Here is a 121,896-nt window from a genome sequence, read left to right as displayed (position 1 = left end):
TTCAAAGATGGTAACCACTGTGCCTAAGGTTGTATTCTATAGTTAGTTATTGGCAGGGCCAAGATTAGAACCATCCTGCTTCTTAATCTAGTTCTCTTTCTGTCTGCTATATCACACTGTCTCTCCATCTTTTTCTGAAGGAGAAATCAAGTTGGATTTTTTTTAAAGCAGTCTTTACATTGAGTTATAACTATATGAATGAATAAATCTAAGAAGCATTTATTAATGTGCTAAGCACTGTGCCTGGGATACAAACAGAGAATCAAGACAGTCTCTGTTCTCCAGTTGCTTAAATTCTTATTGGGAGAGAGAACCCATAAATAGGAGTTCAGCTGCAAGGGCAGATGTGTATAGCAGCAGAGCTGATGTCAGGAACCAAGAGTCCTTAGGTTTTTTCAGTAGGTCAAATGACAATCCCCAGGAATGTGGAGGGTAAAAATGCAGGTCGGGTGGTAAGGCTTGGTGGTCCTCCATCTCACTAGAAGGAATAGAGTTACTCAGTCAGTGTGCATCTATTAAGTACCGACTATGTGTTAGGCACTGTCCTAAGCTCTAGGAATACAAAGAGATGTAAAAAGACAGTACCTGTTCTTAAGAAGCTTACAGTTTAATGGGAGAGAGAACATGCAAACAATCATATGGAGGATAATTTGAAAATACTCAACAGAGGGAGGGCATTAGAATTAAGAGGAATCAGGAATTAATGATTCCTACCTCATCAAAGTAGGTGGAACGGTGTGGGTACAGCACAGGGTTTAGAATCAGGAAGACTCACCTTCCCAAGTTCAAATCTGGCTTCTGACACTTACTAGCTGTGTGACCCCTGGCAAGTCACTTAAGCCTGTTTCCCTCAATTCCTCACTAGTAAAATGAGCTGGAGAAGGTAATAACAAGCCACTCCAATATCTTTGCTAAGAAAACCCCAAAATGGAGTCACAAAGAGTCTGAAATGACTGAACAATAACAAAATCTCATCCAAGCAGTATGAGCCATCATATAGTCCAGATGGGATCTGGTCAGCTGAGGCTGGAAGAGGGAGCAAAGGGAAACCAAGGGAGTAAGGCATCCTACATGTACATGGGAATGGGAAGACAGACCACAAATTCTGAAACTGCCAACAGCCAGGGAAGTAGAATTAATGTGAATAGAATGGTTAGGAAATTCTGTGGGAGGAGTGAGAATAGTTCTAGAGAGAATTTTGTTGCCTTGGTGACCAAAGGAGGCTAAAGAGTTGTTAAATGAAACAGACAACTCTTAACGTGGGCAGGCAGGCAGCAGTTTTTTGAGGGACCGGCAACACCCCTGGGTATGTAAGTGTAAATGCTATATTCCCTTGATTAAAGATAGAAAGATGGCATCTATGGCAGTGGAACAGAGTAAAGTCAGTTTTTGGCCATTGGCAGTTTCTTAGCACTATCTCAGATACCCACCTCTGTCCCTATATCTAAGTATCCCCTTGATAGAATGCCTTTCCTTTCCCTTCTTGCCCATCCTCAGAAATATCCGAAGTTTATGAACCTCTTTTTAAAATCACATACTTCTCATAAAACACCCTACACATATAATTTTCTTGGTTCATACTTTATTCAAATAAAATTAATAATTTACTACGATTTAAATGCAACTAAATCTTAAAATTCAATAAAAGAATGTGATACACATGGATATATTTATTGATTAAATATTTTACAATGTTCAGATTTATACATTATTAAACTGATAACCATGATAATGCTATTGTTAACTGATTGATAGACTTGTTTGGGAAATAAAGTTTCTTAATATGTAGTATCATTGAAGATATTAAGGCTTATAATTCTTTTTCAACCACTACTTGAGATATTTTGTCTTTATAACAGCCTCAGGACAAAACACACGCAAATAAGCTGTTACAAGTAGTAATAAAATTTGTATTCCTTTGTTTGATAAACCAGAGATCTCTTAATTAACGCTTAGCCAAAACATACGATTTTTCCATTCATAAGCTTGTTTCTACAATCTCTTACAAGATGAAGCTATGAACTCTTCTCATTCCAAGATCAAATGTGTCATTTGCCCATGGAAAATAGATTTCATATCTAATCATGATTAAAATAGCTAGGTCTCTAAAATAAGATGAGAATTGCTTCCTTAAGAAACTAAGTACTTTGGGCCAACTGGGTGTATTGTAGCCATCTCAAATTCAACACATTCAAAATAACTAATTCTCTTTCACTAGTACCTTTCCTTCTCTTATATTAACTTACATATACTTGAAAATGTACATATTGTTTCCCTCTACAGAATGTAAGCTCCTTGAGGACAGGGACATCAATTTTTGTCTTTTCATTCCCAGTGCCTACCGCATAGTAGGCACTTAACAAATGCTTATTGATTGATTTCGATAACACCATTTGCTCCATTCACTTGTCATAAAAAATAGGATGACTTTAGTTTCTAATAGTGCCAATCCTTGAGACACAGTGAGTGCTTAATAAATTAATTGCTGACTAATCCTCATTAGTCTCACTAAGAAAAAAGTTCTCCTTTTAGCTCAAATATCCTAAGTAAATTGACATGGGAAAACCGCTATGTTTCACAATAATATGGAAGTACCTTATGAGTTGCCCTCAAACTGACACACAATTTTACAAGCTATTTCTTCTAATGGACTGTTTCTTTAAAGATAAAGTTGATTACTTTTTTTTTTTTTTACTGATTATTACTTTTGTAACAACTCAAAAAACTGTTATATACTCACATATTTCTCCATACCCATAACTGTGAAGCTTACAATGTGTCCAAATTGGGAAAGGTCATATTTTTAACAGAACGCATCATGAAGGAACATTGTTTCACTAGAAACAGAGAGAGAGAGAGAGAGAGAGAGAGAGAGAGAGAGAGAGAGAGAGAGAGAGAACTTTAAGAAAATTAAACTTCAGTTGTTAAAGAGTTATTTCAACTTTAAAAAGTTGCAGTTTTTTGTGCTTAAGTAACAATGAGAAAGAGTAGTTATTATGTTACTTTTAACTTCCACACCAAGGTTATTTAACACCGTTTGTCTTTACATAAATGCTTCATGTTCAAATGAAGCAAGCAGTGTGAAATCCATCTGTGTCATGAGCCCACCCTGGCTCAAATTTGGCCTCATTTGTAATTTTTTGTTCAGTTATTTCAGTTGGGTCTGACTTATGACCCCATTTGGAATTTTCTTGGCAAAGATACTGGAATGGTTTGCCACTTCCTTCTCCAGCTCATTTTACAAATGAGGAACTGAGGCAGAGAGGGCTAAGTGACTTGTCCAGGGTCACTCAGTTAATAAATGTCTGAGGCCAGATTTTGAACTCATGAAGATGAGTCTTCCTGACTCTAGCCCTGCCACTCCATCCACTGTGTCACCTAGCTAGCTGCCTCCATTTGTAATATAGTATTAAATAATTGTGTCATATGCAATGTCTGGAGTTAGTCAGTCAACAAGCATTTATTAAGCATCTTCTATGTTCCAGGCACTGAACTAAGAGCTGGTGATTTTACAAAGAAAGGCAAAAACAGTTTCGGCTCTTGAGGCACTCAACAATTTAATAAGGGAGACAACATGCAAACAACTGTGTACAAACAAGACATAGACAGGATAAATGAAAAGATAATGAAGAGAGGGAAGGCACTAGCATTAAAGGGCATTAGAAAAGGCTTCTTGTAAAAGGCAAAACTTGGAGGTATCCAGAGAAGCCAAGAGACAGAGGCAAAGAGGGAGAACAATTCAGGCATGGAGGATAGCCAGTGAAAATGCCTCTAGTTGGGAAATGGAGTGTCTTGTGCAAGGAAGGACACCAGCATCACTGGGTTAAAGACTTCATGGTAGGGAGTAAGGTATAAGGAGACTGAAAAGGTAGTTGGGGGCCAGGTGATGAAAGGGTGCAAAACAAAGGATTAATTTATATTTGATCCTGGAGGTAAAAGGGAGCCACTGGAATTCACTGAGGCCCGGTATGTGTGTGTGAGTATAATCAGATTTGTGTTTTAGGAAGATTAATTTGCCAGCTGAGTAGTGGATGGATTGGTGTGGGGAAAGAGTTGAGGAAAGGCGACCAACCAGCAGGCTGTTGCAATAGTTCACATGTGAAGTGATGAGGGTCAGTACCAGGTTGATGGCAATGTCTGGGGAGAGAAGGGGGCATATGCAAGAGATTTTGCAAATGTAGAATACACAGTCCTTGGCCACAGACTGTATATAGGGGAGGGTGTGTGCATGTTTGTGTGCATGCATGTGTATGTGTGTGTGTGTGTGTGTGTGTGTGTGTGTGTGAGAGAGAGAGAGAGAGAGAGAGAGAGAGAGACAGACAGACTAGGAAATGAGGATAACAACTGTGAGCCCGGATGACTAGGATAATGGTACCACCTTGGACAGTAAAAGAGGAATTTGGAAGTGGGGTGAGTTTTGGGGAAAAGATATTGGTTTTACTTTTATACATGTTGGATTTAAGATATCTCTAGTAGATTCAGTTTAAGATGTCCAACAAACAGAGATGGAAGTCTAGAGGTTAGGAAAGAGGATAGGGGTGGATAAGTAGATATGAGAATTATCAGCATAGAGATGATTATCGAATCCATAGGATTCTGGAAGAGTTGATGGGACTACTAAGAGAAATTATAACATATAAAGAGAAGAAAGTCCAGTACCAGCTTTGGGGGATGTCTTACTGGGCATAACCTGGATAAATTAGGTCCAGCGAAGAAGACAGAAGGTGGAGTCAGACAGATAAGAAGAAAACCAGGCAAGAGTAGTTTCATGAAAACCTAGAGAGAAGAGGGTGATCCAGGAGAAGAGAGTGATAGAGAATATCAAAGGACAGAAGTCAAGGATGAGGATTGAGAGAAGATTATTAGATTTGTCAATTAAGAGATCATTAGGAACTCTGGAGAGAACAGTTTCAGATTGGAAATCAGACTGTAGAGAATTAAAAAGAGCGAGAGGAAAAGAAGTACTCACTCGTTGTAGAGAGCTTTCTCAAGGCAGTTAACCACAGAAAGGAAGAGAAATAAATGAAGATAGCTATCAAGAACAGATGGGTCATATGAGGGTTTTCCAGAGGATGTGAAAGACATAGGTGTGTTTGTAGGCAGTAGGGAAGTAGCCTGTAGACAGTGAGTGATTAAACTGAATCTCACTTTTGTTGATCTTTTTTGAACTTTGCTTTCATTTTTAAAAATGGATATTATTTATTGGGGAATTCTAAAAAAACCCCAATAATTTTCACCACTGCTTCATGTCCCACCAAGAGAGGACAGGCAGCAGTTCCCTCTTTCCCGAAAGCTCCTTCCAGGAAACCGGTCAATGACCAGTTGAAACATGCAAACTTCACCCTTTCCCTTAACTCCCATTGCCTAGGCTCAGGTCTTGGATCATGATATTTAGTTAATTTATTATTTTACCCTTATTGGAGGTGGGGGAAGAGGGAATGCAGTTCAGATTCCACCTCCTGCTCTGGACACATAGCCCATGTTTATTCTGCCTTCACTTTTTATTTTTTATTCAGCTTGTTTCTGAAAACGCTAAGTACCTTGCCAAAGAGAACATCTGAAACACAGAGACCCTATCCTGAAGTTCACGAAAATGAAGGTAATTCTTTCCTTTGATGAGAACAGAACTTCACTGTTTGGGGCCAAAAGCAAATTATAAAACTTACAGAACAGTGAACAGGTACAATACAGTCTTGAAAACAAGCTATAAAAATAAGAACAGAACAAGGAATACATTTTCATTCATGACAAGATGTATTATTTTAGTCATGAGATGAATAGATCATCATCTTATTGATTTGAGCTCTTTGTTTTTGTCTTTTAATTTTATTTGTGAAGTATCATAAGTATTTTAACTAGATTTTAACATCTTTTTAAAAGATGGTTGATATTTCTCAGTACTCATAGAACTCTCTCCTTTAACAAAGTAGTTAACTAATAAACTGACACATTGATCATGCCTGATAGACATAATCTTTATGCTACACTTGTGAAATTTTAACCTTTTTACCTCAGGGATAGGGATAACCTGTGATTTCATTGGCAGAGGGAACTCCTGAGTGAGGAAGATCCTTTTGCCTATAATATAGGTTAGCACCTTTTCTAAAGTGTTAGAGCATTTCCTAGAATACCGAGAAGTAAGGGACCTGTCCAGGTTCACAGTTCAATATACCCAAGGCTAGATTTGAAGCTAAGTCTTTAGGGCTTAGAGGCCAGTTCTCTATTCACTAGGTCACGCTATCTACATTTTCACAATACTGATTATAATTTTGAAATCTGGGAGGCATATAATATACTCATATCATGCTGCAAACTTTAAGATTTCAGGAAAATTTTTTGTGTAAAAAATCTTAAAACATTTGACAGCTCAGAAACTTATTATGAAAAGCACCAAGATATGAAAATATAATAACTAACTGTGGGACAGATCCCTAAAATGATCTGATCTTTTCCTCCACTGAGCCTTCTTTCTGCTCTGCAGAGGTTTGTAATTATGGGAAGCAGAGAGTAGCTTGGTTTGAACTTTAGCAAGACTTGTTACTTAACTATGACTGAAGAAGCAACATAGATACTCCTTAGAGACACCCACAGGGAGAGAGATTGTGTTGCAATGCAGCAAGAGAGCTTCAGAGGTCATCTTATCCAACTCCTTCACTTTATATATGGGGGGAGGAAGGGAGGGAGAAAGAGAAGAGAGGGGGGAGAGGGGAAAAGGAGAAGGGGGGGGAGGAAGAGGGAGGAAAGGGAAAAGGGGGGAAGGGAAGAGAGAGGTAGAGAAGAGAGCGATTTGCTCAGGTCCTCAGATTCCAAATTCACTTTGCAAGAGTACTTTGACACAGACCAACTAGCCAATCTTCCAGGTTATGCTTAATTAATTGTACAAGGCACCAGGGAATAGGGGTTAGGGAAAGAGAAATGCATAGAATTTGACCTTGAAGCTGCTTCGTAAGAACTTAGAGCAAGACAGGATAGAAACAGGCATAAGATATGCATCCACAGGAAAAATATTAAACTAAATACATGACATAGTGATCTGCAAATTATACTCATCCAATTAATCAATTTATGAAGCAGCAGGTGCTGTGGTAAGCACTGGGGATGTACAGACAAAAATGCAATTGTACCTGCCCTCTTTGGGACAATTTAGACAAACACACACGCACTCCGCACAAACGCAAACAAAGAATGCTGTATCTATCCCCACTTCTTTTGGTCTGTTAATCCCTAAAGTGCATTCCATCTACTGTGTGATCATTCATTCAACAATTATTTATTGATCTCCTAACTGTGATGGACACAAAGATGACTTAAGACAGGCCCTTTTTTGGAGGTGCTTACAGTCTAATGGGAGATAAGGAATGTAGATAAGTAAGGAATGCAGATAAATAAGACAGGCATATTGTACTATGTCCTGTGAAAGTATGAACTAAGGACTGGTTTGTTAGTTCGTGTGGGGGCTGGGGAGGAGGCGGAGAACTCATCTTGGCCTACCGGGATCAGGTGACCCGGTTGCTTAACACCTGTTGGGTCTTTTACTCGTTTTAGTTTCCAGCTGCGCCCACCCCTCTGAAACTCGGGCCACACTCCTCCCCACGCCCACTCCTCAGAAAAGGAATTGCCACAAAAATTGTTTTTCTGGCTCTGTCACGCATGGTCTGTCAATTCAAAGACTGCTCGGGTCAGAGAAGTCACTTTGCATAGCACCATTGCAGGGAACAGCAAACTTTTCTCTTCCCTCCAACCCTTACCCGGCTACCCCCTTCCCCCTCTCAGTTTCAGGCCCTCCGGACCAGCGTGTTAACGTTAATGCATTATTTTAGTCCCAATGGTGGTGGGGAAAGGGGAGAGAAAATGTTCGTAGTCTAAGAGGGTCTAAGGGTCCCAAAATGTTGTGAAATAGTTCCACATTAGAAACCTGCCTTCCCTTTCGGAATAGAACCCGCAGCTCTAGAAATAAAGATCTGCCACTCGTGCTCCTCCTCCGGCTCTGCCAGATTGGTGTTCCTGGGCCGTGACGTCGTGGCAGGCTGGAAGCTGTGGAGAGGGGAGGGTTGGTTTGCGACAGTGGTTGTGGGTGTTAGCCAGGAAAGCGCGGGTGACGGGGGCAGGGAGGTTGGCTCACTGTACCTGCTGGGTTCTGAACGCGGGTTGAGCAGCCAAGAATCCCACGGCGGCGATGGAATGCTAGCACCGCCGGAGTTTATTTTCGAACGTTTTGTTGCTCTTTCCTTACGGACTCAACGCACAGACGAGACCGGGATACAGCAAAACGGGGACTTTGCCTTGGGCGTTGGGGCTGGCGCTGGGGGTGGGTGGGGGGGGTACCTTCCTTCCCATCGTCCCTACTCTACTCCTCACGTCAAGATGCTCACAGAGAGGATTACCCTGGCGACCGAGTGGAAGAAAATGATCAGGTTTGGGCTCTGGACTCATGGGGTCTAGTTATGTTGAAGACCAATTGTGTGTGTTTCTCCTTAAAAGACAAATCAATCTCTGCAGGACTGAAGAAGGGACTCTATTCCTCTTACTTCCCCAGGCCGCTGGTCCCGCTGCAGATCTGTGTCTAAGGTCTCATATCGTCTCGGAAACACACCCATTGCTAAAGAAGCTAGGGGAGGGGAAGGGCCTTGGATGCAACAATTGAGAGAAGAATGAAAGTTTATTGGGTGCGGCTGCCGCTTTGATTTAAATTTGCTCAGGTTTAAAGCCCCGCAGAGCTTTGGCTTCTGTGCTCTGTGGACGTCTCGTTTACTCCCGCACTCGTTAGGAAATAGAGTGGGAGGGGGAAGGGCACCCTTGCAGCTTTCGTAGTAATGCGGGAGCCTTTGGATGGTTTTTAGAAAGTGCACCGGTATTTACTGCTTTCGAAAGGCTGTAAACGACGGGGTCCAGGTAGGGGACATATTCCTGCACTCTTTTCTTCCATATATCTCGAGTCCAGAGCCTCAGAGATTTCCCGTGGGACTCTGGGACAGAAGGAGAAAGACGACTTGATAACTTATTCTTGGGATTTCAGAAAGAAGCCCTTTGGAAGGAAGGGGCGCTATTTACTCCTACCCCACCTTATTGGGGGTAGGGTTTGTGGCGGGAGGGCGGGGCAGGGTTATTGAAAGGGTAGTGCCTTTCAGTACAACTTTCTTCCGAGGACCTGTTGGCCGCATGGTGTTGTTACTTCCCACCCCCTACAGCAGCATCTCGCCTTGAAGAAGGAATCTAAAGTTGGAGGAAATGATCTCCGAACCTGGCATTGAGCGCCCACCTTAATAGCCATTCTCCTTTCCAATCAATAGTTCTCCGCAATGAGTACCTTAAATAGCCAGCACCCTGTATCGTGGGAGTAAAGGCCACTGGAGACGGAGATGACTCTGTTTTGAGAGCCGATTGGAGTGAACAAACAGCTGCTTTTAAAAGGGACAAAAAAGGGGAATATGGAGGACTTTACCACTAGGACCTATGGCACCAGTGGCCTGGACAACAGACCTCTGTTCGGAGAAACTTCGGCAAGGGTGAGCCCGGGTTTTGGTTTTTCTTGTGTTTGTATGCCTTAGCTGTCTGTCTGACATCCGTCTCTGCGGCCTGACTCAGTGGCAGTCGATATGTGGAGATGGAAGGAGTTTTCTAATCTGGGAGTTCCCCAAAGCCCAGGGTTAGCCCTTTTTGCCTTGTATGTGGCCGGAGGGCTGCGGGCTTCCAAAAAGGCTGTCCTATCATTACTCTGGAGAGTTTCATTTCCGCTTCAGGTCTCTGAAAAGAGAACCACTTTGAGGAAAAGGTTGGCCCAAATCTTTATAGATGGAGGTGTAGTGGGGGAGGGGAGGAGTAGAGAAAGTTCTCTGTTCTCACCTGCACTTGAGTGGAGAGCTAGTTCATTTAGGGAAGCTGGGTAGATATTTTTCACTTCCTCCTCTACAGCGGAGGGGTGGGGGTGTCCTTCCTTTCCGGAAAGTACATCAAGGGTTTCTAAGCCCAGCTTTTCACCAGGTGTAGTTTACACCCTGTGTGGGGGAGGGGGAAAGAAAGCCCACAAAGAGATTCGTTGTTTGCTTTTGGTTCCTCTTTCCGTAGAATTAGATTGGAGGGTACTTTTGGTGGCCTCAGATCTTCTAAAGTACCCTCACTTGCCTAAGCCCCCCAGTGTATTTGGTAATCCACTACTTTGGGATGAAGTAATGGGGTGAAGTAGTTAGTAAAGGAATATTTCCTTAATTTGAGGGTCAACATTGTGGGAATAAGATGAAAGGAGAATTTTGGGATGACTCAGTTCAGGGAGGGATTAGAGAAGAAGGTCCCAGAAATAACATTGTAGTGGAAAGAGCACCTGCCTTGGAGTCAAACCTCACTAGACATATTTGTAATCTTGGGTGTCTTGGAGAGGCAATTCCTTCACCTGTGAAATGGCTATAATACTTGTATCACTTACTTGAGGATGTTAATTTTAAAACAATTGCTTTATCAAATCTAAATTATTAAATCGACACAAAGGCAGATTGTGTGTGTGTGTGTGTGCATGCATTAATTTGATGGAATGGTCCAACAACTTGGGGGAGAGAGCTTCGAGTGGCTACTCTCACTACTGAATTGCTGAGTAATGATGGGCAAGTTTAACTGGCCTGTTTCCTTTATATTCCTGTTTATCCATAAAGGGGCATTGATAATCCTTGCCACTAGCAATTGGTTCTAAGGTGCTTTGGGATCTTGCAGAAGGTAGGTGCTATATTCAGTTTATCACTAGTAAGTTATCTTTTTTATCTAAGTCCTCCACTGTCTTTAGGTTTTCAAGATACAACTGCATCATGATAGATAAGCTCTAGCTTTCTGACCTATTTTAGTCTTTTGTTTTATGCTTAAGTCACAAAATACACGTGGGACTGTAGCTATCAGAAGCAGAACACTTTTAAAAATACTCAGTTGTCCCTCCTCTTTCTCCTTCCTACCCTCCCTTCCCCCATGTTAGATGGTTTGGAAATGGTCTTGGTGATTTTGAGTTAAACTTCTGGGGAAATAGATTACATTCCTAAATGCAGATCAGCCAGTGAGCATATATTAAGTACCTACTGTGTGCCAGGCAAGAACTGAGAGTACAAAGAAAGGTAAAAAGCAATCACTGCTCTTAAGGCAGCTCCCAGTCTAATGGGGGAGCCAACATTCAAACAACTGTGTACAAACAAGATATATACAAGATAAACTAGATAATCAATAGGGGGACAGCATTAGCACTAAGGGAGATCAGGAAAGGCTTCTTGTGGAAAGTGGGATTGTAACTAGGACTTGAAGGAAGACAGGGAGGCCAAGAGATGGAGATCAGGAGGGACAGCATTCCAAGCTTTCAGGTTCAGTTAGTAAAAATGCCTGGAGTTGGGAAGGGGAATTTTTTTTGACATCAGGTTTTTTTAAAAAAGAATTATGTTGTCATTAATATGGCCTATTATTTTCATAGTTTTCCTAATATTGAACAAATCTGAAATTCCTAGTGTAGTTACAATGTATTTGTTTTAAGATGTTATATCCTCTTTGCTTATTTTTTTTTTCAGGTAAGGGACAGCTATTTATTTCCTTCACACACAAGCAATTCTAAATAAAAAGGAATTTCACAAGTACACTTTAAAAAAAGTTTACTATTTAACTATTTAATCTTCCTGGAATTTGTGACTTTTACATCTAAACATGGAACAATTTGCAAGTCTACTGAACGGTCATTTCATGAACCCTTGGTTGTTTTGCTTATATTTTATTTAATAGGAGATGGAATTTCTTCTTCATGGTACAGCAAGGAGGCCAGGTCAATGGATTATAGAGTGTGGGAGGGGAGGGTAAGAAGGACTGGAAAGGTAGGAATTGGAGGGGGGGAGGCATCAGGTTAGGAAGGGTTTTGAACAAGGAACTTTGATTCTGGAGCTGGTTGGGATCCACTGGAGTTTATTGAGTGGGGGTGCTGGTGGTGACATGGTCAGACATTCAATTTAAGATCACTTTGATAGCTAAGTGGAGAATGGACTGGAGTAGGGAAAAAGTTGTTGACAGATTGGATGGAGCATCTGTAAGAGAGTGAGTGTCAAGCATGACACAGGTTGCGAGCCTAGGTGCCTGGGAGGTTGGTGGTGTCTAGACAGTGACAGAAAAGTTCAGAAGGGAAGAGTTTGGAGGAAAGGTGTTGAGATCACTTTTGGACATGTATTTAAGATGTCCAGAGGTTCATGGTATCCAGTAGGCAACTGGAAATGTAAATCTGGAGTTTAGGAAAGAAGTTAGGGCTGGATAAGTAGAACTGAGAATTATCAGCATTGAGATAATTGAGTCCATGGCAGCTGATGGGATCATTAAGTAAAATAGTATAGACGGAGAAGAGAAGACAGTCCAGGACAGAATCTTGGGGGACACCCATGGTGGGTGTGACTTGGGTATGACTTGGATGAAGATCTCAGCAAAGGAGCCTTAGAAGTTGCTCTGGCACATAGGACAACCAGGAGAGAGTAATGTCATAGAAACCTAGAGAAAGGAGAAGTGGATGATCGAAGAGGCAACAGAGAGGTAAAGGAGAATGAGCCGTGAGAAAAGGCCATTAGATTTTGTATTTAGGACATCTTTTGTAACTTTGAAGAGAATGGTTTCAGTTGAATGATGTCAGGGGACAGGAAGTTGAGGCTTAAGAAGAGAAAGAGAGGAAAGGAAGTGGAGGCAGCCAATGTAGACAGCCTTCTCAAGGCATTTAGTCACAAAAGGAAGGAGAGTTATGGGATGATAGCTAATGAGAATGGGAGATCAAATTAGGGTTTTTTGAGAATGGGAGAGGTAAGAGCATGTTGTAAGTAGTAGGGAAGCAGTCAATAGATAGGGAGAGATAGAAGTTAAGTGAGAGTGGGAATGAGAGGGGGCCATCTGCCAGATGGGATTGCTGGAATGGCAAGAGGTTTGTTGGCCTTGTTGAGGAGAAGGGCCACTTTTCCACATAAGACAGGAGTGAAGGAGGAGATATTGGAAAAAGTGATGTGAGATGAGGAGGGGTGTGGGAGGTGCTCTGGCAAATGGCCTGAAATTTTCAGTGAAGTAGGGAGACAAAGTTCTTATCTGAGGGTTTGGGGAAGGGGAGCAATCAAAGTTTAAGGAATGATGAACAGGTTTGGAAGAGTAGCTGTGATAAATGGAATAGTGACTCAGGGAAGTGTAAAATTGCCTTGCCAAGGTGAGGGCCCATTTGAGATTACATAACATAAATTTGTAGTGGTTTTGTGATTTTCCCCAGCTTCATTCAGCAGGAGGTGGGAGTTAAACATTGAAGAATGAGTTCAAGTAGGTTATCAACATCCCTAGGGATTTCACCATAGGTGGAGTCCTCAAGGCCGTAAGCAGCTCAGGTGGGAGGTCAAAGTGAGGAACTGAAGAAATGGTGTTTCTCCCCTTCCGGGAACGAAGGAAACCTGATGAAATACCACCTCTTTTCTTATACCAAAAGCTAGAGATCAGTGTGAAATAGGATGAGGTTTCTCTACTTCCCAAAGAAGGCAGGAAACATGTCTTTAGATGATGAAATTATACAGAAAACTCTGCCTTTTATGTCTGTGCTTTCATTTCTCTGTCTAGAATGCTAAAACAGATAAAGTGATCACTCTCCATTGGTACTTGGCCTACATTTCTGGGGAGGAAGGATGGGTATGGAGTTATAAACCTGTGAAATTATTCATGCAGGGATCTTCTGGTGTGGAACTTTTCTACCACTGGGATTTACAACTCTTCTGTAACTTATAGGCATGAAAGAATTGCCTGGGGCATGAGAGGTTCAGCTTGCCCAAGGACTCACCACCAAGTGTTGTCAGAGGCAGAGCCAGCCCTTTCTCCATTATGCCAGGATATGCCTTTTAAAATCCAGCCCAGTACTTTATCCTCCTGCCCCTCACTCCTTTCTCTGCTTCTACCTCAGTGCTAGGGATGGGGGTGGCAGTGAGGTGGGCCACCAAGTTTCTTGCCCTTGGAATTCCATCCTAAGAAAGAGACATTAGAAGCCGTTTAGTCCAACTCCTTCACTTTACAAATAAATGGAGATCCAGGGAAGTAACATTATTTGTCCAAGGTCATACAGGTAAGTAAGTATCAGAGGCAGGATCTGAACTTGGCTGTCCTAACTCCAAGCCAGTGCTCTTTCCATTCCATTAGGACTTACGGTGCTGTTTCTGATGCCTTCCATAAACTTGGGGTTCAATTGCTTTGGAAACGGTGAAGGCAAATCCTTTAAAGCATTAGTATCAAACTCAGAAACCAAAGCTTATAAAAGGATCTCTGCTGATTGCATGTTGACACAGGAAACCACATATTAACAGTACTTATGTTCTATTGTATTTTTATTTATTTTGTTAAATATTTCCCGTTGACATTTAAATTGGTAGGGGGCCACACTTGGGAGTATTACAGTCTGAATGTGGCCCCCTCCTTGTGTGTTTAAGGCTACTGCCTTAAGGTAAAAGCCTTATCAACTGTGTGATTGAATTAAGAAAATGGCAATTAGCAAACCCTTAGAAGTTTGCCACAATTTCTAAACTTTTCATCCCTTGGCCTAAGAAAACAGTTTGCTGGTGCTCAGAGATAATTCCTGGGGTGGGGGAATGAGGTGGGAAAATAGGCTTGTTAAGTTTTGCTTATCCTGGTTATTTGGAGAGCAATAAAAAGAGATAAATAACAATATAAGATCACATATGCATTGGAGTTTACTGGAGGGAGTGATCACTGAAGTTGGGATGAAGATGGGATGGATCCTCCAGAGGATCTGACCTTTCTGTGGTCCTATTCTGCCTACCTCAATTTTTCCAATGCCAAGAAATCATACACAATAGTCGCTTTTCAGGTTTCTGATTTTTGGATAGCCACCTCTAAGGAGGAAGTGTAGGTGGTAAAGGCACACAGACGTAAACCATTTTCTGGGTAACCTTTGCTGTATTTACACGTAAGGCTCACTAAAAGAAGACTAGTGGTAGAGAAGCTTTGGAACTCTCTTGGTCATCATCCTAAGTAGCTTCCCCAGCAGCCCTTTCATGAAGTGCGGAGGTAGTCAGTCAATAAACATTTATTAAGCATTTATTATGCATCAGGCACTATGCTCAGTGCTGGGGATAAAAAGAAAGGCAGAAAGGACCCTTTGCTATTAAAGAGCTCTTATTCTAAGGGAAGGGACCACATGTAAACAATTAGGTGCAAGGAAGATAGATACAGGGTGAATTGGTGGTAGTGTCTAGGTAGGCTACAAAGGACCCCCTTCTCCCCTGGGAAGCTCTTTTAAAAAAATTAAGTTTCATTGATGTCTTTTGATTTTAAGCATAGCATTTTCCATATACTGCCCTTATACTCCATAAGCCTACCTTTGTAACAAAAACAAGAAAAACCAAACAACACAAGGACTCCATCTGACATGTAGGGTCCATTCTCCAGCCCTCATCTACCACCTCCAGAAAGGAAGGATTGCTTTTCCTCATCTGTTCTACAGGGCTATGACTTCACACAACATTTTGCTTCATCTTAGTATTCTTTTTCATTTCATGATTATAGCCATTTTATATATTGTTTTCTGGTTCTTCTTTTGATCCACGTAAATATGTAACATCTTATGTTTCTCTGACTTTCTCATACTTATTGCTTCTCGATATATTTGTAGTGCAATGATATTTCTTTATATTCATAAACCGTAATTTAGCTATTTCCAAAATGGACACCCATGTAATTTCTTTCTTCCTTTTTTGTAACAAAAAGAAAACTCTTGGAATTATTTGTTTAGCTGTTGACAATCCAGCTCATCAATCAACCAAATCCTGTTGAAGGATTGTTTTTATTTTTTGCCTTGGGGGTACCCAAAATTTATTTAATTGATTTCAAAACACCCAAACCCTCATCATCCATAACATTTCGCATGGACTCTCTGCTATTGTTTTTAATGAGAATGTAGGGTGTGGTGCCACTTGCTTTTTATTTGCAAAAATATTTTATCGATGGCCCTTTTTGAAAGTATTGGTGTCATTTCTCTTAGATTTCTCCCTCTTTCCTGTTATTCCCTCCCCTCCCCCTGCCCTGCCCAATATAGAGTCAAGGACAAATCAACACATACTCTATAACTGAAAATGTATGTCTGTGTCTCATTGTGAACCTTTTATCCACCACTTCTGGGAGGTGGGAGGCATTCTTCATCAGCCTTCTGAAGTTATGATTGGTTCCTGAATTGATTACAATTCGGAAGTCTTTAAATATTTTCCTTTACATTTTTGTGGTCATCATGTAAATTCTTCTCCTGAGATCCTGCTTATCAGTTTTTACTATTTTTCCCAAGTTGGTCCAAATTACTATTTTTTTTTCTTACATTGTAACAGCCCATTGCATTCATACACCAGTTTGGTACACTACCAACTACATCCATTTTGATTCGTCTTTTGCTACTAAGAAAAGTTTTTCCCCCAATATTTTTTCACATGAGCCCTTCTATTTTTGACCTCCTCACTAGTCTATTAGTGAAAGTAGTAGTAGTTGTTGTTTAGTTGTTTTAAGTTATGTTTGACACTTCATGACCCCATTTGGGATTTCCTTAGCAAAGATACTAGAGTGATTTGCCAGTTTCCTTTTCGAGCTCATTTTGCAGATGAGCAAACTGAGGCAAATAGGGTTAAGCAACTTGCCCGGGGTCACACAGCTAGTAGTTGTCTGAGGCCAAATTTGAACTCATACAGACTAGTCTTTCTGACTTTAGGGAAGCTCAGCACTCTATCCACTGAGCCACCTAGCTGCCCGGAGAAGGTAGTACAATCTATCAAAAAGAACAATGGAACTAAAGTTGGAAAACCCTGGATTTGAGTGAGTCCTGGGTCTGTGACTTCTGTCTTACCCCTTAATTCGAGCCTCATTTTCTCCAAATGTAAAATAGTCATAATACTTGTACTACATCTCTGGGTGACTAAGTTGAAATGTAAAATGCTTTATATGGGTAAAGCTATTTTATTTTAATGTTATGTGGGACATATTTATGTTAGATAACTGGAGACTGAAAACATCTGTAACTTCCCTGGTTCCTGATTAGAATCAATAGCCAAAACAAAGCTCCTTTACTCATACTCATGTCTTAATAGCTAGCATTTATATGGTGTTTTAAGGTTTGCGATTATTTTTACAAATATTGTCCCATTTGATACAACAACTCTGGGAGGTAGGTGCTCTTATTATCCCCATCTTACAGGTGGGGAAATTGAGGCAGAGGTTAAATGACTTCCCTAGGGTCCTATAGCTGGTAAGTATTCAAGACTGGATTTGAGCTTGGGTCTTCCTGATTCTAGGTCCAGCATTCTTATTGTTCATTGTGCCACCTAAAAACCTATGGTTTTTAGATGTAGTATTTCTATTTTAGCAAACTACAGAAGCTTTCTAAGATTTCAGCCAAAATATCTGAGGCTTTGCAAGCCATTTTTACTGTCCTCTCTATCCCTAAGTGTGACCTCTGAGGTGTTTCTTATTGTACTTAGAAATCTACCTCTTCCAGAGAATGCAGTTCTTCTTCTTCTCCCCCTCCCCCCACCTTTCCTTCCTTCCCTCCCCCCCCCCCCACCCCTCCTCCTCCTCCTCCTGACAAAAAAGTATAAGTATTTCAGTTTGTAGAATGAAAGATGGAAAGATACCTTCCATCTCTAGGAAGAGACTGGGATTTTTCACTTTGTCTTGATCCTGTATCTTTTCCTTTCCTCTCATCTTCTGAATCTTGACTTGTAGAATAACACTCAATTCAGTTGTTTCTCTGACTAGATGTTGAACCTAATAATAGGGGGAATGATAAGACGGGACCTCAATGGGGGAGAAATTAATGAATTTACCATACGGAATGTGTGGAGAAAGAGGACTGCATTCAGTGAGGCAGACAGTATTTGAAAGTCATATTTTCCACTGTTTGGAGTTTAGAGTGTCTTGGGAATCCTTTGCCCAGGGTCTTCCCTGAAGAAAGGAGGTTGTCATTTATTTCTGTTGAAAGGATGGCACCTGACCCTGAACTCCTCTCCTCTTTTCATAGGTACTGTGGTGGGTGACATAGATTTTTTTCTTTTGGTGGCCCATTGCCTAGTTCTCTCCCATTAATTCTCACTTGCACCATTTGGCAAATGATAGTGTACAAATAGTGCTATAATTAATGCTTGGGGTGTGTGTGTGTGTACACGTACACTTGATGACACAGCTGTATTTAAGATGTTCTGCCTTCCTTTGTCAGGCCTTTCCCCTGCCTGCTTATAGAGACAGAACATTGTTCTTGGCAGGCCATTGTCTTCCCTGCTTCTCTTCAAACTAGACTTCCACTCAGGGCCTTTCCATGTGAATGATATTCCTGGTGCTGCACAGAAGAGGCTCCTTTAAGGAAATCAGGCTGGTCCAGCCATTTTCCCACTCATATAGCCCAGTCATTTCCAGAAGCATAATAAGGTGGCCTAGGAGTCACGCTCCAGGTGTGCCTTTGTCATTGACTGCCTTTGTTGCCATGGGAAAGTTGTTTAATCTTTCTGGGCCTCAGTTACCTCATCATTAAATTGAGAAAATCTGACTAGAGGATCCCTAAGGTTCTTCTTGGCTCCAAAATTCTATGATATGTATGTTTTGTGTTGTCTTTTCCCTGTCCCATTGTGTCGTTCTGACACAAGTAAGATCTTCCCTATTTTTTTTGACTCCCTAACTCTCCCTATTTTCCTGATGGTCCTATTAAGCCTAACTGGAACTATTCTAAACCAGGTTGGAGTAGGGTTGCTGTGTTACTTTCCTACTTCCAGGGTTTCCCAACAGCATTAAGAAGGTATTTACTAAATGCTAGATAGGTAGCTGGATCTTTTGAACTTCCTTTTATATGTTTCAGAGGTGAGATGGTCATGAGATCACTCAAACTCAAGCCTGGTATTTGACGCCCTACATAATTTGGCCCCAGCCTCTTTTCCCTCTTTTAATTTTAACTACTTTCCCTAATGCGACCCAACCAATCAGACTGGTCTCCTCAAGGCACTAGAGTGCCCTCTCCTCTGTCACTGAGCAGGTAAATCTGAGCCAGCTGAAGTCCTTCTATTGGTAGGAAGCCTTGTCCCATAACCCAAAGCCATGATGAGGTTTTCCTTCCCTGAAATGATGTAGTGCTTAATGTTTCTCCCATTCGGGTGGTCCTTGTAATTTACATACACAGCTGTTTTGGCATGTGTGTGTATTTATTTGCTTTCCAGCAGGCTCATAAGCTACTTGAGGGCAAGGACCATGTACAGTGCCTTACACATGGCAGGCATTCATAACATTTTTGGCCAGGCAATCGGGGTTAAGTGACTTGCCCAGGGTCACATAGCTTGTGTCTGAGTGCTTTATTCACTGTACCACCTAGCTGCTTCTATAACTGTTTCTTGATCAAGTTTATCATCCCTCACTACTTGTAATTCAACTGTGCCACCTCATGTTTGTGGCTGTATAGAGACACCCTTTCAGTTTCTAGTACACAAATTTTCTATTTGCATTCTCAGCACATAGCATGGCACTTGGTATATAGTAAGCCCTTAATAAATGCTTTTGAATGCATTTCTAGAACTGGATCTAAACAATATGGATTAGGTGTTCCAAATCTTTACAAAGTATTCTAATGATTTGTAAAGACTAGACTGTGTGGACGGTGGTCCCAAAAATTGCTATCAGTGAGCCTCCAGGGCAGACCTGTCACTATTATGATGTGACTGAGGCTTTTCCTCAGGGCGCTGGTAGATGGTTTGCTTGCCTGTCTCTTGAGCCTGTTTTCTCCTACCACTGTACCCTCTAGCTTTGGCCTCCCCCATCCCTTTTGTGGGGTTGGAATTTGAGGGTAGGCCTCCACCTCCCCTGGCGCAAGCATCTCTGTCTTGGGTCCTGTTCTTACTAGGTTTGGTGAACTCATGCCATGCATTTCACAGGGGATGCCAAGGATTAAGGTGATACCACAGTACTCTGACCACGGTGGGATCCCACTGCATCTGGGGGTGAAACGGATAGAGTGCTGGGCCTGGAAAGACTTGAGTTCAAGTTTACTCTCAGATACTCGCTATCTGTGAGACCCTAGACAAGTCACCTCATGTCCATCAAGTTAGCTTCACTTTGCTCCACTGTACATCTTGAATGCAGCGATACCTGCCTCCCAAGGCTGTTGTGAGAATCACCAATATTCATAAAAGTGTCTAGCACAATGCCTAGTACACAGTAGGTGCTATATAAATGCTCATTCTCTTCTTTCCCTCCCCATGGCCTTCCTGCATACCAGGTGAGCTCCCTTTACCCAAATAACTGAATTTGACGCAGTCACCAGAATTCCAAGTTACAGATTTAGATTCGGACTCAGTTACAGTGTCGAAAGGGGATCATAAAGGTCCATTTGCCTTTTTAACAAGAGCCACAGGTAATCTTATGGGGAGATGTATTATGTCACAGCAGGACCTCTTGGGAAGATGGTAGTTTATTCCTGATACTGTGATACTAATTTCCACTTGTTTTGATATACTAGGGGATGAGATGAGGCTTCCCAAGTGTGCTCTCTACTTTGTGTTTCCCTCTATTTTGGCTAAATAAAAATGTTCCTTTCCAGCAATGCTGGTTCTAATCTAGGAGTTAGTCTTCCCCATCCCCCTCCTTCCTTTCCCTCAAATCAAGGTTTTAGCATATAGTTGTATAATGGGCAATCAGTTGATGAACATTTATTAAGCACCTGCTGTGTGCCAGGTACTGCCAAGCACTGAGAATATAAGAAGAGGCAAAAGACAGTGCCTGTTCTTAAGGAGCTTGTAATCTAACAGAGACAACATGCAAATAAGTATATACAGGACAAACTTGTGCAGATTGTGTTAGTGTAGGTGGTTCCCCAGTGGAATGAAGTGAGATACTTGTAGGTATTAGCAAAAGGAGGTTTACTTAGCCATAGTATAGAAGGAACATTCAACAAGGACACTGCAGTCACTTAGAGTAGAAGGGCTGCCCTCTTTTCCCTGTCTGGTTGGCTGTGGAAGGTATGGGGATAGAGTGGGCCTTTTTATGTCTTGCCTTCCCCAGGAAGCCAGTTAGTATGGCTAGAAGCCACCAAAGGACATATAATTTGTAAAAAGTGCTTAGCACAGTGCCTAGCACATAGTAGGTGCTATGTAAATGCTTATTCCTTCCTTTCCTACCAGGAAGCTACATCAAGGGAGGTAGCAGCTTGAGCCTTAGCCCGATCAAGGGCCAGTAAAGCCTTGGTACTGCTTGGTCAGTTTCAGGTCAACTAGCCTGATCAAATGACTTGGGAATGGTTAGCAGTCCTGCTAAAAGTTGGAATCAAAATACTCCATTCAGTCCTATGCCCTTTGGGACAAACCTGCCTTAGGATCTTGGGTTTAATTTGGGAGGTGTATAAGCCTAGCAGAAGCAAGGACTTGTGGGTCTTCCTCATGGACTTCATCTTGGGAATCCTGAGGTGGAGGCATTTTAAGCGTGGAGAAGACTTCTGAGAAACATGATAGTTGGTCTCAGATATTCAAATGGCCAGTTTAATAAGGAAGAAGGCCCCATAGGGCAGAATCAGGAACAAAGGGAGAAAGTTGCTCAGAGGAGAATATAGGCTTGCTGTCAGGAATAACTTCCTAAAATTAGGACTGTCTAAAAGTAAAATAAATGACTTGCCTTGAGAGGTGGTGGGTCCTTCTCCTTAGAGGTCTTCAAGAAAACGTTGGATGGTCACCACTTGTTTGTGTTAGAGCAAGGATTCTTTGCATGTATTGGTTGGGATGGAAGGTTGCTAATGTCCCTTCCCACTATCTTATCTAGTGATTGTCCAGTTTCCTTTTTCTTCTTCCTAAATGGGAGCTGTTCTAGGGCTGTTGGCTAGCTGAATGATGTGGGGTCAAGGAGGGATGTGACAAAAGTAGAGAGGCTTATTGTTTCAGGTGGCAGCTGAAGCCATGGACTGGAAGAGGGTTGCACTGCCACCCTGGCTTCCTTCAAATCCCAACTAAAATCTCATTTTCTACAGGAAGCCCTTCCCGACCCTCTTAATTCTAGTGCCTTCCCTCTCTTAATTATTTCTTATTTATCCTTTATATAACTTGTTTGTATTTATTTGTACGTATTTATTTGCTTAGTCCATTAGATTATGAGCTCCTTGCAGGCAGGGACTGTCTTTTGTTTCTTTTTGTATCCTCAGCACTTAGCACAGTGCCCGGCACATAGTAGGCACTTAAATGTTTATTGACTGATGGACTTCAGGGACAGTGAGGTCTTACACTTATGGCTCCCATAGGTGAACTGTCTTTTGTTTCTTTTTGTATCCTCAGCAATTAGCACTGTGCCTGGCACATAGTAGGTACTTAAATGTTTATTGACTGATTGACTTCAGGGGCAGTGAGGTGTTATACCTATGGCTCCCTTAGGTGACCACTTCATCTTGTTTGTAGGTGTTGGTGTTTTTCAAGGACTCTGATTTTTCCAAAGAGACTTTGTACTTGGAAAGAGACTTTGTACAGGAAAGGGATGGCAGAAGAGATGTAGCAATACTGGTGCCGGTATTCTCCTTGCAACTCTGCTCCTTGAACAGACTCCCAGATAGGTAATTCTAGGAGAAAATTCAGACTGTATATGCATGTTGATGTCTTTATCCTGAGTGTGACATTTCTGTCAGGAGAAAGTATATTTATAGACTCCAAAAAATTCTGCAACTTCATACACATAGATTTAAAAATGTAAATCTTTTGGTGATGCATAATTTATACATATGCATCTTTTCCACTTACCCCTCTCAATATGTACATACATTCTAAATCTCTTATGAGAGGGTTATTTTTTTGGGGGACGAAAGGGTTGGTGTGTAACAGCCTTTAAAAAACCCCCAGATAACAAGGTAGGACGTAATTAAGTGTACTTAAATTGCCTTTCTAGCCAGAGTTGACTGTGGGTTCTCAAAGGTTATGCCAACGGAGACTCTGGTGTCAAGCTAGAATAGCTTCAGGCATGGGCCAGCCATGGACTAAGCACGTGTCTGTCATCTGAGGATCAGCCCCAGCTAAGCTTAGACTGGTGGTTCTCAGAAGCTTATCAGAAACCGGATGATTTTTTTTGTAAAATGTGATGGTAGGAAAAAAGAGAACGCTTACTAAGGTGTGAAAGAGTTGCAATCTGCATCAACAGAGGGGGCTGCTCAGGGATGAAATCACAATTTTTTTCTGCAGGGGGTGGGGGGCAGGGGCAGGGGCAGGAATAGGACCCGTGATTTCATAGGCATAGGGAACCCCTAGTGAGGAAATATCTCTACCGAAGCAGACAGACATGTCTTAGAGAGTCACCTAAGGGAACTCAGAGGGTAAGGGTTAAGATCTAATGTATATGCAGCACTTCAAAGTTTGCAAGGTGCTTTGCATACATTATTTGACCCTCAAAACAATCCTGTGGTGGTAGGTATTAGTAGAATGCCTGTTTTACAGATGAGGAAACTGAGGCCGAGAAAGATAAAGTGACTTGCCCAAGTTCACAGAGCTAGGAAGTGTCTGAAGCGAGGTTCAAACTTTGGTGTTGCTGACTCTACTGGGCTACCTAGCTGCCTACAAATTAAGTGTGTGGGCCATGGCCATGGCCACGTATCCTGTGTGTGTCAGCGGTGGGACTTGAATCTGATCCTTTCTCACTCCGAGGCCATCTCTCTGTCCACTAATCCACACTACCTCTGTGACATCGCAGGTCTTTTACTGTAAGAAAAAGGCACTTTAAATACTTCCCTCAGTTTGATAAGACGTTCAGTTCAATTCAGTAAGCATTTATTAAGTGCCTACTTTGTGCCAGGCACTGGTGCTAAACACTGGGGAATACATAAAGAGGCAGAAGAGACTCTCTGCCCTCAAGGAGCTCACAGTCTCATGGGTGAGACAACCACTGCCCTGGGAGAATAACCTTTAACAGTGAGTCTTGCTACTGAGGGAACAGGTCCCTCAAGGCTTGGTGGAGGCTAAATTCACCATATCAGAGTTCTGACTCTTAGTTCTACTCCCCCACCCCAACGTGGCTCAACTCATTGCTGGGGAAACCTAGGTCTCAGGAAACGTTTCTCAGGAAACACTGCATTTAAATTGTTAGCTTCTAAAAGGTAGGGATTTAGTCTGTGTAACTTGTTTGTCAGAGACAGCATGGCATAGATATAAAGAGCTGAGTTCAAATCCTGCGTCTGAAAAGTACTGGATGTGTGTCCCAGAATGTCACTTGATTTCTTGGTACCCCAGGCAATACTGTTAAGACTATAAATTGCTGAAAAGGGGCAAGTCTGCATTGGAAGAGGAAGTTTCTCATCCTTATGGATACTTTTAAAATCACGGGGCCAGGCCAGGAAAAAAAAAGTTCCTCCACTCCCATAAAAGCCCTCTCCCCCTACGGCCCCCGCCTATTTTACATTGCCAAAGCAGAAATCAAGTTTCCAAAGTGTTTATTATGATGCCCATTTGTAACTGGTCTTTCTGCAGCGACTTGGAGAGAAGAGAGGTAGGTAGGAACTGATTTTTGTTTCCTGGAGAATTGAAGTACCTGCGTTTTCAAAATTTTAAATGCACAAATTGAACAGCAGCATTTTCTGTCTGCACAACTAGTCATCCTTTTGCTTTTCCTTCTCACTTTAGAACACGTGAAGGATCCGGATTCCTTTTTCTTTATTCTAATCAATCCTCATTTCTGATAAGAGGCAGAGAGAAGATAAAGCCGGGAATGAGAGTTTGTCTTTCGGTTTCTCTTTCTCCCTCCCAACCTTAGCACCTTTCCCTTTGTGGAAGGGGATTTCTTTAGCCGATGGAATCTGACCAGGGCTGTGTTTCTGCTGCAAAGGAAGCTTTCTACTTATTTCTTGGCCCTTCCCTGAGATTGCTGAGTTGTAGCATCAAAAGGAGGGTTTCCTCATCTGGGATTGTTGCAGCCACCCGTGAAACTATCAATTGTCTCTCCTGAAACAAATGTCTGAAGTCCAGACATTTTGTAGCTGCCCCAGTTGTGGACAGGCCAATTGAGCTGCAAGCCACCCGGTCCTTCCCTCCGCAGTACTGTTGGTATTGCTTTAAGAACAGTGGAACCTAAAAAATCCAGTGTCATCTGGCCAGAAGCTGGTTGGAGCAGCCACTTTGTCAGACTACAGGGCTGAGCTGGCCTGGGTGCTACTAGGAGCTATCTACATAATGCAGCAGTGTGCTGGACGGGGCTCTGATAGGCTCTGTTTCTTCCAGGAAGCTGAGATTCCTAGAGTTTCAGCTTCTAGATTATTTGAATGTGGTAAAAAAAAAAAAAAAAAAGAAATCTAAAACCTAATTGTGAAAGGAAAACTGAGGAAAATTCTACCAGATACAACTATTCTCTAGACTGTCTTTCAGGGTAATATTGGAGATTACATCCTCAGCCCTTCCCCCAAACCCAGGTGGGGAACCTGCAGCCTCGGGGCCACATGTGGCCTTCTAGGTCCTTGGGTCCAAGTTTTACAGAACAAATCTTTTTATTAAGGGGATTTGTTTTGTGAAGTTTGGATTCAGTCAAAAGGCTGTGCTTGAGGACCTAGAGGGCCACATATGGCCTCCAGGCTGCAGGTTCCCCACCCCTGCCCTAAACCCTCCTTTCTCCAAATATGAAATAGCCCAGTGAAAATTATCTTGCCTGTTCATAGGATTCTAGATCGATAGCTAGAAGGAATCTTGGCGGTCATCTGGTCCAACACCCTCATATTACAGATGAGGACACTGAGACCCAGAGAGTTTAAGCGACTTGCCCAAGATTTCACAGGTTGTGAGTGGCATAGCCTAGATTCCAATCCAGATCCTCCGACCCTGAAGCCAGGACCTTTTCATTTGTTAATAAAATGTTAATGAATTCATTAATGAAAACTTGTTAATAAAGTTCTGGGAAAAGTTAGAACAAGGTGTTGTGTGTAAAATAACAGCGAGACGAGACCTGGGTTCAAGGTAAATTTAAGCATGGATTTATTGGCCAAGTGCGCAACTACCTGGAGTTCATACTCAAAGTACACTCAAATCAGGCAGCCCCGAACTGAGGGACTACAATGCTTATAAAGACAAAAACCACAATCACACAATTAGGGAGGGTCGCTAGCAGAAGCAATGATGTACAGAAGCAAAGATCAGCCATTGGTTGGTTCCATCAGCTCAGCGCTAATTTGGGAATATGGTGCAAGGATACAGGGGTGCGACCATCTTGTGACAAGGGGGTCCCTCTTAGGTCATGATCAGTTTCCTATAACTGGGTGGAGGGTAATGGGTGGAATTTCCCAGAAAGTAACCCCTACTTGATCAGTCTGAGTGGAGGGACCTAGCTTGGTCCAAAGAATAGTTGTCCCATAACCCAGGGTGGGGACTTTATTTGGTAACAGCGGGGGTTTCTCCTTAAGATAAACTTGTATGATGCTGATGTAGAGAGAATATACAGAATGCTGAATCGTGAGGGGGGTGGGGGTCAGGGGACTAGCCTTGGGCAATCTTCCCAGAACTATGCCTTAAGCTGTTTCGAGCCATTTCAGGGTGTAGGGCAGAGAAAAAGACAAAAATATAAAGGGGATTAATGGTGGGCTCCATTTGGGTGTAACAAAGGGATCCAGCCTTGGATCAATGACTGTAATCTTGGGAGATTTTTGTCTGACCCATCTGGTATTTTTTTCTCCCTTAAAAAAAAAGTTTTGATGCCTTTTTAATTTTGGTCATTTGCATATATACCCACTCTTCCCTCCCTAACAAAGAAGAAAAAAACAGTTAAGAAAAACCAACCCATATGTGGCATTCATTGGAAGCAACATTGCACACCCGTGCTCCCCCACCCTCCAAAGGAAGGAGCATTTCTGCTGTTTCCCTAGACTAGCACAGGAGCTAGGGAATTCCAGGACTATGGGTCTGATCTCCTGTTGTTGCTAAGGTCTCACTTGATCTCCTGCCCAACATGGATCTGGCATGGTGTACTGTGTAGATTAAATGAGATCATACGCGGGAGAAAGAATTTTGGAAAATGGGTTATTACATCTTACTCTTGGCATAGCTCTCCTTCCTTTTCCCATGGAGTTCTCAGTGCCAGTGTCATGAGTTAGTCCTGTGTTCTGGAGGCAAGATGATTTCAGGGAACCCCAGGGCAGGAGGCTGTTTAGAATTCTGTTCCTGGAGGTTGTTTCCAGGTCCTTTAGGATGCTCCGCTGAACCTGTACAATTAGGCTTGTGGCACTCTTTCAAACCACATTCTAGAGCCAGAAGCTGGAACTCAGCAACTGTGGAAGACCTCCTGCTTAGGAAGTGGCTGCACAACCCTATCTAAAGACAGGGAGAGATTAGATGGCAAATGCCTCCTTGCAAAGATGAGGGAAACAAGGCCCAAGGTCTCGTTTAACTGGCACCAGAACTGATGGCCAGTCTAGGGGTCTTCCCACCACACCTGGTTCCTCCTGATTTAAGACTCTTACATCATCCTGGAGCTCCTCGGTATAGCGGAAAATGCACTTTTGCATTAAGAAGCTCTGAGTTTGAGCCTGCAGCTCCTGGAATGTGGAGCAGTCCAGTGGATTAACCTTTGAGTTGGCATTTTTCTTATCTCTAAAATGGGGGTGATAATACTTGTACCATGGACATCCCAGAATGGTGGAACCAAGTACTTTGTCGACCTTCTAGCATCTAAATAGGAGTAAAGATTGTTGTTACTACCGTTGTTGTAATTAATATGTTTAGGCTCTGGAATGTATGGGTGGAATGTTTAATTCCGTATGGGCTGCCCCTGAGTATACACAGGGGACTTTGCTGTCCTTCACTTAGCTTCTTGCAGGTGGGGATCCAAACAGATTCTGATCACCTGTCATGATCCTCGGGAGTAAAACGGAGTTACACGGTTTCCAGAAGGGAGAGTAAGTGGTTAAGTAGACCAGGACTCTGGCTCTTCTCCCATGTGATACAATGCAAAGTCAGAGGACCCTGGTTCAAGTCACTTTACTTTTCTGGGTCTCAGTTTACTCAAATGTAAAATGAGGGGAATCAGACCAGATGTTCTCCACGTTCCCTTTGATGCTGTGATTCTTACCTTTGTGTAAAGATATTTGATATGTGGGAGGAGGGGGGCTTAACTTTGGGTAGATTGGTAGGAAAAGAATAATTTCTTGGAGGATTAGACTGCTTTTGGAGATTAGCAGGATATAATACTGGTATGATGGAAGGTGGAAGATTTGGAGTTAGGATTCAAATACAGATCCTCTTTCTTTGCCATTTTCTACTTGTGCAATCCTGGTTAACATCTCCCGGCCTCAGTTTCCTCATCTGTAAAATGAGGAGTTTGGATCAAATGATTCCTAAGGTCCCCTCCTAAATCTGTGATTTATTGAAAAAAGCCCCCCTACCCCTTTCAGGGCAGCTGGTGGGGGCTGGGTATGAGGGGAAGAGGAAGGAAAGAACCTAACAAGGAAGGTCCACATGGAAATAAATAGTATTTTAGCTTAATGTGGTTTTATTTTAAAAACAAAATGATCTAAGTGTTGCTTTGTTATAGTAGAAAGAATTTGGAGTTCTAACACCTGGGGTTTAATTTCTACTTTTGTTTACTCTCTGTGGCCTGGGGCAAATATTTAACTTCTCTGGATGTAATCTTTTTATCTGTAAAATAATACACACACACATATATACATATATATATGTATACACACATATACGTAGGTGTGTGTATATATCTTTATCATTTGATCCTTACAACCCTGTTAAGTTCTATTGTTATTCCCAGATGAGGAAACGGAAGCTCAGAGGTTTGACCAGGGGCATACTTAGCTAATAAGCATCTGAGGAGGGAGTGGAACCTATGTCTTCCATATTTCAAGACTAGCATTATATTCACGGGTCCTTTCTAGCCCTTAATGCTCTGATGATAATGACTTTTAAAAAAGGAGAACATAAACATTTTGTTCAGTAAGTATTTAAAATCTTCATAGGAAAAATCTAGTATTAAGTGATCTGTCCTTGCTTCTCCCGACCACCATCTATATAATCCTGGGTTCCTTCTCCCTGTTCTTGGGAACAGGCAGGTGCCCAGCTCAAAGCACGATGACATAAGAGATACCGAAGGAGATGGGGTGGGATGTTCCTACTTGAGTTCTTATCTGTCTATATCACTTTGCTTTACAATATTTGTTTTCTTCTCACAACACCTCAGAGAAGCAGGTGCTAATAGTCAACTCAGTTTACCAAAGCGAAAACTGAAGGTGAGAGTGAAGTAACTTGCCCAGAGTCACAAAATTATTACCTATTGGAAGAATTCGAACTCGGGTCTTCCTGACTGCAGTTCCAGTGCTCTATTTACTGTCATCACCAAGCTGTAAGACCTTAAGCAATCTAGATTATTTCTCTGGGTTGGCTTCATCTGTCAAGCGGACTGTTTGGATTAAAAGATCTCTTAAGGTCTTGTCCATGTCTAAAAAAATGCTACCTTACCAAATATTTGGTGAAAGAATGAGAGGTAGTAAGCTAAGACTTAGCTTAAACACTTGAAACTTGTGCCAGGATAGGGCATTTCCCTTTGGGTCTGGTAATCTTATAAACTCTAAATCTTCAGGGAAAGAGGGAAGAGAATTTAAATGAGGCCTGAACAACCTGCAGCCCATGGGCCATAGCTTGCAGCGTGTCAAAGGATTTTGGGCAGGCCTGGAAAAATGTAGAGGAGCAGCCCGGGGCTACAGGTTGTGCAGGCCTATTTTTAAACCTTTTGTTTACATTACAAAGGGCCAGGATTCCTAAAAGGGGTGTGCTGGGGCCTCCTACATATGCCTTTTGAAGTCCCCTCGTTGAACCCACTTTTCTGCTCCTCCCCCCCATCCCCCCATCTTCTCGAAGTTTCCCTCACCTGGTACCGGCATGCCTGCCTCCTTCCATCTTCCCAAAGCTGTTATCCTTCCATATGTCTCCCAGATACATGTTTTAAGCTGTTCCTCTGGGACTAGCCTGGATAAAATTAAGGTGTCTCAAACATCTCCTTCCTCTCTTTCCAGGATCGTGTCATTAACTTAGTTGTTGGCAGCTTGACATCCTTGCTGCTTCTGGTAAGTGTGGGTTTTTTGTTTTTAAAATTATGATGTAGACCTGAATGTCCCACTCATAGTTCTGGACTTGCCAGAATGCTGAATGAATCAACTTCCTCATTAAAGGCACTGCTACAGGGATCTAGACCATAGCTAGCTAAACCAATCCTTTTTATCCTAATTTAGCTGGTAGTAGCTAAGCTGGGGGTACTTTTGATTTCCACTTCCTTTTCCTGGAGACCACAAATGGAAAGTGAAATAGCCCAAAGGAGAAGCCAAGGGCCTGAGGCATCCCACAAAGGGAATCATCTGTCCTTGGACAGTGAGAGGTAGGGTTATGGGGAAGGGGTCTGCTTTGTTTGTTTCCCTAGTTAATTTACAAAAGGGATATTTTCCTTCTTTTTCTATATCCCAGGTTACAGCTTTTGGAGGTGTCTTTGTATTAGCAAACGTAGACCAGAGGTTCCATATTTGGCATCACTGCCCCCTTTTCAAAAAATAAAAATTACTCAGCACCCCCCTAGAAATATACTTTCTTTAACTTCGGGGGGGGGAGGTAAATTTGCATCATTTAAAAAAATAAAATATTTTTTAAAAAAAATGATGCATCTTAAATTTAACAATCTATTGCAAATTTGTGTTTTTTTTCTGCACTGAAATTTTGATGACACAATATTGCTTCATGTAACCATATAGTATCATATTGTAAACAAGTCCTTACACACACATATTCCTTCATGCTGGACCTTCCTGCCAATGGGCAACAGGTTCACCTGCCAAACACTTGCATGTTAAGACCTGTCAGATGACTTGACCACTGTTTGGTTATAACTTGCATTTTGTGTGTTTATTTGGAACATAATGTAATCTCCACAACTTTAACTCTGTTACACAACAGATGAAACATGTGCAAATGGTTTTTCAAAACTTATCTTCTCTTCTTTCTGTATGCTTCTACCAGCCCCTTATTTTTATTCAATGCCCCCTCAATAGCACCTGAGGCTGCTACCATCCCCTCCTGGATCATTCCAGCGCCCCCCAGGGGGCAGTATTACACACTTTGGGAACCTCTGATTGTAGACTGTGTTGGGGAGCGTGGGCTAGGATAGAACATACCCTTTATAATCATATGGAAAGTTACCCCATATTCTAGAGTCAGAGGAAGCACCACTTAAGCCCAGCTGAAGGAAACTGAAAGCTATGATTGATACCCCATCTTTAGCTTTAGGCCCTTCTAAGCCTTTATTTATTGGGATCATCTCTGGTCAGTTTATCTCTGACTTTCCTTTTGAGCGAGGGATGGCAAGGGGCCATCACATTTCTTTGGCAAATGGCCTCTTTGTTCTCCCTACACAGATAAAGGTGAATCTAAATAGGTGTTAATGGTGAAATCAAAATGAATTTGGCTGGCTGCCATCACTTGGCTTTTTTGAGGGTGAGGGTGGAGCTGGGGAATGGGGTTTGGTGTGGGGTTAAGTGTAGAAGAGTGATCGTATTAGGGGTGAGGGCTGATTCTCTTTAGGATGCCCCGCAAGTGTCTAGCAAATATATATGAAAGTGACTTATAGGAAGCCCTTGCCTCTGTTGATTTTCCTTGATGGAAGCATTCAGAATAAATAGAAGTTAATTTCAAGCGTATTTGGATCCAGTCCCATCAAGGCAGGGGGAGGGGAGAGGATATTATGTGGGTTTCTTTTTTTCCAAATTGCTGTAAGCCCTTAACACTTAGCTCCCAATCTGTTGGTTAAAAAGGCTAAGGATTGGAATGGTTACAGCTTTCATCATTTTTATTCCCTGAATTCTAATGTAACCAAATCTTTGAGAGTTATTTCAAAGTACTATCCCTTTTTTTTTCACATAGGTAACTCTGATCAGTGCTTTTGTGTTCCCTCAACTACCTCCAAAACCACTGAATATATTTTTTGCTGTTTGCATCTCCTTGAGTTGCATTACTGCCTGCATACTTGTAAGTATGATTTGGAATTTTAAACAAAGCTTCTCTGACAAGTCCTATTCAGTTTTTGTGGGCTTGATGCTGTAAGGATGTAGGGTTTCCTGATTCTGGTTTGGTAAGTGGAGATAATAATACATCATGTATTTCCATTAATATTCCATTTCCATAAAAAAAATGTCACAATTCTCAAAATCAGTGTTAGTTTGAAAGAAATCGATCTTTGGAGGGGCAAAGGGGAATTTCCCATAGTATTTGAATTGAATCATTGCTTTAGTGCTATAATATTATTGCCTAGGCCTTTAAGGCAGTAACATCCCAAGTGGCTCCCAATGTACAGGGTTGATTATATAGCCAGTAAATTAGAACATAATCCTCTTTACCAAGCCTGTAGTGAAGTCCAAATGAATGGGTTATTATGCCCTTTTAAGAAAAGATGATGCATTATGGGTAGTATGAGCTTTGTCTTTGTGAAAAAGAGCCTTTTGCCCTTCCTCTTCCCAGTCTGGCATTTCAAATACCATTATTTTCTACAAGAGCTCTGAGCAGATCTCCCAAAATGGAACTGCTAATGTTTGAAGTTTCTGGCCAGTTTTACCTGCCAATGCTACCCTTATTGGCAGGTTTGACCATAAAAGCCCTTCCCAATCAGACACATACATACCTCCCAATGATAAGTATTCCTTCAAGAAAGGTAATATCAAATCATTCTGTTACTTGCCACTTCTACTGCTTACATAGGGTTAGAAATATTGAGATACAATGATCGTTGTTTGGATAAATAAATTAGGTGTCATCTACTCAAGGAGTCAACACACCTGGCTTCTAGAACTTGGGAGGGATAAATACGGCATAGTTTTTCAGGTAGACATTATGCCCTGCCCTTTCCAATTTTAAATCCTCTTGAAATGTGACACATAGCTGGAAAAAAATGGAGTCATCAGTAATAAGGTATGTTAGTGTAAATGCATGCCCAACGGACACTTTTTTTTTTTGTTATGGCTTAGTATCCCAGACTAATCAAATGATTAATCAAATCTAGCCCATTTTCTGAGACTCAATTTCTGCTTTCACCCAGGCCTCCTTATTTTGAATGTTTCTAGGAAATATGAGTTGCCACTTTCTAGAATACTCCCTTAGCTCTGAGAAATAATACACTTTGTTTCAGCATTAAACTCTGGAAAATGGGTATAGATGTGAGTAGGTGCAGGCATTATCTTAAAAGCATGTTAAGTAAGTCTTCATGCTTATAATGTATTTGAGTTGGAGAAGGACACTGGATATATAAGCACAAGGTTTAAACACTTCTGTGACTGTAAGCTAGAGAGAATAAGATAGTACAGAGTCAAAAATCCCATGCTGTAAGATCAGAACAAAACAAGTTATTTTTCCTCACCCATGTGGGTCAAAGTGGGGAAGGAGAATTAATTGCATTCTGAATTGTGGTACTAAAAATATTTAACCATTGATTCTTCACCTAATTTAATTTCTTCTTCCTCTTCCAATCCCTTTTCTTTAGATCTACTGGTATCGGCAAGGAGATTTGGAACCGAAATTTAGAAATCTAATTTACTATATCTTGTTTTCTATCATCATGTTATGTATATGTGCCAACCTGTACTTCCACGATGTGGGAAAGTGATGCTGCCAATGAATAAAACTAAGACTGTTCTCAGCTACAAATTAGGAATCTGAACAGAAATTCTGGGTAAAATAAACTGAAGATGAAGCAAGATTGTGCAGGAATTCAATACATGATTTTCATGTTAACTGCAAATCTAAATTCCCTCTTGTTTGGGAGCTAAGACGTGACATTGTGCTTTTCCTTTTCAAAGAGCTGATGTTGCACTTAGGAACATTCCACACATATGGATTCAGAATGGCACAAGTTATTTTCACTTTTGAAATATTACTTTTTTTTTTTTTTTTTTTTTACAATCTACTATAGCACTGGGAGGGGGTTATGTAACAAAAAACATCTTAGAGCTCTAAGACAAATATTCTTTTATTTCTGTTAAACTGAATATACAATTATTTTGTTCCCTATGCAACCAACCATTGCTTGTAACTACAATTTAATTTCACATTAACAAAAAAAGCACATTAGATGGTAAAAAGACAAACTCTGATTGTGAAAATTTAATTACAATAATAAATAAAATAATTTATACAAGGGTTTTTTTTTTTTTACTCTTCTCTAGGGATCATACTCATCAAAGCCTTATCAGTCAGTCTTGTCTTGGCTAAAATGCTTCTAATGTAGGAATGACTTCTTGATTTGTTTCCTTCTCCCATTCCACAAGCCAATTTAAAAACAAACCCCTGAGCAGGAGAGGCTGCTATGCTATACCTCCACTTGACCACCTGTCTCCCATATACCATCAGTGATTCTATGTTGCCTTTAGTAACAAATCAGCTAAGCAATAGCTGCCTGGTATCCTGGGAAGGCAACATCATCACCCCTTTGGAGAGGCTGAATAGGCCACTTTTATTGTAGTCAGGGCAGTGGCTTCTCAAAGGTTGGAGTGTGAGAGAAAGACTACTCTCATCCAAGTTTTTTCCCTTTTTAAAAAACAAGTGTACTTGTTTTTCTTCGATATCTATTAATGCTTTTATGACCAAACCCAACTCATTAGTGATGGGCCAGTCAGAAGCAGCCTTCATGAAAGGATGCAATCATCTTATTTTTTATTTTTTATACAAGAGATGTCCCAACCAGGTGTCAAACACTAGTAAAACAGGTAGAAATAATGCATCTGTATGAAGCCACACAGGTATGCAAACTTTTCTCTGAAACTTAACCAGGTACAAACTTGGAAGCTGGAAAGGCGGCCTCCTCTGACTTCTCATAGTTAAGTACCCTTGCTCACTTGTTAGGTTTTGGTGGTTCTAACTCCTTTCTCAGGACCTGAAGTGAGCAAAATCCCTTGCTGATGGCTTCACTGGCAACACTAAATGGAACGGATCTCCACAACCAAGAACCCCCATGCTGTAAGTTAAAGTGGGCCTCAGGCAATCGTGTACTCATGAATGAGGTAAAAAGTCTCAACAGCAACAACAGCATACATAGCTTAAGCATTGTAGCTATTTTAAAACTATAAGAATGGTAAATTAAGCCTATGTAGGGGTTCTCCCGTCTCTGGAAGTAGTACCAGCACAGGGTTTTACTGAGTGTGTACTTAATGGCAGCTGACCAAATCTTCAACATCCTTTGAGTCTTCTGAAATAGGGCTGTCCAAGGATGATCCAATAATATGTGATTCTTCTTGGTGATGATGCAGTATGGGATCTGTAATGGGTGATATATTAAGAATCTTAAAAAAAAAAAAGGCACCTGTGCTGTTTACAAACCCTGAAGCTATTCAATGATATTAAAGCCTGGTGGAGAAAGCACATTTTTTCTACCAAAATGTTAGTAAGTGCCTTTGAGTCATCAGGAATTAAAAACGTTTTCCTGCCACAGCCTACCCATAATATTTATAGTTTTGGGAGGTTTAAAAAACACAAATTAATTATAAGCCAGCAAAGTACACACATAACGAGAACCATAGGTGCTGTGTTAAATAGTCTGGGGAGGAGAATGCCCACGAGCCCATTATCTCTGAGGAGGCTGCTTTTGGCACCAGCGAGTTATTGAGGCCTGATTCATTAAAGGTTAATTATATAAAGGGGTCATGCCATGTTACCTGTTAGTGTTGTCAGAGGCAAGACAGATTCATTATCTATATCATCTGATGCCTGGATAAAACCACATGGCGATGGAACGATGAGTATTGTTTCATCATCAATTGTGGACGGATGAACTTGTTCCTCTATAGTAGGAGATTCCAGGTCCTATACAATTTAAAGAACAAGAGACAACAAAGTGACAAAAAGAAATCAGCTTTCAACTACTTACAGCATTACTTCTTTCCTACCACCTTAGTCCTCTCAAATCCTTAGGATTTTTAGAGTTCTAGGCAAGTATTTCTAGCTTCAGTTCAATTTTTTTAGACCCGACTACTCTACTTCTATTCCTATTTATTCCTCTAAAGACTGTGTCTACTTGGGGCTTACTGGATTAATATCTTTTTACAGAAATGATAATTAAGCTGAACAAATAAATAATTAAGCTGAATAATAAGCTAATTTCATGTGTTTGATTTAAATAACAGTATATTTTAAAAAATCCTGTTAATGATTTAGATAACTGCAATAGGACTCAGAATTGAACTATCTTGGATGAAATATTAAATATGATGGCCTTTTGAGTTAAATTTGGATAAAATTTAAATTTTAAGTCTTAAACACAACCTGGTAAATTAGTGGCTTTAGCTACACAAAACAACATTTTGTGGGGAAAAAAGGTGTTTTAATAACTTAGCATTAACATGATCCCTGGAGGAACTACTTGACTCAATGGAGGAAAGCATTCATTAATGTAAATTAAATCTTCATAATACATTGAAATAAATAGTAGTACTTTACAACCCATGAAATTTAAAGTAGGGGAATTATCTCCCATATGAAAGAATTAAAGGTGGTTCTCAACTTTAAAATGTGTTTTCAGTATACAAGTATGTAGTATTTTTTGTTTTTGTTTTTTTGAGGGAGAAAGGCAGGGCAATTAGGGTTAAGTGACTTGCCCAAGGTCACACAGCTAGTAAGTGTGTCACGTGTCTGAGGCCACATTTGAACTCAGGTACCTCCTGACTCCAGGGCTGGTGCTCTACTCACTGTGCCACCTAGCTGCGCCCCCCCCACCCCCTTTTTTAAGAAATATGTAGTTTTAACCTTGTTAGATACTTTCCCATAGAAACAAATTATACTCCCAAAGCCTATTTAACTCACATCTTTTAAATGTATGACCAATAACTACTATAGAATCTGGTCACCTTGTATTATATACATTTTTTTCTGAGGGAAATGTATTTTGAGTTTCAGCCTGGGGTATGCCCCCACCATGTTGGGTGGAATAGGTGAACAAAGTAGTCACTCCTCAGGGAATGGAGCTTTGTTTTCTCTGTCTCTCTAGCTCCTCCTGAAAAACCTGATACCAAAGTACCCTGATATCTCATATGGAGGTTATGCTGGTGGGGCACAAGTGCTGGAAGCCTCTACAAGGCTAAAGGCTTTGAGTACAGGCCTGGTGTCAGTCTGCAGTTAGAGGAACACCATGGCCAATTCAAAGATGAGCATGATTAGTAGGCTGACCAGCAGGCCAGTAATTCCTTAGCTGTGGCAAATCATGAAACAAAAATACAAAGCAGCTCTCGGTTCTGTGTGTACCCCTGCTAGCTTCTCCGATGGAAGTTGCAGAGTGATGGAAAAGTGGACAAAAGATGCTAAAAATAAATTTAGACCTTTTGTAAAGATTAGCTATTGCAATTCTAAGTTGAAAATGCTCATGTAACAACCAACAAGCTGACCACTGCTGAAGAAAGTGAACCACACCAATGTTAACCTCCGTGTATAAATGAGATCAGAAGACAGAGGGAAGAAGTTGCAGGCAAACAGAAGGGCAGTACATGATTTTTCCTTGGAAAGACAAAGGGATTGACAGAGTTGCTTTCAATCACATACCCTAATGGAAAAGAAACATTATTTCACAGGACGTTTTGGTCATCCCACTCTGTAGGGCTCATTATTGGCTTAAGAATAAAAAGTTGCCACTTGAAGATTACCTGGTTTGTGCAAACCATCATCAATATATGATCAGGGGCTAGATCCTCTAGGAAGCATTTCCAAGAAGGCATCAATGAAGACTGGGCAGGATGAAAAGACAAGAATGGGTTTTGGACCTGCACCGCTGGAGGGATCCCAGCTCCCTTCAAGTACCTAAGTGTACCTCCTCAGTGCAAGGCATTTGATAAATGTTGAATCCAAAGAACAGGATATACTGCCCCCACTTCAGGAACCCCTCCCCCTTCCTTGCCAACACACAGAACTGAATTACAATAATTCCAAACAGATACAGAACACCTGTACTTAGCCTAAAGATAACCAACTGAATGGTGAAGTGGGAGAGGTTGAACTTATGATGGCCGTTATCCCACAACTTTCAAGCTACAAGGCAAAAAAGGCAGCCCAGGCCATGCCTTCCCATTCTGTAAAAAGCAAGAGGTGACATTTAATGGTGCCCATGTCTGTTCAATCCAGTTTTTGGCAGCTCAGGTATAAATCCACCTCAATGGACTCTAACCCTAAATGCAAACTTTTGTTTGCAAGTTAGATCACTGTGCACACTACCAATCCACAGTAGAGATCAGCTTCTAAGGGCTGTGTGGCTCCAGGGCTATTTCAGAAAAGAAGGAAAGACATCTTTTAAAAAGCAAGCTGCCTCTGTTTCACAAGACAGCTGACTTTTTAAACATTCCCTGTTTAATAGCTTCATACATGAGTAGATTTTTTTTTTTCTTTTTAGCAAATGTAAAAAACAAAAGCTTGCTTTCAAGTCATTTGGACTAAATCCTCTCCTAATTTATGTCACATTACCACTGGACGAAGAAAATCTGTAGTAGCTATAACATGTAAGAGGAACACAACTACTGTAAAGACCTATATGGTAGTCTCTTATGCTTAGGCAGCTAGATGGTGAAGTGGATACGGTGCAGCGGACTGGAGTTAGGAAGACCTGAGTTCAAATCCAGCCATAGACACTTACTAGTTGTATGACCTTGGGGTTTGCCTCAGTCTCTTCATCTCTAAAACGAGGATCATGATAGCCCTAGGTCAGGGTTGTCGTGAGGATCAAATGGAATTAAATCTGTAAAGCGCTTAGCTTAGCACAGTGCCTGACACATAGGAGGCACTACATAAATGCCAGCTACTTAGGGAGCAAACGTCCAAATCATATTCCTCTTGTCACCAACTATGAAACTAGAAAGGATTAGGAGACAGATATGGTTAAGAAAGTAATAGTTTAAAAATAAAACATACCAGCAAAACCCTAGACTGGGAAATTGTAATATTTTGATGAAAAAAGTTATCATTTAGCAAATGCTTTTAGTTTAGCAATTACTTCTAGTTGTCGCCATCCAAGAGTATGGCGCTCTGGGGTATCAGACAAGTACTTCCCGTAAGTACTTCTACTCCTAAGAGCTTTCTCACCTCGGTAACATAAGCACTGGCTAAAGCCGATGGAGAATCCTCTTCTTGCTTGAGGTCTGTGACAGAGATTTCTTCTTCTGTTCTGACCATCATACTATCTATTAGTTCGGTGCTATTCTGGTCACTAAACTTGGAGTCACAAGTATCACCGAATGATGGTCTTTCGTTGGTCAGTTTAGGCCGATGGAGTTCATCTGAAAAAGCGTCTGCTTCTAGGGTATCTGGAGGGTCAGTCAAATCAGCTGATCGAATGTCAGTATCTACTGTTAGTTCTGCCTGGGATATAGAAGAAGCGATATCTTCAGTGGCAACAGTCCGAATGATGACACTTGGCGTGTGGCACTGTACAGTGACATTGTCATTTGTATTCAGCAAATGTTCTGGCTTTAAAAAAAAAAGGAACAAACTGTGAGTAATCACTGAACTCTGCTAGAGTTAACAAACTTCATTTATAGGTAGTCCTTTACTTATATGAATGCTTGGTATAACAATGATCCATATTTGGGCATCTAAAGTGTACTGCCTGAGGGAAGTGAGGCCCTCCAAGCACTTGTCCCTCTGGTTTTCCTCCCACTGGCCATCCTCAACACCCCCACTCCCCAGGCTGAGTCCTAATCATTGGTGCGGCACTCTTAAGTGCCCACTGAAAGGAGGTACCTCTCATTAGATGATTATGGGATATTCTCAGTGCCTCTGGTTGAAACAAAAAAGGCTTTCTGCTTTTCTCATACTCTTTCTCCAGCTATGTCATATGTTCTTAGAAACTCAACTTGGACAAAGATGACTCTCAAATCTGTATATCAAGTCCTTATGTTCCTTAGAAGCACCAATACTATATGTCCAACTAGTTGCTCAACATTTCCATTTGAAATATCCTACAACTAACTCAAACTCAAATTATCTAAAATTGAACTCAGAATCTTCCCCCAAAACTGGCCTCTCTCCTTTCTATTTTGGTTAATGGCACTACTGGCCTCCCAGTTCCAAAGCCTTAGAATTGTCTTTTCTCTACCCCTATCCTCCTGGCCTCATCATCTCCAAACGGTCATCAGACCCTAGAGTTTCTTCCTTCACAGGACTTCTCCCATGTTCCCTCCTCTTCTTTCCACAGCCACAGCCCTGGCTCACTCTTTACACATCATACTATGCTCCTTCCTTACTTCAAGTCTCTTCTTCCATTCTGCATACCTATTAATCTTCCTAAAAAATCACTTTACATCATCCCCTTGCTGAACAAAACAAAAAACAAACAAAAAAAAACCCTCAAATGGCTCACATTTTAATAAGTCTAAACTCTTCAGGTCTGATGTTTAAGGTCTTTTGATAATACTCCGCTTTTTTCTTTTAATATTACTTTCCATTATTTGCCAAAAAGGACTCTTTGGTCTAGCCACACTGATTTAATCACTGTTCCTAGAATATACTTTACACTCTTGTATCTGAAACACTTCCTGTTCTTCACCTATCCAAATACTATCCAAGCTTGAAGAGCCAACTCAAGTCCTTCTTTCATAAATCTTCCCTGATCACTAGTACTCAGTGACCTCTGAATTCCAACAGCACTTAGTTTTGGAAAGTCATGTGGCAATTAATTGTGTAAAGTCTGACAATATATTATCTATTATTTAGATACTTTATTGTTATTGAACTTTTTACAAGTTTAGCATTTAGCTGCCTTATACTTAGACATCTATGGAGTTTAATTTGTTGAAATGAATGCATTTTCCCACAAAATAATGTTATTAAAGATGATTGTATAAGAAGGCAGACTACCTAAGATGACGTGTACACCATTCTAGCTGTAAAAGACATCTAATCGAGGACAGGTACGTTTAGTGAAAGCAAAGTATAAGATAACTCAAATGTGTACTAATATTATAAAATATTCAAAGATTTAGGGGAAGGTCTTCAGGATACTGGGTCGATCTTTTATGGAGGATTTATTTAAGGACATGGACAAGAACTGTGTAAGATTTGATCTGCACCAGTGGTAAGAGTACTCATAGTCTTATGCTCTGGGATTTACTGAAGTATGTTTGATGACAAAGGTGTCAAATTCAAGGGTTGTAGGGGCCACATGTGGCCCTTAATACTCCTCAATGTGGCTGGAGCCAGACTAACATGTAATCAGGAAATATTTAATAAAATAAAAATGCAACAAAACACAGATAATGTTAATTTGTGATTTTCTAAGTCAATGTGGCCTGCAGAATCCATTTCTATTTTGAGTTTTGACATTATACTCTTTTTTGGTACTATTAATATTTTAGTAGAACTCTATCATGGGTTAAATAGACTTTTGGTAATCTAGCCACCATGTATAAGTGTTTTTCAATGGGAAAATTGATCTTAAATTCCAAAGAGCTTATTTTGGAGCAAGCTTTTGGAATGCAACCTGTTTACAAGATGTAAACTACCTGTGCTGACTTAGAACTCAGTGAGTTCCATTCTTTCTAAACAAATTTGAAAACTCAAGGTGTCTGCCTTCTTGAGGGTTTTATGAGCACTACATACAGATAAGGCATGTACAATGATCTGCTCTGGTGAAGCAGGTGCACCAGTGGTTGTCAAAGTCACAGTGGGACTGGCGGTCAGTGTTAAAGGAAGGCCTTGGCTTGAGCTCGTCTGAAGCAAGTAGGTGCCTGGAGTTCCAGTGGGCTGTAAATGGAAAGACTGAAGGAAGAAGAAAAATACAAATAAGCACAGTATTGTCCAATTACTGATTAACTCAGCCTTGAAAATTAACCAGGACTGGAAAAAAAAGTAGTTTGCCAAGAACACAGTCATGTTCCTTCCCAAAGGCATATCAATAGTAAAGATGAATGGTACCAGTATTCTTTCTTAACTGACAAATGGCATTATTCATGCAGGCATAATGGTTTAGCTACTTTCCTATATCTGTCTCTTAGGTGCAGTATATTCCCATCTCGTTGGACTCAGTCTTGCTGATTGACATCTCTCTCCCATTGCTAATGGGGCACAGTAGTATTGGGGTTGTGCTATCAATACTGAGTCACTGAAATCTGCATAACTTTAATCATTTCATAATGACATGACCTGTGTTACATAAATAAAATTCTGCTCCTTGGTTTAACAGTATAAAAACCTAGGTCAAATCAACTCTTTTCAGTATAAGCATTTTAAAATAAGGGGGTTATACCACCTTGAGGACATTAATTTCTCTTAGCAGACAGCTCACCATTTCTATTGGTGAGGAAAATGCAGTACATAGGCTAAGCAAATCCACACAGATCACTGCTTTGTCCAAGGACTTGTAGTACCTCCCTTCTGAAACAACAAGGTCCTTTCTATTTTGACCTCACAACAAAGGGGTTAAAAAAATTACTGCTGTGCACCTAAAAACTTCCCTTCCTTACATTTGTATACAGGGTTCTATGTAATGGCTACAGTACAGAGGCTAACATGGGATATAAAAATTTTGAGAGTTCTACTTTTGGTATCAAATTGAAAGATTTCCCCTCAATTTTTATGCTTGACATAGAGATGACAGATGGCACTGTTAACTATTAAGCAACATAAATTAATACTTTCTTTCAAACATAAGGTATAAGACATAGACAAAGTAGTATCTTATTAAATAAAACGTTACCTTCCTACCAGTTCCTTACTCATTTATGTATAAATGGGGCAAAAAGCAGATACTGGAAAAGGAAAATTATACGGAATCATCTTCTGGGAGGTGACATCACTTGATGGTGCTTGTCCTAGATAATTCTCCTGCCTTCATCACAACTAATAAATTTTCAAATAAAATCCACGGTATATAATTTTTTTGGGTACACTTTTTTTTTTTAAAGAAACAGATCAATGATGAATTCCTATCTGAATATTTTGCCTTAAGGCAGAACTACACATTGAGATAAAAAGTGAATTACTCCCTGGCTCATCTATAAAACATAAATTTAAGCAAGACCACAGGTATGCTATCCTAAAGTGCCACACTTGTCACACTTGATTGCAGCTTTTGTAGAAAAGTATTTATTTGCTTATATGAGTTGGGGAAATGGACTGGTGATAGTACAAAGAAAAGTGGACAAATGGGTGGCAGAATGAAAGAAAAGTTTTAAAAAAACTGTAATTTCTGACAGGGCAACAACTAAAGGAAGGCACATTTCCAAGGACTCTACATAAATGTAGCAACAGTTCTAGAGAGGCTACATCTTTTGCCCATGTTCACACAGTTAATTACAATGATGGAACTGGGACTGGAACCCAGATCTCCTAATCTAGATCTAGTGCTTTCTATAACAACCTACTATTAATTATTTTTTAGAGAATAAACGTGCAACACAACATAATTAAATGACCATTATTTACCCAAGGGGACATGACTAAAAGAAGCATCCTTGAGGGAAAAAAACCAACAAGAAACACATGAGAAAGTGCAGCCCCTGTCCTCCTTATCTTTAAAAGTTTCTTTTAGAGCAGTCAAGGTAGTTTGCGTACATACCCCTGAAAGCACATTAACGTTCTAGTTGTACTAACTTACTCGTACTTCTTGTTCTGTACCAGATGGTGGGAAAAACTGAGTCTGGGGCCTCAGTAATTAGCTATGACTCTGGGTTCTTAGCTTCCTTTTCTGTAAAATGAAGGTTTTCAACTAGATGAGTACTTCCAGTTCTAACATACTCTGATTCTGTTATTCTCCTTTATTGCCAAGAAGCAAAGGGAGGTATTTTGTTTGTTACCACTTTATTATTCTTAGTAGTTAATGCTTTGAATTTCCCAATGAAGAGTGATTTAATGAGTCACAGTTAATTTTATTTTTAACAGGGAGTTTTCACAAGGACTAATGCACAGATATTACTTACCGGAAGAATCTCAAACGTCTGTAGTGTACCGCTGTTTAGTGTTATGGTTTCAGAATCGACAGTAGCAGCAGGGGATTCTGTTGAAGCTGTAGTAAAAGCAAAAAGGGGGGGAAAACTCACATGCAGGTAGCTAAGTATTAGGATTATTCAATAAAGAAGTACATAGGAGAAAGTTAATAGAGGGATTTTACAGAATCTCAGAATTGGAAAAAACCTCAGAAGACAACTAGTTCAACTAGTTCTGAATGAGAATTTCTTCCAAAAGATACTAAATACAAATGGTCACCAAGCATTTATATAAAGACCTCCACTAAGGGAAGAAAAGTTGAGGTCAGGGATGGGAGAGAGACAACCCACTGCTTCCTAAGGCAACCTAGTCCGCGTTTGGAGAGCTCTGTTTTGAAGTGTATCTTTACAATTTTAACAATGATGAACAAAACAAACATTTATATAAAATTCTAAGGTTTATTAACGTGCTTTACATCATTTAACAAGCATTTATCCAGTGCTCATCTTGTCTGATCTTCACAGTAACTCTGTGAAATAGCTCCTACTACTACCCTATTTTATAGATGACGAAACCAAGGCTTAGAATGGGTCAGTGACTTATCACAGTAAATGTCTGGGACAGGATTCAAAGCTCAAGTTTTCTTGATTGAAAGCTCAGATCTCTATCCATTGTGCCACTCATCAAGGCTAAAATTTGGCCCTCTGCAATTTCTATCTCTTGGTCTTCATTTTGGTTTCTGGAGAAAAGCAGAATAAATCCAACGGGTTCTTCACTTGAGAGTCTTTCACATACTTAACATAGCTATCAGATTCTGGCCACTCTGCTCTGTCCCAGGGCTAATCTTTCCTTTTCTACATTAAACATTCCTAGTTCTTTCAAATGAGGCAGCTAGCTGGTAGTGTTCCAGTGTTTCTTAAGGTAGAGGTAAACAGGTAGCTAGGGAAGAACATTAAGGCTATCATAAAAGTAACAGTATGATTCCATTCTCTCTTGGTTAAGAATGATTCCATAATCAATTAGTATTATTTTCCTGGGCACTGCAAAACCCACAAAAAACACGGTCTAATTTCAGAAGGGGGCCACATGTAGTCCAGATTCAGACGCAATTTAAAACTGATTTGAAGTGAACTTTTTCTATACATTGTTTCCTGTCAGTTTAAGTCTATTATAGTTTATCTTTACTAGAACTATGGGTCAGGCCACAGGGCTCTGAGAGGAATAGAATCTATCCATCCATATTTTATATAAATTACATAAATCATTTAACCTAAGTACATTTCTGTTGTTTTATATATGTTTTACATATATAAAACAAAAGAAAAAATTTGTATGTGTACATATAAATCACATACACACATATATAAGAAAAAACGTATTTAGGTTAAATGATTTATGTAGTCTTAAAGATCAAACTTTGTTACCAACACCAGGCAAACAATCTCAAGGTATAGTTAAATAAAAGTTTTCAGTCAGTCAACACACATTTATCTTAGTACCTACCAAGTGCCAGACACTGTGCAAAGTGCTGGGGATAAAAAAAAAGGCAAAAAGACAGTCCCAGTTCCCAAAGAGTTAAGTCAAATGGGGAAACAACACGTAAACCACTATGCTTAAGCAAGATATAGACAGGATGAACAGGGGATAAGAGAGGGAAGGTATAAGGAATAAGAGGAACCAGAAAAAGCAGAACTCTTGAAGGATATCAATTATTTCCATCAGTTCTATCCAACATAACGGAGACACAGGGCCTCAGGCAAGGACTCACTATATATGTTTGCAATCTTAAATGCTTTTCTTGTCAAGCTAAGCTATTGACTGTATCTCTGACTCCTCTTGAGAAGGATTACATATAAACATTTTGAGTAGTACAAGAAAATGCAAAAAAAAAAGATAAAGTTCTTATTCAGAGGAGACATTATTAGCTTCTCATGCTTTTACAAAGGTTACAAAATATTTAGCATGGTATTTTACAATCAAAGAACTCTGCTACTGAGACATGTGGTATCTGGATAGTATTTATAAAAATCCCTGATGCCTTCTTCAGTGTCATTTTGGTCTTTTGACATCCTACTTGCCATTAAAAGTAACCCTCAGTTTTCCTGGGCAGCAGCCATTCTAACCGCTTCACATTCCTAGTTAGGTTTCGGGCAGAAAGCCAGGAGTGAGACAGAGAAATATTTAATGCTGTTTCTACTGATGGGCAGGCAGAAGCGAATAGCACCAATTCAAAACTGCCTTGGGATTGACAGCAGGACCTGTGATTTCACTGGTACAGGGAACTCTAGGGCCAAGAAGCTCTGTCTACCAGAGCAGCCTGGCATCTTTTCTCTACCTTGTAGTCGCAGAGAGTCACCTAGAGCATCACTAGCAGAAGTCACTTGTCTACAGTTATACAGCCAGTATACTGGAGGTGGCACTTGAACCAGGTCTTCTGGCTCCAAGGCTGTCTCTCTTACCACCATGCCATGGTCTCTCCTCAGAATGACACGTATAAGGCTAAAGACCTCTAATGTATTCTGTTGGACACATGTTTGTCCCTCCCACCCCCTTGATGATACCAACAAGTTCAACTTTATGAGGATCTGATGTAATCAGAATATTCTCATTTTAAGATGCAGCTCAAGCATAGCCTCGTACATCAGCTGCTTCCTGATCTCCTCAGTTGCCAGTTCTCCACCCACCAAACTACTTTGAATTTATTTTGTATATAGCCTTCATATATATTACATACATACTGTCTCTTCTAAGAGAACACCAGCTCCTCGCAGACAGGAGTTGTTTCTTCTTGACCACTGTAGCCCTAGTGCCTGGCATATGGTAAGTGCTTAATCAATTCTTATTGACTGGTTGATATATGGGGAATTAAGTGCTTATGCACATGGAAGGGTGGAGTCCCCAGCATAGGCTGTGGCTCCAGTTACCATGATTATTAGCCCATGGCTGAAGACAAGACCCCTGACCACTTTGCACTTCAGGCTCTCGTTTGTCAAAAAGGACAAACACTAATTGCTTCACCTACCTCATGGTTCTATCATGAGGATAAGAGACACAAAAGTGCTTTGTAAAAATAAAACAAGCCTGCAAAGAAAAGGCATTGTTATTTACTTTACTGCTACATAAAAAAGCAGATAGAAAAAATATCAATAACTATCCAACTCCCATGTCAATTTTCTCACCTTCACTTCTGATTTGTACATTTAAGAAAGGAACAGTCAGGCTTCTACGAACAATTTTCCACATCAGATCACAACTTAATAGACATAAAATTGATGGAAAGAAGCACAAGAACCTGCCGTGCCCCCTGAGTGTTAATTACAAAAGCACATTCGACACCCCCACCTCACCTCTGCCTCTTAGAAATCCCAGTTTCACTTAAAGTTTAGCTGAAACGCCATCTCCTAGGAATCCTGACTCCTTGCTGTTGTGAATGCTTCTTCCCCCAAACTTATCTTTTATTTATTTTGTGCACATATATTTTACATATACTTATATGAGTTGTCTCCCTGAATAAAATGTAAGATTCTTGAGAGTAGGGACTGTTTCATTTTTGGCTCTGAGTCCTCAATGTGTAGCACAGTGCTGGGTGTATATAGCTGGTACTTAATAAATGCTTGTTGACTGACCAACAGAGGAAAAGACAACTTTAAAAAGCCTCCTCTAACAAGCAGCTTCTTCTGCATATATGGAGATCATAAACATAATCATAGGGATAACTGTTTAAGGCCCTCTGATTCTTAATGACAAATGAGACATAAAAAAGGGGAGCCATAATGACTACACAAAAGGTATTTTCCAGTGTCACAGGGAATGTTATGCACAGGATCCAAATGGAAGAGTTATTCCCTAGAGATGGTGAGATCCTTCAGATTATACTGTGCTGATTACATCAAACCTCATAGGAATACTTCAAAGATATCCAGAGCCACTCAAAAGAAGCCAGCATAACAGTGCATACAAGAAAAAGCAGATGGATTAAAAAAAAAATCTATTGCTATTTCTAAGACAAGCAGTTGGAGGGGCAGCCCACTGCATTAGTCCATAAAAACCTACTAACAAAAATAGTAGCTAACATTTACATAGCACTTAGTAGGTGCTAGGCAAGGTGCTACAGTGCTTTACAATCATTATCTCATTTGATCCTCACAACAACCCTGGGAGGCAGGTGCTATTATGATCCCCAGTTTACAGATGAGGAAATCAAGGCAAACAGAGGTTAAGTGACCTGCCCAGGGTTTATGCTAGTTAAGTGTCTGATTTGAATTTAAATTTTCCTGCTTCCAGGCCCAGTGTTTACCACTGTACCAGTGCAAGATCCATTTATCTTGGATAAGTATAGCTGAGTGATAATGAACAGGCCCCAAAATTGAAGGCCAGGAAAAGAGTGGGTTAGATCGCATTTCACTGCATAGAAACTGTGCAGCCCTTTTGATAATCACAAACCACGCCCATTTTTTAATGCCAATGCTCTCTCATCATGCTGCATTGTTAAAAATCTTAGAACACAACTAACGTCAAAGAAACAAAGTCTGAAGTTACCTAAAGAGCAACAAAGAGAAGCATGATGGGTGTAAGTTGAAGCATATTTCTAATGAGGACCTGCCTATATGAAGAGGAGGCACAAGGGATAACATGTCATCTAGGAAATGCATGATTGGAAAAGCAAGTACAATAGTCATGGAGTCAAAGTAGGAAACAGCTCAAATCCAACTCAGAGAATGATGTTAACAGGTCTAGAAGAAGGCCTCCAGCACTTTGGGGAGTTTCTCTGGAAAGGATTTGTGGGAGAACATGGAAAAAAAATACAGGACGAGAAGGCCTGTATAGGTTATGATCTATACTGATGGAGAGAATACCCATTCAATGAGATTAAATCAAATACATTATTTTATTCCCAGAAAACAGTTAACTAGTTCAGCATTAATTTTATCTCCACTTACACAGATCACAACTCTATATATTTTAGTAGATGTTTCAATGAGTTGCTATAGACAAAAACAATTATCACCTCTTGGCCAAACTCCCGTGGTACTTAGCAAGGCTGGTCCTTGTGAGGCTGGTAGTTGTTTGGGCCCCTTTGGAGTTTGTGCTCCATTGGCATAGACTTTGAGAAACCTTTTTTAGCAAACCAGAAGCTTAATAACTGCTCGAAACCCATGGAATCTGCTTCTAGGCTAAACTGTAGAACTTATTTTTACTCCAATATGTTAATGCTATTCCTCCATCTGTCAAAATCCTGCCTATCCTGAAGATATTTATCTCACAGACCAGGCCTTTATTAAACCTTTCCTGGTTTACCCTAATTGATGTGCTTTTTCTGTCCTTTGAACCCTTGTAAGTACTTTCTGGGCACCTTTTTTGGTCTTGTTACATTCTGCTTTGTACCATGATGACTTATCTTATTCTTCTCAACTATAAGGTCCTTGAGGGCAGGAACTCGGTCTTAAATTTCTTTTGATTCCACGCAGTGTGTAGAACAAACACTCAACAAATATTTGGTGAATTGTACTAGAGAAATTCTTTGGTTCCCAATTATACAAAGTTACAAGTGAGTAGTGGGGATAGTACCAAGTGCACAGATGACTCCAGTATCCACCATTCTGCATGCGTATAAACATTTTCCCAAGTACTTTCGAACGTGTAATTTCATTTTATCCTTACTGACCTATGAGGTAGATAGGGCAGGTAGTATTACTGCTACTGAACAGATATGGAAATTGAAGTACAGAGAAATTACGTGACTTGTCCAATGGTACCACTAGTTAGTGGCAGAAGGAAGAGAACCTAAATCTCCTAAGTTAGAGCTGAGCATTCTGCTTTTTATTTAATACCTAAAAAAACCAGCAACACATAAGCAGAACTAAACTTCAGGATCCCATTTTCTTCTTAAAAAAAAAGTATACTGATGACAGAAAGAAACTAAGATGTGAAAAGCACAGCATATCCTAAGTCTTGACAAAAAATTCCCATCTGTACAAGTATTGTTCAGTTCCCATAAGTTTTAAAGAATCAGACTATGAAGGGACATGAAAGGCCACCTAACTCCTGAAAAGGAATTCCCTCCAGAACATCCCTAAGAAGACCTCTCAGTGAGGGAGGATCTTACTCCCTCCCTAAGAAGCCCATTCTTCTTTTGGACTTCGTTGAATACAGTCTACAAAAGAGGCTAAGGACCACACAGAAACATTAACATGTAAAAGCATAAAAACTGGCTCCTTGGCTTAAAAGAATGCTCTATAGTTATCTCTGGAGAAAAAATGTTTACTCCCTTCTTCCAATCTACCACTCAAGCTCATTCTCAATTTGTGGTTCTTTGTTGAGCTTATACCCACCCAAATGAATAGTAACACTAACTGCACTTCCCTGCCAGATCTGATCCATGCAAAGTCATTTATTAATTAAACTAAGTCTGGAGTTACATACAGTGCATATCTAGGCTTTAGGAAAATGTCTATTATGAGGGCAAGTGGTATGAGACCTTGCCTCATGCTTCACTGAAAAAAAGGGGCCATCCATGGGAAGCTTCCTGCCCTCCCCAATTCCATACTTCCCACCATCCTAGTGTTACCCACCTGGGCTCTTGTCCTTTACCTCTGTTTCAAGGGTTAAGGTGGCCTTTCTTATCAATGACAGCTCTTCTTGTACCATTAATTATAGCCCTTCCCATCTCCTCCAGAAGCGTGCAATTATCTCCTCTTCCTAATTTTCAACCTCTCTTTATCTGCTGGCTCCTTCTCTGCTGCCTACAAACACATCTAAACCTCCCCCATCCTTAAAAATAAAGCCATGATTTGATGCCATCATGCCCTATGTTTATATATTTCTTATATATGCTTATGTATTTCTCTTCCCTCTCAGAGCCAAACTCCTAGAAAAGCTAATTTGTACTTGCTGTCTCCATTTTCTTACATCCTGTTTCTCACACTCTTGCAAACCAGCTTATATTCTCTTGAACTTACTCTCTCCAAAGTCACCAATGATGTCTTCGCTGATAAATTCCACTGCCTTTTCTCAGTTCTCAGTCCTCCTAGTCTAACCCTTCCTTCTCCTCTCAGGGCTTTCAGAGCAAGGCTGTCTGCACAACCCAGTGCTCTATCTTGGGTCCTTCTCTTTTTCCCCCCATGCTCAGTCTTGGTGATCACAGCAGCTCCCATACATTCATTCATCATTTTTATGCAAACGCTTCCCAAGTCTATGCCACTAGCTCTCATCTTTCTCCTGAGCTTCAGTCCTGCACCTCTAGCTTCCCGTATGACATCATGTTGGTGACACTCCATTGGTGTATGCAACATGTCCAGAAGAAAATTCATTATTTTCCTTCCTAAACCGTCCCCATTTGTATCACCAGGATCTAGCGCAGTGTCTAACACACAGCAGACACGTAATAAATGCTCACTGTCCAAGTGTTATTAAATTCCTAATTTCCGGTCAGAAGAAAACCTTCCTAGTGTTTAGATCATTTTGAGCATTTACATACTAAATAACTGACTTTAAAAAAAAAAACCCTAAAGCCTTAAATGATGGGACTTCTGACAATGACTCTCTATAAACTTCCCAAAGTACTCAGAGTCCTTTCTTGACTCATTTAGATTTTGATAACTCAAGAGGTAGCACAGAGTGCTGGACCCACCTAGAGTCTGGAGAGAAAAAGGCCTGAATCCTGCCCCCTAGTTGTGGGACCATGGGGGGACTCACTTAACTTTAAGTCCCAGTTTCCTCATCTGTAAAATGGGGATATAAATATCTACTACCAGCACCTATCTCTCAGGGTTGATGTGAAGATCAAATGGGATAATGCACATGAAGCTCTTTACAGACCTGGAAGCACTATGTCAGCTATGATTATTAACAGTACTAGTAAGTCACAAAGTGCAGGCACTTACAAACATGGGTGATCTGGACAGGAATCTGCAGAGCTGTCACGGGACTTGGAGAGATGCCAGTATTCTCCTCCAAGCGGGCAACTCGGATCTGAACGTGCTGAACGCTTGAATTGGTATTAGTGTTTGGAACGCCAGGGCCTGATTTGTTCTCCAAAAGTGTTGGGTTGTTTTTTTGGTTCTCGTGCAACTGTTTAAGACCTTTTATCAAGACTGAAGGGAGATGGGTAGACAAAAAGAACATTGATTCGCCGACATCACCATCTAAGTAGCAAGGGAGGTGGGAGGAAGGGATGAGGTGAGGAGGGAAAGTATTTGGAATAAATAGTTTGTTCACTGGATGTCAAACATTACACATACAATAATGAAACATTTGAAAAACCACAGTTTCTGAGATGTTTCTTAGTTAAGCAAATTTTTATTAATGAAATACCCATGTTGCCTTTATCATTTAATACGTAAATATTAAAAATAGATATTGTGAAATACACAAACCAAGTCTGTATAGAGCATTTAAACTATTGGTAAAATGACCCTTTTTTGGATATTCTTTGAGAAGGCACTACATATCTTTAACAATATTTTTATTGTGAAATGAATAAACTAAGTATGGTTATGTACAAGGACTTTAGGATATCTGACTATTGAGGACTTGGCTTTTGGCTTACCACATCCCCTCATGGTGGCTGGTAACCTCAGTGCTAGAGGAAAGAGATGGCGAATTCCTTCCATTCACTAATCACAGAAAAGCAGTCACTAAGGGCCTGCAAAAAAGGCTACCTGTGTAGACTCTGCCTCTTCTACTATTCTATACTACTATACTATTATACTACTTCTACTTCTAAGCTATCTTGATTCCCTTCCTTCTCTTCTGCTGACAGTACATATTTTGCTTAGTTTCATGTCACATAATAGCTATTCACCATTTTGCATTAATTCCTGGTTTCAAAAAAAGGTAAATCTTTACCAGTTAACCATTTATCATTTTTTGGTTTGGCTTTTCTTTGGAAAATGGTAAGATGTTAAAAAGGGGGGCAATAACTTTAATCAGCATTCAAAACAGACCGTAGTTCAATTTACCAACGAAAATCTGAGTCTAACCGGTCAATTTGTGAATAGGGAAAAAAAGGATGTTGTCACGGGGGGAGAAGCAATTGAACATATTGGTATACCTGACTTTAATCATAATTCCATATGAAAAACTGGGATTTACACATGACAAATTAAAGTGTGAAAATTCTTTTTAAGAATGTTCTAAAAATTAATTTACTTTCTATAAAAAAAGAGTAAAATTAGGACTCCTTTAAATAGCAAGCTCCCTCAGGTTATCTGAAGTGATACTGCTGACTAAAAACTGATTTATATCTTTTCAGAAAAAAAAATCCTTTGCACAAACACTGACTTTTAAATATGTAAAATTTAATTCATCTTGACTGTTTATACATATACCATGAACTTCTGATTTTAGAAGCTTTAGGCATTTCAAAGATATAGTACCCTTTTTGAAGAAGAAAATGGAAAGTATTATTTCCCAATACTAACACAAGATGAATGACTGAAGTTCCTGCATACCTTTAGGCACTTCAAGCATTCCTGAGTATATGACTAATTAGGCACATGACAGAATCAGTGTTATCATTATATTTAAGGAAAAAGTGGTAAAATAAATCTTGCAGCATAACCAGATCAACTAAGGATTTAAAGTTATGCTTCTTCAAAACGAGATGCCCTTCCACCCAGCAACAGAAAGTTAGAACAAACTTTCAACTTTCAGCCCTAGTGATCAGCATGTTGTGGATAGTATTGAACATTATGATTATACAGGATCCTTATTTACACTAATAAATGTCCACTCTGACAACAGAATGAAAGGCTAGGCACACCTAATTAATACGTTACCAGGGAATGAAACATCCTTGTGGTTTGCTATCTGCCTTTTGATGGTCCACCATTTACTTCGGAGCCATTGTGGTGAACGGACACTGCTCCATCCCTCGGCTAGTAGATCCCAGTTTATATCATTTTCATCAGCCACATCAAGTTCTGCTATCCTGATGGGTTACAAAAATGGGTGTCTGTTAGGTGCTACCCTTTGGGACTAATGGGAACCCTACCAGTATTTGTTTTTCTCTATGACTGCCCAAAAGTAGTATTTCTCTGGAGATCATGGGAGAGGTAAGAGATAATATTAACAAGATGGTACTGCCAAATTGTTGGGGAAAGGATCCCAGAGGCAGGCCAGAGGTTCCAGAGCTACAATTAATTATTTTAACTGTGAATGGTTAGAAAGTTGTATGTATCCAAACGTATCATTGTGCAGGTAAGGAGATGTTATTTGAAGTTTAGAGCACCACCCCAGCCAAGTTTTAACTGTGCTCTACACCTGGCTCATAGTATGACTTGGAGCAAGTAACTGTTTTTCTGGGTCTCAGTCTTTCCAACTGAAAAATAGATGGTGGCTTATACTGTAGAAGCATTGTATGAGTTCTTTATTAAAACACACACACACACACACACACACGCACGCACACACACACACCCCAACTCAAAGTAAAAAGCATTTCTTAAAATGGTATGAATATATCTGGAGGCTAGGATGAAATATGTTCTTCTGTCACTGAATAGCATAATCAGACTGGGCTTCAACATTGAAAACATATCTAATAGCACAGCCCTGAGTTCTTCAATGTCTTGTCCTTGCCTATAAGATTTATTGCTCACTCAAGTCATTCAGTTTTAAGGTTAAGCTAAGTCGTTTAAAATCTTTAAGAAAAACACTTTAGTATCTATAGGACTAGTCTAGTAATCAAAAGCCTTTCCATACAGGTATCCAGTTCACATATAGGCCAGGATGGCTGAATCAACTAAATGAGGTTACTCTATATTTTAAAGCTATATGCAGCTTGTATGAAATGGAGGCATTTTTTTCAGTCTAGTTTTCATGACTAGGTAAACTCCAAACTAGGACCCCCTTCTTGGCAGCCTAAGCAGAGCAGCCAAGGATTGAAGGGCTTGGAGACTGAACAACCCTCTTCCCCCTAACCATGGTCCCTCCAGGCCAGGACTGAGGCACAATAGTGGGACAGTGGAAAAGCTTGCACTGCCGCTGCCTGTGCCGTACCTGTTCTGTGGATAGATAGAGGACTTCAGTCTCCAGGCCTTCAATCTGGTACCTTGCACGGGCACTAAATTCACTAAAAGGGAACAGAACACAAAACAAAAAAGAGCTCAATATGAAGTAATTAGGAACTCAAATGAATCAGGAAGGATGATCTTCCAACTTTACACATCTAGGGAAACAGAAAAAAGATGGCTAATCAAGACTTTATGACTCGCAGTAAGTAGTAGGACACAAACCTCAAGATGAGATTGATTTCGTCCTCTTTGGTCCACTCCGTCCCCCCACTCTGTTTCCAGTTCAGGTAATTGAGCCACTTTGAGCGACATTGCTTTTCTGAGCGGGTTCCGACTCGTTCAGCTACAGCTGCCCAGGATACCCCCTGTGTGACGATGTCACCCGGCTCGGTGCTTGTCAGTTCATGAACCACCTCTGCCAGCCGTTTCTCCTCCTCTTCTGTCCACTTCCCTGAAAGGAAGAAATCACCTAGGTTACCACCACTACCTGTCTCCTGGTTTTTTTTTTTTTTTTTTTTGCAAAGCAGAGAAAGATTCATCACTACACATGCAATGATTGAAGGAAACATATTAATACTTCCAGCAGCTTACTTTCTGGGTTTAGGGGTTGCCAAATACACCCTGATATCAATGGTAACATTTGCCCCAAAAAGTTAAGCATTCCAAGAAGCATTAACATTCCCAGGGAAAGCAACTAAAATAAGTCCAACGACTAAATTTAAAGGGAGAGAAGCTGACAAAATGTACAATTAGTTTTTGTTGTGCACTCTCCATGCAATTCTATGTAGCTCCTGTACCAAAATCTACTCAGAAACTTCCATCAATTTAAAATCATACATTGAAGATTTTACAGGGGTGGGGAACCTGTGGCCTTGAGGCCACATGTGGCCTTTTAGGTCCTTGGGTACAGCCTTTTGATGGAGACCAAGTCTTACAGAACAAATCCTTTTAATTAAGGGGATATGTGAAGTTTAGATTCAGTCAAAGGACTGAGGACCTAGAGGGCCACATGTGGTCTTGAGGCCAAAGGTTCCCCAACCCTGTGTAGAATGTAATGACTATAAGGTGGGTTAAGTAAGGAAAGCAAAATTTTAATACTGGCCATAGATAAGATTCTCTCTACAGCTCTGGTCAAAGTCAATGATTTCCAGACAGTCAAATTGGAATAGGATGACTAGAAATTGAGATTCTAACAATTCAGTAATTAGGTTTGTCATTATACTATTTATGACAATCTTCACTTGTAAGAACCTCAGAGCTACTCTGTGCCTCACGCTGTACTATCACTAGGACACCGCATATTCCACAGGAGACCAAGGAAGTTCTGCCTATATGTGTTTCCTGCTTGAAATTATGACACTAAGGCTGGACAGCTTTTTTGGTCTGGGCTAGTTAAGAGAAGAAATCAGAAGCACAGAATTTCAGAATTATAAGGGATTTTTGAGATTATCTTGTCCAACCCAAATCCTTCATCCTTAGGCTGCTGGTGCCTGTTGATTCCACTTCTGTAATTTCTCTCACCATCTGTCCTTTGCTCTCAATTCTCATTGTCACCAGTCTTCCTACCTTGCTGGATTGTTCCTCTAATCTCCTAATCATTCTTCCCATTCTATACTCTTTTCTCCTTCTAATTCCTTCCTTTATATCCTGCCACACTAATCTTTCCTATACATAGTGCTGGTAATGTCACTCAACAACGTCCCATGGCACCCTAATACTTTCCAGTAAAGTTCAAACTACTTTGCCTGAGATTAAAAGCCCACCATAATTTGAACCTGTGGCACCTTTCTAGCCTTATTCTCATATATTTTCCTGTTTAGACTAATTTCCATGATTCATAATTGAGTCTGCATAGTTACAGTACAGCTGTACTGCAGGCTCTCCTCCTTTTCCACTGTCCATACTTTCATAATTTTGCTCACTTGCTGCTGCTACCTAAAATGTCCTATTCCCTTTCTGCTTGTTAAATTCCTACTGGCCCTTTAAAATGCAACTCAAGATGCTACATACTTCAGAAGGACTTCCTTTATTTCTCCTAATTGGTAATGAGTACCCCCTTTTTAATCTTATATAAATATTTGCTTGTACCTCTCCTATATCCTTATTATCTTGTACCACTGTTGTCTACGTATATGTCATACTTTCCTAGTAGAAAGTAAGTTCCATAAAGGCAGGTATTATGTCTTATCTAAGCTGTGTAACTCACCCAAAACAGTGGTCTGCACATAAAGTTTATTAAGTGGTCGGTGAATCAAATGTAGGGGAATGACATTCTGAGGTGGAGATATTTTCATTTACATGTTTCAAAATGGGAGGGAAAGGCAAAATATATCCTGTGGCTGGGGTTGTCTATTGGCAGCTTAGAAAATATGTAAAACTGGTAGAAGCAAGACTGAAGTAAGAATGAAGGACAAAGGAAGAAAAAGAAAGAGGATAAGGGTAAGCGAAGGGGAGAGACTAAAGACCAATAAATGTATTGTCCTTCATTCCCATCCCAATGTGGTAAGGGGTAATGACCTATTTGAAACAAAAACCAAGTATGAATTTGGTGGAGTCAGTCTGACTTCTAACCAAACCAAAAATGCAACGGGTGTAGGGGAGGGAGATTAGCCTCTGAGCTTAACAATGGATCTGTGACTTCTTTCTACATTGAGGGATCACACAGGGTTTACAATATGCATCCTGAAAGCAGTGCTGGAGCACTGAGACAGTACCTGTATTGCAGGTATCCTTCATCAGCCGGCATCGATCTTTGACGGAGGATGCGCTTCTTCCAAGTGCTGCCCCTATTGTTGCCCAGTCATTGCCATGCTTTATCCGGAGCCTAAAACAAGAGTCTGCCAATCAGCATTTGGTTCAATGGTTTTCTCCCTTTTTATTTCATCATTTATTCTTCATTCTTCTTCTTCCCACATGACTGGTTTGGAAGTTGTGGACAGCAATACTTTGAGAGCCAAAGTTTGAAAGTGTGGCCTTTTTTGGGGGGGGTCCACAGTTGTCTGTGGGTGAAAAAACAGGCAGCAATTGCCTTTTTCCTGGGTCAGAGAAGAAATAAGTAACTTGGATATGTCTTCAAAAAAGACCAAAATGTCCCCTTAGCCCACAACTGCTATATTGATATGATTTCCCAGGTATCTCCAGGTAGTATTCTTACTTTAGTAGTCATTTGATCTTTTTCCACTTGTACTCTTGATTTCTTCTCTTTCTGTCCCACTATTTTGTAACAGAATTTATCCTCAAATATTCTTATTTCTTCTAATATTATAAGACCACTGTTCCACCAAGGCATTTAGTGGAAAGGGAACTGGACTACAAGTCAGAATCCCTAGGTAGACAAGAATCTCAGTTCTACTCTTCACCAGCTGTATAAACCTAATTAAGCAAGTCACTACCTCTCTGGGCTTCAGTTAAGAGGAGGTCCAGATGACTGATCCCTAAGGTCCCTTCCTGTTTAGTCTATAAGATACTGCCTGAACACATTAAGTCAAACTATGCCTTGGTGACTTGAGAGTAACCAAAATGGTTTTTTGCTAGGAAACAGCACACATCAGCAATGTTTGCTAAATTGTCTTTATACATTAAATCACAAGGCATAAACTTGGCTTTCAACTCAATACTGGAGTCTCCAGAAGTCATGCTGGTGACTAGTTCTTTATATGTATACCTACTTTTAGGGAAATGGAGTGGTGGAAGTACTGGAGTCAAAAGCTGATTACTAAAAAAACCAAAAAATGAGATTAGGGAAGAAAATGACTAGGACCAAAAAGACTTGAATTCTATCTAGTCCTGCCTCTTGTCATTATTAGCTAAGGACAAATCACTTGACTTCCTTAAATTTTAGTTTTCTCATCTATAAAATGGGTATCAGAATACCTACTGTAACAACCTGTGACAACCTCAGTAGGCTGTTGTAAGGATCAAATCAGAACGGCATTTGTGTTTTGAAAGCTATAAAATACTTTAGAACAATTTGATATCATTTTCAGTCACTGCTTTGACAATGAGCAAAGTATGATTTTCAGTTCTTAAACTCCCTCCCAGGACCAGTAAATTAGCAATCACAGCACTCCAAAAATCTCGTAAAAGTGTTCAAAGAAAAAGCTTTTCAAAACAGAACATACAAAAACTCTATCAGACCTTATCAATTGAAAAAACAAAAACCAAAAAACTTACTCCTTAAGTTTTTCAATTTCTTCAGGAGTATACCTGGAGAATTCCAAGAGAGAAATTTAGAGAATCAAACAGTGTGGAATAATACAAAGCTAAAAGTCTTAATAAAAATCAATCTCACGTTAAGAAAACAATTTACAAACACTAAAAATGTTCATATTAGATAAAAACATAATTATAATTAAGAAACAAATCTACTTCTGTTAACATAATCATAACTTTTAAAGGAGTTAGTGAGTAGGAAAACTAAAAAATGAATATAAATGTTACTTTTTCCTTTCCTTTTTTTTAAAAAAAACTCTACAAGAAAATATTTGCTTTGACTAAACATGGCCAGGGAATAAACATGTCTCCTTTTTTAAAGGTGCCAGTGAAAATACAAAACTTGCTTATTTTAAGTCACAAACTTTTAGGTTTGACATAGAATACCATATGTTTGGTATTCTTCAGGAAATTGTCTAAAATGCTTTTCTAACTTTAAACCAAGGCTTTTACCCACAATTTTTCCTCATCTTAATTTTTAAGAAAATTTAGACTTTCTGAAACAATAACCATTCTCTAAAGTGGGAAGGGTGACAAAAAATCTCTAGTACCAAATTCCATCGTTGCCCCCCCCAAAAAGAAAATACCAGCCAACTTCTTTACATTTGGACATTTGATATGCTTTCGCTCTAATCTGAAGGTTGTCTCTTAGTAGCTAATTATGAAGCTACTTAGGACTACAATGTGGGGGTTGTATTCAAAATGCTTATTTGCCAGTAAGTTGCTCATTTTAAAAATATCAAGCCAATCAAACTTCACACCATTCTTTATTCTTCTTTCTCAACTGCCATGGGAACATAATTTCTTTCCTTGCATATACATTTAGTTTTTAAAATGTTCTCACTTCATGGAGTTGAGTACCTGGAGAAAAAGTAGCATGAGCCAGACTGGCAAACACGCCTAGAGTTCAAGACCTGAACAATGTCCATGCAAATAACTTCTAAAATTTCCATGTAGCAAGTAGAAAAATTTTAACAAGCATCTATCTCTTGTACTTTTTCTGGACAATCTGTCACTATGAACAATGTATATTTTCAAATTCTATGACTGCTTTTGTCCACAAAGTTACTTCTTTCCACTTTAGTTTTGTAAAAATCTGACTTCAAAATGCTCATCTACGGAAAAGGGAGTGTAGAAAATCTTGGCTCCTGAAACATGAAGAATTATTTTCATATTTTATAAACTACTGCACTTAGAAGATTGTTACCTTTAGCAAGGGAGCAAAGTTCAATATGACACTGGTTAAGATTTGGACCTTGGGCGGGGGGGTGGGGATTTTGTTACTAAGCTAACAAAAAGGGCCTTGTCTAAAGGCAGTTTCTGATCACAACAAAAGCAACGAGTACAGGATTCATGATAAGTGAGGCTCTAGTATAAATTCAGATTGGCCTTTTATCTGGCCCTTGGTTATATCTCTTACCACTATTTAATATGAAACTATGTTTTCAAATATATTTGTTCGTAGTCACTAGTCACAACATGTAGTATTAAAGGTTTCCATTTTCATACTTTCCCACATGGTTCCTGTCATCGTACATGCGAAGGACTCTTCTATATACTGCAAACAAAGGCCGGTTCAGACCCCACGCTATAGTCCTGTAGAAATCTTTTCTTTCATCTTTTGACATCTCAAAGATGATTTCTGTGGCATCTTTTATTCCACGTGCCTAAATGGGTTACATTTGTTTGATTTAGGGATTTTGGATACAAATGCATGCAACCATACTAAATTTTCTAAGTTTGTCATTTTTAATTTCAATTATGCCACTTAGAAAAACAATATATATACACACCATGTTATCAGAATACCACCAACAAACTTAAAAATGATGCAAAAACAGATGTTTAAAAATATGAAAAATGATAGCAACTTCATTTTACAAATGGAAGGTGTCAAAGTGCTTTTAATATTATGAAGAATTTAGAATATTTTTTAAACAGATGATCGTCCATAAAGTTGTATCTGCCTCTTAATTCAACGAGCATTTATTAAACTCTTGTTGTCTATCTCTGCAGACAGAACTGGGATATAAAATAAATACCAAGAACCTATTTGTCCTAAGGAATCTGCTCTTTGCTTACTGTAGTTATTTTTACACCTTTCACTTTACTCATTATATGAGATAGGGCAGAGGTAAAAGATTTAGAGCTATAAGGGATCTCAGAGGTACAACTACTTCATTTTATAGATAAAGAAACTGAAGCCCAGAGATGGTTAACGATTTGCCCACAGTCATACTGACAGGACGTAGCCAAGTTAGTACTGGCACTCAGGTCTGGAGCTCTTTTCTACTATGCCAGGTACCAGGTGCTGACTGAACTACCAGGGCTCTTCTGGGAAATAAATCACTGTAAAGCAGTCCAGAAAAAGCACCACGTATGTAGTAACAAGTATTTAAAAACCAAGTTCATTCTCTTCCCACAAACCAACTCTAGCTCCACACAGTGTTATTTTTGTCAATCATTTTTCTTTTCAAGAACTCAGGCTGGAAAACTTGGTAGTCATTCATGGCTACTTTCTTTCTCTACATCCAAGTAAATTACTTCCCAATCCTTTCCCAATACTTCTTTTCCATTTTCACAGGCACAATTTTAGTCCAAATCCTTATTATTTTCAGTCTGGATAACTGCAGTGGTCTCTCAGCTGGTTCATCTCTCTGCATTGTCTTTCTCCCTCAATCAAGGAACTGGGAATGATCATTTTAGAGGTGAGAATACTGGAGTCCAAGGAGTTTAAATGATTTGATGGAGGTCAAACAGCTGAATCTAGACAAGATTTTTCTTTCCACTACATTGTGGAAATGCACAGCTCCTTTTTAAATACCATTACTATTGTTATTCATGGGAAAGTTGCCAGTGGTCATTTGGTAACACTTTAGTACTCTTCATTTTATAACTCAACTTTTTTTTCTCTGTAGTTTGGGGTAAATGTAGTTTCTATGTTGTTCTTATAACTACTGCTCACTTAAATTTAAGCTCTCACCCTGAAAAGAGACATTCATTTAATTTTGGCAGATCACAAAGTAGTGAAGCTTGACATGAGTTTCATCTTATTTAGAGATCATGCTGGAGACACCCATGCTCCCTTCTATACACGTGAAGAGCAAAAACTACAAAGCAGATTTCCAAGTTCAGTTATATTGAGGATCTGATGGAAGAGTAGGAGAAACCTGGGGCATCACTGTCTCCCTCTTCAGAGCTCCTAAAGCACTTGCAATCTGGTTCATTCATTTGGCACTCACTGTTATAAACTTAGTTATAATGTATATATGCCCACTAAAGTTTTATTCTGATGGATTTTTGAAAGCTATGATAGCTGACTGCCAGTTTTGGCAGGTTCTTCCAAGCTAGAAAAGTTTCAAGTATAGGCCCAGTGATGATGTCTGTTGTCCAAGGACCAATGTAACTAAGTTTGCAGAGGCTCATTACCAAGTTGCCTGTAGGGTGATGAATTTGTTGGCCAAAGGAGCTCTGGAAGGCCATTAGTATACTGTGGAGTTGTAATCTGCATGGGTGTAGGAATATCCACACTGACAAAATCACAGATCATTGAGGTTGAAGAAGGATACATCTTATCTCTTCAGTTAGACTATAAGATCCTTGAGGATAGGGAACATACCTTATATTTTTTGTATGCCTTACAGCATTTATACAGTACCTTGCACAGTCGATACTCCATATCCACTGAATGATTAAGCTAGAGGATAATGACTAGAATTATACTCTCTACAATTCCATGGTAGCTCCCTTCTCTTCCCCTGAACTCCAAATATCTCCTGTCGCCAACTCCATGGATTTGGGACCTAATAGGCTTGGTCAACCATTATTTCTGAGGCAATCCAATGGCTGACAGCTGTGCCTTCACAGGAGAAGTAATCATATTCTAAGCAAATCAGACCTAGTTTAAGGTCAAAGAAGTAAAGTAAATTCTTGGCCTTAAGACCATATAAGCTGAAATGATTCAACAAAACAGAGGTTTCCTACAAAATCTTTAAAGCAGAACATGTGCTTTAAAGTCCTGACAAGACACTAAGTATTTACAAGCCTACTCTTAAGTGTGATAGCTGAAGTACTTCAGCAAGGCAAGCTCAGATGCGAAATCTGAAGTTCTTAGGTAGTTCAAAATCATGATCATGTACATTAGAATTATTAAGACTTATTGTGCTGGTGAATTCTAATACTGCAAATAATTATAAATTTCTAGGTATATTTGTGTTAAAATTATGTTTCAAAATTTTTTTTTAACAAAAAGGAAATCTGATTAATGAAAGTAATAAAAAAACTCAATGAAATGTTATATCAAGAAAAGAAAGATTTAAAGAAAAGTAGGAAGATTTATATAAAGTGATATAGTTGAGAAAACAGAATCAAAACAAAAAAATCATTCACAATGTCTTGTACGATAAAAAACAATAACAGCAACAAAATCTGGAAAAAAACATACAAAAGAAAAAGGGATGAAAAGGGGACATGAAAGCAAACAGAATGTTTTTATTATTATTTTGTTAAAGTTAATATGAACAAATGATAATTGATTTAGAGTTTATAGTTTTATGCTTAATCATTTTTATTTGAATGTTTTTGTTGGATTAAATGAATTAAACATAAAAATACATTATGATAGATACCTTTAGATAACGTTCAATATTACTCATTAAAATGTCAATTTCTTCCTTTGACCACATTCCCTGCTTCCATTTATGCCCTAAAAAAAACAATAAGCAATGTCATGGAAACTGTTATTGCTTGCTATCAAGAATAACAAAGTTATTGATTAAATTTGTAAAGCAGAAAAACAGACATCTGAAAAAAATTCCAACTTCCTAAGTAAAGCTGCTTTCACATTACCCTTAAAATTTTTCTCTATGAAAAATTTTATGAAGAAGAGAGAGAATGAGAAATAGAGAGAGAAAAAATCAATATTAATTACATCAATTTATATGGCCACTTTGGTTTTTATAATCCTAAAGCTGTAAGGAGAACACATATGTATCTTAAGACAGGCAAAAGGAAACATTTAAACATAATTTAATGGGAAGTTTTATTTCTTTTCATTAAGTACTTTCCTTATCCTTCTGATTTAATATTCCAGTTTTCAAATAGATCTGTGATCTCATTAATCTGGGTATTCCTTCCAATGAATGATGCAGATGACAACCCATTCATGTTTGCCCTTCCTACAGGCCTATTGTTTATGTCTTCCCATAAGTTGCCACAGGGGTTCTGTTCAAAGTGCTGAGCTTTCTTCAGACTGCATTAACTTCATGAATTACACCAATAGAGTACAATGACGATGTATCTTCTTTCTCAATCACACATCTGACATCATTTATAATGCTTCTTCTGCATTGGCAAATGTTGTTTCCCGCTCATTCCCACCATTCACCTCTTCATTGTCCTTTGGGTGATTCACAACTTCAGTTCTTGTGTCTCAGACTAGTGTTCTGTGACTTAGTCACATAATATTATCAAAAGAATTTTTGTTGTTGTAGTTGTAGGCATGGAATTTCATCAACGTGAGGAACTCCCAATATGGAAACTCTCTCCACTGAAGCAGTATTGGTTTCCATATTTTGTCTAGTTTCATCTTAAAAGGCCTTGTAATTTTACTTAGTTGAGTAATTTAACAATCTTGCTTCCAAACCATTTTTTCCTTACACTGTTTATTGCTGTTTTGAGGTGATATCCCTCATAATTTTGCATCATCCTTTTCCATATTTTACAAATGAATTCATATTCTAAACTGTTATTGCCTTTGGCTGACTTATCTCGCTGGTTAGTAGGAAGATCTTAAATGCCTAAGTGGCCATATAAACTGGTGTAGTTAGTACTAATTCTCTCTCTCTCTCTTGATTTGGTAATTTTTTTTAAGTCACTTTTAGTCTCCTTGTAATGGCAATTGACTCATGTTGGTTAAACTTTTATATGAAATTGTTATAATGTTAGTGTCTTTTCCTCCATCCATTTCCCAAAATTTATTATCAATTATTAATGTAAATAGGTCGGGTTAAAGTTTTAAAAATTATACATATCAGAACTTTTATCATTTTATTCTTCTACTTTTGCATAAATTTTGATCTCTGTTCTAGGAAATTGGTGATGTGACTATAAAGAGAGAGATGATTAAAGAATGATTTTCACATCAATAATTAGCTGCTTCCTAGCCATTAAAATACAATCAGTTTCATTTTTGTGATGTTATTTGACGTTCACCATATCCTGTATTTTCCAGTTCTTTTCTCAAATAAAGGACTGATCTATGGGCATGAGGCTTCTATGTAAAGTTTGTAAGTTTCTGGCTTCTCTCAACCCTTACTTCCTAATTATATTTTTTGCCATTCTTATCTATGTCTACTTTTGCACAGAAATCACTGAGTTTCAAAGCATATGCTCACTTAATTTAAAAGATCTTAACAGTTTTCTTCATCAAATCTCTTCATTCTTTGTAGTAGATATTAATATATAAGCTGCAATTATTTTTATCATGGTCTTTTTTTCAAATAGGAATAACAGCTAACATTTATATAGTATTTTAAGATTTGCAAAGTACTTCACAATATATTATTATCATATGAGTAACTAATAAGAGAAACTACAAAACATTCTTCCATTCTTTCTTTTGATTTTGTATACAGCAAGGAAAACAAGATCGATATGTCTTAGTGTCTTCAGTATAATGTCTCCTTGTTGGTCACTAGACATGGACCTTACACTGAGAGTATCAACAGCTCAGTAAATGTCTACAGATAGTCTGCCCCCGTTCCACCATTACTGAAGAAATGGCAAAGGGCCACCCAGGACTGAGAGCACTTGGTATTCTTTGTTTTATGCAAAACAATGTCCTGAAAATACAAACAGAAGGGCATGTTCTTGCTTTCAAGTTTATATACTAAACAGAGGAGAGAAGGCATTAGGAGGCCTCAGGGCAAATGAGGGGCATGGTGAGCTTTAAGGTTCAGCAACAAAGCAGATGGTGATGCATCTTCTTTAGGGTCATTTCCATTGAGAATGTCATACCTATTTCTGAAGTTGAGCCATCTGACAGCGGCAAGGACTTTGGTGGTGAGAATTTTCTACTCTGGATCTTCAGTAGCTTTAGCAAAGGCAGTTGTCACAAGGATTGTTCTTATGCATGATGGCTGTGGGGGCTGGGCTAGAAGTAGGTAGTCATGGGTGGACGTGCCTAAAGAAATCATAGCCATGCAACCAGTCTACTGGCAGTGAGCTTTTCCTTATTTAGCCAGTCTGGTCCTTGGAAAGCAGCAGACATAGCCTGTTACCAGAGCCCTGCCTCAAACCTTTCCAGTATGGTAGAATCTGCCACAGCTTGTGCTCCATTGGCACAGCCTTCAAGAAGCCAGTCATCTTCATACCACAATGAGACACTGGAGGGAGGGAGGACAGGTCTTCCTGGAGATCTAGTTTATTTTTTGCTAAAATGAGGCCCATGAAACTTATAGGAAGACCGTTCTAGGTGATCTGTTATTTTAATTTTTAAAAAATAATTGAACAACAAGCACATCTCAAAAAGGCTACGGCATGTCATTTGTTAAAATATCTCTTGTAGTTAGTTATTATTCTTCCAACAAAATATTCAGTTAGTTCCTATCTAAATATGGATATGGCATCCATCCATCCATCCATCCATGTATTTGTTATTAAGTACAGAGAAAGCACTGAAAATCCTAGTGGCACAATGTTCAATAATAGGAGTCACTGATACTTAATGCTTTATTAGTTTCCTTTTCTTCCTTTCCACACACTTCCTCAACTCACAGCTACATTTATTCCAGTACTGACTTTCCACCTCATCCCTCAGCAGCTCCTACATCTACCCTCATCACCAAACTGGTGGTGCAAACAGTATATACAAAGAATAACTAGATGATTGTCACACCAAAGTAGCACTGCAGCCAGGCTAAGTACTCATGAAACAACAACTTGACCTTAATTCATGTTTCCATAGCAGCAAACTGGCAACTACATTGTTCAGCCTTGCTACACCTCTGTGTGTAGGAGAAAAAAAGAGTATGTGAGAAAGGAAAACGTTTTTAGTCACCGGTTAGTGAAGGGAAAAATAAATACTAGATTTGTTTTTTCTTTCATTCAGGGACATATTTAATCTAATTTGAGGTGTTCAACTAGAGATATAAAATAGGTCTGTTTCAGAGAATCCTAGACTTCATTCACTCCACACGAGATGAGAGCCACACTTCAATTTCCCCCAGGTAGTAGGACCAAAGTCACTGAGTATCATCATACCTTTGTTAGTTAGTGAATCCTTATCCTCTTTAGTAGTAAACCACGCTTGGCTAACAGCTGAAACCTCTTCATTGCCTAAGGGAGACACATCATCCAACTGTTCATTCTGCAGAATCTTTAAAGGAAAATATCATTAACTCAATGAATGTCTTATAAGTCTTCTGTGTTCTGTAATTCCAGATATAAATAGAATTTTTGATTAAAACAATGAGAAATACTTATGGAAACTAAGAATGAGATATGGTTATGCAGGGTAATAAAAATCATTTGCCCTACAGGAGTAATAAAAATATTACTGAATATTTCTGTGGTGCTTTACAATTCGCAAAACACTTAACATACATTATTTCATTTTATCTTTATAACAACCCAGGACGATAGACTCTTGAAAAAAACTGAGGCTCAGAGTGAGTTGATTTAAGTCATGCAATTAGGAAGTGGCTGAGGCAAGATTTGAATACAGTCATTCTTGATTCCATGTACAACACTGTACCACTGTTTCCTAATTAGCTACAGGAAAGGATTCAGTGAAGCAAACATTTCTTGTGTTTTTATTTAGTGTGAAGTTAAAATCTTTTGTATAAAGAAAATATTTTCCTTTCTATCATTTTGCTATATGCAATGGTTCATTTTTACAAGTTAATGAGAACTTTCTGAGCTACAAGTCCTAGGCATAAAGCTTGGCTATTCTATTTATGACCGCTATGACCATGGGCAAATCACTAAAACTCCATAAGCCTTTCATTCCTTTTCTATAAACTCAGGGGGCGGGCTAGGTGATCTAGCTCTAAGTCTGTGATCATAAGTCACAAATCAGAAATGTCAGATTCTACATAGTAGACTTCAAAGAAGAACTGAGTAATAGATTCGGCCTGTGTCTGAATCTGAATCAATTAGAAGACCAAACCTATCTGGATATTTTTACAGTGCCCCTAGCACAGTGTCTGGCATACAGAAGACACTTAAAAATATTTGCTGATAAACAATGCAAGAATGGCCAATATTATAATACTATATTTTGGTATGAGATATCAGAAATGCTAGATTGAGATAAGAGATAAGATACTTTCACCACTATTTTCTCTAATTTGTATGGTGTCATGATAGCCTTGGTTAACCTTTTCCAACTAACTTTTAACTAAATTTCTAAAATCAGTGGGACTCATCTGCCAAGAGTACCAACACTTCCAGGTCTAATGAAGGGGTTGATGGGATCCCACTGTTAGATCACAAAGGCCCCTTAAAGATCATCTAGTCTAAACCCCCGTCATTTTATAGAAACGGTTATGAAGGACTTTGAATGCCAAACAGAGGATTTTACGCAGCTACATGACACACTGGATTTGGAGTGAGGAAGACATGAGTTCAAATGTGGTAGAAAGCCAATAGAATATGGTCAGATAAAAAGATTTTGGAATTACAAAGGGAATGACCATTTTTGTGTGTGGCTGAGGTAGCGTGGAGGAGTAGTACATAAGACTTAAGTCTGGTGAAGAAGTGAGTGCTTAGGGTGTTTGAGGGAGAATCAATATGTATGTTGAAGTCCCCTAGTATGAGGGCAGGAGAAAAATTGTATCCCTGGGCAAGTGAGGCCAGTCCTGAGAGAGGCAGGAATAACTCCTAGAGCAGACAGAGAAAGCAGCTGAACCCCACCACAGCACCCAATGGAAACAGAGCGTGTATCTTGAAACACAACTCTACGCCTACCATTATTAGTTATGCCTTTGTTAAACAAGGTTTCTACCAATGGAATGAATAGCTGGATTTCAATCTCTCTGTTGAAGTATCACTGTAAAGCCAACCAAAGAGAGTTTTATTTTAAGATTTTTCTTGGCTATTCTTATATCCTTTTAAGGCAACATGGGCAATACCAAATGCGAAAAGGCTAAAGAAATTATGGCACATGATTGTAATAGTATATTTATTGTATCATATGAAATTACGATTATGAAAAATTCAAACAAGCATGGCAAGACCTCCTTGCTGGCCACCTGGCTGACCTCCTTGCTGACCCTCCAGATCCATATTCTAAGATCTTTAATCTGTGTTTAACCCATTTGCTTCCAAATGTGCACAAGTTGTCTCTATCCTAAAATAGAATTTCCCTTGATTCTGTTACCCTCTCAAATGACCAATCACTCTCTTTCACCTCTTCTTCCACTGTCCAGTTTACAGAATGAAGCGTCTATGTCAGCTGCCTTAATTTCTTCACCATTCACTCCTCAGCCCCTTGTGCCAATCTGCTTGTTTCTATCACTAAACTTAAACTGCTATCTCCAGGGTGCCCAAGGACTTCTTAACCGCCGATATAATGAGTTTTTCTCAATCTTCATCCTCTGATAATTTTACGTTGTTGGACTACATCTCCTTCTTGATACTTTCTCTTCCATTAGCTTCAGTGACAATGTTCTTATCTGGTTCTCCTTTTTGACTGTTCTTCTCTTTACCTGGTTTCTTTTCCTCTTTCCACCCCACTTATCTCACCTCAGTAGCTAAGAACAAAATTTTGTGGTTTCTTTTCAAATAAAAGATGTTAATATAGAAATTTGGATCCACACTGCCAAAAGCCAGGGTTGGCCAAACCATTTCTGAGTCAAGTTTGAAGATTTACCATACCTGGATCTGTGTCACTGTTCCTTCAGTAATCTCATCATCTGCCACCTCCGTGGTAGCAGTCATAGTCACCTCAAAGCTCTGATCATTTTCTGAAACTTCGAGAGATGTAAAGTTAGAAGAATAACTAATCTCCAGGATATATGCCATCCACAACAACAATGGCTAATTCTAGCTACAAGGAAAACAATAATGAAAAGGTATTCAAACATTTATTTTCTATCATAAAGTTATTATACTCTTGGGCAATGCTCTTCCATGTGGTTGAAAGGACTAATACAGATCTATAACACTGTGCTGAAATGGCAATTTTAAAAATCATATTTCATAATTCCAATGATTATAAATCTACTTCTTTCACATTAGAGTATATGAAAGTAATACTTTTTTATTTTTAGTATATTCAGTGTTACTGTTGTACTTTTATCCCTAGACAGGCTTCACGTCATTTTTTTCAGAGGTGGAGATGGATTTGCTATGATTCATAGTTATTATCTCAGCTAGTCTCATTTGTGAGGAGGAATATATATGATCAGGATTAGAGTTCAGCCTATGACCATGAAATTAAGCAAATGGTCAACATATAATTGGAATCCATAATCCTGGCCTTGGTAGCAGTTTCCTCTGGCCAAATTACTTCGTAAGAAATTAACTATTAGTCCCATGCTGGATCACACTAATATTTTAAAAATTTCAAATTAGATTTCCTATCCATGACTATTTGTACAGTGAAACCAAATTCTTAAATCAACTGACAAGAAGTGATTATTAAAGGAAATGAAACATCATTAGGAGGAAAGAACATTCATTCCCTATTGCCTTTCTATACAGTCTCATGATAAAAGCTAAAAAGCTTATTTCTTATTGAATCTAATAAGTAAATAAATCTATATGCAAAGTGTACATCTATACATAGGTACTTATTTTCATGCTGAATAACTATACTTAAAAGATTCTGACACTATTCTCATAGTCAGAGACATTTTGACCTAGATGATTTAAAAATATATCCATGGTAAGAACTTTTAACTTCTTATTTAACATTAATCAAAACTACTACTTAACTGCCTTTAACTGCCTCATGTAAATTAGTTTAATGACCTAAAATAAGTAAAAGTAAACATAGCTTAGATTTTACCTAGAAATGCTGGCTCTAGTATACACATGAATTCTTAAAGTTTATATTTTTAGTAAATGAAGGGACTTACGTGGAAGTGCAACAACTGATATGCAGGGTGTAGAATCCTCAATACTCTGGTCATCCTCAGAGGACAAACACAGTCTCTTGTTTGGAGGTTCAGTACTATCTTCTGAGTCTATTTCATCAGTCTCTAAAAACAAAAAAAGACCCCGTGTGCGATTAATAAGCAAAAAGCTCATGAAAAAAACTAAAATCAAGGATCAAAAATGAAAACTAAGACTCAAGCCAAAGAAGACTGGACAGCAACTGCCTAAGTTCCCCAAATCCAGGGTGAATAAAGAGGACAGGAGCCAGATCTTCTCTATGCCATCAGTGTTGCTCTGCTGACCAAGGGAAACCTATTAACAAAAGTACTACTTCAAAGGACTCCAGTTTGGGGCAGTCTAGCAAATGCTTTACTTAGTCTATAAAGACAACAGTGGAAATGTATTTATCTAGTTAAAAAGTTGCGAGTATCTCAATGTATTATAAATAAGCAGATTAAATGTTATCATCCTTCTGAAATTCCTTCAAAGGTTTAAAAAGGAAGTCTATTTAAGTTGTAATTTAGAAATTGGGGAGAATCTCACCTTACCTCTTTAATTTCCAACATGGAGTGTTTCTTCTAAAAGTCTTAGTGCAGTTTTAAGAGTGCACGAAGACTTTTGGGATATCCTATACATGAATTATACATCACTGGCATTGAAGTGCATGATGACAAAAGGTGTTAATGTTTTTTCAGTCATCATGACTAAATGACCAACTTCTGAGAACAATAAGTTAAAGTGGTAGGGTAAAACTCATAAATAAAATGTAAAGAAACGTAAAGTCAAGCTTAATCACGTAAAGACCTTCGTTCCTATTAAATTTAAATTTCTGCCTGAATAACTCAGTACCAAGGCGACATGGATCTCACAAATTTAGAGATTAATTATTTAGAGATACTAGGTATCAGTGAATTCTCCATACCATTCTGAGGGCAATGAAGAATAAGGTTCCCTTCTGTGTCCTGGGTCAAAGTCACAGAGTTCACAGTTTCTACTGTCACTGTGTCAGACTCCTCTTCAACTGTGCTCATACTCAAATCTGCATAAGAATAGGCACCAGATTAAAACTTTTTAGAGTAAGCTTTAGATCAGAGGTTTGCAAACTTATTTGGCCTACCACACCCTTTTCAAAAAATAAAAAAATTACTTCGCACCCCCCAGGGAAATCTACTTTCTTTAACCTTTTAGCGATTTTTTTGAAGTTTCTATCATTTCAAAAAATATATAAAATTTTTTTAAAAAATGATGTATCTTAAATTTGATAATTTATTATACATTTGTGGGATTTTTCCTGCATTGAAATTATGATGACACAATATTGCGTCATGTAATTGTATAGTATCATGTTATAAACAAATCATTGCATGCATATATTCCTGCCAATGCATGCTAGGCTTCCTGATAACATGCAACATGCTAGCCTGACAACATTTGCTTGTTAAGACCTGTTGGGGGACTTGACCACTCATCAGCATTTTGTGTGTTTATTTGGAAAATAATGTAATCACTATGACTTTAACTCTGTTATGCAACAGATGAAACATGTACAAATGGTTTTTCAAAATTTTCTTCTCTTCTTTCTTTATGCTTCCACCACCCTCTTATTTTTATTTAATGCCCCACAACTGCACCTGAGACTACTGGCCCCCTGGCTCATTCCAGTGCCTCCCAGGGGGTGGTATCGCTTACTTTGGGAACCTATGCTCTAGATAAAAATACGACAAAACAAAATGAATCTTATGTTTGAGAGATTTTGTTAAGTGTCTATGTCTCTTATGAAAAATTAGAATTGTATGTCAGGTTTCAGAAAAGAAAGTTTATATTTGGTGTTTGCCTGGTAGGCATTTATTCTCCTGGGAACGGAATGATGGACTATCAGTACCTAGCTGGCTAGGGCTAAACTTGGGAGGCTTTCCTTTATAAAAGGGAAAGCCCCTTGCATTTTACTAGTACTCTGTGGTCACCTCTTATTTCATATATAACCCTTGTAGTGATGGCAGCATTTTTGCAGACTCTAGAAGACAGAAAGAAACCTAAAAGACCAACTTGTATCTGAATAAAAATCCCTTCTATAGTAACTCTTGACAAGTGGTATCCAGCCTTTTGAAGACATCAAGCGAAGGAGAGCCCAGCACCTCCTAAGCAATTTTGTAAAGCTTTAAATGTTTGAAATTTTTCCCTACAAGAATCTAAAAATTTGCTTCTCTTCAACTTCCAACCATTATTTCTGCTTTGCTAAACAGAACGATTCTAATCCTCCTGGTCAAACAACTAGAGGCAGCTATCATGTCTTCCTTAAGTCTTCTCTTCTTTAGGCTAAATAAACAGTCTAGATTCCTGAAATAACTCTTAAATAGCAAGTCACTAGTCTTCTCACCAACCCGGCCATCCTTTTCTGGATATAGCCCAGTTTGTCAACATCCTTGTGAAACCCTCAACTGAAGACAAAATCCCAAAAGACATTGGACTAGGGCAGAATACAGCAGGATTAGAAAACACGATGTTTCTACTAATTCATTCTAAGGTTACATAAGAGAGGCAAGAGTAGTATCATGGTGTAGTTGATTTAGTAATAAAGTAATAAAAGACCTGGGTTCACGTACTGCCTCTAATACATACTGGCTGTGTGAACATGGGCAAATCACTTGATTTCTCGGTGTTCTAGGTCAGTGGTCTCAAACTCAAACAGAAATGGAGGCCACCAATTCATAATAAGGACGCTTGAAGGCAGTGAATCTACTTAGTTTTAAAAGGTAATATTATCCATTTTTATTGTATTTTTATTTATTTTGTTAAATAGTTGCTAATTATATTTTATCCTGCTTAGGGACAGACCTGGGAACACTGAGGGAACCTAGAGGCCTGCCATCCATGTGTCTAACACCTCTACCCTAGGCAACTCCCTAAGACTGGAAATTCCAGAACAGTTGCCAGTCTGTATTGGCAATCTGTATCGTACAGGGAGTTTCCTCACCGAAGTCCCCAATACAGAAATCACAGGTCTGGACAAAAAGAAAAAAAAAGATTTTTGAGCTGTCATGTCATATTGTTGACCTAGAGTGAACTTTGATCTTTTATTCTACTTTAATTCCTAAAAAAGTATACTTGGCAAAGTGCCAACATTTAGTGTCAGGTAGAAGGCACATGCTGGGCTGGAATTTGTCCTAGAAAGACTATTGGATAGTTTTATTGTGTAAATACTAAACTTAAAGCAATCAAATAAACATAACATCTTTTAGTCCTAATACAATATAAATATAACATATCATAGCTATATAAATATAATTAGCATGATTTATTAGAAAAGATATGTTCTCTGTCAAATATTATCAGATCAAGAAATGTTATTTAGCACCTCCTATGTACAAGTCAGTGTGGCCCAGTGGATAGAGAGCTAACTTTGGAGCCAGGAAGGCTTTAAGTTCAAGTGTTGCCTCTGACACATCCTAGCCATGTGACTCTGGGCGAATCACTCCACCTTTCAGTGGGGCAGGTCACTCTTTAAAAGTTGCTGAGAAGCTTCCCAACAGTAGAGGCAGATGAAGTTTCCTATACCAAAAAAACCACAAGATCAGTCCTTAGTTTTAGCCCTGGGTGGAATGCACTTCCTAATTCTCAATGCCTTTTTCCAAAGAGTCAATATGCATTCCTTTAAATCTGCCATGCCAGAGATAAAACTAATGATTTGGTCAGCTAGAAATGCATGAAGTCTTAACTGACTGCTAGTCATTGTTGCTTTTCTAAATTACCTATAAATAATCTATGCTATCTTTGGAGCTTATTACCAAATTAGAGAATTGGTATTAATTATGCTATGAAACATCCGTTCATGTTTCTATGGAACTACCAAGGTATTTCCATAGGTAAAATAAGAACAATATTAATTACTCCTATGACAAAGGATTATATGTGTGATCAACATCAAGGTTCTTAGAAAAAATTAAATGTATATACGATAAAGCCAGAATTAATTAAAATGAGCTACAATATTAAAGTAATTTGACCCCTTCTCCAACCTACTCTTCAAAAAGAAACAAGTCATCAGAAGCTCGGCTGACATTGGAAACGAGTTTAAATATCAATTTTTAGGTTATCTCTTAGAGTTATGGTCAGTATAAATTTGTAGCCAATAACCACAAAAGGGAATGAAGGGTTTCAAACAGAGGAGAAAAAAACTGTTTAAAGTTTTGAGTGGATTTTGGGGGGAGGAGGAGAGAAGACAGGTATATAAAAAACTAAGCTCAACTGGTTTTTAAACTAAGGATAGGAAGCAAAACTTAATTGATACTTTATTAATTCAAGGATCTGTGATTTCATTACAGAGAGTACTTCCCCCAAAACACAGATAATACTTCTTGTAGACCTTATCAGCTAGTCTTTTTCTGGTGGCTGAAGAATTTCACCATCTGATAACTAACACTCTGGTAAATATGCCTTTCCAAACTTAGTAAGGGTAGTCCTTAGACCACAGGCTGCTGCCAGTCTTGTAAATGAAGACTTTCCCATCTTAGAAGGTCTTACTTGAGTTTAAAATTCAGTAGCAACAACATTTGACAATCCATAGCCACCTCCATATGATCAGGAATCACAGTTGGATTTCAGAGGAAGAAAATAATAAATACAAGAAATATTTTAAAAATCTTTTTCATAGCCATCTATATATAGCTAGATGGAAGTAGTAGGAACAAAAAGAAAAAAGGAGAAAGGAAGCAGAGGTAGATATAGTGGGAAGAAGCCTGAGTGTGAAGTCAGCAGACCCTGATTCACATCACATGTGGCTCTGCCACTTATGAGATGAATGATCTCTGACATGTCATTTCATCCATCTCCATCCTCAGCTTCTTCATCATTAAAAGATGAAGATGTTAGACCAAGTAATGATGGTACCTTCCAGCTCTATTCCAATTACCCTTGGAGGAAGGAACAGAGAACGTGACTGAGAAGGAAAAAGAATGACAAAGAAAACTAAACCATTTCTAAAGATTACCATATTACTTTTAAAGAATTTGAAATTCCCTTTGCTATATTATCTGGTTAATCTGTCTTTTCAGCTCTAAGAGACTGCTTTGAAAGGGTTACACCTGACAATTTACTCTGAGTGATTTATAGTCACTAGGGAGATATTACTCTTTGGATCAAAAGCTGAGTACCCTTTTCTCTGACTTCTCTATCTGCAGTATTTTACATGAAGATTCGTGTTCAAATGATGTTCCTGAGACCCGATGAGATTTTGAATCAATAAAGAAATATTCAATTGTGTTTCCTACGTTATACTAACTAAGGTCAGAAAGTGCTATACATTGAAAAAGACTGAACAGGAGGTGCTGAAAGCAAAAAGGTATTAAGTTTAATCTTCAAATATTCAGACAACTGCAGTTATCACAATACGTATTCTAAGACTTGGCTAATGTTTTGCTGTAAAAATCACAATTATACAAAGGGATAGTTCCTTACTTAGCATGGGTATGGTACGCACTTGGTTGCTAATACATGCCTATGGAATACTGAATGTGTTGAATCTAGTAAATCTATAAGTCTCATATTAAAAGTAGGCAACATGAATGGCTCTAGCGTGACTAAAACCACAGAAGACAGGATAGGGGAGGGTCTCGTCACATTCTTACACCAAACTTACCTAGTCAAAAGGTGAAGCAGTTTGCCCTTGCCACGGATTCAAGGTGCTTTTCCCTTGCCAGTAGTATTACCTTCATGTTAACCAGATTGAGTTTCCTCCATGTTTCTAATTCTGGACCATTCTAGGAGTAACAAGATCATATAATCAGGCTCAGTTATGTTCAAGTTTAATTTATCAGGCTCGACGAGAAAGACACATAGATCTGAGTATTAGTTGGTGGATGACATTCCAGCATTAACTATCTGACTTCCCTTGTGTACCTCTTCAATATGTTAACCATATAAGAATGCTAAAGGTATCTATTATAAGTGGAATTTATTTAAATTAGCTATTCAAATTAATCTCTAATAGAGAAAGAACAGAAATTATGAGTAGTTCTATAGATGTTAGATGGGAGATTTCCTGTCCCAATTCGTCTATCATTAGGAAACTAAGCATTCTATAGTGAAAGTATTCTTTGAAGGAAAAAAATTTTTTTTTTTAAAATTAGTGGTTATATGAACTCTAAGTCTCATTGAACAAAATTAGAAGACAACACATTTATTTATACTCCTTAATTTTTTTGTCATCCTACTCCCCACTCCAATCTTTACTGGCAACACACTATTATCTGTTTATTTCTTTTTTTTTTAATTTAATTTAAATTTATTTATTTATTTAACATATTTGGTTTTCAGCATTGATTTTCACAACAGTTTGAATCACAAATTTTCTCCCCATTTCTACCCTCCCTCCCACTCCAAGATGGCATATATTCTGGTTGCCCTGTTCCCCAGTCAGCCCTCCCCTCTATTACCCCCTCCCCTCTCATCCCCTTTTCCCTTCCTTTCTTGTAGGGCAAGATAAATTTCTACGCCCCATTGCCTGTGTATCTTATTTTTTAGTTGCATGCAAAAAAATTTTTTTTTTTCTGTTTTTGAACATCTGCTTTTAAAACTTTGAGTTCCAAATTCTCTCCCCTCTTCCCTTCCCACCCACCCTCCCTAAGAAGTCGAGCAATTCAACCTAGGCCACACATGTATCATTATGTATAACCCTTCCACAATACTCATGTTGTGAAAGCCTAACTACATTTTGCTCCATCCCAACCCATCCCGCTTTATTGAATTTTCTTCCTTGACCCTGTCCCCTTTCCAAAGTGTTTGTTTTGATTACCTCCACCCCCATCTGCCCTCCCCTCCATCATCCCCCCCTTTTATTTTTTTTTTTATCTTCCTCCCTCTTCTTTCCTGTGGGGTAAGATACCCATCTGAGTATGTATGGTATTTCCTCCTCAGGCCAAATCTGATGAGAGCAAGGTTCATTCATTCCCCCCTCACCTGCCCTCTCCCCTCCTCCCACAGAACTGCTTCCTCTTGCCACCTTTATGCGAGATAATCCACCCCATTCTATCTCTCCCTATTTCCCTCTCTCAGTATGTTGCTCTCTCATCCCTTAATTTCATTTTATTTCTTTTAGATATCTTCCCTTCATCTTCAACTCACCCTATGTCTGCTCTCTCTCTTTTACACACACACATATATATATACATATATATAAACACACACATATATATACATACATACACATACATACATATACACATAGATATATACATACATACACATTCACTCATATATACACATAAACATATATACATATATGCATAGTCCCTTCAACTGCCCTAATATTGAGGTCTCATGAATCATACACATCATCTTTCCATGTAGGAATGTAAACAAAACAGTTCAACTTTAGTAAGTCCCTTGCAATTTCCGTTTCTTGATTACCTTTTCATGCTTCTCTTGATTCTTGTGTTTGAAAGTCAAACTTTCTATTCAGTTCTGGTCTTTTCACTGAGAAAGCTTGAAAGTCCTCTATTTTATTGAAAATCCATATTTTGCCTTGGAACATGATACTCAGTTTTGCTCGGTAGGTGATTCTAGGTTTTAATCCTAGCTCCATTGACCTCCGGAATATCGCATTCCAAGCCCTTCGATCTCTTAATGTAGAAGCTGCCAGATCTTGGGTTATTCTGATTGGGTTTCCACAATACTCAAATTGTTTCTTTCTGGCTGCTTGCAGTATTTTCTCCTTGATCTGGGAGCTCTGGAATTTGGCGACAATATTCCTAGGAGATTTCTTTTTGGGATCTATTTGAGGAGGCGATCGATGGATTCTTTCAATTTCTATTTTGCCCTGTGGCTCTAGAATATCAGGGCAGTTCTCCTTGATAATTTCTTGAAAGATGCTATCTAGGCTCTTTTTTTGATCATGGCTTTCAGGTAGTCCAATAATTTTTAAATTATCTCTCCTGGATCTATTTTCCAGGTCAGTGGTTTTTCCAAGGAGATATTTCACATTGTCTTCCATTTTTTCATTCCTTTGGTTCTGTTTTAGAATATCCTGATTTCTCATAAAGTCACTAGCTTCCACTTGCTCCAATCTAATTTTTAAAGTAGTATTTTCTTCAGTGGTCTTTGGGACCTCCTTTTCCATTTGGCTAATTCTGCCTTTCAAGGCATTCTTCTCCTCATTGGCTTTTTGGAGCTCTTTTGCCATTTGAGTTAGTCTGTTTTTTAAGGTGTTGTTTTCTTCAGTGTATTTTTCAGTATTTTTTTGGGTCTCCTTTAGTATCTGTTTATTTCTAATCATAATATGCAGTCAATCAACATCTTTTATTAAGTGCCTACTCTGCTAAGCACTAGAGATATTAATACAGGCAAAAGACAGTCTCTGCCCTCAAGAAGCTTACAATTGAGGGGAGAAGACAACAAACAAATAAATATGTACAAATGTGTACATATTCCACTGCCCATCTGTGTTCTTTGTAATTTTAATTCTTTTGAAATCATGGTGCCCCGCAAGACGGATAGAGACTGGACCTGTGGTTTCACTGGTATATTGGAATTTCTAGATGATGAAATGCCTACTAACTCTATCAACATATGCGAGCACCTTCTCTGTAGTTTGGATTCTTAGACAGTTGTCTCTTTAATAATCAGCCATATAATATCACAGGGCACTCACTGAAAACATACCCATTTAAAAACTTCCTGACAACTTTGTGATAAGATGACAGAATGAACCGAAAATTGAACTTCAGTTAACTTCATGAAGGCAGAGATGCCACCTATAATTTTTCTCTTATGGCACAGTGTCCTTTCATGTGATAAATGTTTAAAATGAATCAGCATAAAGATTAAGAAATGAATAAATTAAAATTCATAATACCCAATAATTTAGTTTTAAAATATAATAGGAGAAAAACACAAATGTGACATGTTGAAGTATCCAAATGAGAGATTTGATTTTATGTGGTAAAATATAGAAGGTAGAAGACTTGTTGAACAAGATACAACAGTATATACATAGACAAATACAAAGGAATTTCAGGGGCGAGCTAGGTGGTGCAGTAAGTAGAGCACTGGCCCTGGAGTCAGGAGGACCTGAGTTCAAATCCAGCTTCAGACACTTGACACACTTACTAGCTGTGTGACCTTGGGCAAGTCACTTATCCCCAATTGCCCTGCCCCCCCGTCCAAAAAAAAAAAAAGGAATTTCAGGAAGAAGAGAGCATGAACTAGGCTTCTGAGCAGAGTCCTGAAGAAAGCTAGAGGGAGGGGTAAGAAGGAGTGTTTCTAGTGAAAGGATTGGCCTATTTTTGTTGAAAGCACAGAGATAGGTGAAATGGTTGTTTAGCAAACAGCTAGTTGGCCAGGTTGGCTAAACAGATTATAAAGTAGACAGCGTCAAGTGCCAGGCTGAGAAGATATTAATAGCTGATCCTAGAAGTAATTGGAAATAACTGATTTTTTTTTTATTGAGGGGGACAGGATCAGACTGGAGCCTTGGTAAGGCTATCTTGGCAGCTGTATAGATACAAGAGGGGAGAGACTAGAGGGTCTGTCATTTAGGTGGTGGTTGAAATGAGGGCCTAACTGTCACAGAATAGTTTCTCTTTGAGGGCAGAAAACCTGAGAGCATTGAGGATGCATGTTCCATCACTTTAACAAAGTCTTTTTCAGGGTGGACTGCTCATTTTTTTGAGTCCATAAAACACTTATTATCGACTACTTATTTTGGCATTTACTGTCCCATAAAACAACTCAGTTCTCTCATGCCTCCTCATCTGCTAGAGGTCCTTTAGTTCAAATCCTTTAAGATGACTGTACGCATCTCTTAGATTTTTGCAAAGTTCTTACTTAAAACATTCTGTCCCTCTGTTCTCATAAAGCAGGTAATAAGTTAAGTCAATAAGGCACACTCCCTCAGAGAGCAGGGCCATGATATTCAGAGAAATATAAAACAGTAAAGTCAAAAGTTTCAGCTGGAGGAAAGGTTAGGTAATGGGGACAAAAATAAGCCCATCATTAACAGGCAGCAGAATCACTAACCACCACAGGGTTGGAAGGACACTACAAAAGGAAAGGAAAGGAATTAAATATTTATACAACACCTACTATGTACCACGTACCATGCTAACTACTTTACAAATAAGATTTCATTTTATCCTCAAAACAACCCTGCAAAGTGGTATTTCAACAGTCCGGCTAGCAGCTTCTGTGGGGGTGCAAGATCCACCCACAGCCAGCACCCGGAAAGCTGCCAACAGCACAGGTTCTTTTGATCTGCTTAACTAAGGAAAGCAAGGTGAAGGTGACAAGCATACTTTAATTCAGCATACAAATATTATTCACTTAGTTCAGAGGAAAAAGCCAGCGCCCTGAACTTCAGAACAAAATACAAAAAAATTACAAACATCGACAGACAGATCTTATCTGATTCAAATCCCAATACATAGTTACCAGAGTTCAACAAAGTCTCAGCATCCAGGTTTACAAGCTGGAGGGCTCCTTAGCTACAGCTGCCTGGAGTCTCTGCATTAGCACCATCACCAGAGTCCTGCACAAATGGCTCTGTCTTCCCTTCTTATAGGGCTTCTGATGTCATCCAACATTATCTGAATGCTCTGGTGATTGGTTCTTGAGTTGGCCCCTCCCCTTAGGACCCTGGAAGGTTCACATCCACATAGATTAGGTTAACACCTAATAGTGGTTAGCGCCTGGGGCTTAGCACTTAGCAAGGCATGGCTCTGGAGTTAGCACCTCCCCTTAGCCACCCCACCTTGGGCCCCACCCCAGTCACCAATCCACACCTAATAGGGGTTTGGGCCTGGGGCTTAGCACCTAGTAAGGCTCACTGAATTACTCAAAGAAAACAAAGGCCATTTTGCTTACCAACACAAGTGGATGCTGTTATCTCCATTTTACAATTGAGGAAAGTTAAGTGACTTGGCCAAGGTCACACATCTGCATCTGAGGTCAAATTTGAACTCAGGTCTTCCTCAACTTCAGGCCAAGTACTCTAGCCAACAATAAAAGGCAGAGCATTGGTGGGAAGAGTAGCAACAGGGACAAGACTTGTGATTTCATTAGAATAGGGAACTCAGGAAGAGGAACGTACCTCCACAAAAGCAGGTATCTGAAAGTTGCCTAGAGCAGAGGTGTCAAACTCCAAGTGCATAGAACCAGATGAAAATATAATAGAGGAAAGCTTAGTAAAATAAAAATACAATAAGGATAGTGCTAATTTATGGTTTTCTAAGTTGACATGCGACCCCGAAGTCATCCTTTTCTAACTCAGTTTGACATCACGGGTACACAAAAGTTAACCAATTTGCCCCAGCTCACAGAACCTATCAAAGTAGGACTTAAACTCTGGGTCTTCCTGGCTATCAGGCTGTTGTGTCTCCTTCAGATTCAGACTCTGACACTCATTAGCTCTATCTCAGTTAAACTGATAAAACTGGGATATTCATTGCACCTATATCACAGGACCATGCTGACTCTCTTTTCTTATTAAAAAATATGCAAAGAGCTTTGCAAGCCTTAAAGCATTGTTAGCTATCTATGTGTGAGAAAAGTAAAAGGTTTAATTTACCAAAGGTTTGGGAAATCTAAAGAGCTAGTGGATCCAAGGGAAAATGTTAATAAAGTCTGAGACATGTTAGCAGTTTAACTAGCAAAGGGTCTAGGTAGCAAGGTGGTACCAAGCCTGGAGTCAGGAACAAGTTCAAATCCTACCTGTGTGACCCTAGGCAAGTCACTTAATCCTATTTGCCTCTATTTCCTCATTTGTAAAATAAGCTGGAGAAGGAAATGGCAAATATCCAAATGGGGTCTCCAAGAGTCAGACATGACTAAACAACTAGCAGAGGGAAAAAATGTGGGAAGGGAACTCATTACAATCAATACGTTATTGCTATGTGTGTGAGTTTTGTGTAACTTGAAATGGATATCAAAGAAGCAAAAGAACAGTCATTATGGCAAGGCCACTTAGACTCTTGATTATACAAATGAAGTCATTTGTAAGCATTTGTAAGTATTAGTAAGACTTGGGGATGTTTGGGGGAAAATTGTGAACAATTAATTACTGATTAAACTGAGTGTTTCAAACAAGTAGAAGTGGAACAATTCATAACAGGTTAATTACTAAAATGTCTACATAAAATCGTGTATGTATTTTCACTGATTTTTTTAATGTAACTTCATCTTTCTAGCCCATAAGATCACTCCTCTGTAAAATGAAGGGGTTAAATTTGTAGGTCTAACATTGAGATTCTAGCACACTGGTATCACCCAATTTAATATTGAATATAAAATCAACTCAAAAGCAATTAAAATAATGTATTTGTGACTGATATATTTTGCTTCAGATTTAATACATAATTTTATTACAGTTATGTTTACATTATCCAAGTATATAGCAACTGGGAATTCGGAGAAGCAAGATATCCTAATACTCAATATTTTGTTACTGCAAATGTTTATTATGAGTTTTTAAAATTATAAGCACAGAGGAAAGGAGTGATGAAATTTTAAAGTCAAATACAGCATGCATGGAAGACGTTTAAAAAACATTTTTTAAACTGTGAAATAATGACACTTTAATAGTTAACAATGAAGCATATAGGACTGAACACAAAGCAATCTTTTGGGGGAGCGTCTAAACTAGATTTAGTAACTTACAGGTGTAACATTATAGCTTTAGTCGCATTTTATCGGTTTGCATTTATTTACCTGAAGACTGAGCCATGTTTATAAGGTTCAATTTATCACACCCTGCCGATAAAAGTTAAAAGTTGAGTCTGTACTCATGTAATGAACTTTCAAGTGTATATGACAATGCCGAGCTGCCCCAGAATAAATTTGTCCTTTCAGCTAGCTCAACAGCGCTATTGTTGTACAGGACCATAATCTCACTATGGGGAGCTAACATACACAAATTAATCAAATACTGCCTTGCATTGTTAGTCAGGTGCAAAAGTGAATGGTAGGCTCAATCAATAGTCAACAAGCATTTATTATCTACTCTGTCACCAGGCACTGTACTGTTCAGTGCTGGTGATATAAAGATCAAACTAAAAATTCCTGCTCTCAAGGTACTTATATCCTCCTAGAGGAGCCAACACACATAAATGCATAGTGATTTTATTTCTGAGGAGGAGCATGAGAGAGAAACTGGGGAAGGTGACTCTGAAAAGACCTCCTGTAGGAAGTGGCACCTGATCTGAGCTCTTAAGTAAAAAAGAGATTCTAAGGGGCAGAGGTGGAATTGCAGGGTGAGGAGGAATTGCATGGAAGGGTACAGGAAACAGCGTGTGCAAAGGCACAGAGATGAGAGCTAGAGTATCATGTGTAAGGAACAGAAAGGTGGTCAGTTTGGGCAGAGGAATGGGGAGAAGTGGTTGGGAAAAATACAAACAGTAGTGTATGAAAGGGAATAAATTCGTAATAAGCCAGAGGTAATGGAGCTATTGAAGTTTATCGAAGAAGAGAGTAACATCCTTAGCCCTGTGTCTCAGGAATGTTATTTTTAGCAGTTGTGTGCAGGCGAAGGGGGACTTGAGGCCAGGGAGATTAAGAAGCTATTCTAAATAGCGCAGGAAAGGGAGGAACAGTAAATAAAAGAATTTCTGAGAATGAGTAGATTTTAAAAGTGAGTTGAGTTTGGAAAAGTGTCTTAAAAGAAAGAGGGGCTTTGAAGGTTTGGGAAAACATGAAGGGAAAGGGAAAAGTATTCCAGGCAGACAGAAGAACATAAAAGCTCAGAATCTAGAACTCACTAAACATTTATTGAACATCTACTAGGTATAAAGTTGAGCACTTGTTAGAGATCTAAAGATGATTACAGCATAATCGTCGCCATGAAGTAGCTTATGGATTCGAGCACCGGCCCTGGAGTCAGGAGGACCTGAGTTCAAATCCGGTCTCAGATGCTTGATGCATGTACTAGCTGTGTGACCTTGGGCAAGTCACTTAACCCCAACTGCCCTGCCAAAAAACAAAACAACAACAAAAAGAAGCTTATGGATTTGCAAAACATGGCATATTTAAAGGAAAGGAGATGGTTGGCATAGCTGGAATACTCTTCACTGGATAGTTGTGAGAGATAAGGATGGGGCAAAACTTTGAGAACCTTGAATTCCACACTGAAAAATTTGAATGCTATAATATGGAGCCAACTGGAGGGTTTGGAGTTGAACCACGGCAAGAAACCATTAAGTTCAGCCCCTACTTGATCAAGAATCTCCCTAACAATATTGCCAACAATCTAGCCCCTGCTTAGAGATTTACAGTGAGGAGTAAAGTCACTACCTCAGAAGTAGTTCATTTCATTTTTGAATAGTTTTAATGACTGAAGGAAAAACTTAAAGTCTAAATCTGTCTCTGCAACTTCCACCCACTGCGGCCTACGGCCTTGAGGTCACTTGTGGACTTCTAGATCCTTAAGTGCAGCCTTTTGGCCAAATCCCAATTTGTTCTGTAAAATTTGGATTCAGTCAAAAGGCAGCACTTACCGATCTAGAAGGCCACAGGTTACCCACCTGTATTGGTAATTAAGGTGGGACTTTTTTTTTTTTTTTTACTGTTTTCTCTTTTAGAAATGTTAAAGGAATCAAATGCCTTTGATTAAGCCTTACTAGGTACAAAGCCCCAGGCCCACACCCTTTTGCTGATTAGATGTGACTCTTTCAGGCCCTGACATGGTATATAAGATCCAAGGTTGGCCTTTGACTTTTGGGGCTCTCAGTCACATGGGACTCTGGGCAGCCATTTTAAGAGTCCCTGGCTTGTCAACCCAGATGTTGAGGCTTTCCTGGTAACTATGAATTGTGATTTGCTCTGTTTATAATGTGTATGTTTGTAATTTGTATTTGCTCTGAAGTTCAGGTTGCCGGCTTTTCCTCCTGAACTAAGTGAGTTATATTCGTATGTTGGTTTAAAGTAAGATTGTTAACCCCTTAACACTGCTTTCCTTAGTAAAGCAAATCAAAAGAACCTGTGTTAGCAGCCCTTCTGTATGCTGGTTGTTGTTGGTTTTACACAACCACAGCAGCTGCTGCTGAATTGTTGCTACACCACCCTAATATCCTATCAGATATCAACTGCAAGTCATGTCATGATTTCCCTGATGCCAATGGCCCTCTTTGAAAACAAAGGACAAACATAACCTGTGAGCAGACCAGGTTGCCTGAATGAGGACCCAGCTAGTTGGGTAACTCAACTTGTCCTCTCCCTCTCCTTTTCCTCTCCAAAGGAAGGTAAATTTGATGGTCTGAAGCTGCCCACTTCACTTGGGATTTTCTGGATAGATTCTGTCCTTCCTTCCTAGAACCTTAAACACAGTTCACTCTGAAGCTCAAAGATTGGACCACAGTAAGTGGGCCACTTAATGGCTGTATTTTGGGCCCTGCTGGCTTACAGTGAAAGTCAATGATAACTGTTTCTCTTTGGAACAGCAACCCTGAGGGTCTTCCCCCGCCAGATTTTTTTTTCCTTTTTTTTCTAATTAAAAGGGCCATTCCTTGACTCACTTCCTAAAGAAGCCTATTTACTGAATGGGTGTTACTTCACTCTGAGTACAGGAAAAGGCCTTAGCCTTAAAAGGGCCAGGGTCTCCCACTGCATCCTAGGTCATCTCCAGTCACCCTGATGAATATGGTCACTGGATCTACATGGCTCTGAATGAGAAAGTGAGGCTGGTAACCTTGCACAGTCCTCCCTCACTCAAATCAAAGTCAATTGCAAGTCATGTCTTAATTTCCCTGATACCACAGTCCTCTTCCGAAACATCAGACCAAATGAAACAAATTTAAATGCTCTGGTATATGAAAACCCTTTTAATCTTTTGAAGAGTGATAATCATGTATCTGTGAATTCTTCTCTTACTTGGAATAAACATCCTCAGTTATCTTATTACATCTTCCCATAGTGTATGGTGATCAGTATTCTCACAATCCTGGTTCCTGCTCCCCCTCCTGCCCCCCCGCCCCAGCGTGTTGCTATCTAGAACAAATCCCCTTAATAAAATGATTCGTTCTATAACTTGGACTCAGCCAAAAGGCTGTGCACTCAAGGATCTAGAAGACCACAAGTGGCCTGTACTGGATGTCCATCTTAAAATGTAGCACCCAGAAGCACAGGTAGAGACTGGTGGGGGATGAGGGGAGGGAGCAGGGCTGTAACAGTAGGTTTATATGCAAAGTGAAGTTCAGGAAAAACATTTTTGTGTTACTTGATATTGCTATTTGTTATCTTTCCATACAAAGAATCTTGCTATAGTACTGTAGGTTCATTGTTAATGTAAATAATCACCGATCAATGGCAACTCTAGGCAAATTAACTACTTATGGGTTCACTTTCACAACTATTCCACATAAAAAAAGTTACCAGTCACATTGAAATGTCAACGTTGTCGACTCTTGGTACAATAATTTGCACTTGCATAAAACAGGCTACATTGCTCATCAAGACAAAGTTGGTCTGCCTTGGATGTTATCCAAGTACCTGATAAGCCATTACCTAACATCACAGGATAAGTTTAGAATTGGAAGGGACCATAGAGAGGCAACTTGGAGGGCCAATCCCCTCAGTGTATAGATGAAGAAACTGAGAGGGCTGATATCTCAACCAAAGTTCTCTGACTACAAGACCTCTGTAATACCTCCTATTTCAACTATAAAATTTTCGAAGAAAAACACTAAGGATGGTTTCCAGAATATTTATTTTAGACATTAAGTCCAAGCAGCACAGCATGAATATTCACAATCTAATCCTTTTACTTCAGGACTTTGTGTAATGTAATACTATGCTACGCTGGTGCTTACAAACAGGTGAAACAAGATGCCATCTATTATTTAAAAGTTAGGCTAGCCTCCAATCTAACCAAGATTTTGCTAGAATCATTACACTGTTTTTGTAAGACCTGGCAATTGTAAGGCTACTACTATAAATCCAGGGCTTAGAGATCTCAGGTTCCAGGTTATCACCCAAACTGCTAATTTTATACAGGATGCAAAGCATCTTCAGTTCAATTTTACTGTAAATTGTAGCAATCAAGATGCATCTTTTAAATATATAGCTTGTATACATCTTCATTTTACTGTACTTCAGTAAGACCTGAGTTCCAGTTCTAGTTCTGCCACACATATCACCCTGAACAAATAGCTTAACCTCTCCGAGTCTGTTTCACCTGTAAAATGAGAGGACTGGACATAATGGCCCCTACAATTCTGGCTCTAAATCTATGATCCTATATACTTTTCTGTGCAGTCTTCTGCAAGTTGAGCCCCAATTTTCTCTACTTTTTATACTGGGAGTTCTCTACACTGATGCAACCACAGGCACTGACCAAAAAAACCTTTACAAAATCATAGGGTAACACCCAGGGAACTTCTCCAGTTTCAGCTGTCTTGTCTTCTTTGCACACAGAAAGCAGTAGCTTGGACAGATGTGCTCCTGGGCCACTCCAGAACCTTAAGCAACAACGCAGCAGGCTGTCAAGGCCTGATTCATCATCCTTTTTCACGAATGTTTTCCTTTCCCAACTCCAACTCCGAACAATTCTGATCATGCTATAAGGCAAAATATTCAGTAAAAGATCAACTTTGTAAGAAATCATCAATAATTAGATGCCGGAAATGGTAGATTTTACTCTAAAAAGAAACCTTACATAAACATATTCCTAAGAAGGCTGTCCCATCTGTGAATAAAACAAGTTGGACACGTTAAAATCCAAATTCTCTACCAGATCTCTCTGTAATTGTTCTTCTAGAGAAATAATTAACAGGCATTCCTGTAATAATTTGACCAATCAGAGGAACCACATTTTCAAATTCCACCAAACTGGCAATTCAAATGGCCAACAAATTTATTTTTAAAAATCTTTTCTCCATTATTTTTTAATTTTTAAATCCAGTACCAGCCTGACTCAAGTACTTCTAAATGTGTATAATGCTGGATTTTATTTAAAATGTCATTCATTCAAACATTTATTGAGTGCCTATTTTCAAGCCACTATTCCAGGCATCTTAAGGGTACCTTCAAAGAAGGTATGTGCCATTATAATCTACTAAATTAGACTGTGAAAATTGCATTTCTTTTATAAGTATACTTCTTAGGCAAAGCAAGTGTTTTATCACCCTCAAGCAGATACAAAGATTTGGAGATGGATAGAATGACAACCATTATAATTTCTTCCTACCACTTAATATACACAAAGATAAGGCCGTGAGTTTCATAAAGTAGTAGTGTATCTAACACAATGACATAAAAAAGAAATGTTATATACTAGGATGTTAAACAATGAATTTAGTAATGGAGTAATTTTAGTCTGGTCAGATTTTGATGTTTCATTCAACGGTGGTCCATCACCTTAGAAAAAGAAAAATAAAAAGCAACAAAAATAGTAAATAGATATTCCCTTAATTTATTAACTATTTGAAAATTAGTCTACCTTACAAAAAAACCCCACCCAAACCAAACCAAAACAAAAAGCCCCAATCCAACCCCAAACAAAACTTTTAGTTTCCACTCCTCCAATCCAAAGCAATGAGGGGAGATTAAGTATCTAATTTATTTTTGAGACCCTCTGGAGTTTTCTCCATTAAGATTTTTTGAAAGGCCTACTGAATATATCTGCAGTTTAAAAAAAAAAGTATACAAATATTTTAACACAATTTTCTGTCAAACTCTTCTTTTAAATCAGAAATTCACCGGATTACAAGAAAAGATCTAGTCCCAGAGATATCACTAGCCAGATGATCCTGGACAAATCACTTAACTTCACTAAAATTCAGTTTCTTATTTACAAACTGGGGACAGTCCCTGCACCTGCCCAATGCACTAGTTTTGAGGGTCAAATGAGATCAAGTGCTCAAAAGTGCTCCGGAAAGCAAACTGTTCTGCAAACATAAGGGAGTAGAGTCTATTCTCTCCATAAGATACTATCAGCTGACAGTTAAAAAAGACTTTTAAGGTTTACAAAAACTTTACATAGTTAACTGATCCTCACAATTATGCTTTGAGATGTTGTTGAGCACGTTCAGTGGGGTCCTACTCGGTTTGTTGTTTCCTTCTTCAGCTCATTTTACAGATGAGGAACTGAGGCAAACAGGGTTAACTGACTTGCCTAGGGTCACACTGAGGCAGAATTTGAACTCAGGTCCTCTGATTCCAGGGCTGGTATTTCACTCATTTTGCAACCTAGCTGTCCTCTTTAGATACCATCCTCATTTTATGGATGAGAAAACTGAGGATCAGAAAAGTGACTTGATAATGGTCACATGGCTATTAAGTACCAAAGATGATAAAGAAACCCAGGTATTCCTGTGCCCATTTCCTCGCTCTGTGCACCATGCCCATCTATTTTCTTAGAAAGATTTTACTTCAAAAATAAAACCTCCACCCTAAAGGACCCAGCGGCTAGGTGGGCTATATACGCTAGTATCTTTGCCAAGAAAAGCCCAAATGGGGTCACAGAGTCAGACATGACTAAAAAAATGACTAAATAACAAAAAAGCACTCAGAAAAATTGCGTTTAATCTGATGGTTGTTAGGATGCAATTCCTAAAGGCAGGACTCTATCTCCTTTTCAAATGTATGGTACTTAACACATTTTCAGTGCTTATTGAATAGAATTGTTTTTTTACAAATGTCTATATTAGGAATCTAGACCATTGTGACCATCAAATAGTCACAAACACAAGTACAATCCTCAAAATTTTAAGACCAGTATTCTAAAACACTAAACATTTCTGTTTTTATAAATTTCTGGCTCAATGTAGATAGATTAAAGAAACCCAAAAGATAAAATACCATGTTATATACCCAGTGTTTACCTGTAATATTTTTGGAAACTGTCAAAAGATTTTTTCTTTGGAATATAGGAAAAAACACTAATTTCTTTACTTGTTTCTCAACCAAATCTTATTAAAATTTTTAGCATTAAAAGGGCTGGAAGCAAGTCTACGTAGTTTAGAAACTCACAATGGAGTGCTTTTGTGACCTGCCATATCTTATAGTTTTAATGACCACTGGAATTTTGAATTGTCAAAGTCTGAAAATTACCTGAAGAGTACTTTGGATTATGATTCTGATTTCCCACTTTCTACCAAAAAGCAGTACTAAGAACTAGGTTGGTTGTACTGTCTGAAAAATGCCACTTTAAATTATTTATGTGAAAATTCAGAATTAGTATATAGAAAAAGAACCTTCTAATTTTAGATTTTTTAAAATTTAAAAATGCACTGACTTCATCAGCTTTTGAACTTAAAGCTGAAGCACTATCTGGTAAACCCAGAAACCAGGAATTGCTACAACTCAAAGGGAGAGACAGAACTGAAAAAAATTTTTTTAATGTGAGGTCCAAGCCCTAGCAAAGGAAATGATATTAGGAAGGGATGGGCTGGAATCCCACCTCTGGTACCCTCTGATACTTATATTACAGTTGTCACACTATGAGCAAGTCACCTTATATTTCTTGGCTTTGGTTTCTTCATCTGTTAAATGTGGCTAACAACTGTAGTACTACTAACATGAAGGAGATGTAATGCTTACATACAATCTAAAGAACACACTTTAACTCTATAAATGTCATTCCTTTTGAGGGGTAGGAGAACAAATTAGGGAAGGCTTCATAGAGGAAGCCTTAGATGAGTAGGATTTTTAAAGGACAACAAAGAAGACAAAGGGCCTAACAGCACAATCAGGCTTGAGAGGCAGTGCAGAGCACCTTGAGGCAGAGGTGGAGCAGAATGAATAGGGCAATCCACTTCAGCTGGGGCACTAGGCAGAATATATGGAAAATATTATGAAATAAACAGCAAGGTTGTACCAGATTAGAGGGCTCTGAAAGCCTGGAAAAGTTGAGGAGTTTGAACTTTAGTTGGAAGGCAACAGGGAGCCAGTGAAGATCTTTGACTAGTGAAATGATAGGAAATTAACAAAAAACTGAATTTAAAATTTGCCCAACTAGTCCAGGGCAGCTAGGTGGTATGGTGGATAGAACCCCAGGCCTGGAGTCTGGAAGTCCAGAGTTCAAATCCCCACTCAGATAATTACTAGCTATGTAAGTGGGCGAGTCATTTAACCTTGTTTGCCTCACCTTCCTCATCTGTAAAATGAGCTGGAGATGGAAATGGTAAACCACCCCAGTTACCACCCCAAAATGGGGTCATGAAACAACTCAAACAACTAAACAACAAACAAAAAACTAGCTCAACTTTCAACATACTGTATTGGTATCTCTAAAGATAGTAAAAGTTAAAATACAGGCACCATGGACAGTGACTGAGTTATTTTGTCCAAAATATTGACTTTGGTTAATTTACAAAACATAAATACCATCATTAAAGAAAAAAAAAACCAAACCCTGGGTGGTAATTTATTTTAATTAATTACCTCAAACCTGTCAACATTTCTAACTGGTAAAAACTGCCCTTTCTACATTGAGCAGGTTAGAATTTGAGATGAAATAAAAACACAAATCAATTTCCCCATTACCTGACTTGACTATTTCAATGACATCAAAAAGGTGTTTTATACTAGTGAAGCATTTAAACACAACACCACCTTTTACTGAACGTGCAGATGCTCTGCATAACTGCCTTAGATTATGGACCTGGGGCTGGAAGAGCCCCATTTTACAGAGGAGAAAGAGAACACTGAGGCCCCAGAGGTTAAGAACCGTGCCTAGGACAATACTGGCCCAGTAAGCAGCAGAGTCAAGAATCCAAATCCAAGCCAGATTTTCCGATTCCAGATCCACCCAGTGTTCTTTCCACCTTACCACGGCCTGCCACCCTCAGAAAGAGGCAACCCGAATGTGCATTTTCATTTGTCCCAAAAGAAAAAAACAACACAGACATCCCATGCTACAACTAAATTTTGCTCCTTCATGAAAAAACGTATTTTTATTTTAACGGGCTATAAACAACTCCTTCATGAAAGAATATATTCTGATTTTTAATGAACTATATATACAGCAAGTACCAACAAGTGGCATCTTCAATTCTCAGAAATGAAGTTTAAAAAAAAGTCAGAAAGGAGAACAGCTTATTCATTTTTCAACACAATAGGAGTCTGGACTTTACATTCTTTTCAGCCTTCGCTTCTAATCTAAGCAACAAAGTGGGGGGCGGGGGCACGGAACAGCAGCAAATGTTTGGAGGACCCGAGCAGGGAGCGGGACGTTTATACCCCCGTTTCCCATTAAGACCGGGATCAAACGTCCCGATTCTCCCGAGGCGCATCACTCAAAGACATTGGCTGCGCGCACTTCAGAGAACTGCTGGGGACCCAAGGGGGATCAGAGAAAAGGGGGAGGGAGGACCCCAGACCCCCGGCCAAGTATACATTCACGAGGGCCTGGCCTAGTCCCCGCTCCAAGCGGCCCCCTGTGTCTCCCGGCTCTGCCAGGGGCCCGGGCGGACAGCTCCGCGTCCAGCTGAGGCCGGCGTGGCCAAGTCTGCCCCGGGGGGGGGGGAGGGAGCGACTCCAGTTAAACGGACACTGGCGGCCTCGAGGCCTCCCTCAGATGGGAAAAGCGGGCGGGGGGGGAGGGAGCAAGATGAAGATGGGATAGGAAAGGGAGGGGGAGACATCAGCACCCCTCGCCCCTTTTACAAAACGCATCGCCAAGGCGAACCTAGAGAATGCGATCACCCCAGACCCTCCCCTGCGCCATCCCCCCCCCTAGGGGTCCCGGCGCCATTTGGACTCCATCGAAGCGAGCGGCCGCCATTTTCCGCCTCCGTCAGTAACGCAGCGGCTTCTCCACCTCTGCGGCCGCCCGCTTCCCATCCCCGCAGCCCCAGCCCGGGGAGGGAGGAACTGGCCCTGGCCGGCGAGGAGAGGGGAGGGGTGGGGAGGGGAGGAGCGGCATGGGTGGAGGGAAGCCTCCTCCAGCGGCCAGGCTCGGGGCTCCCCCCGCCCTCGCCCTCCGCACCCCCCTCCTCACCCCTCCCCCAGGCCGCAGGTCCAGGGGCCCAGGAGGGCTGAGGGCAGGGGAAGGGGGCAGGGGCAGGCGGCCAGGGGGCCGGGCGGACAGAGCCGCGCTGCGCGGGGCGGAGCGGAGAGGCCCCGGCGGCGGTTGGGACCTGAAGGTTCCATCGCACTTACTTCCTGTTTTGGGTCCGGGCACTTTGGAAGAACCAGGATGGAGGCTCCGAAAAATACCAGGATGGAGGAAGCGGCTGTGGGCTAGAGCAGCCGCGGCCGGAGAGAGAGAGCGCGACAACCCGCCGGAAACCGGGCCACCGCTCCGCCCCGCCCCCAGACGCTCTCCTCTCCTTCCCCTCCCGCCTTTCTCCCCTGTTGCAGCAGCCACTCTTCCCTCCCCGCCCCCCCGTGGCTGTCGTCATTTCCGTCGGGCCAGAACGCGGAGAAAAGGGCTCCTTTTTTCGGATCCCCTGGGTCCGTGGGGCTTGGGGGTGCGGGCTGATGGGTCTCTTCCCATTCTTTAGAGTCCGGGCCGCCCCTTTGGGAAAAGCTTCCTCCAGGCCAGTGGCCGGCGCTCCCTCGGGCAAATGCGACAGGCTGGGACTGCCTCGGTGTCCCTGGGCCCCAGGGGCGGCGGGTGCAGTGTGCGGGGATGGGATGGAGGAGCCTCGGGGTGGGGCAAAAAGGGAGAAGAGAGCCCGGGGTTTTCGGGGTCGGGAGGTGGAAGGCCATGAAAGATGATCTAGGGCAGGGGCCCTTAAACCCCAAGAGTAGTCTGGTGAAGCCTATTGGCCCCTCCCTCCTCAGAGTAAAGCTTTTAAATGCATAAATAAAACGCACAGGATTACAAAGGAAACCACTTATGTGGAAGTAAAAGTGTAATTTCATTTTCCCCATCTTAAGTTCCCGGATCCCCTGACGTCTATCCACGAACCCCAGGTTAAGCACCCCCCCCCACCCCCCCAAGGTTACACAGAATAGATCCGAGATCTAGTCCAGTTCTGCTTGCAGCGTTATCCTTGTCCCAGCCCTGTAAATAACATTTTGTCTTGACCAGAACTCCGACACAAAAGAGTTTTTAAAAAACCATGATGGTGATGCCAGGAGATGGGCAACCGGGTGGCTCTTGGCAAAGGCAGCGTTGGTGTGGGAAAGTAATGGCCAACTGTGAAATACAGGTTTGAGAGTACTGTGACTGCTATCTCTCATGACTGTTACGGGTACTGAGAGGTAGACGTAACCACAGGATGTAGCCCAGTTTTCTTTGAAAAACTGTACTGAGATCAAGTGCAGGTTTTGACTTCATAAGAGCTGGTTTTGAATCCTGTTTCCCCCAATTACTGTATGGCCAGGGGCAAATCACTTAACCTCTTAAAGTGTCAATTTTTCTATCTTTACACCGCCTACCACATTGAGTTGTGAAAAGTGCTTTGTGAACCTTTGTAAACTCAATCTAAATGTGAACATACTGTACCGTAGTTCTATAAATGTGCTTTTATGGAATATATTGAAAATGACCTTTGGTATTTATTAAGTGTAATAGAAGTTACCTTGTTATTTACATTTTCCATCATCTATAAGTTCTGAATTAGGATATCATGAGAAAAAACTGATTTCCGTTATAATGGCAATAATTTCATTACAAATGAGAGTCAAATTTGCTCCATCCAAAATATAGGAGCCAAATATACTTAGCTAAAAACTTCAACTTTTAGTGGCTATATTTTACAGAACTCAATTTTCATCACAATGTCTGATTAATCCTCCACAGGATCTTACTCTGATTCCTTATGGTGCCCTGAGCTATGGAAGGGTTCTGACAGCTACTGTCATGTTGGAAAGGCTTCTAGAATGATACCTGCAAAATGTTAGTTTGCTGTTCAAGAACCAATCTGAATACACAGAGTAAATGACTAGTATGTTGACCGTTAGGTGGAAAATATGGCTCAGGTTTGAGAAATAAAAAGTCATGGGCATGTAGACTCCTAGAAAGTTTCATGCATAGATATTATGAAGGTTTTCTTTCAGAATTGAGTTGGAAATCACTGTGGACAACGCCAGTAAATAATATCACAAAAAGTGAAAGGGACTATCTCAGCAGTCAGAAAAATTCTTAGTTACCAAGATGGTTGTCATTTATGAATCAGCTGTATAGCATCAGGTGAATAATTAGAACAAAGGTCAAGATCAAGTTAAAAAAAAAGATAAAGGTAAGGAGATACTGCATACAAATTGTAATAGCTTCAATCTAAACTCTTTAAATGAGTCATATAAAAAAATGAGAGATGGAGGATGACAATGGCCCTAATTTTGATTATCATTACTTTCTGTAAACTTCTGAACAATACGTACAGTGAAGAAGCCATAGGAGTCCAGAAATCACCTTAACCCGTGAGTCAACCTTTATTAAGCCCTTACTATGTGCATTGTGATAAGTGCCAGCTATACAAAAAAGGGGCAAAAAACTTGGTTCCTACACTTGAGGAGCTTGAATTCTAATGGGGGTAGACAGCATACAAAAGTTATAAAATATATGCAGTGTAAATGGAAAGTAATCATAGAGAAAAGGCACAAGCCTAGTGGTGATAGGGGCCAGGAAAGGTCTCCTTGAAGAAGGAATTTGAGCTGAGCCTTTAGGGAGGTTGGGAGGCAGAGGTGAGGAGGAAAAAATATTTTCAGCAAGGAGAGAAGCCAGTGAAAAGGTATGGAGTAAGGAGATGGAGTGCGGTGTATGATGAATAATAATAATAAATTACAATGATAGTTTAACATTTATATACTATGTGCTAAGAACTGTACTAAGAGCTTTACTATTATTATTTCATTTGATCCCCACAACAACCCTGAAAGGGTGGTGCTGTTATTTCCCTATTTGCTAAAAAGTCAGTGGACCTAGATTGTAGAGTGCGTGGAGGGCAGTAAAGGGTAAGAAGACTAGAAAGGTAGGAAGAGGACAGATTGTGAAGAATTTTAAAAGCCAAGCAAGATTTTATGTGGAGTTAATAGGGTGCCATTGGAGTTTATGAAGTAGGGAGTGTGTGTGTGTGTGTGTGTGTGTGTGTGTGTGATATAGTCAGACCTTCCTATTATCTATTATATCTATTAAATATCCTAGTGTCTTGCACTGGGTTGAGATGGAAGACAGGCTCCTTTTATATGGTATTGTTCTTTAGGTGCTCCCAATCGTGGATGCCATTTTTTATCTTTTAAAACATTATTTATTTTTCATTTCCAACATTCACTTTTATAAGATTTTGAGTTCTAGATTTTCCCCTTTCCCTTCCTCCCCCTCCTCCTCAAAATGTCATACAATCTGCTATAGGCTTTATACATGTTCAATCGTTTTAAACATATTTCCACATTAGTCATGCTGTGAAAGAAGAATCAGAACAACAGGGAAAAACCATGAGAAAAAAAAACCAATAAAAAAAGAGAAAATAGTATACTTTGATCAGCATTCAGACTCCATAGTTCTTTCTCTGGGGGTGGATAGCATTTTTTGTCATGAGTCTTTTGGAATTGTCTTAGATCATTGCATTGCTGAGAAGAGCTGAGTCTGTCAAAGTCAGTCATTGCACAATGTTGCTATTACTGTGTACAATATTCTCCTGGTTCAGCTCACTTCACTCAGTATCAGTTCATGTAAGTCCAGGTTTTTCTGAAATCCACCTGCTCATAATTTCTTATGGAACAATAGTATTCCTTTACATTCATATACCACAACTTGTTCAGCCATTCCCCAATTGATGGGCATCCCCTTGATTTCCAATTCTTTGCCACCACAAAAAGAACAGCTGTACGTATTTTTGTACATGTGAGTCCTTTTCCCTTTTTTGTGATCTTGTTGGGATACAGACCTAGAAGTGGTATTGCTGGATCAAAGAGTATGAAGTTTTATAGTCTTTTGTGCATAGTTCCAAATTGCTCTCCAGAATGGTTGGATCAGTTCACAATGCGTTAGCGTTCCAATTTTCCCAAATCTTCTCCAACATTTAGATGATATTTAATTGATTGCATCAAGCCTCAGAACATTACAAAATCTTACCGAGATCCATGACAGTTGAAAAGCAATCAATATTCTATTCTGGAAAAACTAGGGGAAAACATCTGTACTTCTAGATCATTACCTGTGTTTGGAAGGCTAGTCCATCGAATGACTACATCAAGATTTGGAATAGGCCAAGAATTGAATAGAAGGAAGAGAAAAGTCTTAATTGTACTTTTAACAATTATAAGCTGCCTCCAGAAACAAGAACTTAGTTAAATATGAATATCTTCCTCTTGATGCTTTGTGATTCTGATTACTGGAACACAATATTTTCTGAAGAATCTGAGTGGCAAATGACCCAAAGGGTGATGGAGAGATGCATGATGGATGCAAGTAGGCTGCAATATGTTTTTATTCCTTCCTTCCCTCCTTCCTTCCTTCCTTCCTTCCTTCCTTCCTTCCTTCCTTCCTTCCTTCCTTCCTTCCTTCCTTCCTTCCTTCCTTCCTTTTGTTCCATTCCTTCCTTCCTTTCTTTCGTTCCCTTCCTGTCTTTTTTCCTCTCCGCATTTCTAGTAATGACCTAAGGGTATGAAGTGGTAAAAGGGATAATATAACTACTCCCTCACCTCTACTCTTTCATTAACTCTTTCATCTCCCCCTCTTAGTTTCCTTGACATCCTTCAAGATTCATTTCAAAACTTCCTACTCCTGGAGGCCTTTCATAGTCCTCCCATTTGCTAATGCATTTTTCCCCCTCAAAGTCCTTTCTCTCTATACCGTAAAAACTTGTATCTACCCCAATGTTTAAATGTTGTCTCCTCCTTTAGGATGCAAACTTCTTAAGTTTGAGGACTCTGTTTTTATTCTTCTTTGAATCCTCAATCTGTAGCACAGTATCTGGCACATAGTAAGTGATTAAATATTTGTTGACTGACTGATGAGGTGGAGCATTCTCTTGGCAGGAGATAGGAGATAATAGATACATAGATTAAAAGCAGCACAGAATGCAAAAAAAACGTGGTGGAAAACCAGCTCATTAGGTTTCTATGGGCAATCTTTAGGAGATAATGGATAAGCATCCCACAAGATGAGAGGGTGTGGGTGTTGTGTGGCTTACATCTATGGAGAGAATCCTCACATCTATGAGATCTCAATCCACTGAAGTATTTCTGATTCCTAATATTGGTTTTCTCTCAAGACAAATGTTTAAATGGCAGAGTCAAAGGCACATGCTTCTAATTTGACTAGTGGTCATTTGAAATCAATGTGAAAATTCAAATCCTCTAAATTGATTAGAAAGGGTTTTTTGTTAAAGTTGATTTCCCACCTTTTTATCTTTGTTTACACTTTTCCCAAAGTGTAGAATTTCATGCCTCTACCTTTTGAATTTTTATCCACCCTTTAAAGCCCAATTCAAATGTCACTTTTCTCCCACCCAGAAAGCCTTTTTGATACCCTATCCCATCCCTCAGTCAGTTATCACCTTCTTCCCTCTTCTCATACTTCATGTAGCAGTTTCTAGCTCTCTGTGCTCTTATTATGTATTGATTTTATTACAGCTGTTTGAAGATATAATAAATCCATCCTAACTTGTAAGTTCAGTGAGGCAAGAAACAGATTTTACAAATTCTTTGCTAATGGCAGTCAACTGTTAACTACCTGAGAAAATAAAGGACAATTTTTTCAGTCTACTCGAGAGGGTTTCCCACCTCAATTTAGGTAAAATATAGTGGGGGGGGGGAGAGAGAGGGGGGGGGAGGGGGAGGGAGAGGGAGAGGGAGAGGGAGAGGGAGAGGGAGAGAGAGAACACTGGGAGAAAGATGTGGACTAATGTTGATGGTATTTTGTTGGAATTCTAATTGGATAATCTTTCCTATGTTTGTGGACAGATTTCAGGGAATTTGTGAAACTGGATGGGAAATTGCATTTTTATTCAATATAATTTGTTTCTTTTGTAATTCTATATATTTATATATTTTATTCATTTAAAGAACATTCTGAGAAGGGTTCATAGGCTTCATTAGACTGTCATGACACATGTACAAAAGTTAAGATTTAAAGAGACAAAACAGACTTTCTTCCATCCTAAATGGATAATTACTTTGTTCTAGTCATAAATAGGCCCCCTGATGCAAGCACCTGAACTTTTTGAGGGAGTTTCAGATACAGAAATGAAGAAGGTAAAACCCATAGCTTCACTTGTTCTGAGATGATATGCAGGAGAAATACTGTATGCATGCTGTAACTCTTGCACTCATCAGCACAGCTAACTGGCTACATCTGTCAGTGAGTCAGATGCCTATTCTTGGCTCCCTAAAGAGCTATAGAGATAGAAGAAGCTAGTAGAAATGGAAAGCTGAACTTTGGGAACTGGAGTGTTATCAAATAGAAGTTGTCTGTGATACACAGTTACTAATCTGATCTGATATTAGTATGGTTGTGTTTTCTTTTAATACTCAAAGTAAACAATCTGTAAAGTACCAGTTCTTCATCTTTTATGTGTGTGTGTGTGTGTGTGTGTGTGTGTGTGTGTGTGTGTGTGTATGTGTGTGATGTATACTCCTGATAGTATGGTAAAGCCTCTGGATCTCTCAGAATGATATTTTTAAATGAATAAAATAAAATAGATTGGATTAGAAAGAAACTTGGCATAGTGGATAGAGTGCCAGATCTAGAGTTAGGGAGACATCTTACTGAGTTCAAATTTGGCCTCAGACACCTACTAGGTGTTTTACCCTGGGCAAGCCACTTAACCCTGTTTGCCTCAGTTTTCCTCATCTGTGATATGATCTGGAAAAGGGAATGGCAAACCACTTCAGTATTTTTGCCAAGAAAACCCCAAATGGGTTCACAAAAAGTCAGATACTATGACTGAAAACAATGTATATTTGTTCCTATATCATCTCTCCCGTTAGACTATAAGCTCCTCAAGGGCAGGGACTGTCTTTTTGGAGAAAGAAAGGGCAAACCACTGCTGTATCTTTGCCAAGAAAATCCCAAATGGGGTCATGAATAGTCAGACAGGAACTAAACTGAAGAATTCCTTTTCTAAAGTTGTGACCACGATGAAACACCTAGGGTAATGAGAAAGGGCTATGCCTTTAGGTATGGGAACAAGCCAAGGCATTGATTCATAGATACAAACACAGATCTCTAGACAAGTGGAAAAAAGGAACAGATAATATGACTTTGTGGAAATAGTAGTTACAAGATTTGGCAATTGATTGGACATATGGAGTGAGGGAGAATGAGAAGTTGAAGGGGCCACTAAAGTTATGAACCTTGGTGACTGGGTGGTTGTGCTAGGGGGTAGTGAGGGGGGAAAGCAAGGAGAATTTTTCCAAAGGGAACTACACAGCTGCTGCTGTGGGTGCTGGGGTAGTGGTTAGGTTATAATGATCCTTAGAGGTCCACATCTGGCCTAAAAGGCGGAGAGGATACTGAGACTTTCAATAGTAAAGGTGGGAGCAGAGTAGAGGAGAGTTCCAAGATAAGGGTAGATGTGGTTGTATTGGAGACAAGCTTCATGATTGGCTTTTGTGGAAAGAGTGGGTATTTGAGCTATTTCAACCACACGGTCTTTGGGGACAGGCCATCCCTCTCCCCAACACCATGGACCTGGGTCCTACCTTAGAAACCAATGTATCAGAATCTAGGTAACTTGATATGATGGGGGAACACTAGCTGTCTTTAGTCCTGATTGAGAATAGATAGATTGGGTAATACTCACAGTTGGATATCTGGTGGTTTCATGTGAAGGTTTTTTTTTTTCTGGTTGCTGTTTCCAAAGGTGCAGGCAGGGGGTTACACATCAGTTTTTCCTTTCCCATTTCCCTCACCTGGTCAGGTGTGTGCATCAATATAATTCTGTCCCCTTTGTACTGTTTAGTTTCCCCAAAGGGAAAGCGTACCACTAGGCTGTTAAAGTCTCAGTAAATCTAAGCAGCTGGAAGGGAACAAATGGGGATGGTTCAGTCCAAGTGCCATGCTCTCTTTTTTCTTTCACTTCTTTTCCTTCATCTTCTCTCTCCCCCTCCATATAAGTCCAAGCCAAGTATTTATTTAATCAACCCCCACTGATTTTTCTAGCTAAAATCCCGTTTATTATTTATACCACTTTGCCACTTTTATGTTGCTTGCTATTGTTTATTTTTGTGTGTTTATGTTTTGTCTACCTAACTAGAATTTAAGATCCTGAAGGCCAGAGACCATGTCTTATATTTTTATGCATATGCCAATTCCCTGTTTTTGTCCTTTTTGATGTTATGTTTCAGAGATAGAAACTTTTCATTGCAGCCGGTAGATGTCTTTATCATTTAGGAATATCTTTTTTCCCCCTCTCTCATATTGGTAGTTACAGTATACTCAAACATTCAAATGGATCTGTCATTTCATCATTTTGGGTGTTCCCTCTGAATGGCCCATCTCTGTCATCCTGTGTGACTCATGTCTGTATTCTGAAAGTTCTACCAATGTGCTAGAAGCCTTTTAAAAAATTTCTCCCAGCATAGAGGGGGTACCAGTGAAGCCCTTTGAGTGTCTACTTCTTATTCCTTCCTCTTGCCATCTTCTTTTTCTCTCTTACAGTTTTTTTGATGACATCCTTTACTTCTGTTCTTAGGAGTTTCTTGGGTATATGTTACAACCTGCTTATTATACCTTCTATTCTCTTTCTTTGTTTAATGTTTCATCTTTAGTTTTTTCGAGGCTATGGTATTCAAGGTCTTGTGGCTATATTGTAACACTGGTAAAAATTGTTGTTTAGTCAGTTAGTCACATCTGACTCTTTGTGACCCCATTTATGGTTTTCTTGGCAAAGATACTAGAGTAGTTTGCCATTTCTTTCTCTAGTTCATTTTACAGATGAGCATTCTGAGGCAAACAGGGTTAAGTGGCTTGCCCGGGGTCATATAGCTAGTAAGTGTCTGAGGCTGAATTTGGATTCAGGTCTCCCTGACTCCAGGGTCAGCACTCTATCCACTGTGCTGCTTGCCTTTTGCTGATAAAAATGTTTGTATTAAAAAAAATAGGCCTCTGCTATTTTGGGAAGTTAGGGTCAGTAAAATGGCTTTGCAATTTCCCAAAAGCAATCTAGCTTGCTATCTTCCTTTTCTATTCTGGGTCTAGCTCATTGTCCATCTGTATTATCTTTCCCAGATAGATATACATCTTTATCTATCTCTTTTTTTTTGAGGGGAGAAGGCAGGGCAATTGGGGTTAAGTGACTTGCCCAAGGTCACACAGTTAATAAGTGTGTCAAGTGTCTGAGGGCAGATTTGAATTCAGGTACTCCTGACTCCGGGGGCTGATGCTCTACTCACTGCATCACCTAGCTGCCCCATCTTTATCTGTTTATCTATCTATCTATCTATCTATCTATCTATATATCTACCTGTCTAATCTATCTATCTGTCTATGCTGTTGGACAAGTTCTATAGGGTGTCCATTCAGATACATGTTGAAATTTGATCAATAGACATTTTTCATCCATTTAGTCCTTCCTATGTGGATGAACAGGCCAAATTCCCTTGAGTGATTATGGATCCCTTCCAGAAGTTTCTGTAATATCTGGGGCCTGATCAATCGATATCAGTAAAAGACAGGAGTATTTTGAAGACTCTTTCCTTTGCTCACATTCTGTATTGGATCTCCTCTATCTCAGTAACAAATACTTTTGGCAAGCATTCATTTTTTTGTTTTATGCCTCACGTGATGTTTATTATCAGAAGGTCATTGAACAAGGTTATTTCTGTTGTTATGTCTTCCAAGGAATATTGAATGAGACTGATAAATGGACAGGAGATACCTTGTAAAAATAGCCTCTGAGGCAGTGTATTATTCTATTGAGTTGAATATTTTTTTATAATCAACAAACACAATGGGATATTCTATTCTCTATGTCTTTTATGCAACTATGAAAGGGTAAAGATGTGGTCCATTGTTGAGTGTAGTTTGTGAAAACCTGTTTGTTTCTTGATAATACCCTCATGGAGAATATTTTTAGTTTGTGTATAGATGATTGATAAAACTTTTGCCTAGTAGTAACAATAATCGATGCAAAATAGATAGAGTCTTGATTTTGCCAATGACATGATAAAGAGGTTGTGTGATCAATCAGTGAGATGGAGGGAAGATGGGTTGTATCCCATCTTTTTCTCAATAGCCAATCATGGGGCTTGTCTCCAATACAACTATACTTGCACTTCTTTACCAGCATCCCCAACTCTACTCTTTCCCACCACTGTATAAGCTTCCAGCTTCCTGGCTTCTGAGATAGAAGTATGGCTCTCAGGGCAGTTATAACCTAACTGATACTGGATATTCACAGGAGCAGCTATGTAGGTGCCATTGGGAACATTCCCTCCCCTTTCACTGCCTCTCCAGCATTCCATGCTCTCTCACCCAGATAGCCTCATCTTAGGAACATGTACCCAATGGAGGCTCTGCCTGCCCTCCCCTCCATTGATCAGTGAGTAAGAACTCTGTCCCCCCTCACTCCTATTGGAGGGGCATGAAGATGAGGTTGAATAGGCATGAATGGGTTGTGATGTGCATTGCTGATTTCCTTACGTTTTCTTTTTGTTTTTCACAAACTCATCCCTTTTCCAAATTTCTTTATTCCTGTAGAGGGCACCACCATCCTTCTAGTAACCTAAGTACACAACTTTAGTGCAATCTACCAAGTGCTCACTCTCCCTCATCCCACATATCCAAACACCTGCCAAAAACTTTTCTACCTCCACGATATCTCTCATCTCTGTCTCCTCTTCTCTAGTCACACAGATACTCTCCTACTTCAGGGCCTCATCATTTCTCACCTAGACTATCAAAAAGCTCCCTAACTGCTCTCCCTTGCTTAAGTGTCTTCCCTTTCCAATCTATCTTCCATACAGCTTTCAGATGATTTCATTCCTAAGTCAACACACCATAGAAAGGGTTACTCCATATCAAGTTTAGTACTGACTTTCTTTTACTTAGGAAGGAAAACTCTCCCAGACAATAATAGCCAGATTAGATAGTACTCATTTCATTTGGTCTTCACCATAGCTTTGGGAGGTAAGTGCTATTATTATGCCAGTTTAACAGATAAAGAAACTGTGGTCTGAGTCACACGAGCTAGTAAGTATCTGAGTCAGGATTTGAACTCAGGTTTTTCTGACTCTAAGTCATGACCCCACCTAGTTATTGAATGGGGGTTATACCCCATTAGAGGTTTTGACATACATTAAATAATAAATGTATCTAATCCCACATAGGATCTTGGCCCATCACTTAGCCTTACTTCTATAGTCAGAAATTCATACAACAATGGGATCTCAAATTGTGAGATAGGTTACAATAGTGACAAAAATGACTGATTAAGACAAAGCCCACCGATAACACGATGAATTAAATGGCAAGGACAAGACTAGCTATGTTGGGAGAGGTTCATCATCAGTTTAACTTTAAGGTGATGAAATTTTTGGTTGATGCAAATCTCAAAGACCATCTACTAAGTAATAGTAGAGTTGTAAATTGTTTCAGTAGAGGGAATGTCAGATTTTGAGGATGCTGGAAAAGAAGGAACAGTAGTATACTTGAAGTTATAGGGGCATTCAACTGTTGTTAATTCCCAGGCCTATTTAAGAACCTTAAAAAACCTCATGATTGTTGGTTACAGATTGGTAGGAAATTGGTCTAATAGGAGGAAGACAGGAGTTTGAACAAGGAACCATTGTTCGTGTTGAGTCATTGGGAGTTCATAAATCCTTGTGGCTTAAAAGTGGTAGCAAACGAAGAGTGGTTTAATCAAGAGAGTTTGGAAAATATAGAGAAGATGGGGAAGAAGAGAGGGGTAGATTCAGCAAGAATGTACAGGAAAGAAAGAATAACTGAGAGGGCAAGGGCTAGGCTAAGTGTGGATTATGTGTGTCCCAGCTGAGCATTGAGTCTGATAAGAGGACTATATCTAATATGGGTGTTAGTGTCCCCTTTTAGTTTCTAAGGAAGATCTTTCCCTGTTGAGACTCTGGTTCTGAATTATCTCTTGTGGACTTCCAGAATTAATTGGCAAATAGCAGCTGGCTGGAGACATCTTACTCAGTCTTAAACTTGTACTCTGAAGGAGGGTGCACTGCCATATTCCAATGGCAGGCAGAAGCCTCTGCACTGCTGGGTCTTCTGTCTACCTCCCTTTGGTAACACATTGCTGCTATGCCAGATGCAGGTGAAACAGATTCAGCTGGAAAGGCCAGTCTGTGGGGCCAGATGGTACAGCTGATGGAGGGAAATGAGTTCCTCTGGAAGTAGACCAAGAGTTCCTATTCTTGGCCAGTCTGTTAAGCCTACCTCAGCGATGTCCAGGAAGACCCCAAGAGCTGAAGGGATACCAATGTACTTAAAACTACAGCTGCAGAACTTTACCTCAAATCAAGAGAGAAGAGTATTAGTGATTTCTAGTCTGACTGAATCAGCAGACTAGAAATCACCCTAGACTGAATCACCCTAAACCTAATCCTAACTTGTCAGGTCTGTTGATTCCAAGAGCAATACTCAGTCCACAGTCTTTCCTAGGGGAAAGTCCCCAATACCTAGGGGAACCATAAAGAACATTTGGACATCTCCACTGGACAATGAGATGCCAATGACCAAATCTGTTTTCCTCTTTGGATTTCTGTTCTGTTGATGTGAACTTCCTTTGCCTGTCTTGACTTTTATTCTGAATTATCTTTTATGGAGTTTGATAATTAAGCCAATAAATGGATGGAGAAATAGTAACAAAAACATGGTCTGAGTCGTGGGCCTTCTTCCTTTGACCTTGCTACAAAATGCTTCAACCACTCTCCTCTCCTCTGTCAGTTTCTTTTAGGAGTGATCATAAACAAATCAGTAGTAAATTTGAATTAGATATGGTGGCAAATGTCTGTAATCCCAGCTACGGAGAGGCTGAGGTTGGCAGATCTCTTAGACTCCGGCGTTCTAAGCTGCAAGTAGGCTATGCCAATTAAGTATTTGCATTAAGTTCAGCATTAATATAGTGAGCCCCTGGAATTAGGGAGCCACCACGTTGCCTAAGGAGGGGTAAAAAGGTTCAGACTGGAAGCAGAGTAAGTCAAAGCTCCCATGCTAATCATTAATGAGATTGGGCTAGTGAGTAGCCCTGTACTTTCTGTGTAGGCAAGATGAAGAGAACTAGTCTTTTAAAAATGAAATCTACTAAGTATGAGCAGAACCCCAAAAGGGCAGGCAATGATCTAAAACCTAGCCTGCATAATGAGGAAGCGTAATGAAAGACTGTGGACTGAGTATTGTTCTTGGAATCAACAGACGTGACAAGTTAGGATTAGGTTTAGGGTTAGAAACAAAGTTAGGGTTAGAAATGAATTTAGGGTTAGGGAGGTAGAATTGACAAGATTTAGCAACTGTTTTGATATAGGGGAGTGAGTGAGCATGAAAAGGGGGACTTGAGGTTGTGAATCTGGGTGATTGAGAGGATGAGAGTGCCTTCAAGAGAAATAGGGAAGTTTGGAAGAGAGATGAGTTTAGGAAGGAAGATGAATTCTGTTTTGGACAAGTTGAGATGCCTATGGGACATTCAGTGTGAAACATTCAATAGGCAGTGGGTGATATGGGACTAGAATTTAAGACAGACTAAGGCTGGATGTATAGATCTGGAAGCCTCAAATAGAAATAATAATTGAACACATGGGAGTTAAGGAGATTACCTAGAGAAAGAGAATGGGGTGAGGGGAGGGGAGAGAGAGGCAGAGAGAGAGAAAGAGAGAGAGAGAGAGAGAGAGAGAGAGAGAGAGAGAGAGAGAGAGAGAGAGAGAGAGAGAGAGAGAGAGAGAGAGAACCCCATAGAATAGGTTCTTGTCCCTACCACTTTTACCTCCACAGTTAGTGGGGCAGGACATTGACAAAGGAGACTCAGAAGTTATCAGACAGGTAGGAGGAGAACCATTGTGACCAGTGTTTAAAGAACCCAGACAAGAGAGAGAATACAGGAGGAAAGAGTGGTAAACGATGTTAAATACTGTAGAGAAGTCAAGAAGTAAAGAGAACTGAAACAAATCCATTACATTTATCAATTGAAGTTTAATTAAGTTTTGAACTTTACCCATAATTGTGAGTAACCATTACTAGTCATAAAATAACATTCTTCTTATCTTCTTTGGCTTATATTTATTAAAAATTAACAATGTCAGAATTTCCAAAACTGCCTACTCCCCCTCCCCTTGCTACTGCCAACTACTTTTCATTAGAGTATTGTCAAACATGTTTTAAATTCAGTTCAAAAAGCATTTATTGAACTCCTGCTATGTCTCAGTCTCTGTAGAAGGTACTGACAAAGCCATTTGCATAAGACTCTCTTCTTTGGTGGACATTGATTACTCAATGCTCCATGCCTGTGTGAGGGATGGGTGAGGTTGACAGCCTGAGAGAAGAGAGATCCTAGTCTTCCAGAGAAAGAATCTTACTTATGGAAGAGACAGCACTTCAATCATGTTCCTATTCCCAGCTTACTACACTAGAGACTTTCTCCGAAAAGAGTCTGGAACCAAGTGTTTTCATATTGGAAGCTATAAGCCAGAAGACTAGGACAACTCTTCCTGGGAGTTTTGAGTAATCATTATCCACTAATGAGAAGAGTCATATGTAAGTCATCTTTGAGCTGCTGTGGGCCTTCGAGGGGGTGGAGGATGGAGTGGCAGACTGTACTTGATGTTACTGTCCCCAAAAGTGAGAGCAGAAGTTTTGTTAGACTCCTATTTAATGAACATGCTAAGGACATCAAAAATGCTTCATTGTATTTAGAGAAAGGGACTGGACATAATATTTAGATTCCATCTAAAAGGAGACCTAGTATTATAGCATACTAGGCTTAGCTGCTTGTCTTTTTTTAAATTTCCATTGATTCTCATCTCAGGACCTGATTTCATTTTCAACTCTTCTCCCAATTGGCTAACCATTTGGCTGTCCACCCAGCAATTTGCTCTGCACTGGTTTATCCCCCAACTCAGAAGTTATTCTATTTTCAATTCTTTTCCCTAGAAGTTCAGCCTTTGAGTCCTTAGAGAAAAGCACTTTGTCAAATTTCCCCTCTCTTACTTGAAGTTCCCCAAACACCAATACAATCTTGGTGAAATGTAAGAGTATATAAGAATAAAGTGTATTTCAATATAGTTATAACAAGTTAAATAGTCCAAATGATAATATTGTTATTATAGAGATTGTGTCTTATGTGGACAGGGATTAATGAAGACCTGGAAAGATTTTTGGTTTAACATAGTATATATTAACCAAATCAAGAAAATGCTGCCCCATGGACCATTTCCTGGGACATGAGAATAGCCTCATTATACATAATCATATTTTATGATTATTTTCATTAAAATAGCATTATCTTTGGTCCTCTCTTGTCCCAGGGTCAGGGAGATTTGGTATGCCAATGTCATGATTATAACACTAATTTTTTTGGGTGCCTGACTGTGTTTCTATCGAGCATTCATTGCCTTGTTAAATTTGTCCTGTGCTGGTTTCATCATATAGATGAGCAGTCAGTTTCTTAAATCAGGCTAAATCTCATTTTCATTATAAATAGATAAGTTGTATTGTTGAACATGAGTTTGCCTTGACATGGCAGTTCAATCCTTTGTCAAGAAGTTATCTTACAGAGAAATGTCCTATATTATTTAATGTGACTCTTATGTCAGAGGTTCTCATAGAATGAAGGGTCAGTGTTTATTTTGGAGATTTCTTACTTCTTTGGCTTATAGCCCTTACTCAGAAAATCTGCTAATATACCGAAATATACCAGAAATACTAAAATATACTGAAATATACCAGAAAATCTGGTAAAATACCTGATACTGATATATAATGTGAAAGCAATCCCACTTGTGAAAACACAGTTCCCAAAATTAAAGGAGAGCTTTATTAGACGATCAAAGAAAACAAAATACTCTTTATTGAACAACTGTTTCCCACAGATCTATACATAGACTCCTCATCACTTATGATCCCAAATGAGAATATCATTCAAGTAGTTGCTCTCAGCAGGTATTGTCAAAGTTTGATCTCTGTGTGGCTCCTCCTTTAATTCGTGGTCACTTTGTACTGTGCTTCTGAGAGGTCTTAGAAAGTGACGCGAGACATTTTTCACTTGAGCCTTTGATTCCAGAATTTTCCCTAAGTGAAAAAAAGGTGTGTTCATCTTATAGCTCTCTGCCGGGTGTGAGATCATTAAACTTTACTATCACTTTCGGGGTTTCTTATCTTCAGAACTACATGCTTGCTCCTGCTTTCTAAGATGCTGTGATTAGGAAGCTGATCTTTCATAAGGACAGGTCAATGTGACAACAGTACTCAGCGAGGGGCTACCACATAAAGACCTGGTGAATGCCCCCGTTCATTCATTCGTTCAACGAGCATTTATTAAACACTTACTTTGTGCCAGGAACTATGATAGGTCCTGGGGAGAGAAAGACACATATGAAACAATCTCTCTGATATTAATATTAATAAGTTAATATTAAGTCTATTCTTTGGATTCCTAGTGTCTGGGGCTGAATTAAAATCTGTTGCCCAAAATGATTACCTGATTTAGGAATATAAATTTCTAAGGTTGTCCAGGTTGTAATGCAAATGAATTTGACTAAGAACAAAGACTAAGTAGGCAAAGCCATTCCCTTCCACTCTCTTGGCCCATATTTTTACCTTTATTATGTATACGTCAGCAACAAATCCCTTGGCTTTGATGCTGCATTTTGGTCAGTGAAAAACCTGTCTCTCTTTGTGTGTGAGGGAGAATAATGTGAGCATGAACTACATTGAAAATAGGCTTATGATCTTGATTTTGTGATGAATTTTCACATCTCTTAGAATTTATTTGTAAGCAGTTACATGTGAATATGTTACTGCATTAATGCTTCATGTACCTTATTCTTCCAGGATCTGTGAATTCATGCATGTGGGGTCTCCTACCAATACAGACTACAACCATTCTATACATTATAAGACATATGAGTTGTGTGTCCGGGGCTCCTCCCCACTCTACCTCAGCCCCGTTTCTAATTCACCACCAACTATATGGTGATGAATCTCTCTGCATCTAGATTGGTTTTTGTATGGCAGAAGATAGTTGATTGTCTTGCCTGCACTTAGGCTCTTTCTAGCTCTTGATTACTGGTGTTTGTGCTTTTCTTGCATGGTCTTCATGAGTGCAGGGCTACCTGTAAGTCATGATGAAGCATCGAGGAAGGACTTTGGTGTAGGCATTCGTATCTCTCTCTCTCTCTCTCGCTCTCTCTCTCGCTCTTTCTCTCCCCCTTCTCTCTGTCTCTCTTTCCCTCTCTCCCCTCTCTGATTCTCTTTATATAGTATGTGAGAAAATACCAGTGCTATTTAAAAATGTCACTAAATTATAGTATTGTATCTTTATAAATAAGCTACATCCCACGTTTGCTGAAGGAAAAACACAATTCAAGCCTTTTATTTATGGGTTTTTTCCTCCTGCTGACTTCATTATAATATGGTAGTGTGAATTAAAAGGATAAAAATGAGATAATTAATAGAATAGGCAACAAGAGCTGTTGGTAGGATACAAGTATTATGGGATTATCTGATACATTCCAGGACTTTCATATTATCCCTATATTCACTTTGATAGTGTATTCTGATCTCTGTAAAAAAGGAAAAAAGAAAAAAGTTTGATTTTACAACTCTTTTTTAGGTATAGGGAAAAGTCTAGCAAAATATTAATTTTAAAAATGGACTTTTGAGAAGAAACCTGAGGTATTGAAAGTACAGATACTTCCTATGTATGTATTCCTTCTGTATGTCTGCAAAGTATCTGTTGTCATTAAGTCGTTTTAATTGTATCCAACCCTTTGTGACCCCTTTTTGAGGTTTTCTTGGCAGAGATACTGGAGTGGGTTGCCATTTCCTTCTCCAGTTCATTTTAGAGATGGGAAAACCGAAGCAAACCAAGTCAAGTAACATGCCCAGGGTCACACAGCTAGTGAGTGTTTGACGATGGATTTGAACTCAGGTCCTCTGGACTTCAGGCCCAGCACTATCTAGTGCACTACCTAGCTGCCCTCTGCAAAACAGAGGATGCAATAATCTTTGAGGGATAAAATTACAGATTTATCAGAAGTTGAAAGACTCTGGTGGGGATAAATAGATTATATCATTGCATACAAAAATATAAAAGCCATATCAAACTAATGTATGACTTAAAAAAGAGGTAGAATGGTCATATTGCAAGAGTGAAGTGCCATTGGTGGATAGTCTAGGTGCTACATTAGTCCCCATGTAATGAAATGGCAAGAGGTCTAGGTAAACACTTCCATCTGGTAGCTTTCCTATGGAAAACGTGGACAAGAGTTGCAGAGAAGGTATGTATGGATTGTGACCTAGACTGTTAGAGGGAGTATCTTCGTAGATGAGATCACAGCTCCATTGAAGTACTAAAGTATATGGGAAAAGAAAACACAGTAATGAAAAAAATTGCCACATGCATGAAGCAAAATACAGTTCCTAAAAGTTGTGAATAATGTCATAGACACATAGGGAAGTTCTGTATACATACTTGACCACACAATAGATGGGACTAGGGAGAAGACAATTTTATTCACCTGATAAGTAGAGTCATTTATATAAAAACTGTTATATAGTTATGCCAATCCATTCCTTCTTTTATTTGTTTGTGATATTGCATTGCTAAAGCATGTCCCTACTACTTCTTCTGATCTTAATGGGTAATCAGTGAGAAATGGCTTGTCAGGAAGTTCTATGTGGACATGTTTGTGTATGTCTTCAATTGTCTACTATTTGTATTTCTGTTATTTTAATTTCTAATAGTTCATAAACTTTTACTAATAATTTTCACCTACTGAAAGGAAAGTCCATTATGGTCTATTCCTCATGTTATGATATAACTGGTGGCTTTTTTCCTTTAAAAGTTATATGGCATTTGTGTCATTGATACTAAAGATGACCACCAGGGAGTCAGAATACATTTTGATTAGAAAGGATTGGGATGAGAAGGAAATTTTTGCCATTGCTTCTGAACATCAGGAAAGATAGCCAGAATGTTTATTACTACCCAAAGCTGGATTGAGTGATAGTCTACATTATATAATCTCTCAAATATTTCCAGCATTAGATGATACCTATTTCTCTTTGTGTCTATATTGGAAGGACAGTACTCATTGGCTAAAAGGATGTGTTGTCTCAGAAGGAACCCCTGTGTTATGTTGAGTCAACAGCTGAATGATTAATCACTTTTCTCCAGAAAACAATAACAGCACAAACCCAGCACTTCCTAGTAAATCTTTCATTTTATTTATCTGGTTCTGACTCCTGTTCTTCTCCATCAAAGCCTCCATTATGTCTGTCCTGTCATGATGAAGAATCTTCAGCAATAAATAATTTTATAGTTCAGTTTACATGAACTATGTCGTGTTTGCCACATCTGGTCAGTTTCCTCAACCAGAACATTCTATTATTAGCTATTATTATTAATACTGACATTATTAGACACCATGCAAAAGGAAACTGCTGGAAAGAGTTCAAAATCACTAAATTCTCTGTGACTTCTTTACTGATAAGTCAGTACAAAGCCGTATTTGAGATCATTTTTACCAACAGAAGCTAAGGAGTAGTGGGCACCTAAAAATATAAATAACAAAAGGATTGCTTCCAGCTGTGGTTCTAGGCTTTCCCAAATGGGACAATGTTTTCAAATGCCCCAGTATGGTCACAGCCCTGAGTTAGAGTGACTAAGAAAATATTTAAGTGACTGGTGTTCAAATAAGATTTGATAATTATATTTAAATTATATGAGCTGAGTTACTTTGTTCCTAATGGGAGAGTTTCTTTACTATGTATTGTCTGGTGTATATTCTCTTATGCTTGCTTTCTCCTATTTCTGTTTTTGTTAAGGATTTGGATATTTTTTTTTGAGAAGAACAACAAATATATGTATTTAAAATTAATAGCACTTTGGACATATCATTATAATATTCTTGGATCTGTTTCAATGAAGGACAATATCTTAGGGCCAACTTTTCTTTTTGCTTGGCCTTAACTTTTATGATTTAGTATATGATATCCATTTATGTATATACACACGTATATGGATATATATGTATATGTATCAACATAAAGATAATCTTTTAAAAAGCACCTTTGCTTCCCAACTACGACCTGATATTCAAAAGATCTTCAAGAGCCATTCAAAATTCCTTCACTGCCAAGAGAACATTTATATTTGACATGTTTGTTCCAGAATTTAATTTTTCATGTGAAAATTGCAATAGCATTTGCCAATTTTTAAAAACATTTTCTAAAATCTCTGTTATGTTTCTGCCATTTTTCTTTTTTTTAAACTAAATTTTCTTTTAATTAGGGATTTAACATACATCAACAAACAAATGTTTTCCATTATCACTCTTCATCATTATTCTGTCATCATTCAACAATCCCTCTTGAAATTCATACATCTGCTAATACCACTCTCTCTACAATCTTGTCATATTCATCTACTGACCTCCAGGACACTTCTTCCACTTGACTTTAGCTTCCCCTCCATGCTGTCCTGGCCATCATCTTTGGTAACTTTAATATCCTTTTGGATAACACATCTAACATCCTGACCTTACAAATCCTTGACTAAATGCCATCATTTTTCAGCTATCTGTTTGAGTCTTGTCATCTTTTGGAACTGATTCACTTCCAAAATCTCAGACTCTGAGTTTCTTCCCATTGACCACATCTTTCTTACTTTCTATCTTTCCCTGTCCCTCACTTCTACTGAATCTACTCTTCTGGTCCTTCAGCGCATCTTTACTCTTTCAACCTATCAACCCCTACCTGACTGTACTTGTTTCTTTCTACAGCTTGGAAGTTAAGTGTTTTGTCCAGGGTTCCCCAGCATCAGAGGTAGGATTTGAATCCAGGACTCTGACTTCAGAGCCAGTATTTTACACTTGTGGAAAAGGGTCTGGATGTTTTGGAGAAGGAGTTGGGAAATTCCATTATTTACTCCTAATATCATAGGATTGCTCATGGTGAGAGGTGGGAGAAGGGTAGAGATGTATGTCTTATAAATTTATGTCCTTATAAAGGACTTACTGATATATAAATTATAATTTCCTTCTTACTTAAAGTTATTAGTTTATTTACACAGAACTTAGGAGGTCATTCATAAGTAGATTAAAGATTTTATAGGTAAGTAAACTAATAATAAGTCCTCTGGACAGCTGACAAATTAGCAACTAGTAACTGCTCAAGAACTGCCTTGGAATACTCGAAGAATGACTGATGAGCGTATGTTGCTTATCTGGGCTGTCAGCACAAAGATGAGCTGTTGAAAAAAATGAGATTTTAACCTTGGCAGCAAAATCTCATAATGCATTCAGAAAAGTGAAGCAATGGTAATGATGATAATAAAGTCAAAAGAGTAATGGAGTCTATTTTTTATTTATAAATATAAATTATAAATATAAATATAAATTACAAACATATATAACCGAAATAGAACTATATAATGTTTAAGAAATTCTCCTGGGGAAAGTCTTCACAATGGTTCTTTCTTCCTCCCTTAATACTTAGGTTCCCAGGGCCTGAACCACACCTTGCCTCTTCTCCCATATTTGGAGTTTTGAGTTGGGGAAAGAGAAAAAGGTAAAGATAAGAAAAAGAAAAAAAGGCACTAGGGAAAATCTGGGAGCAAAATTAAGTGGATAAAAGGAGAACCAGATACATGCTTTTCTCTCCTGAAGCAATGGGTTTAGGTGATCTAAATCTGAAAAAAAGAGGTTCAAGTTTTCTCTTTAAATGTGACCTCCTTTGAACAACATAATGTGAACTGAATCAGAAACTGGGTTTTTACTTAGCTTTGAAGATGGAGAAATCTGAAATGGTGGAGCTGGAAAATTGGACAGTCAAAAATAGTTCAACATTACAATGCAACAGGAATGAGTCCAGCTGGAAAAGCCTCAGTGAATCTGGGCCAGAATGTTTGCTTCTAGTATTTAGTGAAATTGATAGGGTTTTAATTCTGGGGAAAAAAATAATGTATCTAAGGTGAAAAAGGGAAAAGTCTAAGGAGATCAGACTATTTCTGCATCTGAATTTGGTGTTCCTTTAACTATTTTGTGAGAATAGCACTGGGTTAGAGGAGCAAGTGGTTCCGTTGACTTTCTGATTTATTTGAGTAACCTGGGCTGCCACCCAAGCAGATTTGCTGTCAAATTCCCATCACTCCCCATTTTTTTTTCTGGTAGGTTCTTTCTGTTCTTCACCAGACTTACTTGGGTAGTAGTTACACCTATACTCAGATGCTATGCCTAACTTTATTTGTATTTTTATTTTTCCCCTCAAAACATGTCTCATTTTATATCTTGCTTTATTGCCTTTCTGTCAGGAGGTGGGAAGCACGGTTTATCGCCAGGCTTCTAGTCATCATTTGTCCTCTGGAGACCTCGTTCTATGATTGGTTTACAGGATACTCAGAATTCTAGCTTGGAAATCCATCTTCCAGTAATCTATACAAGAGTTATTTATTTACCTTAATTATATGTAAACCTTGTGTCAGAGGCTCCATATTGACACAAAGAGCACAGGGATGCCTTGTGAGACTTTCCACTTGTCTAGCTCATTACTGTTACTAAGATAATCTGGGAACTTCAGTATCTGACAACTCCGACTCCTCTGGGATAGAGTCATTAACTCCACTTATAAGCACATAGTTTCACCAAGACTCACAACATAAACAGACTTACTCATCGATTAAGGGAAACAAATCAAACACATATCAGAGCCTATAGAAAATACTCATCAGTGAACAACCCTCCTCTGTCCCAGCTGTTTACAACAGGGCATGCCTGGGGGTACAATGTTGGCGCGCTCCTCTCTAGCTCCTCTAGTTTTTATGCTATGTTGCTTCTCTTCTCATTTCATGCCTCTGGCAGCTCTTTTGAAAGGGTCACTGGTTGCTATTCTCCATCATAGTCCCTTTGGTTATTTTGTGTTACTCTTTCTACAATCCTTGCTTAGCAGTTCTTCTCAGTTGCCATCAGATGGCACTAGTTGCTCCTCCCCTTGACAGTCTTTCTGTGATCCTATGTTCTGTTCTCCCCAGAGCTCAGCTGTTTATTCCTAGCTCATAGCACTCTTACATAGGCCCAGAGGCTCAGGAAAGCAATCCATTCTCTACCCAATTATTTTTCCAGCCTTTGTGATTCCACCTGGGGGTGGCTGTATGGGAATATTAAAATTTCCCAGGGTCTGCTTCCCCAAATGCCAAGTGGGAGCGGGGCTATATATATTTCCTCTCCCTATCAAAAATTGGGAAGGAAAAGAACTGCATTTTGTTGTTGTTGTCTTTTAAAACAGTAATTGCACAGATAGACATGCTTTCAAACTTAAATATCTGGTTAAACTGTTATCTTATTAATATTAGTATCTGATTATTTGAACTTACGTGTGCTTATTTTTTGACATGGAAATGATTTCATTAATAAAAATGTTTAAATGTGTGCATACCAATTTAAGTACAAAGCACTTTTAACCTCAGCCACCATTATGCTAAAACATTAACAGATTTGATAGTCTTATTCACAACTACAATAATAGTTTGCAAAGTCTTTAATTAACATTTCCTCTATTTAGTCCTCCTCTGCCTCGCATTGCACGGCCTCACCTCTCTGTGAGGCATGATGACCCTTAACCCCTGTTCTCAAAGTCTGAGGCTAAAGCCTAATTCGTCTGAAAGGCTTAGGTTGAGTACTGCTAGCATCTGCAGAAGAGCTTGGTGGAGGATGTTGGCTGGTAGAAGGAAGATCAGACTCATCAGATGCCTGAATAGGCTCTTCTTCCTGCTGGCTATCAATTTCTAGGCCAGCTTCCAAACTAATTCCTTCAGGTTCTGTCTCCACAAATACTTCATCTCCATCATCACTTGTCCCTGTTTCTACAGTCATGGATAAACTGCTAGTGGATATTATCACGACTGGAGTAGGCTGAGATTCATGCTCAGAAGCATCGGCAGTAGTACTTTTGATAAATATAATCACTGGAACCCCAACTTGTAGGGGAGTAGGAACACTTTGGCCACCAGATGTTTCTTCACGTGCTAGGAAGAGGGATGTTTCATACATACCTAAACCTCCTTGAGATGCAAGTTGACCAAGATCTGAGTGGCTAGAACTTGTTTGTAACATATCTTCAGGGAGTCCTGAACCTCCTTAAACCTAGGAAAACGAGAATCTAAGAAAACCGGCAATCTGAGGTGAATCAATTGCTTCTGCAAATCCATCTGTACAACGTGGTACCACAAGAGTTGGGATACTTGGCACAGTTCTGTCCTCATCATCAAAAAAGTGCTGCATGCCACCTATCTCAAAAGTCAGTTGAAGCCCTTGTCCAACTTACTGTCTTCATGTTATCTGGATTCTCTGGAATGGTGGTCCTAACTCCTGGGGAGGTGCATGGATGGTTAGTTATGGGGGAAGAGGAGGAGGTGGTCTTTGGGGTGACTGAGGTGCCCAAGGATCTTGTCTTTCAGATGCTGATGATGGTTGCTGTTCTTTAGAATCCTCGTGGGGTAGAGATGATTCTGTAGTAGAACCTCCTTCACCATCATTCTGAGAATCTGCAGCTCTCTGGCTATTTTCACCTCTGGTACTTTCTTCTGTTTCAGTACCTGGATCAGTACTATCTCTATCCTCAGCATCATCAACTTCATAAACATCATTGCCACCTTCATCTCCCATCCCTGTGTCGTTGTTGTCGTCATCTCCTCCTCCTCCTCCTCTTCCTCCTCCTCCTCCACTTCCTTCTCCTCTTTCTCCTCCTCCTCCTCTCTCTCTTTCTCCTTTTCCTCCTCCTCCTTCTCCTTCTTCCTCTTCTTCTCTTTCTTCCTTATTCCTCTTCTCCTTCTCCTTCTTCTCTTTCTCCTTCTTCCTCTCCCTTCTTCCTCTTCTCCTTCTCTTTCTCCTTCTTCGTCTCCCTTCTTCCTCTTTTCCTTCTCCTTCCTTCTTCCTCCTCCTCCTCTTCTTCTTCTCCCTCTTCTCCTTCTTCCTTCTTTGTCTTCTCCTTCTCCTCCTCCTTCTCCTTCTTCTCCTTTTCCTTCTTCCTCTTTTCCTTCTCCTTCATCTTCCTTCTTGCTCTCCTTCTCCCTCTCCTCCTCCTCCTCTACTTCATCCTCCTCCTCCTTCTCTTTCTTCTCCTTCTTCATCAGCATCATCATCCTCATCCTCTTCATAGTCCTTTTATTACACCATCATTTTTGTTATCATCACCATTTTCATCATCACTGTGTATCACAATGATGTCATCTCCTTTGGACTGGGCATCCTAGTGAGAGGTTGAAGTCTACTGTTTTGACTGCAGGGATCCAAGATCAATTTGAAGGGACTGAGAGGTTTCTTCACTGTCTTCCATATAATCTCTTTGAGTGACTCCTCCAATAGAATATTGTGAATCCTGATTTACAAGGGGCTTGACCTCCCCATCATTGCTCTCTTCTGCCATAACTTCCTCCTCAGGTCCTATAGGAGGTATGCTTTCCCATCTCTATTTTTCATAAGAGACTTTCCCTGATGTCTCTTGCTATCATCTTATTTTTAAAAAGTAAGTCTACAAGGTTAATTCCTAGTGTATTAGACATGATATTTAGTTGGCCGAATAATATTTTCTTAGCTGTATGTGGTTACTCTGTAAAAATAGATCAGGTGCAACTGTGATTTATCAGAGGACCATAGGATCAGAAACTTGGAATTAGAAGGGATCTGATAGATCATCTGATGCAACCCCGTCATTTTACAGATGAAGAAACTGAAGGTCAGAGTGGTTAAGTGACTTGCTCAAGGTTAAACAGATCCTAGCAGAAATAGGATTTAAACCTAAGATCTTTGACTCTAAATTCTACTCTACAATACTACTCTTGATTGGAATGTCTTCATTGAAAAACGATTTCTCTCGCACTTTTTGTAGCAGCGAAGAATTGGATGCCCATCTATTGAAGAATGGCTAAATAAATTGTGCTCCATGAACATAATTACTGCACTGGAGGAATAATACAAAGAAATATGAAAAGTATGGGCAGCTGAGTGTTGGGCTTGGAGTCAGGAAAATCTGAGTTTAAATTCCTCCTCAGACACTCACTAACTGTGTGATCCTGGTAAAGTCACTTCACTGTTTGCCTCAGTTTCCTCATTTATAGAGTGGTGATAATAATAGCACCTACCTCCTAGGATTGTTGTAAAGATCAAATGAGAAAATAATTTCAAAGCACTTAGCACAGTGCCTGGCACATAGTAAGTGCCATATAATTATCAGCTATTATTATTATTAGCTATTAAAGTGAAGTAAGCAGTACCAAGAAAACAATATACTTGATGACTGCAATAATGCAAATAGAAAGAAGAAAAATTAAAAAAGCTGAAAATGAAACTGTAATTATTATGCCCAATGATTGTCCTATAGAAAAAGCACCTCCTTCCTTTCTTTGCAGAGCTGAGGAACTTGGGGAATGGAACATTGCCATGACAGTCATCGTGGTACAGTGGAAGGTGTCAGATTTGTAGGCAGAGGCCCTGGGTTTGAATCTCAGCTCTGTGACTATCTGGGCCTTAATTTCTTCCTCTAAAATGAGAAGGGGTTAAACTAGATGACCTTTACCACCCATTCCAGTTCTAAAGCTTTGAACCTATGTTCTGTCAGACTCATATGATGTATTGATTACTTTTGTTAGTTATTTTTGCTTTTTTGGTTCTTTTTTATTCTTTAATATAAGGGACATCTTTCCAGCAAGGGGAGTGTGAATGATATGGTTGGAAATGAAGGTGATATAAAACAAAAGATATAAATAAAACTTTTTAAATGGCTGTTTTTTTTTCTAAACACGTGGTCCCCAGATGGAGTTTCTTCACTAGTATTGTGCCTTTTCAAAACTTAGTACATCATTCTGATATACTTTGTCAACTGAGAACATTCTCTCAGTTGACTTCAATACTTTGGCAGCCGGTTTATGCTGCAGAAACATTTAAAAAATATCTCCAGTAGAGTCGCCATTTTCAGCTTAGTGTACAAAAAGCCACAGTTATAGCTGATTCATTTTATCGTGTTCTCCTGACTGTAAAGTCAGCCCCAAAGCTGCTGTATAGCTAATAAACTGTTCTAACTAAAAAAATTACCCCAATCTCTGTAATATGCTAGTGACTTTGGAATAATCCTGTGTACAAAACCTGTTCCTCTGTGGTTGCAATTGTATATGGATACCATTCACACTCAAGGCAAGCTTTTCATAAAATTGTAAAGAAGGTGAAATTGACTTTGGTTTCTTCCATTTTGCCTTTTGTCATTCTCCCCACCCCTGGCTCTATGACTTCCCAGAGCCTGCATAAGGACATGACCTGCTGGGGGAAGGAGGATGATCTTAGCTATATCTCAATTTATCTAATATGCTTAAGTTATTTCATCTTTTGAGCGTATTCCCAGTTTTAATAAGTTATAAGCAAATACCTAAAAACCTTGAGGCTCAAAAGAATGAATTTCTAATGATAGATTTTAAGGGACTGAAATGAGAGGTGGATTACAGTATAGTGGAATAGATAAAGAGCTGGCCTTGGATTTAGGTACTGCCTTTGACACATACTAGCTGTGTGACCCTGGGCAAGCCATTTTGACTTTCAGGGCAACTCTCTAAGTTGCAAAACAATTTCATATCTACATTGATGGTTGGGGTTTCCTTGTTGGTAGTTCCATATGCCAACGAAATCACAGTTTT

The 121,896-nt window shown here is 39.4% G+C and overlaps 2 protein-coding genes, 1 long non-coding RNA gene and 1 pseudogene across 8 annotated transcripts; 1 reads left to right on the top strand and 3 right to left on the bottom strand.

Annotated features, from left to right (window-relative positions):
• Nucleotides 1-409: 409 nt before the first annotated feature.
• Nucleotides 410-2,828, bottom strand: LOC118850060. Its single transcript, XR_005010453.1, has 3 exons — nucleotides 2,741-2,828; nucleotides 1,539-1,540; nucleotides 410-478 (listed from the first exon to the last, which is right to left on the bottom strand). It is a non-coding gene; the product is annotated as an uncharacterized LOC118850060 (long non-coding RNA).
• A 5,512-nt stretch (nucleotides 2,829-8,340) lies between these two features.
• Nucleotides 8,341-34,140, top strand: TMEM243 (transmembrane protein 243). Its single transcript, XM_036759262.1, has 4 exons — nucleotides 8,341-9,506; nucleotides 29,990-30,040; nucleotides 31,881-31,985; nucleotides 33,490-34,140. The coding sequence occupies exons 1-4, from the start codon at nucleotides 9,429-9,431 to the stop codon at nucleotides 33,610-33,612; spliced, it is 357 nt and encodes a 118-aa protein (XP_036615157.1). The 5' UTR covers nucleotides 8,341-9,428; the 3' UTR covers nucleotides 33,613-34,140.
• On the bottom strand, nucleotides 33,958-94,521 carry DMTF1 (cyclin D binding myb like transcription factor 1). Of its 6 annotated transcripts, none has more exons than XM_036759256.1 (18): nucleotides 94,307-94,450; nucleotides 76,863-76,983; nucleotides 72,150-72,266; nucleotides 71,209-71,331; nucleotides 70,004-70,098; nucleotides 67,388-67,502; nucleotides 63,754-63,830; nucleotides 60,635-60,792; nucleotides 59,087-59,119; nucleotides 57,628-57,737; nucleotides 55,136-55,364; nucleotides 53,678-53,829; nucleotides 51,782-52,042; nucleotides 43,892-43,977; nucleotides 41,574-41,732; nucleotides 39,060-39,443; nucleotides 35,657-35,804; nucleotides 33,958-35,259 (listed from the first exon to the last, which is right to left on the bottom strand). In XM_036759256.1, the coding sequence occupies exons 3-18, from the start codon at nucleotides 72,256-72,258 to the stop codon at nucleotides 35,150-35,152; spliced, it is 2,349 nt and encodes a 782-aa protein (XP_036615151.1). In that variant the 5' UTR covers nucleotides 72,259-72,266; nucleotides 76,863-76,983; nucleotides 94,307-94,450; the 3' UTR covers nucleotides 33,958-35,149. The 6 variants fall into 6 exon arrangements, with proteins under 6 accessions (XP_036615151.1, XP_036615154.1, XP_036615155.1 ...); XM_036759259.1 differs by having other exon boundaries at nucleotides 33,959-35,259; nucleotides 51,782-51,991; nucleotides 94,307-94,521; XM_036759260.1 differs by having other exon boundaries at nucleotides 34,668-35,259; nucleotides 41,589-41,732; nucleotides 51,782-51,991.
• Nucleotides 94,522-117,752: 23,231 nt separating this feature from the next.
• The window catches only part of LOC118851104, a 105,611-nt pseudogene continuing 101,467 nt past the window's right edge, over nucleotides 117,753-121,896 (bottom strand).

Source organism: Trichosurus vulpecula, chromosome 5, assembly GCF_011100635.1.
Source record: "Trichosurus vulpecula isolate mTriVul1 chromosome 5, mTriVul1.pri, whole genome shotgun sequence".
Lineage (NCBI taxonomy): Eukaryota > Metazoa > Chordata > Mammalia > Diprotodontia > Phalangeridae > Trichosurus > Trichosurus vulpecula.
The sequence above is the reverse complement of the archived record's forward strand: the minus strand, read 5'-3'. Positions and strand labels throughout refer to the sequence as shown.

Coding starts and splice junctions, on each gene's coding strand:
- TMEM243 (XM_036759262.1), top strand. CDS start 9,429: ATGGAGGACTTTACCACTAGGACCTATGGCACCAGTGGCCTGGACAAC. Junction 9,507..29,989: donor TCGGAGAAACTTCGGCAAGG/GTGAGCCCGGGT, acceptor CTCTCTTTCCAG/GATCGTGTCATTAACTTAGT. Junction 30,041..31,880: donor TGACATCCTTGCTGCTTCTG/GTAAGTGTGGGT, acceptor TTTTTCACATAG/GTAACTCTGATCAGTGCTTT.
- DMTF1 (XM_036759256.1), bottom strand. CDS start 72,258: ATGAGCACAGTTGAAGAGGAGTCTGACACAGTGACAGTAGAAACTGTG. Junction 60,793..63,753: donor ATATTGAACGTTATCTAAAG/GTATCTATCATA, acceptor TAACCCATTTAG/GCACGTGGAATAAAAGATGC. Junction 52,043..53,677: donor CAAGGATGTTTCATTCCCTG/GTAACGTATTAA, acceptor CTTGCTACTTAG/ATGGTGATGTCGGCGAATCA.